Raw genomic sequence first — 144179 nt, forward strand, 5'->3', positions numbered from 1 at the left:
CATCTTTACTGATGTAAAATTCAGCAGAAGAGCTTGCCAAATGGTGGCCTCTTGTGCATCTTCAGAGATCAGCTATTTGCAAAAGTATAAATTGTTCCAGACCAAGTTAACTTTGGTACAAGAGCACCCTGGGTTCTCAGCCTGATCTCACACTGCTTAGTTCTGGAGTCATTCCCACAAAATCAGCAGCACATGCAAGATCAGAATTAGGAGCTCCATTCTTACAAGAAGAAAAAGTAATGAATTTTCCAGATTTTAAATGGAAACTGTAACTGAAGTTAATACAAGCAAAAATGCTTCCACAGGGCAAAGGCTGCTGTTTCATTCAAGTGACCTTTCTTCACGTGGCAGCTCCTGCCCCACAGACTTCAGCATTCCTATTGACTACTATTGATACAGCTAGGGGAAGAGCCGACAGAAAACTCCCGTTCTAGAGTGGATGTGGTAAAGCCAGAGGGTAATTTGGACCATGGAATTTTTGCAAACAGATTATTTCCTTCTGTCATAAATAAACTCTTTATTTGCTTCCCTTTACTTAAAGAAAACAAAAACAGATGAAATAAAAATAAATTGCAACTTCTGTTATTTTTGGCATGTGTATGAACTTAGAAATACTCAATTGGTAACTCAGGAGACAGACAGCAGACATCTGTTAAATTCATGTGGCTGATATAAGGTAAGTAGTGACAGCGTATGCTTCTTACGCAACCCCATGAAACTACGCTCCAGACCTCTTCAGGGACCCTTTCAGCCCTCACACACTTCAGGCCTGGGTTACCACCAAGTACGACACAAAGAACCAGTTGTGTAGGCTTGGAGATGCCCACTGCCATACAAAGACCGAATTTCACATGGGAACTGAACAGCCATCAGAAGGCGCAGTGATGGGGCTGGAATTTAATGAAAGCCCACACTCAAAAGGGTCATCATTTAGTTGCTTGTTGCCAGAGATTTTTGTTAGTTGATTGCTTTGTCAAGAAGAAAAATTTGTTAAAATTAATTGTTGATTTGTTTGTTTCAGCTTTTTAATAGGAACAGGCTTTCCATTTGAGAAAGAGAGACTGTGAAGTGTATGCAAAGGTCTGGAAAAATCAGCTTTTGCCCTGAGAATGATTAATCCTATGCAGCTGTTCTCCTGGACTATTTTCAAATGTGTTCAATAAACCTTAAAGATTTGTTACAGAGTGGTGACAGAATTATTTTGCTTGACTAACTTCACATTTTCATGAACTGTGAAAGCCTAAAATTTGAGAGGAGATAGCTTGTACTGATTTGCATGATTAATAGGCAAGAAAGTTTTAAATGGAAATCACCACCAGCATTATAAGACACAAAACACCACCACTCTGTTACTCACTCATCTCTGTTGGTTATTGCTGCCTCAAGCAGCTTATTTTCCAAGGACTGCTGCATACCGCTCATTGGCCTCAGAACCTGTGCATTCCCTATCTCATAGGTGCAAAATTGGGCTTTTTTTACAGCTGTCCATGACACATGAGAGAAGGTAAAGAAAAAAGGTTGAATTAACACATTTTCTTGATATCACAATCTTTTTCAGCTTAGTGTAAACCCATCTCCCTCATTTTCAGTCATGTTCCTCCCAAAACAAGTTCTAGGTGTTTTCAATTAATTTATCATACTTGCTTCAGCTGTTTCCTTCTGCTAAGATAGGCCCTAATTCAAGAGGCCATTTAATTGTCTTTAAATTCAAACATGTTCTTAAACTTTGTGAAAATCAATTTGTCATGGAAGCAACATTAACAGTTCTAATTAAGAAATGGACATAAACCCTCATTTAAACTCTTTCCTCACTTGGCATGTCTTCCTGAATCAGTACTTCCATGTTATGGCGTGACATTTTCAAGAGCACTCAAGTAATTTAGCAGACCAAGTGTTGTTCACTTGCAGGTTGGCATTTTTGAAAAACTATGCTGTTGCTGAATAAGGCTGGATTTGGAGATGGTTTTGAAAAGCTTTTGCTGAATTGCAGCCTTATTCAGTTCATTTATTTCAGCATAGAAATATGTAGTCCAAGCTTTTTATTTAATTCCGGCTCTCACATTTCTATTGGTAACCACCATAAACCATCTGCTTCCACCTGCTTTGTCCCCTCCTTCCAAAACACAAACCTTCAGTTTATCCCTGAAGAATAGTGTCTAGCGGGGGATAAAAAAGGAAGCATTTCTTTTAAACATTCCTTTAACTTGATGTCTTGGGACTGGGTTTCATCCTAACTGCTGAACATCACAGCCTCTCACTGATAATATCCTTCCTGTTGTGAAACAGCCAGCACTGCACGGCAGCAGCCCAAAGCAGTTCTATCTAGCGCACACCACTGCGAAGTGCTGCCTCCTCTGCTCTGTACTCTGCATCTCTGCCAGTATAATTCAATGTACCATCCTTTCTTCTTCCTTTTATCCCCCTTTCTACTGATGATCCTGTAAATAAGGCTAATAACATCAATTTTTTCTATAACAAACTGTATTCTCTTCCAGGTCAGTCAGTTGTTGCTCTTCACGTCCATCACTTTTGCTATGCTTTCCCAAACATTTCTCTCCTTTTAGAAAGGAGAGAAATTTACCTTAATTTTGTGCTGCTTTCCTTGCCTCAGATGCTTCTAGCTGTCAGGACACAGGCAGAAAGTTACCTTCTAATTTCACCCCAAATATCTGTTTATTGAGCCTTTCACATCCCTCCCCTGCAAACTCCATCAGCAAAATGCAGCAGGTAAAGGACATGTAGTGAAAAGGAAGCATTCAAGCTGCCCCTTCCACTCTGGTGAGAACAGTTTTGACATTCCTGCACCTTTTATCATAAAGAAATTAAACTTCCTCATCTCCAGGCATCTATAAACTTTCCTAATAGAAAAATACTGGAAAATTTAGGTCCTGGCACAATTCACTGGTGACTATGCATGCTGTATGCCCTACGCTTGTGTTGATGAGTCTCCTGCACTTACAAGTGCTTATTTTCACAAGCATCCTTAATTGCAGGAACATTTTATAACAACATATATTTGATATCCAAGTTATCTACCTAAAAATTTATATGCTGGAAGATGCCACTATTATGCAATCAGAGGTTGGAAAATGATTCCATGAGATGTAGATAACCAAAGAACAGGGATTCAAATGACAAAATGCAGCTGTGTCAATAAGCTTAGAGCTTGAAAAATCATCATAGAAAAGTACTAGAGAAAACACAGGTATGTTCAGCACAAAAACTGATCGCAGATAGGTCCCATTAATCTCTTCACTCATTTGTAGAAAAGGATGAACAGTGCCTCATTTGTGATTTTTCCCTTAAAACTGAATTGCTACGTCTGTTTTCCAGCATCCTGTGAAAGACTCCATTACATACCAAAGGCACATGGAAGATGAAATGGTTCTGGAAAACAGAGGAGCAAAATTTTCCACATGGTTACTTGATCAAAACCATTCACCATTTTGCAATGCATTTAATCAAAAAATTAAAACAATTAAGAAAGAATTACAATTGAAATAATTATCTGTAAAACAATACTTTGCATTTACATGTATTCAATTCTCTAAATGCAATTAGAATACTTTTAAATTTTAAAATATCACAATTCTAAACTACATGACTATATTATTGGACATGAAAAATAATTCATTTCTCCTCCCAAACACCTTTCTTCTTCATTTCACTAGAATGACTTCAGGCTAGGATGAGTTGCCCTCCAGATGTTCCCATTTCTTTACTGGCCTTTGGAGAGATGAATCATCTAAGTCAGACAAGATCTCAAGACATATATACAACATCAATAGGAAGAGAATTAAAAAAAACGAAGCAAAACTTTTTTCTCTTACATGATTCTCATTTCTCTAAAGGGAAGTGCAATGTTGTTTCTCTATGGCAGAAGAGCAAGCTCTTGGCACGGGATTCAATCGAATTGCTTGAAAACTTTGTGGTTAAACAAGATTTCATCTGGCGATATAGCAAGGCTTACTCTGAACGCTGAGACTTAGTTCTAGTGTGAAATAAGAACTCCCAAAACAAAGAGCTGAACATTTGGGATAGCAATTTTTCAGCTGTCAGAAGCTAGAATCTCCTGATGACACAACATTACCGACCGCTGAGTGGCAGTGTAAGGAAAACAAAGCCAAAAATCAACATAGTGAAAATCCATGTGGTCTTTCATTGAACCCATATCATCACAGAAACTACCTGAACATTCAAACAAAATACCCCCATTAGGAGAGAGACATTTTATCAGAGAACACTCGCTGATGTACCATACTGCATCCTGGCCATGTTAGCTGTTTACAGTATTTCATATATGACGCATTTAGTAAGGATTCTGCATCTGTATCTCAAATATGTACCATGTTTAAGAGAGGATTAGAAACCCCTTAGGCTTAAGAAAATTCAGAGTAAGGTTGTGGTTTTCTGTTAGATTATATAGGACTTTGCCCTAAAAACAGAAAGACTATAAATCAATTTGTCAGTAAGATGGATATTGTTAAAACAAACAAAAAAACCCCCACTGCATTCAATATCAAGTGAATATTCAGAAAATAATGAAAATAAAACCCTCCTGAGGAAGGGTCTGGAATTGAGGAAAACCTACAAAATGTATTGTGACCTACACAGCTCTAATAAGAATAATTGCCTAAAACAGTAACCTTGAGTTGCTTTACAATAACACTGGAAAAAAACCCAAAAAACAAAAAACACAACAAGCTTTCTGAGACAGAGAACTCCAAAAATACCTGAAACACAGAGCAAACTTTAAAAAAAAAAAATCAAAAGAAAACTTCAACCAAGCTAATAGGTAAGTAAGTACCTGCACTAAGATTGATTTATGAGAGCCTGAAAAAGACATAATGGGCTACCATTCATAATCTAGTAACAGCTGTCTACCTACCTTTTAAGGTCAACAGAAGTCAGAAAGAAAACAAAAACATGGTGGGATGAAATACTAGTGTTACCAAAAGGATTTCACATACAATCTCCTGACTCCTCAGTTAGTGCACTTCCCTCTGCTCAGTAAATACTCCACTGTTTTGAGGAATATGGGATAAGCAGCACAAGAGGAAGCTTTAAAAATTGCACATGAAAACTGAGAAAATGTTTCTTATTTGCAAATAGCTAATTTGGAAAAAAAAGTAAAATGGGAAAGTGAGGAAGAGATGTTGCATTGCATTGCATTGCATGCAGAAAGGCGATAACAGATGGCTGGGTGCAATAATCCACAGGCTAGAAAGATGAAAGCAACACTGAAAGAAGTCTCTTTCAAGATACAGTATATCTGCACAAAAGATGAATGCTTCCTCCCTTTATGCTGCTTCTTAAGATGTGGTTTCATCTTCAACTTAAACCCATCTGAACCCACACTCGCGTCTGTATGCTCCTGCCCTTTTTTGTGTCACCACCAGCAATCACTGGTACATGGAAAGTCAGACCAACTTGCTGATACAGCTGAAAGTTAATTTGTTTTCTTCCTCTTCTGCTGCCACACAACTGCTAGCACCAACACAGAGAAGGCAGTGCACAATCATTTCTGTGAACAAGAGGAAAAGATTGGATTGCCCTTTTCAGCAGCAGCTACAGGCTCTTCAGGTAATTTATGACAGTAAACCTGGGAAAGTAAGATCATAGAACAACCACATTTCTCTGTTTTTTCCTATTACTCTGAATTATGAGAAACCTGAAACACCCAGCTAGAAGAGCTGCAATGAAGTACGCCACAAGCCACCTAGCATCAGGAGGCAGTCTTCCAAGACAGGCAACTCAGTGCATTCACAAACTTTCTGTACCAAAAGTGCTGTATATATGCTGTATTTCTCTCTTTGGAGTTAATTAAGCAACAGACATAACAAGACGTGAATCATGATGTTATAATTTATGAATAGGGTGTTGTAAAACATGAAGCCAAATACCAAATATTGATGCAATTAGGCAAAAGTTAGTAACACACAATTATCATAGCATAGCCTCTTAAGTGAAATTGGAAAAGGACACCATAAGAAAAAAAAAAAGAAAAAGAAGAAAAACCCAAATATTTGTCAGTCTGCCTGAGTGGGCTGTGCTGGGTTATTAGAATTGCTGACAGCTGATGCTGTGTGTCAACACTGGGTACCTCCCCTCTGTAGTAACTGATGAGCTCATGGCCTCTTGCCATATTGCATGATCTCTTCAGGTCTTATACACTAAAATGGATCAATTTGAATAAGGTTTTAATTATTTAACAGCAACTCATGATTTCACTCAGGAAAAAAACTCTGAAGACGATGCCACCAGCCACAATCCAAGTTGGATTCCTGACTTTATATAGGTACCTACAGACATGCCAGAAAAATACAGCAGTAACATTAAGTATACCAGAACAATTGCCCCATTTCCCACTCCCCTACAATGCAGTTAAGGCCAGAAGAAGCTGAGCAGAGAAGTTAAATACAGCTGTGGAAAAGGACAGATGAAAACTGTGCCTGGCCTGAGCTGAGGGGTAGAACGACTTCTGAATTTCCCCTTCCATTTTGATGTACATCTGAAAAGGGTGACCAGACTGAAGGGACGAATTACACCCAAAATTTAAAAGTGGTTTATGCTGCTTGAGCCATTGCTCAGCCAAATCCTTCCCGCGGTTCAGGATAGACCGTCAAACCCACCATGCAGTTACCCGGGGAGGCCAAACATCACCAAGCACATTACAGGGGCATCTGCATCCCCCCAACTCGGCCTTCTGGGTTTGAGGGGTGGCCTCTCACCTCACTGGCGCCACCACCGCCGTCCCTGAGGAGAAGGCCGGCCCATTCCCACCTCAGGAGTATCTGCTGTGTTACTCTTCCCTGAGAAAACAAGCATTTCTCCTCTTCACCTTAAAAGCTGCGTTTCCCTCCCTGGCACATGCGTTACAGTCGCACTGTCCCTCCAGTGCCATCTGGCACTTCGGGGGGCTCCCCCCACTGGCGGTTTGCGTTTTGCGAGATTCAGGCCCCACCTCTTTTCCACCACCGTCCCGGCTGCCTCCCCCGTCCCCGCACACAGACACAACTGAAGCAAATCCCGCCCTTCCTTCCTCCCTGCCTTTCACCTCCACCAGCTTTCCCTCCTCTGGAGAAAGAACAACTACCCCTCAAGCAAGGACAAAACACATTTGAGCCCTGGCCTGCAGCCCTGTGGCCCATCGCCCCCTCAGGTCAGCGGCCCACAAACACGTTTACCCTCTGGGCGCCAGTGGGGCTGGGGGATGACGGTCCCCCGCCATTACCGACCCAGCAGGCTGTGTGGGGAAGCGCCCAGTGCCCCTGCCACAGCCGCCAGCCGGGCGCGGAGCCAGGCGGGCTGTGCCAGCAGCTGGGGAGCTGCTGAGGTGGGGGGGAATTCACTTAACTCCCTTTCCTAAATCTGAGTATCTACACGCTGAATCTATACAGCCTGCTTTCCCCCTGCCACAGCGTTAAACTCCATTGTGATTTGGTCACTACCACAGAGCCTCCCTCCCACTAATACCTCTGAAGATGAGGAGTTATTTGTTAGGAAGTTTCCAGGCATGGCTTTCCTCAGGCAGGGCCTGGGAGGCAGCACGCCAGAGACGGCTCCAGCAGGCAGGGGACAACAGCAGGCAGGGGACAACACTGCTGCAGGTTTGGCTCCTCCAGGCCACATGGCCCCACACCGCTGCCCTGGCAGCTTGGGGCCTCCGGCACCTTCACAGGCCCCGGTTTCAAGCTATGACTTCTCTTCATTGTTTCAGACATTTTCAACTGAAAGACCCACAAAGACGTGGCTGCTGTACAGTTTGACCTTGGCCAGTCTGTGTCGCTCCGCCTTAGGGCTAGAGAATAGTCCTTGACTCTGTATTTTGTAGTCTAGAAATATACCCAAGGGGAAAAGGGCATGAGGAACAGCTCACGTTTGTGATCGTGAGTTGCCAGTATAACAGACCTGTGAATAAGGCAAGTACAACCTAAAAACAGACCAAGAAATGGGGTTGCATTGAGCTCTCGTGGGACTTCACCCAGAGCCCTATCAACAGCTGTGGCTGTCCGTGCCCAAGAAAGGGCCGTGAGGGGCACAGACTCCCTCGCTCAGGGAGGATGTCTGAACAACATCGCCTGTGAGCAAAACAGCGGACGGGCGAGGGGACGCTGTTGATGTCTGTAACCACACCATGGGAAAATGACACAGAACAGTCACTCTTTGGCCTAGAAACAAAGGGAGCGTAGACTGAATAGGAATGCATTTTGTAAGCTTTAAAACAAGCACAGTTTTTAGTTTTTATGGAACGGCACCTTGCTGTATGACGTGGAGGCAGAAACCAAAAATTCACCAGAGATGGAGCTCTGTAAATTTATGGGGTGGTGCCGAGGTAGCTGAAGGCTTTACCTAGTGACCTGCCACAATTCAATGATTTTTTGGTATCATCAAGTGAAAGAAACAAAATATAAAATGCAGAACTAAGAAGAAACTTTAAGACAGAAAAGAGAGACGTACCTTTTTAAGCTTATCCCCAAAGAGTTGAAGAACGGTCTCTTTAAGAGGAAGTAAGGATACTGACGGTCTTTGTTTGGTTTTGCATTTCCTGATCTATTTCAGATAGTGGTTATATCTGACTGGAAATAAGTTAAATCATAACATGAGAGTGCTAATACAGAAGGGCAGGGAGCAACCAGGATCTTTCAGAGGCAAGCTTTGCTTGTAGCTGCTGTGGAGAGGTGTACGATCACAAGCCCACCTTGGTCTCCTCCTGCCTCCCACTGTGGCAGCAGGAATGAGTGCTCGCCAGCGAGCTTGCGGCCAGTTGGTGTGCAGTGATTCACAGAGCATTGCTCCCCGAGCCCTCCCTCATCACCTGTGCTGAGCCAAACTTCATCTGGCCAAGCATATTTTCAATTTGTGCTGCTAACAAAGCAGCAGCACAAATTGCCAAGGTGCTAAAACATTTAACCTTCCTTCCTGAACAGATACGTGTGAGGCTGCCAAGCTGTAAGAACTAGGCATCTCCTGAGAACCTGTGTGCACAGAAGTCAGTCATAGAATCCTACCAGTAAACTCATATAGTACCTTGGTACAGTGCCATTACTATAAATCCATTAGCATGATAGGATCAGCCTCTGTAGGAACAAGAAACTGATGCTTAATGGAAGCTACTCCAGCAGTGCTTTGTAACCTCAAGTACCTCATTATCATGTTCACCAGCCATCCTTTTATCTTTCAAAGTACTTTTGGAGCACCAAAGGTTGGTACACCTTTAGAAAAACTATTTTCACCTGTTAATTCCTTGGAAATAGTGACTGAGTATAAACACCTCTAAATGCAGGAGTGGCCAAGGTACAGGCTTAAGCCAGGAACAAAAAGTCTGTGGCAAAACTAGAAAGCGAACTTGCCTCATTGAGTTTTTAGCAAGCGATTATGTTTTCTATACAACATGCATTGCAGGAACTGCTTTTCAGTTCAGCGCTCTGTCTTTTGAGGCAACCACTTGTAAACCATTAACTCTTTACAGTCATCCTTCCAACCTGCAACACCCTCTACAGATTTGATAATATAAGACATGAGAAAGATGGGACAAAATTAGAGTACTAATATTAGCTTTCTGGTGTAGCGCTTGTAAATATATTCACAAAATATAGTCAAATGGAAGTGAATTGACAATGCCTCAATGTTTTAGTTGGAAAACATGCACACAAATAGAAATAAATCAATGCAATCGACAACTGGAGAGTGCACAGTAACAGCAAGATCATGATTGAAATAAAAAGAAAATTTGTAAAAAACCAAACTGCTAGGAAACCAAAATTTTAAATTTGCTATTTACCCTTGAAGAACCTGCTCAACATTTTTCAGATATCGGGTCAGCAGGAGACTTTACTATACTTCTACTTAGTAACAAAGCTCCTCTACTCTTTTTTCCCCACCCATTACCTTCTCCCTTTTGGTTCCCTTCCTCAACAATGCACTTTTGTTTGCCAATCTTCTCCACCTCTCCATCACATGTTTCTTTTGAACTTCATTTTAAGCTGCAAAAGAGAAAGCACTATTTTTACTTTGGTGAATAATTTGACCTAGTACCTGATGCCTTATTTTAGAAAATGACGGCACCCTCAGCAAAGTGTACTTTGAGTGGATAAGCACTTGCTGACAACTGCCGAAGAGGTTATCCACAGGCGATCATTACTGAAAAGTATTTCCAGTTGAGTTCGGTGCTGTTTGAAGCTTCCTTGATAGTTGCAACCATATCACCAAATCACCGTTTATCAAATTTACAGACTACAAAAGGACTGATAGGGTGATAGATAATGAGGGAGAACAGGGCAGTTGTACAGAAAAATTTGGATCACTTGAAGAATTAGACCCATTCAAACACAGTGCTGATGAAAAAGCCAAACAAATTTAGGTATCAAAGAACAAAACATCAGGCTTTAATTATGAGAGGGGAGACTATTTCAGGAAGTAGCAGCTAAAAAACATGAGGGTCACAATAGACATGCAGCTAAAATACGAGTTTTCAAAGCAATGGCGAATGAAACTAAGAAGGAAAGAAAGTAAAGGAAAGAAAGGATAATCTGTTCCTCACATCAATAATGAAGTGGGGGACAGGGCCAGAGACAGAATTTTTTTTACCTGGCTGTAGACCATTGACTGACAAAACCGGTTTTAAGACAAGATACACAGGAAGAGACGTGTCCTTTATCAAAAGTTAGAGATGTTTTCTTACAATTTAACTGTATGGTTAGATCATCAAATGATGATCAAGTTGTGGCTCATTTACAACGTGTACGTATCAGCCTGGTAAGACAATACTGAGTACTAACTTCATATAAAAAGAACCACCAGTGGCTAGCAGCTCAAGGTAGAAAATTTTAGGTGGAGGAAAAAAAACAATTCTCAGCATTAATTGTTGTTGTTATGCATAACTGGAATGAGCTAAAATAAGAAACGGTGAATGAGAAACACATTTATTGTCTTCTAGCTAAGCATCATAGTCCAATAGAAGGGTTTTGACTTGCTAAAGTGAGATGTTATGAACTTCCTTATAAAACTATTGGATTAAATGAGCTAACAGTTTCTTCTAGACTTAAAAATCTGTGAAAACATCTGATTTCTTTCATCCTTCTATTCCCATGTGGGTGCTATGGAAAAAACCTGTTCTCGAGAAAATCTTCCTTCATCATTTTCCCTCCTTTCACCAGCAAGGGCAAGCAGCACAGCTTGCCAAAGAAACACAAATTTTCTTTGCATTGCTTAATGTGTATTGCAGATAACGATGTTCTGGGACCTCCTTGCTCTGCTTGCGCTGCAGAGACAGAGCAAACATCTGGCATAGGGACCTTGGGAGAGCTACAGGTGGCCAAGAGCGGCTTTGCTTGCCTAGAATTTCTTCAGTTAGGAACCACTGACAGCTGAAAATCTGCTTTGAGTTTGACAGAGGAACTGAGAGACGTGTGCTGGAGCTATGTTTCCCATGTATTGCTTAGCAATTCCTATTAAGAGTGAAATTGGACTTTTGATCCAACTTAGCCTGCCAAGAAATGTAGGTTTTGTGATTTGAAGAACCCATCTCTGTAATTTATAAATTCTGGTTTATTTGCATTCTCCTTACCATTCCACACCTCTTCTGCTAATAGAGGGAGTAGCAGTTCAGATAAGCCTGGAGGCAACAGTTTTGTACCGCTTTCTTGCAGAAAAGAATTAGAGCAAAGGAGTTTCTCTAAAACAAAAGAAAACAAATCATTGTGAAATAACTTATAAATTTCAGGAACTGACAGCATAAGAGAGGAACACAGATGGCATACTTCTGTGCCAGGAGACACAGTTTCTGACTAAAAGCTACGACATTGGATAAAGAAAGGTGAAAAAAATTCTGCAATTTGAAATAAAAGCTTTGATATGCAAATGTCAGGGCATCCTAAACACTCCAGCCTAAACTAATAACCTCCCCCCTATTCATAGTTGATAATGGAAAGGAAAGTAAGGCCTGGAAATACACCTAAGTTCTCATTTGTTTTGCCTGTCTCTATATTACTTTTCTGCTACCCAAAGTAAGGAGTAACTTTTTAGAAGCCCTTGCTAAACTCATGGAAAGGCTGCTTTCAGTATTGCATGTTCTAATGAACAACCATAAATCTAGACGTACCTCCCAGATGAACTTCTGGAACAGGTTCTGGAGACTTCATGGAGTTAGAAATTACCTCTAGTCACGAGGACCTGTATGCAGAGGGCTCCCATTTCCATCACAGACCAACACAGAGAGCTTTCAGCCAAGAAACATAGTCACAGGTTGATGCTGTTGGCCTATACAAGCCAAGGGAAGCCAAGACTTCAGACTGCACTTGAGCAGGAACAAGACTGACTGCTATGTACAAAAGTGCCTTTAACTGATTGTTTTATATATCTGTGGGCAAACCAGAGAGCTGTGTGACAAGCAAACTGGAAGCGTTTGGACAGGATGCCTGGCAGAATATAAAATAAAACTACTGCACCCAAATTGTACGTTCACTATTAGCCTTCTAACTGGTAAAAACAGAAGAGGCACAATTTTGCTTTTTGTCTGCTTTTTCCTCCTCTCTACTGTATTTAAAAGAGAGCTTCGGAAGTCTTTTGTCTGCTTTTTACTCTGTTACAGAAATTCATAGCAAGCTCCTACCATGTTTTTCCATGAGAGCAGAGTGTATGTGGGCCTAGAAAAACATTCAAAAGGGAGCTCTGTACAAACAGCAGAGAATTTAAATTCTCAGAACTCATTTACCTATGTTTTCTTTAAGCAGGAAAATCATGAAAGGGAAAGATCTTCATTAAATATACGACATCTGCTCTTTTTTAGTTATCTTCTATGTAGAAGCAATGGTGTGAATGTAGGCATGATTACTGCAGGATACAAACAGGAGCGAATTTACAGGCAAAGATAGTATCTTTAATGAGACTAATGCTATACTCTAAAAACCAGACCAGCTTTCAGGATATGCAGGCTGAAGCTTTGATCCTTAAAGCAAAATACAACTTGAAACTAGTGATACAAGTTTAACTTACGCACGTTAATCAATTACATCATCAAAAAAGTTTGTACCTGCAACTATGGACGGGGAAGAATATGAAAAAGAAGAAACTCAGTAAGTCATTAGTTCCTCTTAGAGAGGAGAAAGGCAGGTTTGTCAGAAAACAGAGGAATTGCTGGTAGTTCAGGAATGTGAAAAACTATAATAGGGCACAGAACCAATATATTTATTGACTCTAAAATTTCTGTGTAGCAGAATCAAGTCTAAACTCAGTTAAGAACTGTTTAACTTTGAAAATTGGCATTTGTGTTTCAGTGGAGAAGAATAATTTCTGTGCCTGAAGGTGTCTCTTCTTTTGCATTTGAACCAGTTCATCTCATAATAGACGCCGTTTCTCCCTCTGGATTACTTAATTATAGCAAGACCACAAAAACATATAGGCTCAGTAAGGAAACTCACAAAAGAAAGAAGAGTACTTTTATATTTCTACAAGTAAATTCCAAAACCAGAAAGCAAACAAAACTTTAAAGCCTTAATTAAAAATCAAAGAAATAAAAAGAGGGCATGATCTAATGTGTCCTTCCTTTTTCCAAGTCAGAAAGTTCCCTGATCCAAAAGGCTAGTATTTCAAAATTATTAGGAGCATCTCCTTATGCTCAATAAGATGCACGTTTAGGAGACAAAAGTTTAGGAGATCTTTCTGGAGAGAGAAAGTTTTTGAAAAAAAAATATCACTCATTTCAGCTTTCAATGTAAAGATACAACATCCTAGGAGAGCTTTCTATCACAGCTGTCCATTTATCGCCCATTATTTGACAACTAAAAACATTTGTTCCCACTTCTGTGGGGGATGGGAATACCAAGTAATGCAACAAAACAGGTGCTCCAGATCTCTATTTTCCAGCTCAGGTTCAGGAGGAAGCTGGAGGTCGTGGATCTCGGAGAGGAGGAAGTCTCTGAATTACAACTACAGATTTATTTATTTTATTTTTATGTCAGAGTGATCATTGATAGTAAAGTTCTGTATCACATTCCTTAGTGGGGGTGAGTTAAAGATGTGAGAGAAACTAAAGTGTGGAGTTTTAAACTTCCACAAGAAGCAGCTCTATTATTGAAATTCACATTTATTCCAATCTTCTGCAATACTCTTGTGACAGCTCAAAGAACTTTGATCTAAAACAAATTCTTACTTGAAATACTGCTGATCCTTCTGAGAAGACAAATTAAACTAAGCTCACTGGAAGTTAAAGCACCCACAGTGGTTTTCCCAGAGTGAGGTCCCAGCAGAAGAGCCAAGAGAAGTTGCATATAGCAGGCAAACAAGATGCACAAGACGAAAGGCATGTTAGTTGCAAACTGTAAACTAGCAGTGGTCTCTTGTGTATATGTGCAGAATGAGGCCATTTGGGGGCCCTGGACTTAATAACTGGACAGTTATTAAATTAAAAACAGATGAGGTTAGTGGCTTTCTGTTGAACTGACACGACGTGTGTCTCAACATGCTTTTGACTAGGCTCTTGGGGTCATGAACAGTTAAGTTCAACAGTAAAGATGCTCTCCCCAATGTGGATGGTGAGGAAAGGAATGAAATTACAAGGTAGAAAAATCAAAACCAACAAATAAACAAAAAGAAACACTTTCCTTCAGACATGGCACGGCACACACTGCCACTGGAAAATATCAAGCGTTTTACAAGAAATTGTATTTTCATGAAGCTTAGCTTGGGAAACACAGTCTGATTCCCAAATACCAGCGAGGTAAAAAATGCAGTAAGATTAAAAACAATGAATAAATGAATTGGATGTTTTTGTTTGTATCATGAAAACTGAGGGACAAAGAAAAATTGGAAAAATTACGAAGCCATGTTTCAGGGCTCACATCGGTCTTTATTACAGACTAGGAGGCAGCTGGTGGATTAAATTGCATCTATCTACAAAAGAGATCCAAGTCTTCTACCTGAAGGGTAACGTACTGGCTGTTATCAGAGTTCCTGTGTTAGACCCATGGAAAATAAACTGGGTTATGGGCAACATTTGTTTCTTGCAGACAAAGCCACTTACACGATGTTTTCTGAAGTTTTCTGAAAGAGCCAAGTTTGATATTGTCCATAGTTCAGCACTGTTACCCATGAGTTAGCCAAGACTAGCAATGAGCCTTGCTGCTGCCTAACAACCGTCATGGAAAGAGGTCCTTGTTCTGCGATGCCAGCCACAAATAAACCAGCAAGTTCGTAGCTATTTGGTACCAGTGACTATGCAACTGGAGATGATGTCCACAATGTATATCTGCATTACAGCAGCACCGCAGAAGTAATTAGAGCGTTAGATATAAAACAACAGTCCTACAAAGGAATTAGAACCTACACAGATGCTAGCTATAAAAGATGGAAGAAAAATGACTGCTGTTTTGGATGTACACAAGGAAATGATGATAAAAAAGCCCAAAACAAAATGGCAAATCATCAAGGTGACAAGAGTTTCTGGCAGAACCTGGATTTCAACTTAGATCTTCCGGAGGCCAATTTAATACTCAAAACATCCTTTCTTTTTTTAGAGGCCTTTTTCCAATGGAGGTTTATTTATGGAATTAGATGGTAGGACTTGGGAAACATTTTAATAGCGGCAGCACCTGATGCCAGGCTATGTTTACCCAGGTAGTGTAATTTGTGGGGGAGTTTGGTTTTGGTTTGTTCCATCTCTAGACAAGCCCTGAACAGAATACTTAGCTCAGGAGGATCCATATCCTATTAATTCCCAAGAATGATATGCAGTTAAAATTTATCTATAAATAAGGTAAAACTCCAGTCCCCAAAATAATGTCACAGGCACCTTTACTGTGCTTGAGAAGTCACTTCCACACGTGTATATTGGAATTCCGGCCCCCTGCCTTAGAGCTGTCCACATTTTGCTACACGAGAAGCCATGCACTTGCCAAACTGATTTTCTTAGTGAAGAGAAAAAAGGCTGAAGTATTTTGCCATTAAAAACTTGCATTAGTTTCCCAGGTACGTGTGCAGCAGTTACTTGTGTCTCTGTTTAATAAAGTCTTAAGTGTAATATGAACATTTTATTCATTAAAAGATGGCATTTTCAAGTGGAACATGCAATTTTAATAACCTTATTTAATACCTTTTTCTTTTTAAAAAAAAAAAAAATATGGAGGAAACCGATCCAGGCACCACTGAACAGACGCTGACCTCAGCTAAGTGCCTCTATAATGACGGCTTATGACTGGTATCTGAAACTGTCAGTAGAATTCGTTGTACATGAGGACTGTCGGAAACATCAGCTCCTTTCTGCGTTTTCTTTGCTTTTCCTTAGAAGTCTGAAGACACCTGCCTTTTGTGCTGTAGCTTTCAAAAGCCAAAGAAACAATATATTAAAATCCAAGAACATAGCCATCTCCAGTGTAAGTACCCCCTCATATGTTAAAGTATCTAAAAACATGAGCTCTACTTTTACATCTACTGTCACCTGGAGAGATTAGAGGCTATATAACTTACAGATTTTCACAACTAGGCAAATGAAACCAGAAGTATCTGATCCCGACACCTATTTTAAACAGGATTTGCGAAGACACCTCCAAATTGAAATGTAGACCCTTGTAAGCTCAGCCGTTTATTAATCACTTCAGATATGCTGACACTGCTGTCTCACTGCTGCTTGGCGCAGTGAACTACCCCATACTGAGCTCCATTCTGCCAATTACTGGACTTCCATTTGGCTAGTATTTAAGCTAGTTTGGGTACCCCCATATGTTCCTACGGTCAAAGCAATAATGACAGAGCAGCTGTGCTCTTTGCCTAGAAGTGAACGAATGAAGTTCCAACAGGACAGTATGTGGAAAAGGGTGCTACTTCACACGACAGCAGAGCCCAGAGTCCTTCAGAGGCTTCTGAAGCACATGCAGTCAGTGGTAGAGCTTTGGGATGTTAAGGCTGTGCAACAAGAGTTTAGTGGGGAAAAAGATGCTATGGCTTAAACATCAACATTAAACTCCTGGTGGCGGTGGAAGCACAAACAGCTTTTCTTTTTTTCTTCCCCCCTGAATTTACTTGTATGCTATAGCGCGGCTAAAAAAAGAAAAGGTGGTAAACCTTTAGGGAAATGCTGTTCTCTAATGCTCTGGTCCTTTGCTCTCTGCGCCCACCATGGTACATTCAAATTTGCTTTAATATACCTTCAGTAGGGTGTTCTGCTTTTGTAGCAGATGCTTCAAAACATTTTTATTTGAGACACTGCCTGCAGAACACACTGCAGTTCTTCTCTGAAGGAACAGTTGCAATCTCAAGGAAAAAAAAGCGGGGGGGGGGGGGCATTCAGGCTGATGTGTGTTGTATATTTCTCACGGCTCTGTGTCTATTGGGAACATTTCCCAAGGAGGAAGGAGGGTTTTGGGTGTCTTTTTGATTCAGGCAAACAAAGGATTTCCACTTCATGATCACCAGACATTCTTTTGTGAGATAAACAGGAACGAATAAAGATTGTACATTCTTTTAAGTATACAGAATAAAAACCACTGAGTTTATAAACTAAAAAGCTTTTGAAAATCATCATCAAGGAGCCAAAAAGTCTAGTTTCCCCTTTGACTATCACTCTCAGCCTCAACTAGACGCATTTTTTCGTTCAACTTTCTCACAACGTTTACCTAACTGCACTTGCCAGCATGTTTTGCCAAATTAGAAAAACTGCCACAGAAACCATCTGCTTGACTTTGCTTACATATAACAAAGTATCGCTCAGTACAATGTATTGGAAATGTTTGGAGATCTTTACATGGGAACCAAAGGCAGCAGTGCTGACTCAGGCCGATCTCCCGCTGATGTCAGTGGGAATTGCACCTGAATGAGCACTGCTGGATCTGATACAAAGCTTGCTGCGTAGCGATTGCCGCTGACTGACGTGAGAACATATGGTTATAGTCTAACAATACCAACTGTAGTGGAGACGAGGAGGAAATTTTATAGCATTTCTGGCTTGCTGCTCTTTTGTAACTATCACAAACGCTCGAATGATTTGTACATGTCTGCTTCTGTAACAGGTTTTCCCAGCTTCAAGTGAACACAGAAACTCGCAAAGTTAGATCCTACCGCAAGAGGAACAGTTTGAGTCAATCCGTTGAGATAGAAACTTGAACACCAGAAAGACTACACATAAAGTCTAAAATAAGACTTCACAATTTCTCTACAGATTGTATTACATTACCTCCAGATGAGAATGCAGACATTTCAATACATTTCCCTTGGTCCAACCTGAAGCAGAAATAAAGCCTTCATAGCACTGACTTTGTCAGCCTAGTAGTAGGGACACGTGCATGACAGCTGCTATTCCAAGGACAAGGGCTTCTCAAATTTGACCCCAAATTTAGGTGTTACAGAATTACAGCTTTAGTAAGTCTAAAAGCTAAGAGTGGTCCAAAACATCACTGAGATTATAGCTCTTGTGAATCGTGATCACAAAAGCAGCACCTCCAGGTGAATAAATCAAGCCCCCTCCCTCACAAGAGTTGCAGAAGGATGAAGAACTGCAATACTGAGAAAATAACAAAGAGAAGCTATGATGCATGTATCCACAAGTCTTAACCACTGTTTTAACAGCAGGGATTCTGCACCTTCAATACTTCCTAGGAAGGGGCCATATTAGAGATCCAAATCCCAAAGAGTAGGTGAAATACTTCCTATTGCAACCCACTAATGAGCACGCACCCATCACAAAGGTTGCAGTTTGGTTGCAGCTCCCAGGCACGTGCCCTTTTCCTTTAAAATACCTCAAATAAAGACTCATGTGTTTTGCTCTAAAGAGCTTCTATGAGCCTTAGTTTACCAGCCATGGGAACACTGCCAGACCACGTCTAGAAAAGCTATACTCCTTTTGCTCGGAAACGGGCACACGAAAGCTGAAAACCATTACATCTATTGTCTGTGTTTCTTCATGTGTTGAGAGCCAAAAGTGGCTGGAAATTAAAAGTACAGATGGAAGAGATCTTACTGAAAATCTGAAGTAGTATAGCTTTATAGAAAGCAATCATCCTTGCTGTTAGATATGCCTGAGAGTGGACTTCTGGGTACGTATCTTGCTGCATTTAGGCTTCCAGGATAGAGAGACTGAGAAGTTTCAACTGCATTGGGTGAAGAATGATCATAACTTAGTGTTTGACCTCTGTTTTGGGCAAAAGCCAATGCATCGCCACCTTATAAATTATTGCTCAGTTCACTCCTGAAGCAGACAGTAAACAATGCTTGCATTCCCGTAAAGTGAGCCTTGAGAATCGATGTGAGGAACACACCACCCAGGCTGGAGTTCAGCAACAGAGAGGAGACACTTTTTTTGGTACATTTTGTGAGGAGTTACTCTGACTACTTGCTCAGCCTCAATGCTTGACTCAGTCTTAGCAATACAGATAGGCACTCTGGTTTCCCTATAAGCCCTCTTGGAAGAGAATCTATTTGCAAAGGGATGGTTAGCGGGAAAACTGAAGCATCGTTAGTATTTCCCTCCTTACAAGACTTCTGTGGACCAAGAAAACTATATCAAAAAGACTCTGATCCCTGAAAACAGGGCCCTAATCCCACATGATGGGGTGTATCTACCATCCACAGCATCACAACATGCAATTAGGGAACAGTAAAAGAATAAAACTATCACTCCTGTAAAACTAGCACTCCTGGAAGACAGCTAAGTGTTAGAAAAAATGTTTGAAAGTTAAAATAAAGGACATTTGGTTTAGAGGAATCATCACAGATGGGGCACCAACTGAAATTCCAATCCAACTGTAAAATAACTAGGTTAATTAACATACAGAGGCACCATTAATCTGCCTCATGATATCAGTTCCCACTGTCACATTAAAAAGCTGTCAGCCTAGGTCAAGTTAAAGAACAGAGAAGACAACGCTTAACAGTTGTGTCACTGCAGTTATTTAAAGGAACATGAAGTCTAGTTACACACAGTAAAACACTAACTTTAGGAAACACTTACCTAAAATGGACTTCAGTGGTGGAAAAATAAGGTCTACCAGGATTACTACGCCACTCCTCAACAGCTGTTTACCTCGCTTAAGAAAGATCACTTGACACAGCTTATTTTTCCTTTTGGGTGAGTTATTACATCTTTATCTCTCCTCCTTCTTACATACCTATTGAGACAAAGAGTTTAATTTAAACAAAGCAAGTGGGAAAAGCAGTACAGATCCCAGCTGTAATTTCTTCCCCTTCGCAAGACTAAGGTAAGGAATACAGTATGTACCTCTCGCCTTAAGTGAAAGCAAGTCTGAAAATAAGCTGATGCTGAAGCAAGCATCAACTTACACAGTTAAGCCCAGAGGAGCAAATACTTGTTATTTAACTTTTGACATCCCTGTGTTACCTTGCCCTTGTTGCTTCCACTCTTGCTCGTGTTGTTGTATCTTGTTTATCTCATGTTTCTCTTTTCCGACTGAAACTGATTCTGTTCCCTGGGGTGACTGAGAGAAGGGCAACCATCTGCGGTTCAGAGGTTTTGCCTGTATCATCAGCGCGCAGCGGTCAAGCTTCAACCTACCTCAAAAGCGTGGAGTCTCAAAGTGCAACTTAGCACAAAACTGAGGTTTCGTTTAGAGGAATCTGGCCAGAATTGTGTTAAAAGCAAGAGTACAGCTACATTCAGAGTGAGTGGAATAAATCAGGCACAGGACGTTACAACACTGCCTGCGATGTCACTCGCACGTGAACCCAAAGCAGCAATTCCAAAGGAGTGCCGAACAGAAACATTTGCAAAGCTGCAGGAGGAACTGAACTTCAACCCTGTACCCAGTGCTATGTTATTTAACACTTCATCAAAGGAGGCACGAGTTTTATTTTGGACAGTAGACTTTATTAGAAATTTTCTCCTCATTCATCAGTAAATTCACATTAAAATATGCTGGAGGCAGCTCAGTCTAAACATTTGACATCCTGCCGTAACAACAACTTCCAGTTTAAAAACTAGATAACTGATCAGGCGATAACTTGAAACATGTAAGAAATGCAAATAGAAAGCAGCATCTTAAAAAATGGGATGAGCCTGAAAAAATTAATGCATTTCAGGTGGAGTTGGGGAAAAAACCAAAATCAGTCACCCCAAGATGGGGAACAGTTAAATGAGAACCCCACAGACTCTAAACAGATAAATAAACATTATAACCACACATACATTAAAAAGAGAACCAAGTACTTAGAGTTCATACCACATAAAAATTATAAATTTGTTCAAATAAAAAAGTGACAAGCTTTCTAAAATACGAATATCCTAAATTCTTGGGATAGTGAACACTTTGTTATAAACTGCAGAACTTTGGAGGGACTAGATTTGGTCTTGAAAACAACGGACTGCATCTCACTGTTACCACGTCCAAAAACTGATCTTTCTGACACACATACCAGTTTTTTTCCCCTAGTGTTTTTAAATCACATACTCTTCTTCTAGACACTAATCTGCTTTATTTTAAATGTTGAACTTTTAGATATTATAGGCCTGATTATGTTGAGTGCTGAACACTCAAAGCTCTCCACAACTCTGGATAACAAAGGCAAGGTTTAAATATTTTTCAAAAGTTACTGTCAAGATTTTTCCTTTGCTCATTTATTTTTATCTATTGGGGTGAGGTGTAGGAGAGAGAAAGGAAAAAAAAAAAGCATTATTGAAGAATCTCTGTCCTGCATAACAGTGGATCTTGCAGGTCAGATTTTCTATTGGCATTACCAGAGGCAACAAAGATAAACCAATATACGACAGATGAGAATAATGGCCTTCAGGACTGTAAACACAACAGGCAACAGATAATACACGAATCTCAATCAAATCAACGTTTTCACATTCTTTAGTAGTCCCCCACAGTGATCTGCTTTCACTGGTTCAGGAAAAAAATATATATTAAAAATTAAATAACACTTAAGTGTCCATCACGAAGATTTGTATTTTGCTGTAAACAATTTTCTGCCATTTGCATTGATGTAGTCCAATGTGAGGCCAGAGGGTTCTCGACATCTTATTGGTACTGTAAATAATTTTTCAGAGACAGAGGCAAAGGTAGAATTTCTATGTCATGCAGGCGGTCTCTGCCAAGAGCAAAACGAATTGATCTTCGGCACAAGTCCATTAAAGGCAGGGGTTCCGCTGAAAAAATAGAAGAAAAATAATAAGAGAGTTAATTTTTCAGCATCTCCATTTACAGACAGACATTTTATTTATTAACATAGACTGTATCGTATTAAACAGTCATAAAGATAGTAATGGTATTGTGAAAACCTGACAGCCGTGAGACAATTAAGATAATCAACAGAAGCAAAGACAGAATTCTATGCGTTTCACCCGTAAGAAGTGATTGCAAAGTTTCAGGCTGAGCTTCCTTATCTGTAAGGCTTAAAATAACAACCCAAAACCACTCTTCAGGCTTACCAAGTTGCAGCGTAAGAAGTTACTACGTTTCCAGATTTCTAACAACACAAAGAGCTTCTACTCTGTTTATAACACGACATTCGTCATGTCGTGTTAACGTGAACTACGCTGGCAGCTTCTGACCTTCACAGACCAGTTCCTTCTGCATCTTAGGAACTGGAAATGGTACTTCAGAGTAACCAAACTTCTCACCAAACGCTGCTTTTCCTGCAACACTCTCTTAGCCTTTCTTTCTAGGAAGTCTGTTGGAAGCAAAAAGCTAAACAAAACACCCTCAAAAATCTAGAGGAAATGTAACCTTTTTCTCCATGTATAAATTAGGGATGGAGGATTCAGCCGACTAAAAGGCACGGTGTGTGTTCTCGTACGTATGCACACAAACACCCCCAAAATATACAAACACCTGCGGATGCTCTTAGTTTAATTTAGTGGAAGTGCATTAAGTATCTGGCGGAAATGCCTGGCTGACAGCACTTAAGATAGGAGACCCAAACACAGCGATCTGCAGCATCTCAAACCATCTCACCCCTACATCCCGCCCTGGCCTGCACAGCTCGCACAGAACCGCAGGGACAGCATCGACTGGGGCTTTGCAACGGAAACCTTTGTGCAGCAGGAACTGGAATAAAGCCGTAAAGTCTCTAACCCGTCACAGCTATCTTCAAGAACAACTTTAATCAGATGGATTTGGTTGCACATGTTGCTTTAAAAGGGTTTTAAAAGGTTTAAAAGACTACAGGAAACTCTTCCTCTTTATGTGATAAAACAGTAGTAGCCTTTAAAACCTTACCAGTACTTTCAAATGGAGAAAAAAAAATAACATCATGTGCCTGTATTACAGTGATGACCTCTTGTAAACTTGACAGATTACTTACAAGCGCTCAACATTGTACAGCACCTGGTGGTTTTATCAGGAGTTCTTTTATGTGCCACATGTAGATTTACACAAGCTACATTAATCTACCAATCCTTTAGCTGATATTATTTTAAAACTTACTTGAAAAAAGTCATTACAAAGCACAAAATATCCAGTGTAAGGATTGGTTTTATATGCTTTGCTGTGTTGTTTGGGGGTTTTTTTTAAGGATTGGGGTTTTTTTAAGGACTTTTTTTTTTTAAAGGATTTTTTTTTTAAAGGAATTTTTTAAAAGGAATTTTTTAAAGGAATTTTTTTAAATGATTCTTTTAAAGGAATTTTTTTTTTTAAAGGATTTTTTTTTTTTTTAAAGGATTGTTTTTTTGTCTGCTCTGGTGACACACCACTGACTTAATGGATTTTCCATCAGTTATCCCAGCATCACATTTGATTTGTATAGTCCACAGTTCACTGTGGTATTTCCCAAGAGTGTCTAGGGAAAAAGCTTAGAAAGCATTCTGTCGTACGCTGAAAGACTAAAAATCTTATTTAACTTTATAACCACTTCAGTGACTTGGATATGGAGTCTGCTTCTCCTTAAAAACCTACTTAATCTATAATTTTGGCTATTAAAAGATTAAAAAATAAGAGTCCTCACATTCCAGTAGTAAAGTAACATTTTCTATACATCGGTGATCTTAGTTTTTATTTTTACATAACAGAATTATGAACGTTAAATCTTAAGGAATGAAGCTATAAAATTCATTAACTAGGATTAATAAGCAGGAGCAAAAATAACTCATGAGTTCCAAGACACAGAATACAACACATCGTACAAGTCTTACACCATAAATAGCAATTTTCTGAGTATCTTCCCAGATTCTCTGCGGTCCCATTAAGAAGATGTAGAATAAACACTAAGAGTGTTTAAAGCCATTAACTGACCATGTGGTCTCTTTTTTTCCCTAGACAAAGGAATATGTAAAACGTAGCCATCTGTGCAGCCAGGCACAGAGTTAATCCTAAACTTCAAAACACAATTTCAGGACAAGTTAAAATATTTTTCAAGCTTGAAATGCTAAATGCATGTCTCCTGTCTCACTTCTACAGGGAATTTTCAAATGCTACAGAAAATGCCCCCAAGTGTTTGCAACAGCTGCTAAATTACACATACTGAATGTGTTTTTGCAACTTGAAAAATTTAACTATACTCTTTTTATCCTCCTTTCTATCCAACAGCAGTTCAAACCTACAACAAAATTAGAACAGGTTTGTCCTACAATACTAAATAACAGTTATATTTTCTGGGATGCTGGCTGTAAGAACTTGATGAAAAATTGTAGTAATAGCATTTTAAGTAAAAACTTTTGGCAGCTACGAATAGTCTTAAATGATCGAAAATTAAATTCAGGAAAACAAATCACTTCAGGTTTCAAAATAGTTTATGGGATAAATGTAAAACTGTTTAAAATTAAAAGACTGACAATTTTCAGGCAGCGTAACTCAACAGGACCATTATTAAACATTCGGTATGTACCTTAACGCAAGCACTCTCCCATCCATCACATCTCATATTTTTACTACATATCTTACAAAGGAGGATCATTTGACAAAAAGTTTGGGCTTTAAGAAGCACAAATTAGGTTCTGAAAACTGGGCGAGTTTCAGGGGGAGGCATTTGTATTAATACGGGGAAGAGGCAGAAGAAAGCTCGTATAAGGATTGTGCAGACCTTTGATCCTGCGCCGTACGGCAGCTGGGAGTGCTTCTCAACTCCGGCATCTGGGTGCGCCCCTCAGCAGCACCCTGCCCTGAAGCTGAGAAGACAGACTCAGCCGTGCACCCTTCTCCAGCACTCCGGGTCCCGGGCTAAACGGCTGCCACCATGCACCCCAGCAGGTCCCCTGCCTTGGGCATGCCAGAGTGCCCGGCAGTCTAGACATCAGTGAGTGGTAATTTCAGAGATGCTTTAACGTTTGGCAGGTGCCAATATCTGGTGTACAGCCTGGCTGCCAATATCTGGCGTTCACGCTGGGTACCAAGCCCAGGCTCTGCCGTGCCCCCATCGCAGCTCCGGTGATTCACCAGTTGTGAGGCATTTCCTGCGCTGGAGCTCGGGGAGAGGGAACTGGGATGGTGTTAGCACCGCACAGCACACGGGCGAGGAGATGGATTGCTGCAAAGAGGCTGCTCATCATCTGCTGTAACGGCTGAACTGCCTCTTTCACACACACGCAAACACCAAAAGTGCTTCCGGTTTTCAGGGAAATTCGGTCAGAAATAAAAGTATCACAAGTAACTCGGTCCTTTCAGAAAGGAAAGGAAAAGTTCGACCATCCTGAGTATATGTTGCTATGCACCTGCCTAACACACACACACAGATTTGAGGTATCCAAAACACTCAACAGCACATTCAAACATTCAAAAGAGTATTTCCAAAATGCTATTTTCATTTGATATCATACAAATAATGCTGAGAAGAGAATATTCTAATAATGCAAGAGATGGGAAGATGAATATTCTGAAGCCACATGGTTAGCTGTAAGTTTGGCTACTGAAAAAGTCTCTCTTTCACAACAGTAAATATTTACCTTTGAAAAACTTTTAAATTCAGGGATATTAACTGATTTTCAGAACATGTCACTACTTAGTGTACCTAATATTCATTATAAGTGTTGTATTTTTGGAATAACCCACAACGGAATGGAACTGGAGCATTCAAGCCCCCCAGAAGAACATGAACCAGCCATTTTGCCGAAGTTAACGTGAGCTCCGGTAACGTTCTTGCCATTAGAAAAAGGAGGAATGAATTGCTGAGCTGGAATGCAAAACTGTAAAGAAAACATGATTCAGAAGAATGGCTCTTTGTACTACGGAATTCAAAGTGAGACACTCCAGGGCAAGGGAGCAAGCTTCGCACAGGAAACCCAGCGCTTCCTCTCAGGCTCCAGCAGAACTCGGAGAGAAAAGCGCAGCTCCAGCTTGTTGGGTAACACACGCGCTGGGCCTCGGGCCAACCCCCGTCACCTCCCTGAACGTACTTAAGGGATCGTCTTCCCATTTGAAGTTTACTAGAAACCTCTTCACCCAAAGGTAGCTCCTCATAACTGTCACATTACAGAAAACTATTTTTCAAGAGGAAAAAAAAAGCAGTGAAAAAAATAATACTGCTTAATTTGTGTGTCCGAGTTTAATTCCCGCGTCTCCCAATTTTGTACCATTACTTTACAAGAAGGCCAATTAAAAAAAAAAACCAAACCAGCTAAGAAACAGACCTTTGCTTCCACTCCTTCTCAGAAGTGTATCTGCAACAGGCCCACCATGGCTCACAGCACAAGGTACTCCATCGCAAACATTCCTTTCCCTACACTACAGGTACCTGCACGCCGGCACCTGAACACCCGGGAGCTGGGCGTAAGGCACAACAACAGCCCCTCTTCTCACTCAGAGCTGCATTTCACCAAGCGGTGTACAAAACAGCTTAAACAGCTATTTAACATAACAGCTAATAGCTTAAAAATAGCTTAAATTGCTATTCAATAAATTAAATAAGAATAGCTATTTAGCTATTAATGACACAAAATAGCTGTGTTTATACATCTAGATATATCCGTTCTAATGGTATCACTGACGATTTAAGGACAAAGGCAAAGAAACGTTTGTAACTAGGAACAACTATGTGCTTGTGAGCATTTCTCCAATAAATATGCATCTGCGATAGCAATTTGCACATCATTACCAGCTGAAAAGTTCATTTAGTTTTGGCAACCTGTAGTTATTTAACAATCTGGCACTTCAGCAAGACTGCCTCATCTTTGTAAACAGGCTTTTATAGTTGAGATACTAAAGCCATTTAGCATCCAGTAACACTGAATGTTATTAACTGCAATGTTACATAAGGCTCATTCAAAAGAGCAGCTTTTAGCACACAAGAGTTATTTGCCAAATGACAATACTAATTTTTTTAAGAAATTTTTAAAGCTCTAACAGCACATAATGTTCATGGCTTTCATTAATCTAAGAAGAACATATTTCTGTCTCCTTTTGTAAAATCAGAGTTGTTGGGGGGGGGGAGCTATCATCAAAGCAAAATTAAAGCTGATTGAAAAACAAAGGAAGTTTTTGTGAGAATCATCATCACCAAAAATTAAGACTTTTTTTGTTATTTTATAGGTCTACCCAAGATACCAAATTATCTTATATTTTGATATTTTTGGCCTTAAACTTATTAAAAAGCACTTACATTCAGTGACTCATGTTACTTGTTTCCAACTGCTGTAAGGCAGCTTTAAAGTCAGATTTAAAAAAAGAAAAAAAAAAGGAAAAATACAGCGTCCGGAGACAGAGATGCAATCGCACATCATTAAATAAGTGGATGACATCTCCCCGGTCCTAACTTTGCTGTGCTAACAACAGTGCCACCAGGGAGGAGCCAGCTCATTCACGAGGCAACGGCGGCATAACCTTTCTTGTCCCAGAATGCCATCACCTGGCAGAGGAGCGAGGTGAAGCAGCACCGCCTCAAGAAGAGGAAAGAAGGTCACCTCTTGCAAATGTAACACATGCCTGGTGCCCGGAGAGGAGTCTGGGAAACTAGAAAAAACACACGATGCCTCTGCCCGTATCCTACCTGGGCATAAGGTTTTCTATACATGTTACGCGCTTGGTGGCTACTGCCCGGTTCCCCTTTCCGCCCTCTCCTCTTTGCCACCAGTAAGTCAGCGTCGCTCAGGTCCCTGCCCTGCACTTCTTTTCACCGCTCAATTTTAATCTCATACTTTGCCAAGATCAACGATCATCACCACCTTTAGAGGGATGATGTCCCCAAAAGACTGACCCTTTCTCATGGAGAGGGGATCCAATACGGACACGAGATGACATTCTTAGACCGTCCCTGTCCTGGTGGGCCTCCCATAAACCAGGCGGGAAGGGAAAGCTCTCTCCACGGCTCGTCACCACTCTGCTACCTGACGCCTACCTGTTCCGATGGACAATCCTCTGTCCCCCATCAGGGCACCTGAGTGCTCGCCATACTCCAGACTGCAGCACTTTTTTTTTTTTTTCCTTAATCCTTTTTCTTGAATTTTCCCCCTTCCTCCAGGTATTAAGACACCTGCTAAGGGGCAACGTGGCCTAAGCGTTTCCATTAGGGTGATTTAGGGCATACAGAAATTTGTAACTACCATTTAATTATCACATACAATAAACATACAAATATATGTAAGCCAGGAGTTTTCCTTCCAACCTTTCGGCCAAAGCTTAATTATTGTTTTAATTTTACGCAGTACAGGCCAAATTCTTTCCCCACATAATACGATACATAAATACACCCCCTGTGACATATTTATGGCTTCCCCGATGCAACTGATGGAAAATTTGAGTCATGGTCCTTAAATGGCACAATCTAGAGAAAGGAAATTGCAAATAATATATTAAAGAACACAGGCTATGACCAGTCGTAAAAAATGCTAATAAATCTCCTAACAGCAATGAAAATTCAGTCAAAGGATAACAGGATAAAAGAAATCACTTATCTGTTTTTCCCCACAGATGGAAAGCTCTGCAGCCTAACCCAGTATACCATACAAACGAAGCACCTTAGGACATCACATTTTAATTACAGCTCAGGTGATCCAGAGGAATCACCACTCTCAGGAATTCTGCAGTTCTAAAGGGAGCACCATGGTTTTTCAAAAGAGCATTGCCATTTTTCTAACTCCCACATTTATCCATCCGAGAGCACCAGGCTCTGGCACACTACTACCAAACTTACGCTGGCGTTGCAAAAGTCGCGTGCTACAAAGCTCCGGGCTCCCCCGTAGCAGCTGATGCTGTTACGGCAGGCCGAGCGCACACACGCCCTCCTTCAGCCCCTCCGACATCGCCCTCCCACCCACGCAGCTTGTTCGTATACAGCTGGAAGCTATCGCACTCGCTTCTTCAAAAGCGTAACGGGTGGCAGATGGTGAGATTTTTTTTGTTATCAGCCAAGGCTGATCAACAGCCCCTGTCTCCAACAGTTGTCTACTAGGACAAACACAGCTTTATGTAGTACCACATCAGCACCTTGCTTTTAGCAGACAGGGTGGGGAAGTAAAAAACACAGCTTTATGTAGTACCACATCAGCACCTTGCTTTTAGCAGACAGGGTGGGGAAGTAAAAACCACAAAAATACCACAAACACCCCCCTGTATCTGAGCTAACCCACATCCCACAAAAATCTGGTTCTTGAAATTAAATATGTTAAAGGGAGAAATGAAGGCAGGAAAGCTTGAATAAAGGGAAGGACTCAGGGATAAACCTCCCTCCTCCTCCTCTGCATGCCTTGTGCTGGGCAGGGGGGGGATTGTTTTACTGATACCTTTGGCTTTTAAGTGTTAAATGCGGTTAAGCACAGTTTAAAACTTAAACCAGGCATCATTTAGCAGAATTAAGCTGAAAATGCAGCAATGAACAAGCAGATATTCTGCAGCATCATTTCTTTTCAGCTAATGCTCTCCAGCTGTGCTTTCTTGAGAGGAAAAAAAGTTGAAAAGCAGAACAGAATGAAAACAAACCAAAACCAATCCCAAAAGCCAGTGGCCTCCTGTTAGGGGTTCGATAAAGAATCTGTCATTTGAGCACAAGTACGTACCTCCTTGCAATTTCTTTTTTGCATTTCAGTGTTTGCAATCTCCTGTGAAGAAGACGCAAGACTTTGACAACTGGTCCTGACTCATAGGCACCAGAGCACATGCCTAAATCCAATGAATTCAACGCAGGCTTAAAATTTATTCTTAAAGATTTCTATTTAGCAGACTTAAGCATATGCCTAAACACACTTTTTGAATCATATTGGTTATAGGAGTGTTTTTCCTAGAAAAGTAATTTGTCTGTGTACATTTGTAGGAAGGCTGTATATATAGAGAGTCATATACCTATATATGTGTGGAAACACTCTTCTGAGAGGCTCAACGTGCTCTACAGTTCTTACCCTCTAGGTGGGTTTATGATCCATCTAAAAAGGGCTCTAGAATCAAGCACATTTAATACGTAGAACAGGAGCAATACGAAGTCTGGCCCAGGCCAAATCTACAAGCAAACTTCACTGTGGAAACTTTCCTGAAAACCTTCATTTTCGGAATTACAACAGCTAATTTAAATGTACATATGCATTATAATAAATCAGTTTCCAGTAACAAAAAAAAACAAACCCAAAAATCACAGGTATGATTCGTATTTGAAAACATTTTAACACACTATTTCTCCAATCTACAGATTACTATATTGTACTGCTCTACATAATTCAGACGCTGCAAAACAGAGCCAGATAATAATGAATTTTACCAGCAAACGGGTGGCTTTTTTAAAAAGGAGCAAAGCCCTGTAATAAGCTGTTTTTGTCACAGCTTGATAGATTTGCATGCTGCCACAGAGCGTGAGTGAGAACAGTGGCCACTTCTCTTCTGAAAGAGGAAGCGCACGTATGATTTCATTCCCTGTGTGCATCAAGAAAATGCAAATGGGAAGGATGAGCTGGAAAGATTTGCTTTCTGGCCTTGATTTGTTTGTTCCTCTCCTCAAATACTTCCACAAAACAACTCTTTGCTTTGTTCTCTAACACAGTACGAAGGTAAATTGAGACATTTACTTCAGTGACGATCTAAATGTTCTGTAGTAGAAGAGACACCTAACATAAATACACACTCTCTAAAACCAACAAACAAAAAAAACAAAACAAAAAAAAATTAAGTGCTTGACCTTAGAGATGAGCCTATGCTACAACCGTCGGCTCCTTAGCTCCTCCCAGCTCAAACTTCCTCAAGTTTAACATGTTGGGAATGAGGATTTGGCTTAGATTAATCTCTAACGTATACTTTATAGCTTTTACTCTTAGAAACGCATTTATCACCATTAAATTCAGCTTGTGTGCCAGGCCATAAAGAGGGAAGTTAAAATATATCAAGGTGAGAGAAGATCAAAGCTTGGATGAGAATTTCACTGAGTAGATGCACTGGAGTTCAAAGACAATGTTGTTCAGGGGTTATGGACAGATTTATAGGCAAAGTAATAACGGAGAAAGTTGAAGGAAAGTTCAGGTTTCGAGGACGAACCACTGCAGACAACTATGGCAACAGGAGTTCACACACTGCAAACAATACGCAACACGACAACTGAAATATGATGAAACAATTCCTTGCGTTTTCTCTCTTCATGAACTGTGCTTCAGAAATGGGCAAATAAAACAAACACACCCATGCGGAGGTACACACCTCTAACAACCTTTACCTTTACGGCTGTGAACAAGTCTTTATTGTTCGGGGGAGGCGGGGAGGGATCAGAAAGTTTTTAGGTGAATCTTTTCCCTTCCCTACCCTTCAATTCATTGGCACATTTCTGTCTCAGTAGTATTACAGCAGGAAATGAGATTTCTTGGTGGGAAACCTAATCAAACATATTAAAAAATTCTAAAATTCAGAATTGTAATTTTTCATAGTTGCTCTTAAGCGCATTCCGTGTTTTGGGTTACGCTAATCAAGTACACTTTTGTTGAGAGAGAGAGAGAGAGTGTGTGCGTGAATGAAAGGTGCATACAAGATGACAAAACGTTGGAGCTCTGTGCTGAACCCACCTGGTTGCCTGACTGCCCCTTCTGCCCTTCTCCCACTGGCCTATTTTATCTACCTGCTGTATTTTGTACAACATACTCCTTGTGTGGGACGATGAAGTACACCCTGGCATCTTTTATTCTACTGTGCTGGGCACGCTGGAGCCTCACAAGACTTTCTAAATACTACCATACTAAATAACACGTGCCCATTCAAGATTTCCATTGCCTACAACTCATACATTCTCAGCTGGAACCTATCACAGTAGTTTTCTGTATGGGTGTTTAAGTATTTTACTAAATAATAAAGTTATTTACTCTAGTTAGCAATTACATTGATTCAAAGCATCTTCTGCGTCACATTGCACCACATTGCAGCTTTCTTCAAAGCTTCACCATATTGACAGGGCAACAGAACTGATGACTCTCCTATTTAAATTTACACAAACCGTGCTGAGCTGTTTAAGACAATAAATATTTGACTACATTCCTCATATCATTGTTACAAAACATTCTCTCAACTGCTTTAATTGAAATTACCCAGAGCCTCCAACGTATGCAGATTTCCTCAAACCAAGTGAAAAAATGTCAGCAGCACGTCATGTAAATTTTAATGCAATCGTATACAGGCTAATGATCTCTAGGGGAGATCTGCAAACAACAGACCTGACTCGTCACTTTGTTACTCTAGTTTTGATATTAACAGAATTACATTGGAATAAATCTGGAGCAATGAAGTTGCAATTAGGCTCAATACAATGAGCTCGATCCCACTAGTTTAGTACCATTTATATTTTCGATGTCTTGAAAGTGATTTTTTTCTTAAGTACCATAATCTTTATCAGCAGAAAATGGGTACTGGAGACTATCCGAATTATTTTCACACTGAACTGAGGATTCGTCATCGTTCCTGGTATGCAAACACAGCTGATGCTCTCTGAAGGCATTTCTAAAGCGTTCATTTTGAACACAAATGCACTCTCATATCACAGGTAGAGCACACAGGGCTGCCTTTACTCACCATCGCTCAGCTCTTCTCAAACTCCTGCTACCATCTTTCAACCTTGGCAAAGCTCTGTCTGAAATTTCACACTGCTGTGCCACCACCTACAACCGGCACTCCTGGCATGTTGTCCTAGAAATGGTCTGGTCATTTTGTAAGAAACAGAGTGTGGAAAGGCCATTTCCATATTATGCATTCCTACAGCCACTGTATGTCGTGTGTTATCATACCCCGAGCCTCTGAAGCACCAGCGTAAAACCAACTGATGGGAAGGGAGACATGAGGGGGTCGGTGGGCTAGGGAGAGTGGTTTGCCACTAAAGTGACTTTTCCTGTCCCTGGGCGCATGGGGGGGATCTAACATGATGACAAACATTAAAACTGACAAAAAAAATTCTGGAATTTCACATGGGATTACTAGAATCTGATAGCTAACTCTAGTTTTGCTCACACTGAATTTCTTCACCTCCAAGGCAGCATCACTGGGCAAAACTTTCCTGTACTTGGTGCTACTGGACACATGGACAGCAGGAGCCCTCCCTGAGCTGTCTTCTCCGGCCTGAACAGCTGAAAGGGGAGGTGCCAGTTGTGGTGGAACCTGCTGCCATTCTCCATCCACCCATCATCCTACTCCTCACAACACTGCTTTATGCATTTGGAGAACTAGGCCTGCAGCAGCATACCAGTCATGGATTCTTCCCTGTCCTCCTCCAGCTCACCAGATCCAGCTAACACATTTTCTTTGGACCTCTCAAACTACACACGACAACTCTTCCCCTGACAGTGCTCGTTTGCTGTTCCAATGAATTCAGACACAAAGCAAGAAGCGACCTGGGGGGTGGGGGGGTGTTTTACCCCAGCCCTCTCCTCCTCACACACCTCCCAGCTTCACGCTTGGTCCTTCTGTCCTCATGCTTTGCATCATCCACTCGCGGTTTTATGACCACCATCTGCACAGGACACCACTGCTGTCAAACAAGAGGAGGAGAAAGCCAAGTGCAGCTGAACCAGCGAGCCGTGTGGCTGCGCTCTGGAAGGAACTATAAAACACCACCAAGGGTCTGGGTTTATTGCTTCTTACCGATTCATTATCAAATACACTTTGTCCATAAACAGCCTTTTCCAGCTCCCTCCGCCCCCAGCTGCCAGCTGGCTAACGCAGTTGCACAGGTGTAAATGAAAGCATCATTTGGCCTGCAGAAAAGCTATTATGAACAAAGATTTATCTAGATTTTCAGATCCCAAAGCCAATCTGTAAGGCTGGCAATTAAAAAATTGCATCTGGGAACAACAAAGCAAAGCTGAGCAATTCACTCACCTCTTTAATGTACTTGCACGCCTTATTTCTGTAGGAAAGGGAATCCCATCAACCCACTAATACAGCCGATTTCAAATAAAAAGCTAGAATGAAGGAAATTGAATAGGTACTAAAATCCTTGTAACAGTTTCTACATGTTTGTGTTTTCAGATTCCTGAAGAGATTCAGGCAGCAGCTTGAGGCACTCAGCCCACTACTATATGTGTGTGTATACGCACATGTATATATATGACACACAAATACACACATGCACAAGAACATAAAAAGGTACGAATATGAGGGAAACATCTGAACCACCCTCTCCTCCTTCCTACAGACATACTTTACTGTTTATTTTAGTGGCAGTAACATACCATGGAGTTTAGTGACACAAAATAGTTATGACTATTTGATTCTAGATTTAAACAAACGGAAAGAGATGAAGCTATGAGCTGAAATTAATATTATTTTACTTTTATTAAGAACAATGCTGTGATTCATAGCACAGAAAAAAATTATTTCTAGAATTCTACAATTTGGGCAGATGTACAGTAATTCCTTAGTACAAAATATAAACCAATTTCAGCATGGTTTAGCTACAAGAGGATACATTTTCTTATCTGGGCAATGGTAAATATGCAGGTTAAGGTTTTCAAGAATAAATGAGTTTATGCAAGCCCATACTTTGATACCGCAATAAATGACTTGATTCATGACAGTGTCAAGCAGGCAGCAGAGCTTAGTGAAGACAATAAGGCCATTTACAGCCCAAAAAAAGGGACAGCATTTTTGTCAACTTTCTTTGATATTTTATTTACAGTTTGGAATATGACAATTTCAAAATTACATATTAAGTTCTTTAATGGGAAGAATTGCGGGGGGGTTTGTTGTGTTGGTTTTTGGTTTTTTTTGGTTTTTTTTTTTTTAGTTAGTGGGATATCAGTTTGATGCTAAAGTCCCATTATGTTTTAATAGCTTCTGAACAGACTCCTCTATCAGCCTCACATTTTGAACATTAAATTTTTATCTTTTTCTTAATACAATTACATAAAGAAAAAGAAAAAAGGTGAGAGACAAACGTCAATCCCATTTTATGCTTGGGTGGCATATATAAACATATATATTATTTTTATTTTATATATAGCTATTAAAAAACCCCTCCACTATGACTGTTTTCTTTTCAACCAAATCTTCTGACCTATTAAACCATTAAGTCTGTCTTATTTTCTCCTCTTATCAGCCATCTCCTTCCCTTTCTTCTGTGCTCCTACTCTCAAAGCAAACAGTGTCACCCAGTGAACTGGGGTTTAAAAATGAAAAGCTCTTCTACCTGTGGGTCTGTAAACATCAGGCACAGTATATTTTGCTTTTTTTAATCTAAAATCTAGGTGACATTGGTGCAACAGATGCAATGCTAAATTATTAAAACAAGTTCTTTAACTCAGTACTTAATCCAAAGTACAAACCCCCAAAATATTAAAAGCACATTCAGAATTACACACAGCACGAAAGAATGCTTCCCACCGAATTCCTTCTGCTCCCTGTCGACTCAGCCTTTTTGACTCCACCAGCATTGTCAGCAAAGCCAAAGGGAATTTTGCCAGGGTAAATACTGCTAAACGGGGTCCCCCATCCATAGAAATTTCATTTTTGCCCTGTTGCCAAGTCACTTCTGATGTCAATCTGCCTGTAAGATTAGATGGATTATTTTTTTTCCCCGAGTACTCACAGTTTTGAGATAAACACTGACCCCTCGGGCATAAGAATATGCCCCTGCCACTTTGATGTCTTGGATATTTCTTAATTAAGTTAATCACGTAAACAGTGACTGAGTAAAACGCTACACACAGCTTTCCAAAAATCATCCTTCGTAGTGGTGGGAACAGCCACCCAGACCAGACTTCTGAGGGAGCGTTCAATTTAACCCATCCTCTAAACCCATCACATTAGTTAGCTGTTTACTTTGGTTATGCTTTTACTGCCCTGTCCAGGAGGGGAGATCGAGACCGTGTGCTTGTTTTAAATCTTATTCAACCATACATAGAACCAAAACCGCAACCCTAAAGAAGCCTGTAATCAAGCACCAGGGGCAAGAAAACTTAAGAGTTTAGGGTAACCTGACCCACTCATGTGGGTCACGTTTCCCTAAGTGCTGATACTTGTTTTGCATCTCCTTCTTGTCCTTTCAAAAAAATCAGAAAAAACTTCTTCAAAAAGCAGGGTTAATAGATCAAGGAAGATGCTTTCCTTCAGAGTTGTGAGACAGAAGCAGTCAAACAACACCAAAGCAGAGACACGAAGACCCGGGGTATCGCAGCAATGAGAGACGGACTGACTTTATCCTTCCAAGCATCTCCCAGCTCAAGAGACACCGAGGAGAGAGGGGCAGCGACCACCCCGAGTACTTCCCCGGGAACTCAGCAGGGCAGCTCTTGAGTGCGCTGCACACTCGGTACATCCGCGCTGCTAGCAATGGGCCGGAGACCTGGAGCCCTCCATCCCCTGCACCTCCTGGTTTCCTCTGCAGACATTCCCAGGACTGCAGGCAGGGAGGCAGGGCATGCTCCCTCCTGCCGATCCCCCACCTGGGAAGACGGGGAGAGCAGGAGACGAAGGAAAACGTTACTAATTGACAAAGACAAAAGCAACTTGGGAGTGGTAAGCACTACACCAAGACCAGTGGAAAAATGTCAATGAACAAAGGAAAGAGAAAAATAAAGGCTTCTTTCCTTTCTCTGTGTTACCGTTTAGTGTACTGTTTTCAACACAAACTTTATACTTTACATCATATCTGCTATTAATGACATTTGTATGTTGATGTCATGCATTTCATTCTGAATGAAATCTTTTTATAATGTATAATTTAATTTTATTTACTGACGCAAAATCAGAATTCTGGGGTTTGTACATTCAGGATCCTGGTGCCGATTGAAATACGCACTTCACTGTCTCTAAGTTAACTTTCCAGCTTAGTAAAAAAGGGCAATGCTTTCATATGATTTGTTTTATTGATACACCTTCCAAAGACAAAAGCAGGACTATATATTATTCATCACTGCCTTTCCCTTGTTAGGTAACATCAATTAAAACTGACCTTCCAGGACATTCTTCCCTTTAAAACATCAAAGCCAGATGACAACCGTTCAAACCTTCTGGACCTCTCGCCCATACAGCTTTGAACAAGAGCTTCTATGCTTGAGCAAAAGCAAACCTCGTAGAGAGCAACTTGTACTGTCGCTTGAAGATCTCGCAGAAGAGCAAAGCAGACCGCAGCTCTTGTGTGCGGATTTCCAGTGTGAACCAGGACTCAGCGCACCGCGTTTGTAACCTTCCAGCACAGTGTGACAACATTCCCAATAAAAATGTTTCATCTACTTGTTTCTTAGATGCATCACATTTTTCAGAAGCCAGTTGTGCATAATACTTCTCATTTCATCAAATTCATGCTTGGGATGATCCATGTGGATTTAGCAATTACCACTGACAGAAAAGGCCACAAAATTTTGCCTGTTCCAAACCCGTCTGTTCCTACTCTGTGCTCAGTAGTCGCAGCAAGGCTGAATCCTTGCTTTCAAATACGTAAAGCTCAATTAATTTTATGTGCATTTTTCCTTATGGGCTTTGGCCAACTTTGATGAAACATTCAGCTTGGTCCATTCAAACATGGATGCGTCTCAAAAAGTTATTTCCTTTGAGGCTATTTAGAATATCTGAATGAAATCTCTCTTACTTTTGGGAAGTACTTTATGAAGACATCCTGGTTACAGAATTTTGTTAATGGAAAACCATTTTCAAGAAGTCCTGAAATGAGAACATGATCTCAAGTAATAACGCATGGACTAAAAAACCCCACAAATCTAGAAAGTTCAAAAGGTTGAGTTGCCCGTTAGTCACGGAACGAGAACGTAAAACAGACCAAAGTTGTCTTCATGTACAACTGCCACCCTCTGGCGACTACCATATCTCTTTTAAAGGCTTGCTCTGAAATCTTGTCTCCGCAAATTCCATTTCTAAAAGCTATGCACCTAGCTTTTAAAAATATTTTTTTGCTTCATAATAGCAAGGTATTTCCAATTGTTCACACTGAGATACTAACATGCATGGACTTCTTCCTCTTCCCAGGTTTCACCATGCTCTTGGCAGCAGTGATGCAGTTTTTCCCCAAGATACCGGAGTTAAACCACGCCACTTCCCACCAGAATTCTGACCAAACCCAGGGCTCGAGGTTCCTCTTCAGACAAATGCACCAGAGAGGGAGAGAGGGACAGTAGGGGATTTATCAGTAGTAACAAAACATTTAGAGAAAAAGAACTTTGGAGCAAGCCTACATGCATTTCTATCTTCCGTAAGTTCCCAACGCCTAGTGACCCTCGGGTGCTGACGGCTCTCTGCAGACTTCTGCATTTCAGTGCTGTTCTTCCATATAGCTACTGCCTGTCTTGCTCCTGAAAACCCGTTTCAGAGTCAAAGTTCTGATTTTCTGCATTTGTTTTCCATTGCCTATCCTGGCCGAAGCTGAGCTTCAGAGAAAATGAAGGCAAACATCACCACATAGAAAGTCCTTAGAGGGCAATGCCAAATCTATTTTTGGTTCAACGGTAGCCATACTGACACCTGCCATGTTTTTGGCTTTCCTATTTTCCCCAAACACACCTCCGGGGCAACATGGTACATTACACATACAATAACGACAACGAGGGCCACAAATACACTGCTACTATACAGCTAAACCCATTGCCATACAGATGAAACACATCCATAAGAAATTTCCAATCCATCACTAAGACTTCAGTATTGATGTCCAAACTAATAATATTTGTATGCACAAAGTAATCTAGAGCTCACAAAGCAGGGAAGTTGAAGGAACGACACAGAATACAAGAAGTAAGCAAACCAGCAGCTCTCTGATGCCTCTGACTCTTTCCAGGATCCCTGAAAGCTGCCTCTCGCTCTGTACAAGTTGTGCTCTGCAGACGTAACGCAGCGTATGATCTTAATCCTGCAGAGCCTCAGCAAAGCTCTACCTACCACAGCATTAAACCAGGTGTTTGGGAAGCTCTGCCCAAAAGAAGGTAAAACTAACAGCTGTTATCAGAAATTCAAATAATAATGATTCCCCTAAGTGCCATAAACAATTCATGATGCTGGAAATTCAGTATTTTTTTGAAAATGTAACAACTACGATGCCGCCTCTGCATCTACCATTTGCGAGAATTTAAAATATCACTTCAAAAACCTCAAGTTCATCTGATTAAGAGAAAAATAGCACTGTTCATGCAGTGTCAGAACACTTTAAATCTTATGCAAGTCTTTAACCTTGGCTTTCAGAAACAAGAACATAAGTTTCTAGTTGCACCTATGTGACTCCATTCTCTCCAGCGGAAAAAGGCTATTTATTACTGCTCAGCTACGAGCTCTCTGCAGCGCGGGGAGCCCCAGTCGGGCAGCAGTGCCAGCTGCCTTTGTCAGAGAGCTGCGGCTCCGCTCCCAAAAGCGCCCGCCAACCTCAGCAGGTTAAGAGCGCGTGCTACATTTTTCACCGGGATGTGGTCTGCGATGTAAATGAGGCTGCTCTCCAAGCTTGCCTTCAGAAAGCACTCTCAGGAACCCAGATCAGCCATTTCCTCCTTCAAACCTCTCATTCCCAGAAGGAAAGAGAAAAAACTAAGCTTCCCTAGCAGTAAGCATCTGCCAAGAAATTTTAAGTGTTCCCATCCAAACCCTCCTCCCTTTTCTTAAGCTTTCCAGTTCTTGCTGTATTATAAATCACTCTGGGGAAATACCATGGACTCTGAACGTTTAAGTTATGTTCCTAAGTGGTAAACCATCAAGTTTTACTAGCCTCTTTAAAATAAAATAGTGCGGTCTATCTGCAGAAGCAAATTATATACTGCTTTTTCTATATTAATTATATGTTGCACGGATTAAGGGCCATAGTAACAGGAAGTTAAACTAGCCCTTGTTATGGAAATCTGCTATTTCTGAAACAGAACAAACACCACAAGGGTTGAACAAAGCTTTGGGGAAAGCATCAAAATGCCATGCAAAGATTAGTTCGCTTAGCTCCAAAATGGCTTGTCGAATAACAGCAAGATTTTTTTTAAATTCGAATATAAAAGCATCTGACCCGTGGCCAGACAACAGGCAGTACCTTTCAAAATGCTGGAGCTCCGGTGCAAGACAGCAGGTACACTTTCTCCCCTGCAAGAGCTTCTCCTACACATACATCCTCCAATTTTGGTCTGTAAGTATTCATTCCATTATTAACAACCTCCTAATCAAATCTTTTGTTCCAGGAAGGTCACTGTAGGTTAAGAATAATGCATTAAAATGCTTTCAAAGTATTTATAGAAAGATGTTGTAGAAGGGAAGGAACAGCTTAAGTACAACTGAGACTGTGCATCACTAATGGAAGTTTCCAAAGTTGAGCATTTTGACAGGACGTCAGCCTGGGAGCAGAGTTCCTAAACCAGCAGAGACGCAAACAGAAGTACCAGCCAGCAGCAAATGCTTTCACCTGGCATCAACCGATGGACTGGTTTTCTTTACCACTAAAGGACGATTTACACATCCCAGGGGCATTTCAGTTTCCTGTAAGTGGTGACAGAAATTACGAAAATAACATGAAAGGCATGGGACAGACCGTGCCACGTTCACTCGGGTCCAGTGATTGTTTTATTTGCACTTCAGCAAATTTTCAGGTATCTAACTTTGGATATTAGATGTATAATGAAGTAGCACTGAGAAGTTATTGCTTACATCTGTAGGGAGAAAAAAATACAGTGTCATCAACTTAAAACTATACATCTAACTAATAAAAACCAACATCAGACGAATAAATTATCATCTTGCATCACTTTAGGATTGTGGGCATCTGGTGTAAATGCACATGTGAAGGTTGGTTAGCCAGGGCCTAGAAAACACTGCAAAAATCATTATTTCCACACTGTAAAAAGAACCACAGTGTTTTGGGGGAATCTGGAGGCTTTGTAAATACCAAACCACCGAACACGTGAAAACATGAAAGAACATTTAGCTGTAGGCTTCTGTCTATGCCCTGTTTCAACTGCTGAAGCAGCAAAGATCCAGCTCAAGAGGCTGAGCTAGGTGCAACGTTTGTCTTGCCACAGCTCACGTTTGGAATGTGCTGGACATGAGATGTAGTAAAAACCGGCAGACAACCCTGCCAAATATTGCATGTGCATAACACAGGCCTGAATAGCTGAGAAATCCCCGTGTGAATGAAAGGCCACAAGTACAGATTGCCACAATAAACTCAACTGATATGAAATAGGTCCAGAGTCTTCTTCAGAAGCAAACAGCCTCTCGGAACCACGCAAGGAGTTTGGCGGATCTTTTGCCCAATACACACACCAGAGAAGCCACCCCAGTCCAAAGGGAAATGGGTATTTGCCTTTAGCATTGGCAACCTGTTTGCTGTAGGCAAGCCAACAGCCATGTGCCAAGGAGGCAAGCCTGCTCTGCCTCCCAGGGGCTCCGTGCAGCTCCTTTTGCTGATAAATTATAACAGGGAGGAGATGGTCAGATGACTACACGAGAGGTGTACTAGTCTTTATACCCCGATTTTGTTTTTAACACAATTTTTACTTCACAAAGCCACATTTTAATGAATGAAATATTGTACTTTCAATTTTAGAGCGTTTTTTGTTTGTTTGTTTTTCCCCAGAAAATTCACGCTATGGTACAGCAATGTCGTATAACAGACTCAGGCAGGAGACAAGCACAGCCTGGAGTGAACCTCTGTCCTGTTAGCAACATCTGACAATGCATCGCCATTACCTGCCTTCCTCCCTGAAGAAAAAACCCAAAACACTTCTTTTCCAAAGCACGTATGTTAAAGACCAATATCCAAAGACTTTTGGGTTCTCCCAAAATTGCTATTACTGAGAAAAGAAAGTAAAAAAGCAAGTCATTAAAAGGAGGTGACCTTTCTGCCAGACTGGCTTCCACCACAGCAGTTTTCACACAGTGAGAAAAATCTCTAGAGACAATAACAGAATGAGCACTTGCAGTGCCTCCTCCACGAAATGAAGTTTGCTCACTTAAAAACAATACCGAGGAAAGAAGTTCTGAAAAGAAACCAGCTGTGCCACGCAGGAGGCACGTAATGCATTAAGTCGCACGTTTGTTTCTTTCTTTTTACCAATAAAAATGAGTGACTGAGACTCAAATACTTCTGTATTTTTCAATAATATAGATGCTACAATATCTAAGCTGGATAGATGAACTGTAATATCTGATTGCCACTCGAAGAGCTGCAGAGTTTACTATGTTTATCCTGCGGGGCCGTTCATGGGGATTACACACAACACACGTTACTGGGACAGAAGTGACAGGCCCACGGTGATCACACTGTGGAACCACCTCGTTCTGCACAGAGGGAGGCAGCGAGGGCTTCGGGAACGCCCCGGGCTGCAAACCCCGGGAACACCCCACCTCCTCCAGCCACGCACATACCCTCCCTGCCCGCCCTGCTGCAGAGCGGTAATGGAAAGCTGGGAACAGCAACTACGAACCACCGCAGCTTGACTCACTGCAAGTTTCTCTATCTAAACTAAAGCTTCACCCTCACTTACACTTAATCACTGCTCATGAATACTGTCTTCAGATTTTACCTTTTAACAAGCCGGCAGCAGCCATGGTCTAAATTATTTACCAACAGAGCTCCATTGCTCTGTCGGCATCCCTGCCTTTGATTCACAGTCACTAAACTAGCGGGGGGGACGACGGACGGACGGGGGGGACGGACAAGGTCACTCACTTGCCAGCACCAAAAGCTAGCCTGAGTACTGCTGGCAAAGTTTTTAGTGCTAACTTAGTAGCAAAAAATGCCTGTCAAATTAATTATTTATATGATGAATACCCTTCTTAGTTTGGTTTATCATGACAAGCTGGAAAGAATCACAGTGGCTCTTCATGCAGGCAGGAACGACATCGGAGCGCTCCGATTCGGATGTGCCCAGCCTAATTCCATTATTAAATCATTCAGTCTTGAGGAGCAAAGCTAGACGTCACTCATTCCACTTAGTCAGACTTAAGTGCCTGAAAAAAACCCCTCTTCCTTCAGCAGCTTTCAGCATATTTGAATAAAACTGACTGTGAAATATACTGAGAGCATAACAGATGGCTTGTTCTGAAAACAGGCAGCAAAACATGTCAAGGGGATGGACACAGAAAGCGTCTTTCAGCAGTGAATTATGGAGCGTGAGTCAAAGGCAAAGCTCAGCCATACCCCTATCTCCTTCCAGTTTGTAACAAGAAGAAAAACAGCCTTCAATTTCTCAGATTTGCTGTAAAACGAAATCCCTAATCCAGTTTCCTACTACAGAACGATTAAGTTGTAGTATATGGTAAATGAATGGATTACATTAGTACACTTCTAATGTTTCTAACATTCATATGCAATAATTCAACATTTAAGCCTGATTTAAGATTGACTGAATTTAGCTTGGAAGGAGATATTAAAAGAACTTACACCACAGAACTTGTTAAAATGAAAGCCGTAATGGGGAGATGGTTGTAACTCTCAGCACGAAGAGTAACTGCTTAGGAAATCATATAACTTTGGAAATAAAAGTGGTCTAAGATGAATATCAGAAATGAGCTGTGGAATAACCTCCCGAGCCAGAGTATGGAAGTTTCATCATTTGGTTCTCGTATAATAGGAAGGGTTGGGGGGAAAGATGCTAAAACCATTCAGCCCAGAACAACTAAGTCTTCTGGCAGATGAACAGAAGACACGTAAAAAAGAAAAGAAAAAAGAAAAAAGGAAAAAAAAAAAAGACCGGGTCATTGAGTTTAATATCTTGCTACTGTAAATAATGCAATATAGACTATTTAATTAACTGATCGAGCCTTATCTTAGAGCAGCCCAAGTTTCTTTCCCTTGTAACAAGTATTAGAAAGAACAGAAAAGGGTCAGACATAACATCTATAATTAGATTGGGTAAACTGGAAAATGGGTAAGCAAAAAATTTTGGTTTTCCATCCTCTTTCATCACTCAAACAGGCACTGGAAAAGGAAACACCAAATATACATCTATAATGTAAACAGAAATATCATCTGACCTACAGAAAAGTTACTCTGCATTTCCACAGTGAACTTTCGGTTGGCTTCTGTTCAGAGTCCATTTAAATCAAACTGTTTTTTTTAAAAGATCACCGATGAACAGTGGAAGCTAACAAAACACATAATCTTTTTAATTAATTTTTTTTCTTCAAATTTACTCTTGCTGTAAAATGTACCTGCTATTACCATGGACCAATGCAAAATGTGCCTTGAAAGCAGGTTTCATGTTGTGTCTGTGTTGGTTCATAGCACCTAAGTACACTCCGACCGGAGCACAGGTCAGAGCGCTGCGGCGAGGGCAGAGCAGGGTGGGCGACGCAGGGCTGCCCGGAGAAGCAGCTCCTCTTCCTGGCCAGATCCAACTCCCGCTCCTGGAAGTCAGCTCCATGCCCCCCTTCCCCTGGCTCTTAAGCTTACAGACGAGTAACTACCTCCCAAATCAACCCAGCCCTCCACCTCCGGCCTGCCAGTAACAGTAATAACAATAAAATTGATGCAATATAGTATATAATGAATAAAAACTAAGATCCAGCATTGAGCTGTTAGCATGTTACGCCAATAAATCTCACCTATTCTCAACTATTTTAGGACTGCACATAAATGTCACTAGATATTACAAAAGGATTTTAACGTTCCTGATTCTCCAGTCCAGCTAAAGCTTTTCATGAATCAAAAATCATTTTGTTAGGGTTCAGTTATTCTTCACGGGGGTCAGCAAATCAAGTTAAATAGCTGAAAAACTGTTGAATACAGCGCCTTGAGAAAAAGCACAACGTGTCACGACCTGGTTCTACCTCCTGCTATCCAGATAGCCTTAGGCTTACTCAGCTATCATCACACACTTCATAGCCTGCCAACCAAAAGTATTTCCTTTTAAAATAAACATTTGAATTACAGATTATAAAGAGCAGTCTGTTTTAGCAGGTGCACTGTCAATCCCTGCCATTCTCAGGTTTTGCCTTACCTACCCAACGTCGAGAGAATATGTTGCTAAAATTAACAGAGCACGCCAAAAATCTCCACGCAGCTGTGCTGGGTAAAGCGGAGAACAACAGATTTAAGCTTTAAGACATTCAAAAGGATATTCTGTCCAGATAAACAAAGATAGAAAGGCAAGTCTCTATTCCCTAGCCATCCTAGGAAGGGTGCATCAGCGTTTCAACAGTCTTCTGACCTTCAGAATATCAGACATACAAAATGCAAATACAAAAGGACCGCAAATGGCAACCCTGCCCGTACCTCTGTGCCGTGCTAACTGGCAGGGTCGGGCCTGAGCGGGAGCACACGTGGAACCACCTGCAGATCCCTCCCGACGTGTCCGCCTGCCCCAAAGCATGCGGCTTCCAGGCTCTGCCCTGTCTACCGCGCCGGGTGCTCCCCTCCCTCGTACAGCAACACCCGGGGGGTTTCACTGACATCTAATAAAGCTCTACAGACAAGATTATCTGAATATTGGTACACCAACTACGTCCACGGCACAAGAGAGAGGTTTAGTAAGTCTAGAGAGACAGACCTCTGCTGACGAATTTGAACACTGGAGCTGCTTTATCCATATAACGTAACCGTCTCCTGAATTCACCAGCGTCTGTAGACTTGCTGTTAATTCGTTCCCTTCAAACAGGACGGCAGCTATGTAATAACGGGGAGAAAAAACCCTTAAAGGCCAAGAGAATTAACTGTATCTTACTAAAGCTAGCAAGCTCATGCATTATTCATGTATGGAGGACAGGAGTGTACTCATCAGCTCAGAGGACTATAGGGAACTCTGAATCTGAAGCTCCCATAATTTGTAGCCATTAAAAAGGCTAGCTGCATTATTTTATCTGACAGCGAGCGACAGTTAACTGCTGCATTTCTTACAGATCCACACGTAGGCGAAGGGATTGCTTCCAGTTCTCACAGACACTGCCGGAGCTCCTGTTGCAGAGCTAACAGGAGAACTTGACTGTTCTCCCCCGGACGCAGCAAGGGAACATGGAGGAATATTTAAGCCAACTGATACTCCTAAATGCAAGAAAGAATTCTTGGGTAACTGTTAAGATGTCAGAGCATGTGGCTACTGCACAGCATGCTTTCATGGGCCCTAATGAGACCATCAGCATTTAATGCTGGCCAATACACAATCTTTTAAATTAATAAAACCATAGAAAATAGCTACTTTGTACTAGAAGCAGACTTTTCACTTAAGCTATTTACATCCGCTGTGAAGTGCCAGTCCAAACTAATATTGCATGTTTGCAACCTTCTTTCTAAAAATACACCTGAATAGTACAGTAGCTATTACTTCTCTACAGTATAATCATGGAAACTGCATGACTGCATTACTTCTAGCCCACATGTGTTAAATAAGTGAGCTCATTTTGTAGAAAACTTCACACCCATGTCTGAAATCTGTCTCTTATAATGCAGTATTTACTTTTCACCTGGGCTGTAAACTTTTAAACCCACAACACCAAACCTTGCAGACAAAACTCACATTGACTGAAATCCTAATTGAAAACTACAGAATTTTGAGCAATGCTATTCATGATGAAGACAGCGTTGGTGAACGAGGGCTGAAGAATCTCAAAGAATTGTTTCATATTTGTCAACAAGCTCTCTTTAAGAGGGTGCCTTCCCCTCAACTAGGCTTTGCAAGCTGACTACTCTTAATTTCTGCTTCACCTTTATTGTTTTACATATGATATACCGATATGAGCTGTTACATGATGTACGCTAGTGAAAACATGGAACATGAACAATGACTGCACTAAAATATTCTTGTGTTAACCGACCACATCTCACAAGCCGAGTCTCCAGATTTGATGAACTATTGATCCTTTTTCTCCTTCTTCTACTCTACAAATCTAATGAACTATTGATTCTTTCCTCCTTCCCCCATTTTCTGCTTTGGCTATGCATGCCCCTCCTCCACCGGCTAAATCTCCTTTTCTGTACAGCTTTAGGCAGGGCACGAGCTCATCCTTCTCCATTTCAGCCATGCCTTTCTGCATCTGAATAGCTGCTGCTGTCCCACGGTGGGTATCCAACAGCAAAACTCTCAAGTCAGAAGTACAGGACTGGATGTTGAGCTGTGCTCAGCAATGGAAGAGCATTGCAAAGGAGCTGGTTCTCCACCCCGCTGCCCATTGTCCGACTGCACGCTGGAGCTGCTGCAGTACGTACCTGTCACCTCCTGCCCTCCACGAGGCCTGATCCTGCATGAAAACCACCGTACCACCCTGGGGGCGACGCTGCCAGTGAAGTGAGGTGGGAGAGCCACCCTTGCTCACTCCATCCTCCTCACCCCGTCCGCACAGTTCAACACAAGCGGATCCTCCCTGCTTTCTGAGGGGGCTGGCACAACCCAGGTGCCTCAGAGAAAGCCCAGCTGCGGTGGAAAATTTCATCCCAGTTCTTGCTTGTTTTGTAAGTCAATGGTAGTATTTTACTGTGCTCTGCAAATAAGCTCCAAGTGATTTCTCCGATTCCTTAAAAAGCAAAAACTACGAGCCCAATCCCTTCCCATGAGGAAAATATTTACTGCTCACTGAGACTGTCCAAACCTCTTTGCTTGTTCATCTTTCTATCGGTAATGGCTCCCTTCTCCTTCCGCTACGAAGGCTGTCAGGGTGCTACGAGTTCCCCGCAGCTCCAGCCGCACACGCCGTCCTGCACAGCGCAGCCACACCAAGGTGTAACACAGCCAGCCACCAGCCCCGGCTGCTGCTTCCCAGGCTGTGGTACGGCTTGAACCTCACGGCGAAGACAGAGGTATTTGTAGTTTCACTGTTTACAAGAGATTTAGTTGTACTTTCCCCCACTGAATCCTTTCCTTTACTGTTGACAGCTTCTCTGCAGGCAGGGCACGTGAGGAGAGAGTCCCCCCAGCCCCGCACAGCGCAGAGATGGGGATGGAGAAGAGCAATGTACTTGGCTGCTCCAGACAGATCTGCCATAACGAAAGTTTAATGAAGAGTATAAAAGTAAAGACTTAGTTTTCAAGTAAAATTTTTCTATTATTCTCGAAATGCATGGAAAAGCTGCACTTATCATCCGCCAAACTTCATTTCAGCCAAGAGCTTTCCCACACCCCCCCTCTCTTCGCTGGCCACCAGGCTGATGAATTACTACTTCATCACAGCACCACCACAGACCTTTTCATTGCTCAATGCAGCCTACCTCCCTTTTACAAATCCCCACCCTCCTCTCAGGAGGATACAGACATTACATCCCATGACAGAGCTCTGCTTTGAGCTCATTAGCGAGTGTGACCACAGTCAAACACCTTACTTGCAGTACCTTCTGCAATATTCACCATAAACCAAGTGAAGCCAACCGCTTCATCACATGCACACACCAGTTCTGCAGATCCCAAACATTTGGAGTAAATCCTTTATCTTTGGCTTGTTATTCCATTTATGGAAATAATAGTTTCAATGTGAAACAGTAAGTTGCTATGGTTGGTGACTCTTAGCATTATTTTTCCAATTGCATTCTAGTTTAAAAAAACCTACTCGTTCCTTAATACTTGGAGACTTAGGATCATTAAGGAACGAGTATGTTCCATATAGACTGAGTAATACCTAATGCTCAAATATTGCAACCAAGCTTGAAAAAAACCCCTCTATTTTTTGAGGAACAAAAATACCAACTGGTTCCTCACTAGAAGCTTTTCTCTCAAAAATAACTAGTTATAAGAACAGATGTAGAAACACCAGTCATTCTTAAGTTTTGTTTGTTACTTATTGTGAAATATTTTTAATGCCTTTTTTCTTTTTTTTATTTTTTTTAAGCTCTGCTTTTATCACATAATAAATACTATGTGCTAGCATGGTCCCACAGAAGTGGTAGTGGAGCCAAATTGTAAAATGGAGTAAAATTAACTATGGGTACATTGCTGTCATCTTTACCTCCAGATAAAATTTAATGGCCACATATTGTATAGCTTAGCAGGCAGTATATCCTCATCCTTTCTGCAAGAACTACAGAAATACAACCCCCTCATCTCCTCCTGCTTATATCTCAAGTTTTTCTCTTAGATGCCTGCCTGTTCTAGTCTCAACTGATGCAATGTTAAAAGGAGTGGAAAGGCAGCATAACATATTCTAAACTGAATGGTAACATCCACGATTAGCTCACATGGAGAGTTTATCTTCCACTACTATTTAGAAAAAAAAAAAAAAAAAAGGAAAAAGGTTCTTCAATTTATCTCAGGAAAAGGCACTTGCACTACCAAGTACCGGGTTGTGTGAGAACGCAGTAAAATATGCAGCGTGTGAAACAGAAAAAAGTCTTATAAAAAAACCAACAAGGGGACACATTATAGTCCCAAGATAACTCCCGCAGAGCTTAACAGTATGAGGACTCAATCCAAGCACTCTTCAGATAAAACCCAGAAACTCCCCCTCCACTAGGAACATTAACTTCAAAACTAAATGGACAAAACCCTTGGACGGGTACACTAGAATAGGTACAGTCACCCACAGAACGGGATGTGCAAGTCTGCAAATATTTTGGGAAGAATCTTCCCAAACCCTTACCCTAAAGCAAGCACCCCAGAAACACCCCAGAAACACCACAGAAAAACTTATTCTCAAAGCCTCATTTCATCAGAACGAACTAGAACAAGATAACATTAAATAAACAAATTTGTCTCCTACAGGTAAACCAATTCAGGTTAAAAGGTTTGTAAAGGACCTTCCCGCCGTGGTCTAGCAGCAGAGGTCCTTTCTTTTTCTGGCTTGCCTTTCGCTAATCAGCTCGGCAGTTTTCTGGCTTGGAACAAGTTTCCCCTAGCACGTCCACAGAGAAGCTATTTCTTCCATTCCCTCGGCGACACAGACCTTGGCCGTGCATCAGCTTCCTGCTCCTCCCAGCAGCTGCCCGAGCCCTGCGGAGCTCGAGGTCACCTCTGGGCTTGTGTCTCCCGCCGCCTTCCACCCCCTTGGCTGAGCAGACGGGGCTGCTTTCTAGGAAGGAACCGTCACTCCTTTCCTCCCCAGGGTCCCGCGTGACGGCGGGGCGCAACCCCAGGATCAAACAAAACAGTCCTCACGCTGGCTGCCCACTCACTCCCTTTTTTAAAAAAAAACAAACCAGAAACCACAACATCTGTTAACGATCAGTAAATAGGGAATAAATGCATTAAGCGGTTTTATCACCCATTGTACCTTCTTAGCGTTTGGTAGAATTTGCTCAGCTTTCACCATAAAACCAATATTTGTCTGTTCTGACTCTGTTAAAAACATTTAAATATAGAAATCTTATTGACTGCTTAAAAGCCAAATTAGAGTAAGGTTCGACGTGCATGGAAAAAGAAACCTGTAACTAAGCACCGGACTAGGAGAAGATCAGGTGGGCACAGATTGTGCCCACTACCGTATCACGTACAGGGACACTGAGGGAGGATGGGGGACAGCAGCGTGACCAGCAGAAAGGCCCTCTGACAGGAGTCCCCACTCTCAGGCATAAGACACCGCCGCTATAAGATCTGGAGAACACAACAGCAAAACCCCACCGAACCCGCCCCCCCAGACAGGTGCCGTCACAGCTTTGGGCCATCCCTGTAATAAGGAACAGGCCCAGAGCAAACAAACACGGACTTCTAATGGTTTGCTTTTGTGCCCTGCTTTTTGATACCTACAGATACTAAGCCCTTTTGCTTAAGTGGAAAAAAATAACTTGGCTGCATAACACAGTTATGGGATACATTACTATCAATAATATATAAATACTAACAACAACAAGCAATAAACTTGACATTTAGAGTTTGTGTTTCCAAACTACCTCCCCTCCCCCAATTCTGAGAAAGTTTTAAGAGCTCATGTGACTACGAAACATCTACTCAACCTATTGTTTCCCACCTGGAATAGCATTTGACTTCTTTATTATTCTTGTAAATTTATATGTGAGTGCTTCAGACCTATTGCTACTAAATAATTTAATCGGCATGTGTCTCCAAACCCGGCTGCAGTAGACCAAATGAGGTAACCAAATGCAAAAAAACAATAGTTGAATCATAAGCTACCAGAGATGAGAGGCAGGAAGAGTTCCACTTCATTAGCCCTATTTCTACAGTTTGCCCAAATCCCAACTCCCACTCACTAAGGATGCCACGAGCGGCTCCAGAGGATTATTTCCTCTACACGGTTTAACTTCCATTGTGAAAAAGTTGCTCCCATTTTCCTTACCAGGCAACATGTCACTGCATCAGCAGCATCAACCAAAGGGTGATGGGAAACATGCTAACAGTGATGAGCTACTACCCAAAACTAACCTTCACACAGCCTTCTCCTCTCCCAAAATACTCAATGCAACAAAAGCCTTATTGTTGTGGCTCCAACCCAAAGCGCGCAGATGCTCACCAGATGCTGCCAGACTGGGAAGTGAGGTAGAAAATGGAGCTTCAGCTGTTACCAACACAACGGGGCTCGATCTGCTGCTATTGAAGTCAGCGGAAGAACGCCACTGCATTTCATGACAGTAGATGCTTACTGACAAAGGCTTATCCTTTGCAGGCAAACATCCAGAATGCCCTAAAAAAAGCTCTCTGAAAAGTGGCCTCATCTTTCTATTGCTTCTCAGGCTCAGGAGGTGCATCCACCAGCTTACCTTGCTCTGTCCAACAAGAGATGTCCTCTCTGTCAAGGGCAGGTGTTCTTGTACTGGGCAGCACGAGAGAGACAGGTCGCTCCTGAAAGACTGCGTCCTGTGTAATGGGTACTCCATTTTCTGAACTATGAATCTTATTTTATTTTCTGCTGATATAATCTGAGCATCGCTTACAATTACCCATCTATGCACATTCCAAAGTGTATTGTTCCAGTCGCTGGGGCTAATGATACTGTGATAAATGTTTTATCTTGAAAAACTAACAAATATGTTATATCCCAAGTCACAGAAACACTGTGTTCACCAGAACTTCTGAAAGGAGGAATGATGGAAAACCTCCACACTTAGACTGAAGAAACAGCGTATTTATTTTTAATAGTACTTAGATACCTTCTGTTTATGCTTCAGAGTAATAACTGACCTTGGACGGAAGAAAACTGCCATGGAAAACACTCTTCACCTCAAGACACGTCAGTGGTAGAGACTATTCCAGAGTCTACGGCACTTAGCTCTGCTAGGACACAACCCATCCTTTGGGATAGACCTGGGCAGGCAACAGCTTTCAGCTCACGTTGTACAAAAAGAGGAGCCTTCTGAGTCGACATCACTGACGTGTTCCAGTGTGGAAGGAAACACTGCCGTGACTCTGTAGGAAAGCCACACTTTGCGCTGGTTTTTTTGAGTGCTGATCCCCATTCTAGCAGCGGAACAGTCACAATGTTCATTAAATATTGAGGATCAATAAATGATCCTCCTCTGAGCAATACAATGTCTGCACGTCAGAAGCTCATCACATGAAACGTAACCAAAAGAAGTCTGACATCTGAAAATACGAGTGAAGTGTATTTATTTCTGGAGCTGCTATGTATTCCTTAGCTATCTAAATAGCATTTATACAGTTTTATTTATGGTGCCTGATGCTTGCTAACCAAATCAACGAACAGATTGTCGATCACCCCATTTTCAAAGCAGTATAGGGAATTTAGACACGCATCTATTTTAAATTGCGCCCTGAAAGCCCAATTTACACTGCTGTGCAACCTAGCACGATTTCTTCTGACAGTTTGCAAATAAAACCCAAAACAAGTAAGTGCGGCATAAACTGGTAGCATGTATTGCACATCTAAAAATACGGTAGTCACATTTTCTGCCATAAACATATTTAATGCCTTGACAAATACAGAAAGTTGACCCACTATTCATTGCGTTATCAAGATTTATCAACTTATCCGGGTTGGCCAAGTGCCTCGCCTGGGCCTAAGCGGGCTGCGGGCACTGCACAGCAGTCCAGTACAAGCCTCTGCCAATGGATTTACCACGCTTGCTTGACCTTGACAAATGATACCTTAACAACAACAGCCAGAACAAAAAGAATTTTAAAAATTGTCTTTTGTATTTTAAACAGAAAGAAGTTGAAGCATGAATAAATGTCTGGTCATTTCAAGAGCTAGTTGTGTGCTATAGGCTGCAACCATCCAACAGGCAACTCTGGTTCACACAGAATCACAGAATGGTTTGGGTTGGAAGGGACCTCTGAAGGTCATCTAGTCCAACCCCCCTGCCGTGGGCAGGGACATCTTCCACTACATCAGGTTGCTCAGAGCCCTGTCCAACCTGGCCTTGAACACTTCTTTTGTCTTTTCCTCCTTCCAGCTTCCAAGAAACACTGCAATAAATGTAGATAAAAAAAAGGTGATTTCTGATACGTTAAAGGAGTATCCTGACTGATTAAAAAAACACCAAACTTCCCTGCCCATCAAAAATTTTAAATAGATCATGGTTACACAGGCACACACCAAAACAGACAAAAAAGAGAAGTAGAGATAGTGGGGAGAGGAGGAGGAGGGGAAAACAATTTTTAATCTCTTCTTTCACATGACTATGACATGCTTTGTGATCTTTAGATGACTGAGAAAGCCACATCTTACTGATAAGAACTGCTTCCTTGTGAGCTACACCAGGGCTGGGAAGACTTTTCCGAGAATAAAGTGTCTCATCTGGGGGCACTGTGGGATATCTCTGCTCATCCTGTGCCTCAACTGAAGCTTTATGATATCGATACCGAGTGTATGATTTTCTGCTTATAAATACACGTGTCTGCTTACATAAGCCACACAATTTTAGACCTCTGCACAGGTATAGGAACGGAAGAGAGACAGACCATGCTGCTGTGGTTCTAAGAACAGCATCCCGTAAGTACAGCTTCCCACAGGTGGCCAAGTATCCGCTCCTGGGAAACCCAGGCAAACTGTGGCAGCAGAGACGTTACGACCCGCTGCCTCTTTCCCCCATTGCATTTTGCTAAGGAGCAGTGACCGCGAGAAGCTGACCAGGGTTGATCCTGGCTGGTGGATCCCACCTGGGACTTACCAGTCCAATTCTTTCAACGAAAATAACCGAACGGTAGCAGCCACGGGAGTTTATACAAGTGACATTAACAAGAAGTTGCACAACCCTTGTAAGGATAATTGCCTCTTCAGAACATCATCTTCAAGCACTTTAAGGGCAGGGGAAAAAGATACAGGAAAAAATGTGACTCGTTTCAGAAGCATGCTCCCCATGATTACACAGAAATAACTCTGTGCTTTTATTAGATTTTATAAAAGCTTAAGATGTTGTGGGTTTGTTTTTTTTCCTCATTTTATGCAATCATTCTGCAAACAAAACAGCCATTGAGCTGGCATAAAGAGAAAGATGGGAAAAGACTGACCCCAAAAGACTACAGTGTCAGCCTCTCCTCAGTGTTTCTAGTCTAAAAATACGTTTTAAAGGGCTTGTCAGTGCCACCAGTCTTCCAAGCCCCTGTTAAATCAGGACCTCCTGAAGTCCTGTCCTCCTGCCAGTGCCAGTTCAGCCCACAAGAGAAGCAGCACAACCTGCAACACGAAGCCTTTCACAATTTGGCAATTTTCTATGCTGTGACATTTTAAAAATCGGATTCAAGAAACGGAGATATACACATTTATTCACTTTAAAACACTGTGGGGCTTTTTGTCCTCTAGAGAGGCTGGAAGGGAAAGACAGAAGTAGGCAGTGTCCAGGGCAGTGTGGGAGAGCTGCTGCACCCTGCAGCGTCAAACAAAAGCAAGCACAGACCCATGGCATCTAACACTTGCAGATGACTAATGTTGCCTCTTGAAGTGGGCGAAGAAACTTATGCCGAGCTGTGACAAGGAGCCTTCTGTAACTTTCCATTTGTCAGCCCTCACAGTCCAAGTACCGCCTGTGTTTATTGTAAAGCAGATCATTGAGTCCACACACGGGGTCTTAAACACCTTGTGCTAACAGCGGAGCCCGAGAGCTGACACTACTAGTCCTAACCAGCAGCTGCTCCAGGATTATCACTGCCATGAAAAGCAACAGGTGCTCGTTCATAAAAACCAGATTTATTCTCTGAGACTGTCTTCCTGAGGACCATTATCCACAGATACACATGTGGCCTGGGTTGGATTCCTTCTCCTCATACTCTCATTCCCAGGATTTTAAAAATCAAATCTGATAGTCTGCAGCCATATGTCAATGGGCTTTCACCATCCTGGATCACGACTGTCCAGGGATGGACCCAGTCTCCGAGAACACCACTCTCCCTGGAAACCAGCATGTCTTCTCTGCACAGACTGCACCTGCTTCTTCATCTGTTGCATTTCACTGACTTTACTTCTTTCCTCAAACTTGCCGCAAAAGTATTCTGAATCGTTATCAGACTATGTTGATACAATGTTAAAGGCTGCATTTTAATAGAAAAAAAACAGAACACAAATTTTGCAAAACGTCTATCACTATCATGTATCTATACAAAAGCATTTTGCAGGGCATAGCTCTACTGTTGAAGCAAATGTTATTTTGCAATACTAAAAATCCAAACCCAATACTAAATATATACCACCTATATTGCACGCACACAATTGCACACTGACATCAAATTAAACACAAGACATTTTAATGCAAGCTGTCTAATCATAAATTTCAAAACCTACAACAATTAAATGCAAAGTTATCAAAAATCTTATGGTAAAGGAGAAATAAAGCAGAAAGAAACATGTTTCAAAAAACATCCTGTAAATCCTAACCCAATAATTTCTCGTTTTTAAGTTGCAGGGTGATACAGTTTCAAGTTTCTGAACTTGTTTCCTTGGTTATCAGAAGGAGGAAAGTTACCCACAGTCATGGCAGCACACCTGGAGAGCTAGAATATACCCACTACTCCAAATACATGGAGCTACAATACATCAGCTGAAACTAAAAAAGTTGAAGGGTTGGAAACATTAAGAAAAAGGGCAACGTGCCCTCAAGAAAGAGGAGATGCCAGGCCCAGAGCCGGTGAACTAACTAATGGAAGTAGCTTTCAAACAAGCCCACAGCACTTGCTGCAAATCCTACTGACACCGACGAGAGCAGGATTACCTCCCACACCACTAGGAATCAAAACCACACAAATTTTGCTGTGCTGTTGACTGCAACTCACACCCAGGTTTTTAAAACAATAAGTAGACCACACCGCAGTAAACCACTCATCTCAGCCCAGAAAAAGAAATAAGAATAAAAAAAGAATTGAATGTTTCAAATTGCATACAATTGTTTACAGTAACTTTTTGCATATTCTCCATTATCGTCAATAAACTTCATAGCATTCAAGTCAAAACTTTTTCCAAAATAAAATGAGACATTGATACAAGAATACCGATTCTATCAACAGCCATAAGAAGTACACACCACAACACCACTTGTTATGCCAACAGCTCAAGCTGATGTATGAATTACTGGAAAACACACAGAAATACTAAGCTCTTGATCTCCACCCGGTTATGACCTTTCTTAGCAGTAATGCTCGCCACACACCCCACTGAAGTTTCCTAATTACAAGTATATGAAATATACTTCTGTTTTGTTTGATTTTACATGAAGAGAGAGACTGCTGCTCTCTAAAAATTATTCTGCACTGGCTTCAGAGACTCTACCCCATGAACATCGCATTAATTCATTCAGGCCAGTCACCAAAGACACAGATATCTCTGCAGCAGAGAGCGAGAACACTATCAGCTTGTTCTGAATCAGCAGAGAAGCTGGCAGCCTTTCAAGTCATCCGAAAAAAATTAAGTAGCTGCACAAAGAATAAACTTCAAAGTGCTTGTCCTGAATTCCCTCTGGGAAAGAGCATGCATTTTTCACATGCTAATTCCAACAATTAACCGGTAGGTGCAGCTTATTTACAAACTTCTAAATAAATTTTTAAAAGCAAATAACAAAATTCACGTTCAATACTAAGCCCTTAGAGAAAGATACCATATTTACACTATACTGCACAGAAAAAGCATGTTCACTTCTTTTCAGCTACATTAAAGTTCAAAGGATCCCCAAGAGGATGATTCAGCAGTTAATGCACATCTTTCATTATTAAACTGGTGAACCTCTTTCCTCAGACCACACACAATCACCACCCTCCTCTTACTTTTAAATTTTTAATGCATGAAAAATACTCAGTCACGAGTCAGAAGAGGAAACTTTTCATTATTTGTACTTTATCTATGAGAGGGGACTGATGCTCTGGCCGGTTCGAGTCCTGTTCTTTATTAACAGCATTGTGTTGGCTGCAGTCACCTGTACTTTGTCCCCAGCAACAGCACGTACAGCAGGGACGCTTCAGACCTGCTCCTGCTTCAAGGAGGAATGCACACACTAAAATACTTAAAATCACATTGTATTATATTAGGTTCCAAGAACTTGGAGGAAAACAAGGAGGAAAAAACCCCATAGTAGCACTGATTAACTCATATATGCTCCCGTAGAGACGCTCATTATTTCCAGGACATTAAGCATCTTAAAACCCCAGTCTAGGACCTCGGTTTCCTGCTTGTCTTGAACCACGCACCGTACTTGGGGCCCAGGACTGTCAGTACTTGTACACTGAATTCAGGGGCTCGTGAAGGCACAGGAGCCTTGGGAGCCACAAGCCAGGCAGGACTTTCAGGCTACCCACTTCCAGACCCGCGTGTGTGGATCCTACTGCGCATACGTTTGATGTGAACATTTTAAACATTTGTTTAGCAGAATTATAGACTTTATGTTAATTTGAGAAGTTTTTGACCGAAGCAACAACTCTTTGAACATGGACTACATACAGCTAGGTTGAAAGGAAAAAAGAGGATTTGGCGGTTTTGTTATTTTAATATCTTACACTTCATTCCTGCCTCCTGTAGCAGCACTAGCAAGACTATCAGAGACCCATATAAAAGCAACATCTTTGTTTTGCAACCAATTTCCATTTCAAAGCAGCGAATCTAGACATCACTGTTTGAATGATTTCTTAAATCTCATTTCCATATGCCAAGCAGAGAAGTAACCTGCTTCTTCTGTTCTGTACTGTGAAAGCTTCCAACCTACAGATCCATTTGATAAAGGCAGGAAAACAAAGTACACGTATGCTCCCTGGGGCTTTTTGCTAAAGTGTTGATTTGCATGAGGTGTTACAAACTAGCCTTTTTCAAATGAGTGCAAAATCCCTAATTTACTCTGTGCACATATTTAACAGATTATGAAATTCATAATACTGGATAAAAGAAAATGTATCAATTGTAACTGCTGTTTTGGACAGGGTTATTATGGTGTGATCCTAACTATACTAGTAGCTTCAGAAACAAAAAGGGGCTTTAATAAACACTCATACTGCTAAAACACTATTCCTGAAGGAGAGCTACAGCTACCCGTAGGTACACTGAAAGAGTGCCATCTCTTCCTCACTCAGTCTATCCTGGTATTTGTTGCCTGTATGGCTGTTGTGCAGCCAGACAGAAAATAATGTCAAACCTTCACACTATTCCTCGCTTTTGGCCATGTTTCTGATCTGCCTTTGGAAGCGGCTATATTGCTTTAACGCCTTGGTAGATGTTAGCACTCCAAATAAACAAACACAAGGTACGCAGGGGAAACCGGTTCACTTCACACACTTCCACTTATTTCAAAGTTCAAATGGAGACATGTAATTCATAAGCCTTTAACCACAGAAATACAAAAGCCGTGCTCACAAAAATTAAATACACATCCTATTTCGGCCATATCCTTCTCAAATATTCCTGCAAGCTAAACTCAAGATTTCAACCCAAGTTGTCTACAATTAAGAAAAGTACTGTGAGAAACCTGTTCCCCACGCCACAAGTTTAGCCTCAGGCACAGAAACCGCCATGCGCTCATGTTTAGGTTTTATTTTATTTATTTATTTATTTTAAAGAAAGCCATATTAAGATACTAGCCCAGCGCAACAGTCTATAAGTTAATTGTTTCCACGTAGTTTGTGAAGGCAAACACACACCACAGGAACACACACACGGTCTGCGCAAGAAGGAATATTTCCCTTTGCTATTTCAGCACCGTTAATCCCTTCCCTCCCCCCCAGCTTTTTTCCAGCAAGATGGGCTCAGAGTTACCCTGGGTGATGTCAACGGTTATTTTGTGCTGATTACTGGAATCAAATCTCCAGACAGGATATATTTACAGCTGTCTACACTGTCTTACAATAAGCTGATGGATGACTCATCCTTTTTCCCCCCCTTCAGCTGAAATCACTAGAAGTAAGACGGAGGCGGAGTGACGGCCAGCAGGAAGCAAGGGTCCCTTCCCGCCCGCCCCGGCTCCCCTCTCCTGCCACAGGAGACCCCTGCGCAAGGAGAGCCGAGCTGCAAAGATCTCGCTCTGTGTTTAAAACACGTTAGAACCTGCGTCTTCACCCGTGTGTGCAATGACAAGAAATAATCCCAGAGAATTTATCGTTTTTAAGATTTCAGTATATGTAAACCCACCAATGAGCAGGCATTTATTTCGAAGTTCCAGTACCTGTGTGCTTACAAAGGTAATATCCCGACGCCATGAGTGCACGTCCACTTGTCGTATTCTGTTTTAACGTGCACAAGAAATTAAAAATCAATGATCATAAACATAAATATATCACAGGAAGATGAAGTGTCAGTAGAAACAAAAACTGGACTTTTTCCATCAACTATCTAGATGGTGCAGATTTGCCAGCAGAATAAAAATATGACCAGATGATGGGCTGATAGCACAGACTGAGTGACAGAGACTGTCAACGCAGCAAGTCTGCAGGCAAAAAGCCCGTCTGCTCTTTGTGTCAATGGGGAAGGATGTGAGTTTTCATTATCACAGACAAATTTAAAGAGGGTAAGTGTATTCATAGCATGCCTGTCTCTCATTTCTGTTAGCATCAGCAAAATAACATTTGATGAAAGACTGAACAGAGCTTGTGGGTTTGTTTTTTTTTTTTTTTTTAAACCGGATAAGTCAGTTTATAATCACAGCTGATTATCTTAATGTATGGTGTACCAACAGAAGAGCGAGTCTTTCGTAAGCTCTGTCAGTACTGATGAATGGGCTGGCTCAGTAAGACGTGCATGTAACCAACTTCCGCCGCTGGTAATTTGGTCTCGTTCTACAGATTTGGGCCAGGCACCGGGAAGTCCTCGAGTACAGTTAAGCATGTGCCTACATGCCATTGACTTCAAATGAATTTAGGCACACATTTGAAGAATTTGCTAAATAGAGGTGATGCCCTGATCCGGGATTGGTGCTCAGTACACAGCCACGGAATTAGCGCTTTCAGCTTTTCTCATTATCCAAACATGCCTTTGCTGAACTAAACACCAGGACACTGAAGTTTAAATGCCTCTGTGCAAACGCACGTAGCCTGGGGAATAAACAAGAGGAGTTAGAGACATGCGCACGCCTGCAGGGCTACGACCTTACTGCCATCACGGAGACGTGGTGGGATGGCTCCTATGACTGGAGTGTTGGGATGGAGGGACACAGGCTCTTTAGGAAGGACAGGCAGGGGAGACGAAACGAATGATGCATGTGGGGGGATTTTCAGCACCAAATGGCTTTCCTCATTTCTTAGTACCCCATTTGCCAGTTCAAGGAATTACTCAGAAACCACTAGGAAACAACATGGAAGAGAAATCTCACTTATCTTTATCACCTTGCCATATAAAACCAAGAAAGAAGCAAGGTATTTAATCTGGAAATGCTACCTGAAGCATACCTTCCATCAACAAAACAGGAGTTTAAACACATATTTAGCCATCTCACATTCTTTTCATACACTCCACAATGACCTGCTGGGTAGAACGACACGCTCAAACTTTTTCCCAACTAATGATCCACTTGGCCCTGTGTTTTGCTGGACAAAGCTACACTCATATTTCATCAGCTGTAGGAATCCTACTATGTGATGGGTGCAGATTTGATAGATGAACATTACCTCAGTCAGCCTAGAAGCCTAGAATATAAGAAGAGTTCATAAATCTGTAACTTTCCTTCATAGTGTAAGGAACCAAAGTGGCAAGGAAAAAAAGGGTTAATCTTGAGTCTAAGGGGAAAAAAAAAATCAAAATTAATAAAAATTGAAGAGAACAAGTGTCCAAAGGGCTTCTCTTTAGCATTTTTAGGTGAAGACCACATCTATAAATCCTTACCCTTTATATACAAATCACTATCCAATTTATGTTAGGAATATCAACATCCAGATTAATCTGTATTAGAACTATGGATTAACAGTAACGGCAATAACACTTTTGAAGTATTTCTACATAGGAATGCTGCATCTCGAAGAGAAAGCTTCCAGTACCATAGAGATGAGCAAAAGCTTCACCTGAAATCTTTTTCTTTAAAAAAAAAAAAGCAATTATATGTTAAAAACTCCAGTTCTTGAACATCATCTCCCCAAATGCATGTTTGCTACAAATGTTTGAATATATATTTACAGTTAGCAAAAGAAGAAAAAAATCAAATTATAGAAATAAACACATCAATACTGTTTTTTCAATACTTAATACCCAGGGTAAACAAAGCGAAGCAGGTGTTCTGAAATTTTGAATACTGAATTAAATGCTTACTGTCAGCCTTCAGAGGAAGTTTTGTCAACCAAAACTGCAGCTTATAAAGTCCATTCCTTGCTTATCTACAAGTGGCAAATATTCCCAACGCTTTCTACAGCACCATGGAATCACCATCTCCTTTTGAATATGCTCCTGACTTGGATCATTTCTGCTAAGTCACAGCATTTCCTTGCCATCTGCAAAAGCTCAGGCAAGCTAAGGTTATTCCTCCTTTCTGAAGGCAGCTTAGAGGACTGCACTGATCCTCTTAAAGCACACGGCAAACTTAGCACCAGCAAACAAAAGTGCTGATTTTCTCTGACTGAAGGAGAACAGGCGTGGAAATAGCACATAGAAGAATTAACAATTCTTCTCACAGGCTACCCCATGGAGAAAAAAAAAAAAAAAAACAAACAAAAAACCACAATAAGAAAAAACCAAACAACCAATAACCTAGTTTCCAGACACAATAAAATACTGACATTACAATCTATTTAGCATAGCAATACAACCAGTATAGTCCTAAGCACTAACCTGTCTTTGCAGTACAACTTGCTTTGCTCCAGGCGATATTGATTTTATTGCATGGCTGTAATTTAGGGAGTCATCCAAAGTAATTATAAAATTTCACTAATTAGCCTCCTTGCTTCTAGATGTGACTTCAAGGTCACAACTAGAACCTACATCAAACTGGAATTAGTAAAAGAAATCTCTTACTGACAAGAGTTAAATTATCTTTCTGCTCCCCCCCCCCCCCCCAAAAAAAAAAAAAAAATCAATTCACACATAAATGTGGCCCATATTGCATTATTGATGTAGAGATGACATAAAATATCCATAATTCCATTAGCTGCTGTCTAAAAGAAATGTTAGTAAGTACATGATATTTAATGACAAAGAGACAAAAGAAGAAGGGGTGCCACCCTCGGGGGCGAGCCCGCTCACAACAGCCAGCCCCTGTTCCTGACAAGGAGTCTATTAAAGCAGCTGTCGCTCAGCCAGCCATCCATTATTCAAGGGCCTCGTAGGCTTTGCAGACCAAAAAACTGTCACATCTTTTGTGCCTTATCCAGCCAACCATGTAAATCGGCCGGTATGAAAGATTACTTTGCAACATATGTTCCTGAAAACCTTTACCTTCCAGATCTCATACGGAGGGAAAGACCAGTGGCTGCCTCGCTCTGCCCAAGAGCCGAGGAACACCAGCCTGCGCCGATTTTCCATTTCTAAAATGGAGAATGCAATGGCCACATTATGTTACTTGTCACAGTTATAAGGCTGCTCCGAGTAGCAACAGGCGAGTAACGGTGGCTGCCATAGCTACAAACGGCGCAAGTGGCTACGGGTGGCATTTTCAGAGGCACTCAGTTGTACTCCCGCTGAAAAATCAGGAGCAGAGCTGCCCTGGCTGTGGCAGAACAAAGCCAAATCAGCATTTGCTTCTGCCGAGACTGAATGAATCTCAGCAGCTCCTGTTCAGCCAGAAGAATCAAAAATCACCCAACTTTAACCCTGCATGGCAACAGCCACACTCTCACCCTGCAACCCCCCCATCAAATCCAATAAATAGAATACAGTTTCATCAAGGTAGCTGAACTTAAATTAAAAAAAAACAACAACCCTGCAACTAGGGGAATTTACTGCATATCCCCTGATAAAGTGTTCCAAAGGATAATAAATTACCCTCGCTATTAAAACATGCAACTTACTTCCAGTTCATATTTTCCTTCTAACCAGCAGATCCTTCTGGGCCCTGCGCATGTTAACTGAAAGACCTCTTTCTCATCATTTCTCTCCTTGAATACAAACTGCTAATCCACGATGCAGTTGCTGGCTGAAGGGGCATTCGGCGAGGAGGAGTGAACCGTGCAGGGAAGGGAGCAAGGCAGCTGACAGCTGCAGTACAGAGGGCAACCTCTTCTCTGATGGACAAAGACAGAAGACAGTTCCTCCAGGCTCAAGAACGTTGCTTTTTTTAACTTATTTATATCAATATAGATATGTAGATGTACGGAAAGAGAGAAAAATCTGATATAGGAGGGGATGTGGAGTTTTCTGAACAACAAACGTTTGTGAACTTTTCTAAACAAAACCAAACAAACAAGGCCTGAGCGCGATTTTAAGAAAAATACACATTTCAATAATTTCAGTAAGTTTTAATGAGGATTTATGGTTTGCCAGTTGGTTTACACATACTTTTAAAATCCAACATTGAGGGCACACATTTAAACCATCATGGAAAAACGTGTGGATTCACCCAGACGTTTTTCAACATTTCCCCTCATGGAAAGCGGTAATCACTCACCTACAGGAACTGTTTGTCAAGGGAGATGCAGTAAAATTTCTCTTAAAGAAGTCAAAGAACAGAAATTTTATTTCTCCCCAGATGCACTCCATATATTTGTTCTATACGATAATGGGATCCATCGTGCCTGCAGGCAGACCCCGAGCAATGATACCAATCCCAAGGAACCCCAACAGCTGAAGAGAGATGCAAATCACAAACCTGGAGAGGTACTGGTGTTTAGTTTGGCCTCATCCCAACACAAGCCTTTTCGCTAAAGAAGCGTCAAGCTTTTTCCCTTGCCTTCTGAACTTTCTAGGGGCACATGGCCACATTAACTCTACTGCGATCGTAGCTACCTAAAGCAAGACAGACAGAACCATTTTCTCCACAAAAAGTTTCTTTGTAATAAAGCAACGTCAAGCAGAAAGTGAAATAATACAGTCTGTGTTTCTAATACAGTAGTACTCTAGTCAAAAGATTTTTGTAATAAAATTTAATAGCAAATAAAAATTTGCACTAAGAGCTTATACAATAAACAAATGCTTCAAAAATAAAAAAAAGTACCTGAATGCACACCAACAAAAATAAGCATGTGATAAGACTGATTCTTATACAAAAGCCTCTTAAGTCCATTTTCCGTGTTTCTTGCAAGACTTATTTTTTAAATATGCTGATGTCCACTTGAATGGGAGTCAATCTCAATATGAAGCTCAAATAATTTTCTTAATGAAGTCATATTTAATAAGCCTAACCCCAAAACCATCCTGTACACCAAAGTGACCATACTATCAAGTTACCCTCCTCTCTCTTCAGCCCAGGATTCATTACAGTTTCAATAAAATATTTTACATTACACTACCCAGATAATTCGGAACAAGAGCTTTATAAATAAGGCAAAGAATTATGCTGTGCGATTTTACACGCTCTTCTTCCCCCTTGAAGCTTAACTCTGTACACTCAACACAGCATCAGTAACTAAACTTAACTCCTATGCCCCATAAGCAGTCAAGTATTAAATGTCATTGGACAATACTGACCCAGTAAGTCTCTTCTTATCTTGCAACTGCAGTCAAAGTTTGCTTACTTTTAGTATTTTCATTTTCCCAAGGGAAAGCAAACTCTATGCTTGTGAAGGATGAAAACCACAAACTACGGCTAGAACACCATAACGGACCCCAAAGTACATGTAGCACAGATGGGGCAAGGGGGGAAGAGGGGAAAAAAGAGGAAGATCACCGTTTTCTTCAAATGCACTCCTCTTGGGCTTATCAACCAAGACTACTAAAGACAATTACTGAGACAACCGACAATAAACCCAAAACATCAACATTAAAAGGAAAGCACACCATTTTCCACGGCCAAGCCCTTTCTGTGATGTGCACAACGCGTTATCAATTCCCTTCCTTGGCACTTTTGGCACTTTAATGGGACCTTAATATCAGGAAAGAACATGAAGTGTTTCAAAGCCCTAACATCATCACAGCACTGTTAAGTTACAATTTTTGAAGAGGTCAATTTCTCTCAATAAAACAGCAGCAGGGAGCGTATAGGGAGGATTGCACAGACCATATTGTCAAGTTACACTCTATATTTAAAATAACACTTGGAAGAAAAGAGCATTTAAGAGACACAAAAATAATAAAATAGAAAAGGTACGGAGTTCAGGTAACTCCTTTAGAAGAACACACACTTAGCTCCAAAATAGATCTTAATGCTGAAATTATAAGTTTAACTGAAGAGTGGAAAAGCCAGAAAGGTGAACCAGATACCAAGTAGAATTTGTATTTGCATCTGGCCTGTATAACGCTCTGCAAACCTCAGCAAATAGAGAAACTACTCAGAGAGGACAGACGGCTGCTCACATTCCCACCTAACACACAGACTGGCCCAGTGCGCCGGCTGCATCGGCACCGCACTGATTTACAGCAGGTAAATGGGGTGAGGGGGTGGCCCCCTGCATCTGTATCTCAAACAGAAAACCTCCTAAGTGAAAGTGAACAGAGCACTGAATTTAAAAATAATAATTAAAAAAAGATTAAAAATACCAAGCTTCTGGTGTGGTTTTAAACCATTGCGCAGAAGCTACTACAAGTTTTCCTGCTCCATGAATTAAAAACCACAGTTTGATTTTTTTTTTTTTTAAAAGAACTTATCACTAGGTGCCAACAACAAAACAGCCCTGGTTCACTCACTCTCACACACAAAATTAAACATTAAAAAATGCACACCGCTTTCATGTGTCACTTAAGGCATTTAATTTTCCTCTGAAATCAATTACTTTTTTTTTTTTAAAAACAGGTCAACTGCTGACCTCCCCAACACTCTCCAGTGCATGTGTCCGACAATAAACAGGCCCAGGTTTGCTGAAAACCTAAGCTTGTTGGACATCTGGTGCTACTGAAGGATAAAACACAGCAGAAACAAGGCGGGGGGGTGGGGTGGTGTCATTCTGGGCTGGGAGAAGACTTGGTTACCCAATACAAGACCTTGCCAAAGTTGGGCAGTTTGGGATCTTAAGCTCCAATTCAGGGAGTAATGAGAAAGTGACCTTCTTTAATGGACTGGATCAATGCATGTCAAATAAATTAAGCTTGCTGGCAGATAAGTCAATCTGCAAATGAACTACTCCAAGGCTGTTCAGTGATTCAAGCTATCCGTAACTAATTTTTCTTAAAACTGGGTATTTTTTTTTTTTTAATAAACTTCTTGGGGTTAAACAAGACAGAAGTTAGAAATGAACGCTTTTTTCTTCTTATAATCCATCTTTTTTAGATAGCGAAGTGTTGCTAATAGACTTGACTATTAGCTTGACTGGGATGCTATTTTGGTGATGTATTTGTTAGTGATGTTTTGAGGGGAGGTAAGGATTTGCAACAAAGAGTCATACCAACTTCACTGACTGCCAAAAAGGTATCCTGATGCTTTACTCCCTGCCTTCAGATTCAGTAGCAATTATGTTCCACAACCAGCCCACCGAGACCAAACTTGCACTAACACAGTAACAGCACGCAACAAAATGAGGCAAGAGGCAGCTTTTGTCCCATGCCGCATAATGCTTTACGGATGTACTATAGAGCATCAATCTACAAATGTAAGCAGAAACAAGACAGAGGAGGCCAGTGTCAGTCACCAAACGTTTAGGATATAAATACACGATCTTTAAAAGGAATCGATCCACATATATATAGTGGAGGCAAACCAGAAAGGGCAAATTTGCCATGAACTCAGACAAAACTCACTTAAAGTGAACCATTGCAAGGGTACATATCAGCAATTTTAGCAGTATCAGTTTTTACCCATTTTCTGAATACAACTCCTATTCCAAATACTGTACCAGCTACTCGATCAGTGCTAACCTGCTAACATAACTCAAAGTTGTGTCTAATCAAGCAGATACAAAATTAGTCAGGAGGCGGCATTTGCTTCCCTTGCTATCCTGAAGAACAGTGATGGCTTTGAGTAACAGCTGGATTTTTAGATCAGACCTAATAAGGTACTTCATTCTAAATAGAACATTTTCCTTCTTCACAGGTTGGGCTGCAACTACGAGAGAGAGAGAGAGAGAGAGAGAGAGAGAGAGAGAGAGAGAAGGCAAAATAATTGCTGCTTTTCCTCAGCAGGGAAGGTTTTACATTTACAATGTGTGTGTGATGACCAGTTCTGAATGAGCGATCGGTGAGTGGCTATAAGGATACCTGCAAAACACACGTACAGCTTCCTTTTAGGTTTAAAAGTTACCTAAATATGAACAGATGCCCATATCCAGCTCAAGAAAAAAGGTGGAATTAACTCCACTATTGAGCAACAGCAGGAATTCTGCCATGGTCTAACCTTTATTGAGGGCAGTTTTTAGGCTTACCTATAATAATCCGTTTTAAGCTGTTTCCATTTTAAGTTGTTGAAATTATTTTATAAACTGTGTCTGAAAAAAACCTTGTTTTTAGTCTCCTGGAACTATTTTAAGCATTTAGTTGGTAATGGAAAACACATGTGAGAAACAGAATAATCAAATAATTCTAACAGTAGTATTTCCATACTTTATTTTAATCTTATTCATAGAGGTGAAGTGGAAATGAAATTCACCTTATACGACCAGACAAACCAGTCCTGTAATCCCTGCTACAACTCATACAGCTTCAGTGCTCTTCAAAATTACTTGACATTTTACTAAAAATCAGGTTACACTCTCTCCTATCATAGATCGTTATACGTAGAGCCACAAATTCACTTCTGTTACCTGTCGGCATTTTAGTTTTAATAAACATATAGCTAAATCTTGTATTTATTTTAATATACAAGGAAGCACCATATGAAATTTCAACCTTTTTTTGAGCAGATAATTTTATTATTGTTTAGCTAACGCCATTTTTTTTTTCTCCATTTTCTGACATTTCCTGTGCTGAAGGATGTAACTGGACTGCCACATTCAACCTATATCAGTAGATCCTTTATGAATGTATTTAATCCCTTTTCGAACCCATTTATGTTTTTGATTTCCACGTAATCTCACTGCAATGATTCATAGGGCTGATTTTTTCAATGTATGAAAATTTTGGGGGTTTTTTATTAAAAATAAGGCACCTGGTATTTCACTGGAACACCTCAGTCATCAGATTTTGACACAAGACCTTCCACAGTCACTTTTTCTGTGCCATTTATGAATGCATAGACTTTTTTTAACATTCTTTGCAGTTATTTCTTTTTCAGGCTGAAGAGTTAAGCCAAAACAAACCAAAGGAGGTGGTTTGTCACATAACACATCGGTAAGCTGCCACAACGTGCTCTGGGTGCAAAAAGCTTACACAGCTCCACAAAAGGAGACTAGAGAGTTTAGGAAACTAACTATTAAGGGTTACTAAACACATATACATCTGGCTAAGTCAGTCACTGAGATCTAGATGATTAGAGGCTAAGGGATCGCCCAGATGAAATAAGCTTCACAGGAATCACCCTACAAGCTTACCCAGTTCCCACACTCTCCCTTAGCCAGCTATTAATGGTCACGATTGAAGACTGGATACCGAGCTAGGTGGACCATCGGTCGGATCCAGGTTTATTTATTCTTTCCTTGTGCAGAAGCCATACTTTCCTTCTTATCCAGCCTACTAAGTTTCAGTATGTATTTAGTTTAGTATTTATTAACTTATTTTTACAGCTGGGGAGAAGGAGTAGAGGAGGACAGGTACGGACAACAAGAGCACACAGTACTCAAGATACAAGCTGGCCACAATAACATAACCAGGTTTCCTGTTCTGTTCCAATTCACAATATCATATTCACCCTTTGGATCACTCATTACTGATATTTTCATAATATTATGCACAATGCCTCCAGGATCTCTTTCCAGGTGGCAACAGTTCATTGTGCACAGAACTCTTCAGACACTACGTACAGTGTCCTCCACTACGCATTACTGGGCACGTAACATCGCTGAATTTCACCTACCACTTTATTATCCAGTTGTTAAGTATAGTGGGACTCTTCTACAACTCTTCTTGGAGTCCAATTGAGATTTATCCACCTTGAAAAATTGTGTAAATTATTACTTCACCATATTTCCAGTTCATCATTAACGTACTGAGCAGAGTAGATCCCAGCAGAGATCCTACTAATAATCTCCTTCCAACTTAAAATCTGACCATTTCCTTCTATCTTTTGTTGCCTGTCTTTTAAAAAAAAGTTCCCTAAAGAACTGTCCAACTTTAACAAGGGATGCTTTTGCCAGGTTCTCTGCAGTACCTGGAATTTCAAAACCTAGTGGATTGCCCTTACTCCCACATGTGTTACCACCTTCAGAGAACTCTGAAAAGCATTACACTAACTCCCTTCCATGAAACAATCACAATTATCATCATACATATTCACCTGCCTAATAATTCTATTCTTCATTAGAGTTTCTAATAGCAGACGCCCAAATTCTTCTTAAATTTTTAATTTAGTCTTTATCTGAACACTAGATCTCCAGCCTGGATCAACAAGAAGCAAAAGCTGTATGAGTTTCCCTCTGTAATGGAATCTGTGGTACATAATGTTGACTAGATAATTGAAAATATACTTGTTTTCTCAACTGGAACATCTAGATAAATAGAAAAACACTGCAAAAGTAGGTCTGAGGCCTCAATGGGAGCAACATGAAAATTTCTGTAGTCTGAGCACAAACATGCCAGCTGAAGTGCTGCAGAGTCACCGTTCCAGTGGTGGAAGTTCTGGTTTCATACACTTATTATTGAAAAGGGACTGAACTCAAATTGCAATAGCTAGAAAGACATCTAAATCCCTCTATATGAAGAATCTAAATAAGCATTCATCAAGACCACCACCGCTGCCAGTTATTTTGTTCAAAACTATCATTTGAGTACAAATTTTAGCAGCAAATAGGCAATAAAAACGAATCCCTGGTCTCTCAATAGCCAAAAGGAGGTCAATTTAACACTGCTTTCAGGAGCAACAGCACACTGCTGCTAATAAAGCAGTTACACGCTCGCTGCTTTTCTGTAGCTGCACTGAATCCAGAGGCTCGGCTGGCTGCCTCTGAACGGCAAGGAGGAGCGGAGGCCAGGAGCGACCCAGCCGGCGGCGTGCCGGGGGGTTCGGCAATCAGAGCGACAGCCAGCACCGGGCAATACGGACCACCAGAGACAGCGGTTTAGCGCAAGTCTGAGAAACAAGTCAGAAGAGATGCAGGCATACCCTCACAGCCCGCTGAACAGCAAATCCCCGGACACACGCAACACTGTAGGGGACATCCAGGAAACGCCTACAGGGACACTGCACTTAATGACTACACCTTCTGATGTACTTCAGGGCACGCATCTTTGTCAGCCTAATTAAAACCAGAAATCATTTACTGTTCGCTGTTTTTCCTGTGAGGCAGGAAACAACCGGAGACTGATGGCAGGAGAAGTGCCCCAGAGGGCACTGAATTTCCTACTACAATTACCTAGCAAAAAGGGTAGTAACATCTTCGGAGACTGCTGTCTGCGCCACACAATTATGTGTTTAACGAAGCGGTTGGTTTCACTTTTTCAAAAATAGCTGAATGTGCTTTACGAGAATTTCAAGATAGGCCCTAAAATGGGTAAGAATGAAATATATGTATTAATTCATCTTGGATGGCCCATATGGGGCATGGATACTTTGGCTCTGTCTGCAGAAGCTTATTTGTAAAACTATAATGCAGCCAAATGTGGAAGTAATTACCTAAAAAACAGACAAAGATCTGGAAAAGTTACAGGTCTAATCCTGCTTAATCCAGAACATTTCGTTCTTTGAGAGTGTCATGTAATACCAAACATCAGCCCTTACATGAAAAAGGCTCCATTTGCTTACCAATTTATTGTGCTCCGGGTAAAAGAGAAAAGCAAGCTGCCAAACCAAGTCAAAGAGCCCTTACGAAACCCCATGACCGAGACCAACTTTGACGTAGAACCAGAAGCAAAAACAGGCCCTTCCCAGCATCGGCAGTACGAAGGTCCAGAAGGGCCTTTAGTCAGTGCCTCCCCCACCTACCAGCTGAAAATCCGTCTCTTTGGCAGCTTCTTATTCTGCAAGGTTAAGGTTAAAGGAGTGTTCTACAGCTGAACCAGTTTTACTGCGATTTTAGTCATTAAACAAAACTAATGACTTCTTGACAGTCAAAGAACATTGTTCTTTTAAAAAAAAAAGTAATCAAAAATTTTAGAGTTTATTCAGGGAATGAATTCAAATTTAGTTGTGCTCAAGACACAGCTAGACAGCTTTGCACAACTGCATTTTTATGACTCACTCACTTGGCTCACCCCAATTTCTTCAAAGGTCATTTCTCACTTTTTACCTCAAAAGACTATTTTAAAATACTGTTTCTGCAAAACAACAGGCAGAATCAGCTGAACAGAGCCCATTTTTCAAATCTGGAAGAATAGAGACAGTATCATTTGCAGATTAAAGAAAGGAGGAAAAAAAAAAAAAAGAGTAAAAGGTGGCTTACAGACATCCATTCAGAAAAGGACAACATCGCACTCTTCTTCCCTGCCTCCTGAAAAAACAGTATTTTATAATACTCACTGCAGAGAAACTAGAGAAACAGCATTACCCATGCCTGCTGGCTAGCAGGAGGCACTCCATCACCAGCTAAATCAACAGAGATGACTTTTTGCACGAGCAGATACCGTTTACCGGCAGCCTGTGGATTTCAGACAAGCACACAGCATTACTGAGCTCCACAGAGGATCAGAACATTATTGTCAGATTAGCATTGGGAAATGGATTTACCATCTGCCTTTTTGGCTCACAATCTTAATCCTAAAAGCTTGAAAAACAAGGGGTTTTTTTTTGTTTTTTTTTGTTTTTTACACTTAATGTGTGTTCTCATATTGGTTACATAAATGTGGTTTTCTTTTCTTAGTCCTGAGCAACTTCCCAAGTAGAGGGAACATCTGACCACCATTTCCACCTGCTCTAAGAGCAGGTCAGTTCCTGTCGAACACCTACTTTCATGTATTACTTCAAATACTAAGCATGCAGAGTTAGCCAAAAGCTCTAGTTTAAAAGCCTAACCTCTTTTTTAAAAATCAACACTGCAAAGGCAGTTGTGCACTGAGGAAAGAACACACCTAGAAGATGTTAAAAGTGGTGTCTAGCAGTTAGCTTATCCTGTTTATAAGGGTGACTAAACATACAACAGGGGAAAAATACCAAATAATGAAATTTGTAATTGCAAGTAACTGTCAACGATGGAAAAACAAACAATTGTACAAAACATTAATTCAACTCCCTCCTGCCTAATGATTATTGGCATGCTTTTTCTATTTTCATATAGCAGTCTTCCTGCACCTGCAAAGGACTTCATCTTCACGACACTACCAAAAATCCTTAAAATCAGAATGCTATCTGTGGGTCAATTAGGATCTGTGAATATAAAATGCACATATGTAAATACCACATAATGGTAGCGCTCCTACTGAGTTCTGAAGATTTACATTTGCAGGTAAGTTGTTCTCTTCAGAGTATACGAAGGAAAACTGACGTCGTTACCAGATACAGTGTTTTGTTATTTTCTACCTAGGAAAGCAAACCTTTTCCCTATTTAATGTAACATGCTTACTGTAACAGTTTATTAAGATGTCGTATAAATTAAACAGGTACACTTAAAGTGAATTTCTGTTAAACCAAAAATGACAATAATTCAGAATAATGGGGAGTAAGTGATTTAGTATACTATGGTAGAAGTGACCTTTAGATTTTATGCTCACTCATGTTTCATACACAAAATGTTTCCTGATACTTGCATTTTAAGGAAGTTTCTATCAACACAGAAATCTGGGGAACAGAAAGCAGATGGTGGTTCCAGCCGACTAGTCTGATGAGAAGTTACTTGGAGCTCCGGGATTTGTTGACTGGCATGTTCAAGTGGGTTGCTGAGAAACCCATCCGCCACAACAGCGTAATAGTTTTTCTTGCTCTGAAAGTAGCACTGTACACGAAATGATGGGCCACTTCCACAATACTGCATTCCCCAATAGAAAATCTCTAACAGCAGCAGCAAAACATTGCAGGGAAGGCCCCTCTAAGTGGACAGACCCCCCCCACCCCAAAAGGCATGCTTTTTTAGACAGTCTTGGAAATAGTCAATCTCTAGCCAATTTCTACTGCTACTCCATCTCAGCAGTGAGCTTCCACCTGCTAACTACTCATGTGTGCGGCATCTCATATACACCCCCAAGCAAGCAGGGTCTCACATCTAGTATCTCAACACCACACCAGACCCTGGACGCCTAGAGAACCGGAGAAGCAGTATGGGGGTAAAAAGCAGAAGTACAGAACTGCTGCTGCTCCACAGCCAGAGAGGCTGCTGAAGGCATAACCCCCTGTGGTACAAAGTCCAAACCATCGTTCTGTTTTGTTCCATCTCCATTCTGTTTTAGAGACAAACTTATTTTCATTAATATTTTAAGATTACAGCTTAATGATGCATTATGTATTAAAGGTGTTTGAAAAAATAGGCTAGAGGAAGCCTAGAAGTTCCTCTGCATAAGTGATTTAGGAAGAAAATTGCGTTCTCAGGAAGCTGCTGTTTGCATACAGATGCTAGCATTGTTCATGCTGCCAATTTATCAGTTTCATTTCGGAAATGTTGCCCAGGATGATGATAAAAGGCTCTAACTCCAGTATTTCAAGTACATCAAGTTACACACTGGATTTTGAAAACGTTAGCATCATAGATGGTTTAGCTTCTGCTTTATTCTTGGTCAATGAAACTACAAAATGCCTTAAACTTCTTACTGGTGATTAGTTATGTCTGCAAGTTAATAAAATTCTTTTAGAGGATACAAGATCTGTTATGTAGAAATAAGAGATTTAGATTTTTAGTAAGTCTTCAGAAAATTAAGAAAAAAAGAATTTTAGAAACATGAAAGTCCATCAGAAATTAAGTAAGAATATTTCAGTCAGAAGAATCTGCGGGGTTAATTCAGCCTCTTGGATCCAGAAATATTAACAGTTTGCTCATTTCTACTCTGAAAAGTTCAGCTGTGAAGTCATGAATGACAAAAGACCCTGTGAGATGCCAACAGCATCACAGCGATTCCTGTAAAGTTCACACCGAAAACACAGCAAACATTTGTCAAGTTCTTGCCTTATGCAGGCTTATGTAGTTTGACTTACAAAACCAAGCAGTTACCCGCAGCCAGGAGAGCCCAGCATGGCTGTGCTTAACACCAGGAGGAGCCAGGTGAATTTTCACTCCCTACCATACAGCTGGGGGTTGGAATCAGCTCCTGCGCTCCTGCCAGAAAAACTGCTGACAAAAGTAAAGTAAGTAAAGTAGGGATGTTTGGTCATTCAGGAGCATGGATAGGCCTGACCTTTCTTTTCCATGTGCTACTTGGCTTACTACATCAAGGCTTATTTCCTTCTGTCAAAATCTCAGCATCTCCCTTTTTTAACCCTCTTACCTACTTCTCTGCCTTCTCTCTTCCTTTTAAGCACTAGTGCCTTCTTCACATTTGCTCTTTCAAATGTATCTTCCTAGATCTTGCTGGCACTTCTCACTTTACCTCTTACTTTTCCTTCTCCCTTGACACTCATTTCATTCTGTTGCCTGTGGGTCATCTGTCTCTCATGATACTGTTCATTCTTTGTACACTATAGCCCTTTTTCCAACAGCCCGTCCCCACAACTTTAACGTTTAAATCTCAATCTAAATGAAAAGTAAAGCATGTGTCAGCATTACTTCCCTTCCCAAGACAAGAAAATACCACTGAAGCTGGTTTCTTAACATAAACCCAATGCAATTACGTTCCCTGAAGTCTCCGTGCACCAGGTGAAGCTATCCTCCTTTCCCAAGTGTCACGAACAAATTATTTGGAAGTACAAAAGGATTGGCTGTGACCAAATACTAACGTGCACTTAATGGACTGCAGATTTTGCAGGATGTTTAAAGTTTTCCCTCTGATCTCTCTGAACTTTGGCCTTCATTTGTTTATACAGGCAGAGGCCAATAGGTCATACCACTAAAATCAGCAAATTGTTTACACATATGGCAAGCATGCATGGAGCAGTAATGTAGTCATGGCTACAACCGTACACAGCACATTAAAGCAATTGCTTTAGTTGAAATAACAAAGACACAGCGAGTCCACAAAGGTGATGAGGAGACCTTCCAGTGCAACGAAACTCAGTATGAACTAAGAAATTAATTGGCATTTCTTCAGAAGCCAATGCACACGTTCTAGTCCAGTCTAACCCAAGTCACTCACAGTAACAGCGCTTGTTTCATAAAAAGGGGCGGCCTTTGACATTATCAGCATCACAACTTTACAAATTTTTAAGTGCAAGTGCTAATTCAGCACTGCGGCAGTTAATACTGCAAAGAATATAAAAGTTTACAAAGTGAGGCTGGAGGAGAAGCTGTCACTGAAGGTACATGAACTCCAAGCACGCTGCTGGGCTGCATTTGTTTGAACACCAGACTCCAGTACGGTGCCCGTGGCTGGATGATGCATTTCACCCGAGGCAATTTACTGGGGAGAAGTTCTTTGTTCAGTGAAAAAACATTATTTTCACAATACTTACACTAGCTTTAAAACTAAAATTTGCTATTTAAAAAAATCATTACGTGCTTAAAAAAAACCCTAATTCCTAAGCCTTTAAAAATTATTTAAACCTTTATAGAGAAAGATCTTTTAAAAAGCCTCTCCAAAAAACATATTTTACATATTATGAATTACTTGGAAACGAGGCGTTTTCAGAAGCATAAAGCATTTCCATTTTCAAAGTGTGAACGGGGTACTAATATAACCCCAATACTCTGTTTTGTTTTGATGGACAGAGGAACGTATTTTTGAGAGCAATTACAGGCTCTCTGCTTAAGAGAATGCCAAAACTAAAAGGTAAACACTACAAGAAATGAGGAAAAGTGCCAGGATCTAAGAGAAACTAATCACTTTGTCTTGGTTAAATATACCGTAGCTGTCAAGCTTGCCGAAACCACAGAGAAAAGGAAGCCATTTTTTTTAGCTTCAAGATGCTGTATCAAGGCTTTGTGGCCTATTCAGTGGCATACTGAATAGGCATACAGATATGTGGCATAAACAAGAAGAGTATTATTAAACATTTATAGTTACTTTTTATTGAAAAGCAGAAGCACGTCTTCGTTAAATTTCATGTCCAAGCAATACGTGCAGACATGAACTCCTACTTGCAATGGAGACGCAGCACGCTGTAGAAATAAAAATGTCTGCTGGGAGAAAATGCAACTGTGAGTCTCAAACAAAAATTATCCTTTTTTAATGTTACCTACTTCCTTGCTCAGAATACATTTCGGTTTCATACAAATCACTTTTCTGGAATAAGATAATTTGTTTGGCCAACCAGTGATAAGAAATTGGCAGAGACAGAGCTAATAAGTAATCTTCTCTTTAAAAAAGAGAAAAAAAAACAGCCCAAAGATATGCCAGGTCTGGAAGTTCATTACTTTCAGAAAGAAATGTTCACGTAAGGCAGGGAGATAGTCTTATGTTGTTATTTCATCATACGAGTTGAACACATCTACGAAATTTGTGTTTTCTTAGGCATGTCCATGGAAAATACAGGTATAGCTTTGACTAACCGATCCAAGGTAACACTGGACACCTGCCTCACTCAATTACTGCCTGCTAAGTCCGCTCTGAACAAGCATTACCAAAAATATTTTATCCAATGCTCCTAGAGAATAATCTTCCCATTGCAACAGACACTCTTAGCACCAACGCTGAAGATGTGCAACTGCAAACCAGTCATGCAGAATCCTGGCCATTGCGCAGAAGGCTATACAAAATGCTCCGTTTGTGTCAAATTACCAACAGAAATCCTCTTAGGAGTGTCATCATTTTATCTCCTGTATTTCACCACCAATTAACGTTTAAAAATAATGTTTAAACAACTGAAAGAGTCCTCATCATTTTGTACATGAAGTTCAGTTGTGTCAATAACTTCTAACGGAACATCTCCTCTGCCTCAACCCTGAGTTTCAGCACTGAAGACCGAAATGCCCCATCTGACGCTTCTAGTGCTGGAGGTTTTTCAGCAAAAATCAGGTTTGATAACAGGCCTTAAGACAGATCTGATCATCAGTCCCAACCCAAAACAGTTTAAAGTGAAAGACTAAAATTATTTAAATTCTGTGTACATGCACTAATCAAACACGACAAGGGGGAGCTTTGATCCAGTCCTGTCCTCGCTAGCAGGACTTTTCATTTGTTATCTTCAAAGGGCAACACAAAACTGAACCTGAGGACACGGTCCCTGTCATGCTCCATCAGGTCTCCCCGCTGGCTATCCCAGGGAAACTACAAAATACACCAGCTCACAGACACAGAGGACAGGGGAGAAAAGATTCAAGGAAAAAATGCTGGCAGAAAAGGAACACAAAAGGATGACTTGCAGCAGAACTTACCACCTTTTACTAGAGCGAAATGCTATCTGGGAGAAAGTGGGACACAGCACAGTTGAAGGCTGCCGAGCTCAGAATTACAGCTGTGAAAAGCAAATCCCGTTCTGCCACTTGCCAACTTCTGAGCATTTGACTTCACAGCCTCGGCGTTATTTTAACACAGCTGTACTGCTGGGGCAGCTTACCTCTCGTTTACGCAGGGAGGTAGACAGCACCGTCACTACTTCCACTGGAACCATCTGCAGAACACGGCAGCATTTCTGGACGTGCTCGTTTTCAGGCACACTGCCTGTAGATTTACCATAAAAATATGGTTTTTGCTATAATCTGAAAACCGGTATATAAATTGCCACTCACCACAATATACTCCAGGAAGATCGGGATCTTCTCGCGTTTATCTTTTTAAAGTGGAATGTGGTCTGAGCCCAAACTAGAAATCAGGTTGCTATCTGCCTCTCCTAATAGAGAAGCTCCACTGCCTTTAAGGGGAAAGAAAAAAGAAGAGGCCATCTGCAGAAAGAGCTTGTGATTAGAGAAGGGAAGAAACTTCCATGGCTAGAGAGACAAATAAAGTAGTATCTTAAGGAGAAGTATAACTTACGAGGAAACTTGTATGAAATCATAGTCAAAATGGAAAAGGCACACACATTTTTGGCAATAAAGTAAATATATCACTGGGTAATGTATTGCAGAAGCATCATTATTTGCACTGAAGCTTGGATTTATGCTGTACAATGCCCAACAGCAATACAGATACAGCAAATTCAAAAATAAATACCCTTTACAAATTTCCACTTCTAATACAAACCTGTGAGAATCAGCTCACATCACTGAGCAATTCCAGCATCATAGCTCAAACAAATTCATAAAAGAATTAAGGCTATCAAATTTCTAATTGCTGTTTTTGAGAAATAAATACGATATTCAAAGCATAACTTTAGATTACAACATTCACTTCGATTTTGAGAACAAAGGTGTAGTCGTTGCTCTTCAAGGTTCTTATTTCTTAAAAACAGGATACATGGGAAATCAGTGGAAACATGATCAGAACACACTAACATGCACTTTTTCCTTAAAACTGTCAGATTTGGCAGTTGCTGTGGCACCTTTATGAACCAGAGCAGGAAGAAAAAGCACAGGTATGTCAGGATGCAAATAAACCATGAGACAGCTGTGGACTACTGACACTTGTTCTTAGCCTTAGGAGCTACTGAACTGAAAATAAAGTATGCCAGCACCTTCTTATGTTTTAGGTCAACGATAACTGGATTCCCTGCTAAATAAACAAACTAGACTAGATTGTAAGGGGAAAAAAACCCTGTTATCTGTAAAGGTAATGAGTGCCTTAGATGGCCTGAGGTGTCTCTATCGCTGAAGGTCTTAATAGGTCAAAGTTGTATGAAACAAGACAAGGCTAATCTTACAAGCGTAGGAGCTTGACAAGCTCTTTGTAGCTATGTACTTTCATAAGCAACTATTTACTACCAACCTGAGGTAATCAGATGATTCTCTGCATGATTACAATTAATTTATACAAATGAAAAAAACAAATATTCAACGTCCACCCAAAAAGACCATTACAAAGACCATTCACCATTACAGCTGAAGTCGCACCCTTAAATCTGAAATGTCCTTCCTCTGGAAGAGTGACACTGCACCTAATGTTCTGCTGTTATCAGGAACAAAAACTGCCCTATCTGAAGATAGGGACGAGGAAAAAAAAAAGTTAGGTGAGAATTTATTAATAATAAGACTGTGGTAACATAAAAGAAGAGAAACTCAGCTGGGGAAGAGAGGAAAGAAGCGGGAGGACTGAAAAAAAGAAGAGTATCTTGGAGAGAGATGTAATGCAGAGACCACCAGGAAGGGGCAGGAGGTGGCTGGGGCAAAAAGCCAGCTAGCCGAGTGGCATATTCTAGTGACAATGTAGTGGTTTCAACCTGCTGAGAAAGGGCTGAGAATTAATTAGAAAGTGTCAACAAATTAGGATTAAAGGACAAGAAATGCACTTCACCCAAGGAAGGGGGGGTGCATGTGAAGGAAGACCGAAAAAAAACCCAACAATGAGCTATCTGATTCCTGAAGTAGGAACTGAAAGTGCTGTTTCCTGTTAAATTCTCTCAAAAGCTAAAGATTGCTTCTTCACAGCATTAGCTGTGTAATTACTACCGCTTCATCCTCTGATTGGACGTCTGTAGGGAAAATTCTTCCTAAGGTTTAGCAACACTGGATTTTCAGAGTACATTATTTCCATTGCAACCTCCAGAGTAATGTATTATATGAATATCATATACAACAAACAGGTTTAGATAAACACAAAAAATATATCCATTTAAAAATTTTAATTGAAAACCATTTGAGGGAAAAGCCAGAGTCTGATGAGGGATTATACATTTCTCCTGGCAGTTAACAATTCTGCAGTTTTGACTTAGGTTTCTTTATGGTAAAAAGGCCTCCAAGGGGAAGAGTCCATATTTATAATTAGCATTTGTGGTATGTTAGAGACAGACCAATGCGAATTAAAATAAACTGAGAACAGTAGGAAAGAGGAAAGAAGTTGGGCTTAGCTCCAAATTTGTTATTTTAGCTCAGAAACATCACCCTTATTTCACAGCATTAGACACATGCAACTTAAGACCTGAACGTGATTCAAGGGTTAAGTTGTGGTCTTCTGCCAGTCTAAGAGCAAAAGGTTCAAACAGACCCCACATCCCAAAGCTTCTGTAGCTGTATCAGCAGGCAGAGGGGATGCGCCCTGAGCCCCCTCCTCCCTCCTTCCCCACACCTGCGATGCAGAACCACCCCAAGGCTTCTTCCCGGTGGGCTGCAGGAGCACGGGCAGCCTCAGCAGCAGCCGCCAAACCTCGGAGAGGCAGGAGCCCAAGGGATCACCCTTCCTGCAGGCAACCCAGGGGCGGAGAGGGAGCGCAGGATCCAGAAACGCAAATTACTCTTCCTGGGCTTCTACGCAGGAGCAGACACGGCTCCCTGGACCACGCTAATGTTCTCCAAACATCCTCAGCTTTATGATTGCACCAGCTCGCTGCAGGCATGGCGAACAGGCTGCTGGCACATAAAAACAGGACCCCAGAATTTCTGTTTGGATGATTGCTTTAATCCACCTATTCATTCATTGTAGGTAAGTTCGAAGCACGTACTTTGAATAATACTTCTGTTTCATTTGGGGATGTAAATCGTTACAGATGTTAAAAGTAGGCTATATGCTGCAGGGCAGTGGTCAGTAAGAGCTGACAGAGGGCCTAGGGACCCTTGTCGGCAAGTACCAAATACTACAAGAAGGATCTGTAGGTTAAAATATGAACTGGTACACATAAATGTTTTCCATAAATTACATTTTTAAGTAAAGTCGTCATCTTTTTTGAGACAAATGCTTTCAGCTCCCTGAACTCGACAATTAGGCTTATTTTCAAAATTGCGTTAGGGTTATGCAAGGTTTAGCACAAGAACCACAATGGACTATCAATATCAAGCTCAAGGAGCATTCTTTCGCACCTAAACAGCAAAAAGAACCATAAATACCACACAAAAGGAAATAAACAGTCCGCTATAGAATATTCCAAAGTAGCTGTACTAAGTTCCATCAGACATTATTACTGAGAAGTTGGTTGGGCAGCATTACCCCAAAATCTTGCCAAATTTACTCATCTCTAAGAAATAGCTTCGGGATTTATAACCAGAAACATATAAATTGGCAGTAGTGGGGTGTTATTTTTTAATCTTCAGTTATCGTAGTCTACTCAACATGTCGTAATAGAGAATTCAGAGCTCCTTCCTTTCACATGCAGTTTCAAGACCTTTGGAGCTCATTTAAACATTGACTTATCCCTCCTTCATGCAAATGCACAACAGTCAAGAGTTTAGGCAAGAGTTTGGCAAGTTGTAGCTTTCTTTAAAATTGTCACGATCACATGGAGACAGTGTCCCTAATTAGGACGCACCCCACAACATATCCCAAGCAGATGCTCCACTCCAAGGCAGCAGCTGTAGCAGCCAGCACTGCACTTTCAGCGAGAGTACATGTTACAGGGTGAAGACATCTGAAAGTGCTACCAGCAGGCATTTTTACAGATGGCCAGTGCTGATGCACGCCTGCAGATGTTTCTTCACGACACTAGTGAGAGCGTGCTGTGCTGACGTATGCACGTGGGACGGGTCCCAAGACCAGCAGAGCCCCACAAACCCTCCTGCCAGCCCTCAGTATTTCATTTCAACCAACTCTATGCTATCACACAAGGATGGCTGGAAAATCTTTCTGCAGCCTCCTTCTGCCTTCTCCCCGCCTAGGAAGGTATTAAATTCTAAATTTTGTACCTATGAGTTGCACTGTCAAATTCTATATCTATGGATCACCTATTATTATTATATACAAATACAGACCATCTGCTTTGCTCTTCCACACCAATTCAGAACAGGGCAGAGCTGGACCTGTAACGCATGCTTACAACTTCCAGAAGTCAAAATACTGACTATTCGGTCAGGTATTTTTAAGGATCAAAATAAATCACTGCACTCAACTCACCTACTCAATGACGAAGTTTTCCACCACGGCGCTGTTCTATTGTCCTCCCACCGCTTTGTTTAAACACACAAGTACTAATGTATCAGTCATGATCTGCAATGTACATTTATACGAAAGTGTTTTGCTATTGCTCTGTTCCAGTCTATAAACAGTCCTCAGGACTCCTCATCAGACAACAGATAAAAATAGCCTAGCTTTTTTTAAACACGCACATACCCTGATGAAAAGAGCATCTGAAAAATCACATATACTGCATTTATGTTATCTGGGTTTTTAAATTATTGCAATAGGCAATGAGTCAGAAGTCTGATGTAAAATTTTGTAAAACTTAGGCACTGGGCAAACATCAGTGTGCTAAATACTGATAGCATATGATCAAAGAAGTTTGTCCTGGGAAGAACTCAATGCGCCTATGATGAGCACTCTCCATCCTGTCCCCCTGCCTTCCCTCCCAAACCCTGACAAATATTTGCAACTCTGAGTCTCTCAAATATGAGTGAAGAACTGTCTAGTGAAAGCCACTGCACATCATCATGCGATGCTCAAAGTAGCTTCTGAAAGCAGAGTACTCTGGGTATCAGAAGCAGCTGGAAGAACTACGACTGATTTTAACTACAGCATTATTCTAGGAGCAACATCCAGACTCCGGAGGGCACGCAGGTTCTTGATCTTTGACCTGCAGCCTTATCCTTCTATGATTCTGCCATCTATGCAGTAATTAACATACTTCAAAGTCTGCGTCGTCTCTGTACCACTACAACATATGTTTAAGTTCATGGCAGCTGCACAAGCCCATCATTTGATCCTTTCACTCTTCCATTCCTGCAAGCCTTTCACTCTTTGCCAGGCAACTGAAATACATGGGCCTTTAAAGTATTCAGAAGTCTTCCATTTAAACAGCAAGTACTGAAATCACTAGAAGTCCCTGCAGTCGAGGTCTCCATTTGCTCCATAAGACACCACATAAACAACCATTGCAAGCTGTGGTATGCATTCTCAGCGGTAACAATCAATCACTAAATAGCAAGTTAGAAGTCACTGTTTGACAGCACAGTTTCAAGAACAGCTGAGTTACTATCGCCAGATCTACTAAAAGCTGCAATCAGCAGTACGAGATACTTCCAGGGAAGGGGGAGAAAAAGAAAAAAAAAAAGAGAATTTGTAAGGTTAAAAAGCAAGCAAACAACAAATAAAAACCCCCACACATATGTACGTTCAAACGTATTTAAATTTGTGAATGCAACACGAGCATCTCACTGTTCTTCAAGATCTACTCCGATTTTCACAAGAACAATATTACAGGTTTTTATAATTGTTTAAGTGCTACGAGAGTGAACATGAAGAGTGCCACGACCAAACTTGCACTGCTACACAAGGGCTGGCTGGATAGAAACACTTTTAGCAGAGAAGAGAAGGTGTTTGCTTTAGAGCACCAGCTAAACAAGCTACTTTGGTTTCTTGAATGCTGTTTTTGTTGCAGGACAGTAATGGATCAGTGAACATGCGATAACAAGTGATGTGATTCCAGGATGTCAAACTGCCCCGCGGCAAAGCGGCTTTAAACTTCCTCTTCACATGATCAGATTAACACTCAGGCCTACATAAAAGATTAGTTTACAAATTTACTCTTAGCCATGGGTTCACACTTAAAAAAAAAAAACGACTACTTTGACTTTCTCAGGGATAGTTTAGGAAGCTATCTTGCCTCTTCCAGCAAAATTATCCCACGAGAAACCGGATGGGAATTTTTCTCTCTGCCATCTCACAGACCACAGCTATCCTTCTCTACTTAGCCCCTTTTATTTTATAATTTCTATCAAACTCATTCACATCCTCCTCCTGTGTTTTCATCTTTCTAGAGCTCCCTTGAGCAGCCCTGTGAAGGCTACAAAAGGAATGCAGAATGATTCCTTGTGTGGACATGGTGGACCAAGCCGAGCTGTACTTTGCTTAGTTTGGCAGACATTCCCAGTATTATAAAAACTGCTTTCGCACACAAATATTCAGTATCTCTCCCCCACCACCCTCAAAAAAAAAAAAAAAAGCAGCTGTCAGCACACCACTCTTTGCAATGTCTCAGTAATTGCAAAATACTTACGATCCTTCGATATTCCCCTGTACGAAAGCACTCAGGAAGCTGCCATTTAGCATCTGGCTGTAATAACCTGCAGGGCTTCTATGGATAAAGATTCTTTCCCCCAGTGCTTATTACAGATGTTTATGAAAAGGTAATCTTAAACAGGGTCGAATTATTCAATTATGTTTCTACTCTCTATGTCAGATGTAAGGCTAACGAGCAGAGAATTAATTTTTGACAGAAAAAAATCAGACCACCCCATCCTAATTGAAAAGAATAGTAAATTCCTTTAGAAATTACTAATTGAAAGGCAGGTGTTGTACACTTGCTATTATTCTCTTTTTACGAGACCAAGTTCCATTCATAAAGCCCAAAAACCATGAAAATTTTGTTCAGTTGTCTTATTTTTGTTAAATGTATGTACTTACATTCATGGTTCCTCCTATGGCTCAGATAACAGTCTTAAACAAGAACAAAGTTCCACATACTGCCTCGTTCAGCCTTCCATTCCCCAATTCACATCAGCCGGTAAGCTGACTGTAGAAAACTGGGCATGACCGAACGTACGCTGTGCTGTGTAGGGACCCGGCAGAGCACACGTCTTCCCGAGCAGTGAGAAGAACTGGACAAGACCCAGTTCTGCAGCTTATCTTCTGGTGGGCTACTACTTCAAGGTCTCAGCAGCAATATGCTGCTCCTTACTACGCAGTGATTTAATTTGGTATTACCCCTTTAGATCAAAAATAGCTAACGCTTATCCAAAAACCCATTATTTCCAGAGAAGAAAATACCCTGAGAGAGCACCTTCTGAAATGAACTAAGGAACAGAACTCTCTTTCAGAAAAACTGCTGAAAGCAATAATTGACCTGAGCTCCCAGATTCTTGGGGATCCACAGCTGCTTCTGAGGGCCCTGGAAAGGCAACTATGGAAAGAAAGCCTACTGGCCTGAATTCAAGTATGTTTATGCACAGCATGTAAGAGTTCCCACTACTACAGGAAATTTTTACAGGATTCACAAATCCTATTTGAAAACCACAGATTTAAAACACATCCTCCAGTAAACAAGAGTTTTACTGTTAAATATACCCAGGAAGTTTCTCAAAATCTTTTTTTCTGAGTCTGTTCACTTTCTTAGGACACAGATTTCTTGCCACTATGCTTGCCAAACAGGAAAATATTTTGCTACAATCCATATGATCGTTACAAGACACAACTAATAGGTATCAGTTGTGTGCAGTAACTATGGGATGCAATCTACTTACAGTGGACAGTCCCCTCTCCCCTAGCACACTCCGTTCACAACAAAAGGATGAAGAAAAAATGAGAAAAGTTGAAAGACAGTGTAACGAAGAAATATGGTAACACTTACGGTCAAGTCCGTTGATGTATCTCATTGTAATTTCACAGTGCCCCCAAACTGCACTGACTATGGGGTAAAGTTTTTTCCCTTTGAGTCCCCTGAAGGCCACTCCAAGATACTGTCCATCTACCATGAAGCTAAGCGTCCCTTCATCCATATCCAAAACCACCAGTAAGGAGTCTGGGAGTACAAAAGACTCATCCGGTTCCAAAAAGACAGGATACGTGACCCCAGGCTGGTTTTTACAATTGTGGTAGAGTTTGTTGCGTCCCAGATCCCAGCCCCACGATTCACTATTGCTACCCACCAACGACGTGTATCCCACCGAGTGCAGCGGAGCTTCGGCCGTGGAGACGCCCACCACAGCGTGAGTTCCCCGTTGCCTCGTGGGCCAGTGGATTTGCCAGACGTGCAGGCCTCTCGTGTAGCCGACTTTGCCCCGGATGCAATCTGTGCTTTGGGCAACGGGGTGTCTATGAAAAGTCAGTTTATCATCTTCCTTTACAAATATATTTAAGGAGCGATCTTCATTGTTCCAAGCATGTTTATACTGGACCTCCAGGTTGGCAGGGGGCATATCCAACAGCATGTCCAGTCGCGCCGGCTTGCAAAAATCCGGGCCTCTCAGCTCTCGTTTAACAGGTCTATAAGGGGGCTCCCTCACATCCACAGACTTTATGCTCCCTGAGATTTTCTGGCCCATTGCTTGGCTGCAGATTTACAAAGGAGAAAGAAAAGTTGACCTTGGCCCAACGTTACCTCATGAAAGCACTTTTACACTGAGCCAGTGACCTGACAAGCTGACTGGATTTACTTCTCCTGTCTGGAGCTTTTTAGCAGCAATGTTTTCAGAGAAAAAAATGCTCCTGAAAGAAAGCAGAAAGTTTCCAGTTAGTTTAAGAAAGCCAGCAGCACACCCACAGCATATTTTTAAAGAACTTCTTCTCATCCCTAGTAGGTATTTTAAACACCAAAGCTGACAATTCACCACTTTTTGTTCAGTATCCTACAGCGCTAACCAGCCTGCCAGCAGGATGCTCCGAGCCCACCAGCGTACAGAGGGCAGACAGTCATTTCCTCCAATTCATAATAGGATGCAGACATTCCCCACCTTCTGCCCTTCCACCCATTCTGTCTGGCCGAGTTCACAACGCTCCCGAAGGCGGCGTACGCTATTCCCCAGCAACAGCGATAAACTTTATGTTCAGCGGTACCTTCACTTTCACTGTTTCATAGTCTTAGAAACACGCACGATGTCAGAATCTCCTTTTATTTCTAGATATTCTCTTCCCTGGGCCCTGGCAACACACGGCTTCAGCTTCTGTACCATTACTAAAACAAATGCAGCCAACAGCAAATGGCTGCAAAATTTTAAATGTTTACTTTTAACATACCCTGTCCTTAAATAAAAGAAAAAAAACAAGAATTCATCAGGCTTTAGTTTTTTTTATAAAGGAGCTAAAAAGAGGCGGGGGGGGAGGTAACAAGGGAAGAGGCGGCATGGAAGGACAAATGAAGAACGGCAGTTTCAGTTCTTCAGCAGACTTTTCTGTATGAGCAGCTACTACAACCGGCTATTTCTTCATGCTACTGGACAGCAGGCTAATCCACATTTTCTATACTGCAGTATTAGGCTGATGCGAAGGAGTGGAACACAGTAAGACACATTAAGGGGAATACATGATTTTGAAACGTATTCTTTCTGTGCTTCCATAGACAAACACGGTAATGTAGCTGGAAGTGGTCAAAAGCACCCAGGAAAGATTCTTTGCAGCCTGGGTAAGTTAGATTCATTCACCTTTTAGAGCTCAGGTGGAGTGCAAAGGGAAGCCAAGAACCTCTAACAGTACTAAAGGGATAAAAATGAAAACAAAGTCCTATAAACTCAAGTAGATGATTGACATGGGATCAAATAAAGTATCTGCACTGCAGACACACTTCCGTCTTCCAGCAAAATAAGTGCCAAGTCCGGGAATGCTCAAATATAGCTGAGGAGACCCACTCTTTATTTACTGACAGAGCGATGAAGTGTTTCGGGAAGAAGCAAAAAATCACCAGACTTTCAAAAGCCTGAAGAGCCTAGGTGACAGCTGGTTTTCATAAAGCACCAAACAGCAGACAGGGGCATAGATGTCTTGCAAAACTTTACTTGGTAAGTCACAAGTCCATGTTCTTCCTTTTAAAGAACTTCTACCCCAGATATACTGTCCCATTGCGAAGATCATTTCTGAAAGAAGATGAGTAAGAAACATGCACTCACAATGAAAGGAAATAAGAAGAGAAGTCTGGGAAAACACCACCTGTAAAATTTACCATCCAACCATGTTTTAGAAATGAATGAAGTCCTTATATTATTTACAATGGCCAATACCATGTAAAGTGTTTTGTGCATTTATTAAATACAGAAATGAAACAACGCCTGTGTTATGTGAAAGCTTTCTTTCCAAAAAAAGAAGTGAAAAGTTGATTTTCAAATCCATGTGACAGTTAAGTTACTGCATAAAAATACTATTTTCTGGTGGCTGGTCCCACATGCGTATATGTGCACACCTGAGCACAAAACAACCTCCTCTTTGCACCTAATTTTAATCTTTAAAATCAAAATTAAACATAAGCCCCCAAGCCCCTCAGATCACGCTTACAGGAGGATTCAGAATGATTCACAGGAGCTTCTTCTCACCGGAACAGTACCACAACTTGAAAATTACCCCACAGGAAATCAGTTTGAACGATCCCCCTTACTTCTTTCCAGACCACGTGAAAAGAATCTGAAAGTTTAAACAGTAATTACATTTAACTTGACGCCTGCCATTTCCACTATTGGAGAAGCACTCATAGGTTGTTTCAAAGGTACGATGGCAAATTTTGCCCACCGAAGCAAGTTCAAGACTTGATTCCACACTAATAACTCTGGGGAAAATGAAATACTGACGCCAATAGACAGACAGGGAAGCAACAGGGAGTAAATGTCATCAGGTAAGTAAGGTTTCCTAGGAGGACACACGCTCAGGGATTGGGCAATTCCTTTAAATTGAGCTTGAAAGAAGGATATGCAAAGGGAAAGTGTCGGATGTTCAAAGGGAACCCCAGCGACTTCTGCATGAGACTTAGCTCTATATGCCTTTGAAAGTTTCCTCTTTAAAGCACAAGACAATTGCCACGTCCCTGTCAGGGTGCTAAGGGGAGGTGGCCAGGCAAGTCCTCAGTGCATCCTCCTGTATCACTTCATGATCACATGAGAAACCAGACTTGGCACAGAGGTTTACCTGGCAAATCACCAAGAGGTTATAAACACCAAAGTGATTCACTTGGCAAGCCACAGACAAACATTCTTCCTAATGCGCCCCAAACTGTAACATAAATAGGCTGCCAATAGATAGATCGGTAGTAAAATGCATCATTATGAACACCTTGATACGCGCACAACTGTGCCTTTACTCTGGGATGGGCTTAGTAAGTACTTTGGTTTGAAACTGTATCTTACAATATTAGGCCTTTCTTCATACACAGACATTACTACATAATTTAATTATATAATGTAATATGTTGCGAAATAGCTTTCTATGGACATACGACTCAACAATAATGTAGAAATCTTACAGTTACCGATGCATTCAAGATGCAGCAGTTCCTAAGCAGCGGTACAGCTCAAAAGCTAACTTTCATCAAATACTTTCTCCCACCCACTGCAACACATTACACTCTCTTGCATCCTAGTTCTGCGTAGCTGGTAGTTGTTCTGAGCTTCTGTTAGAAGGCCAACTATAGCCACACTAATCTCATTCAAGTATCAGTGAACTTGAACAAGTAAACGCAAAAAAAAAAAAAAAAGACAACATTTAATCATTCATACCAGTACAGCAATAAAGGTGTAACCCCGTGCTGGCTGTGATCCAACAGCTTCGATTGCTGGTGTTTAGTAGTAGCTGACATGAAAATTTTATATGAGGAGGCAGTGAGGGGTTGCAACGCGTGCCTCCTGCTCACAACCCACGCAACATTAACGTGAGCTCTACAGGGAGCGACTCATGCAGAAAGTCTTCCTGGCAGCTCACAACGGTCCTGCTGGTTGCTTGCAGGAGCAAGCTGTCTCAAAGCCAAGACCATCTATTCCCTTTTCTTGTCTGCATCCTGTCCCTTTACACCAAGCAGATGGCAGAGACCCACACCGAGGCGAGGAACGGCAGCAGAGGCATCACCTTGTCCTCCACCCCGCCAGAAGCTGCTGTTGGAGGAGCGCAGCTTACCAGGGCCCAGCCCGTCTCCGCTGACAAACATCCCCTCCCTGCTTCCAACGCAGAAGCCTCGGAAACGTCACACTCGCACCATTACTGTCAGGATCTCCAGGCAGCTTCTCCCCAGGGAGGAACGCAATTATCACACCACCAGCCGAGCGCAAGGCTCACAAGGGGACGCGGAGTGACTATCAATTCGTCTGGCAAAGGTACTCCAGACTGGCTTCCTGTCTGCAGGACTGGATGGCCACACCACACAGGATTAGTAAGAGTTGTGGGTCGACCTGAAAGGACGGAAGGTTATTCCTTTCAGATTATGTACCATTCAATCCATTTACAGAAATATTTGGTTGTAAAACCTTCTCACCATCTCCTTAATTAATAAAAACTTGCCAAAGCACAGCACCGTCATTCAACTCCTGTGACTTTTTGTAATCTTATACTACTTAGAGAAACTTAGATTTCCTTGCCTGTATCTTCTCACTAGACACATAAATATTCTGAAATGAAAAGAACATGCATTTTCACTGTACAGTTTTGCTTTGAATTTTTTCCCAAACTTTGCTCTTCCAGTAATTTCAAACCACTACAGGAGTTAGGAAGTAAGAAAATATTTCAGTCTGGCTTAATATATACGACCTCTCCATTATACCTGTTTAGTGACTACAACTGAAACACTGAATTTCATCAGTTATCCCTGTGATAAAAGGTATTCTGCAGAAAAGAAAGTGTTTTCATGGGAAGAGAACAACCACACATCAGTACACTCCTGCGGCAACTGGAAATCTCTGGTTGAGAAGACTGCTAGTTTTTGTAACCTAAATTATTTCTGTCTCACAGTTTCACATTCATGCCACGCTTTGTCAGGATATGATGATTAGATTAAACGTACTGTACAAGAACAAGCCAACTCCAAACAGGAAAAGTGTGTCAATGTCGCTTAGCAGTGTCCTCATGCAGACTGCCAAAATATTTAGGGAAATTATTCACAACAAAAACGCAAATTATACTTACCAGAGAAAGGCTTGCTGGGACATCACTTTGCTGTAATTAAATAGGGTGCATTCTTTAACAATTCAGTATGTTGGCATCAGTAGAACATAACTGCTGATAAAAGAAATATGCTTTCTGCAAAGTCAGCTTTCAGCATTCAGTTATATTTCCCTCTGGATTATTATGAACTAGACGTGCAGAAAGCTTGAAAAACATGCATGAGAAACGACACCACATAAACACAATTCAAAGCTACAGCAAGAACGTGCTAAGGCTTAGCACGTTAATCCTGCTAAACGAACACTTACCAAAAAAGTGAGAAGCTAGGTAAGTCCCAAGGAACGATACCGATCGGTGACGTTATCTATCACAAAAAGCAGATAAGGTGATCCCTCTATCTACCAGCATTTCAAACTTCTACACAGCAGTTCCCACTCTTTTTCCTGTTGACCCTCGTTGGGTTTTTTTCCTTCCTGCAGCCAGACCGCACTGCCACCTCCCCTGCCGACCTGGGCTTTGTCACCAGCAAGCAAGGACTCCTGAACGCTAAGAGTTGCAACAGGAGGCTCTGAACCAAGACCTCTTCTCCATGGGCACCAAAATTGTTCGTCCCCCAGATGCCAGTACAGAACCGATACCCTAAGTGTTTGAGTACTCTGAACCTAACCCTGGTTCTAACGTCTCTACAGGAGGAATAATAAGAAGAAAAACACCAGCTCTGCTGTGCTGGGCAAGTTGATGAAGAAGGGTTTAAGTTCAAGAACAAGGACTCTTACCTCCACCCAGACAATGCAAAGGCATGAGGCCCAGTGTCTATCAACTATGTTCCCAGTGTGCAAACAGCTGGGACCGTGACAACACCGTTTTGAGGGTGACAACGAATTAAGCACATCTTTGGCACCCTAAAAAGATCAGCCAGCTTGGATTCAACTATAGATCCTGGTATCCAACATAGTTTATTTATTGCCCATTTTGAACAATGTTGGCTTTCTTTGTCAAACTGGGAATATACAGTAACAATGCAACCAGCCAAAAATGCTTGGACACTCTAAACTATCCTGTGCTACAGATAAATTTTATGCTGCATGCACACTTAGCAAATGACATTTAACACGTGGGATGAACAATGCAGCAGTAAGTCATGACTTCTTCAATTCCTAAAAGGAATGCAAATCCTGAAAATCCCAAGGACAGTCCTCCGTAATGGGTTACTTGTTTTATAATGTTACAAAAAAGTAATTGTTTCAAAATTCAAGATAAGCTTGTTATTAAAATAGACAGTGCATTTGGCCGCTTGGAATTAGAACAATCTGAAATACCACACCATCTGTACCACCAGAGTTAGAAGCAGTTTTAGTCATATGATGAAGAATTCAGAAAGAATCTTGAGTAGCTATGAATACAGCGGAATGTATATTTTTAAATACTTCCATCTACTGTACTTTGCAACTGAGCTGATTTGAGGTTTTGGGTTGTTTTTATGCCTTCCACCTCTCTGCATGTGTTTCTGGAATTTGCCTCTCTGGTACTGAAAGTTGGTTTTAAATGCAAACATTTATATTCTGAAGAAACATGAAAGATGACAAAAACCCACTTCTATTCTGTAAACAGTTTTTTTGTATAATGACTTCTCAGTTAGAATACAGCAATGTAATTTGAAAAACAAATATAGTAACGTAATACAATAAAAATTACTGGTTTTACTGTGCAAGTACTTTTTAAAACGGCAACATTCCAGTTCTAAAGTTACTGAAAGGAAACGTTTACTTTCTTTTCAGGGTATTTAACAGGCATACCAATGTGGTTCCACAATTACCATAAGCTTACAGATATTCAAGCTGCTACATCCCTTCTACCACCCCTTCCTATTCATTCTTCCCTTTTGTCTTGCAGCCACCTGCATTCAAATAGCCTTGAGATGGGTCTGCCTCAGAAAACTGAAGCGGGTAAAATCTAGTATTTTATTTTGCCAGGTTATTTTCAGGTGGATAAGCCCTCTGATCTGGCACACCAGACAGTCATGTAAACACTTGCTCTCTCTAAGGAAAGGGAGAGAAAAAATAAAAACCTGAAAGGCAGAACCATCTATTTAAGCAGCAGCCCAAATTGTGGAGCGAATTTCCACAGTCACTTCAAGCTGCCCTAAGGGGCACAGCTGAACTTCATATCTAAATTCAGTACAGTCATCAGCTTCTGCTTACAACTTCCTCACCCTTCTGGCACGAAATGATGCATCTTTCATCCTTCAGCCACCCCTCTGTTACAGTAAATACCTTCCCGTCTTTCCTGAATGCCTGATGTAGCCACTTTGAATACTCAAGTGTCAGGGTTATATTAAAAGAGCAAATTAACACATGAAAAAGGCTTAACGCTAAATTGAGAATTATGTTTTCAACTCTACTTTGCATTTTACAGGTTCATTTGCCATTTTATATTTCTACGCAGCAGTGCTTCACTAAATAAGTAATACCAATAGGTGTCAGACCATGTGAGATTTAAAGCCCAAAGAATAATTAAGTTTTAATATTGCAATTTCTCTCCAGTCATTACTACTTTCACCAGCCTAACACTTCTTAGACAATTTATTTTACTCTTACCTCTACAGCTTTGTAGAGGATCAATACCCCTACAGCTTCAATTTCAAAACCAGAACATTCATTAAACAATGACCACGATGGCTGAATACCTTCCCACTACCTTCCTTTTGCTGTAATGTACAGTGGAGACAGTTGGCCTTCAAAATGAAAGAAAAGTTAGAAAGTCATAGATGAGAAAAAGACTCCTGGAAAGCATCGTTCCTTATTCTAGCCAGCAGCAAATCCCAGGGGACGTGCCAGAGATGAGCCCTGAGCGGACTGAGAGGAGGTCCAGAGATGGTAGAAAGCGACAGACAGACAGATGAGAGCTTCTCTAGCTTAACACAAGTGTTCACCAGAACTTTATTGCAACTGCAGAAACTATAATGACATGCTCTGGTAAAAATTTGGCCCCTTAGCTCAAGGTTCAGTCATAGCATTATACATATCAATGTATTCCAAGCCTGGTGAGTCTTCGTAAATCATGATGAAGCCTAGGTCTACAACTGGTTTTCGAGGGGCAGTATCATGATGAGGATGGGGGTAAGGAGGAACACCCACTAATAGCAGCTCTTCTTTTAATCGCGAGGCTGCTGTAGACTTACCAGACTCTACAAGAGATGGCTCCACTCTCACAGTGCCTGTCTGTATGTTTTGCAGTCAGTGGACGAGTCGAGTGCTTAGCCTCTCAACCTTTTTGTCTACAAAGAGACATTCACTAACAGCTTAAAATTTGCAATGCTCTTGGAATGGCCAAGATACTTTTGTCTTCTTCTTTTGCTTTTGAGCCTTACTTTGTTTAATTCTCAGTTGAATTGAAGCGGCAGCATACAAACAATACCTGTCAGATGCTCTCACCTTTGGTGGGCCAGAAGCAAACCCATCAGATGCTCCAGCTGAAGCAGCCCATTAGAGGTAGCTCCTGATCTGACCTGGATGGCTTTAATACTTCCAACAGTGCTGCCAATCTCCAGTGACAAATACAGATTGTGCCTCTGGCCAAACACAACAGGCAAGAGTGGAAGATATTCTCCCCCCTGCAGCAAGTTGAACAGACCCAGAAGATGATGACGCCCAAAGAGGCTGTCTCGGACAAACCGCGGGTGATCCGTTGTAGGGGAGCCACAAACGCATGCAGGGCTCAGGCCCATTCCCTCCGCTCAGGATTGCGCTGGGAGAGGGGGAGGGCAGGGCTGGAGGGAACCCAGCCATTGTACTTGCACAAACATGTAGAAGATGAATACACGAGAACAAGTTTGATCCTGAACAAAAGCGTATTCTTTTGTTTAATAGGAAAATAGGCTTACACAATCCCACCATCTGCATCCCTCCTAACCCTTCCCCCTTAACTATTTCAGTCAATAGCCACCACCAGCCAAATTTGACACTACAGCAGCAGGCTCAGAGAGAACTATGTTCCTACAGGAGGGGCAGCTGGGGAGAGGACAGACATCTTGGGAGCGACTCCATGGAATATCAGGCTGGGCTGCGAGTTCACACCTTGCCAAGGAACCCAGAAGAGACCGAGCTCACTTCAAAGCTGTAACTGCAGGCAAAGCATCCTAAGGAGCTCCAGTTAAGTCAGCCACAAGACACAAATCCAGGAAGCAATGCTTCGTTACTCCTGCAGTTTCTAAAGTGAGTTCTTTTAAGGAACAGAAATTAAGTAAACAGACTTTATATATCTTAAGGAAGCATCATCATAAATCGAGATTATTTGGATGATTTTGTATTTCCCAGGTGAGGTGACAAATGAAGTTACTTACTGCTTTTGAGCGCTAACAAAGAGACAAACCAACTTCCTGTTAAATAAATGTTTTCTCAAAAAAAACTCAACACATTTTTCAAGCAACAGCAATGAATTTCATCTGTCTTAAATACACGCCTCTGCTAAAGCCCATCTGTCAGTAGAGAACAATTGCACAGACAAATGAGGATGATGGAGAAAGTAATATCATGGAAACAAACCGCCTGAGCTCCAAGCAACAAAATTTATTTCCCTTTTGCACATAAAAGCTTTCCCATTTTACAGAGTAGTATTTCCATTTGTGTTTGCTATTAATTTAAGAAATAAGGCACTTGGTAATGCAGGAGAGGCTGGGAAAGGCCACAGGGATTTGAGGAGTTAAAGATTTACAGCCAGTTATGCCTCCACCAGAGTCTGTGACTCCTCCTGAAGACACAAGGGACGCCTTGGTGAGAACCCGGGATGGGTCTCGCAGTGGTGAAGGCTACGTGGAATGTTATTTTCTTTCTGGATCTTTCATTGTCCTAGAGCCAGATTAAGCGGAAAGGCTGCCTTTTCAAACAAATACTGTTCTACAGAGAAAAACTATCCCAGACTGTTTCCAGTGTTAAAAAAGTCAGAGAGGGCCTCCAACTAGGAAAAGCCATGGTGAAAAAAGTTGCTACTCTGAGTAGCATTTACATCGCTTTACTACTGACCTAACAGTGTACGTTGTAGAAGAATGTCATGTTACAAGTGCCAACAATTCTAGGTATTTTTGGCCACAGGAAAGTACTTTAAAAAAACCACACTAGACTTCCTAATAGAGGTATGGATAAAAATAAATCAGCTTTGTGCCTACCTACAGGAGTCTCAACACAGACTATGATCTGTAAGCTCAAACACAAGGTCTGTATTTCTCAGAATAACTTCACAGTGAAGTTCCCACTGCTAAGCAGTCTTCCACAGAGAATTTTCTTTCAAGCGGCATTTTATTTGGAACAATTAATTACTAATCATATTTCATTCTTGAATGCACTGGGGGAAAAGGAGGAAAAAAGAGATTGAAAATTATTCGGAAGAAAATTGTACCAGGATGCAAGTTTTGATGGGAATAAAAAGATATTAGTACTCAATCTCTAGGTGTACTGTCACTGAAATACGGTAACTAGCACCACATTCTGGAAGTCGTGCGAAAGCTGTATAAAAATGAGCACGGCCCAATTAATATTTGCACAAAACCCCCCACATTTGATATTATTGCAAAGAATCTTCAAGACACCCTCTGAATTTGCCAGACACCAATTCTCCAATAACTCAGGCAGGCCCCTGCTTTTCCCTGAAGAAAAATACGCTCAGTCTAAATTTGGATCAGCAGCACTACACACAAAGAGAAAACACATCAGTAAATACAAGCTGAGCTCCATCAACAGATATACTGTAAAAAAAAGAATATATATGTATATCTCAGAGTTTTTAATTCTGGAAAAACAAGTGAAACCCTCGACTGCATTGGGATGTACAGGCCACCTTGATTTCTGGCATAATAAAGAATAAAAGTCACATTTAGAAATGTCTTTAAAAGTAAGGGACTACCTCGGGGGGGGGGGGGGGGGGGGGGATGAAATCATCTTCCCATTGAGTTATAAAACCATAACATACTCAATATGGCCCACATTCCCAAACAAATACTGGAAAAATTATTCTTTTTTTCATCTTTATCAGAGCTAGACTTGTTTTTGTTTACCACATCCTCAAGAACAGCACAGGCAGGATAGAATTGAATCGATTAATACAAATGTCCTTCCAGAATCATCTGACGTCTAGCCAAGGTATCTACATCAGTATAAATGCAAATTTGCATTTATTAAGCAAACTATGGTTTACTATTGCAAGAGACTTGGAAGTCACATGCAAACCACCCCACTCTGTTGAATGTAAACCCACATTGGATACTGCACAAACACTACAAATTGCTTCAGTAGAGGAAAGCAAGCCCTTTGGCCAACAGGTTAAGAAAAAAGAGTATCTAAAGATACTAGAAGTCTGAGGGGTTTTAAGTTTCAACCAGCCTTTCAAAAGACAAACTGACATACACTTTTCCCAGAAGCGTTGTGCAGACACGGAAATTGCTACTAGAATCATGGGATCAAGAGCAGTTATGCATTTTTACATTATCGTCAACTCTGTTACAGTTTACAGTAAAGACAGATCAAAAACAGAGCCACGTTTGAAGAACATAATTTACACAGTATGGAAGTTAAATGGCGTGTTAAAATCCAGAAGTTTATGAATGCTTCTAACTACCTGAAGAATCTCTCTCATGAACTCATCTTGCCCCACAGTGAGGGAAGGGATGAAAAACAGGTATTTTCAATTCCCCTGCATATCATCTTCATCACAGATTTATGGCAAAGGGCTTTCTGTTACAATCCCGGTCTTTCCAGTCTCTCTCTCCGTTCCACCCCTTCCCCTCCTCCTTTCCCTGCACATCCCATCGTCAGCTTCTTTAATACTGGGAAGCCACATGTGGCTTGCTTAATCATGCAGCCTTCCTAATGGACTTAAATCCGCTCTCATATTAGGACTCAACTATTCACAAAAAGCTGAAACACCCCCAAAATAATTACAATTAGGCAAGACTGGTTTATAAAAGCTAACTGGCTTTCATTAGTCATTGAGACACAAGATTCTACACCAAACTCATCTCATTGCACAACAGAAGGAAAGGCTTTATTTGTGTGTCCCTGTTGGGTTTTCTCTTCTTAAGAATTAAGGCTTTGACTCTCCCCCACCTTCAGAGCTCTTTTCCATGTGAGTCTTCCTGACCTCACTCCAGAGGCTTCATAATCCACCTAATTGCTAGTGGATGCTGCTCCCATTTTCTCTACGGGCGCTGGCCCACTCCAATTCCTGAAAGACCACTTGTTTCCAAATTACAAAAATCAGCTGCAAATATTAACCAGACCCCACAGGTGGGATTCACCTAACTAAATTTAGATTCTATGATGCAGATGAGCTCACCACTGGGATAAAATTAAGTCCTGTAAATACCCATTTTGCAATGGACATAAAATTAAATCTTCTCCAAAATTAGAGGAGAAAGAAAAGGAAGGAATTAATCTCATACACCTCCAGAACCAACAGGATAACATTGAGAAAGGGGGAGAAACCAATGCATGTATAAGACCACCAAAAAATACTCATTCTTCTCGTATTTTAATATCTTTTTAAGACATGTACCTCCAACGCCACAGCAGAGGTTCTTAAGGCAAGTACAGCCCACCTGGCACTGCTGGAAAGAGAAAGATCACACAAGCACACTCAACCACCACCTTTCATTAGGTAGCAGATACCTGGTTCAATCCCAATCTACAGACTCACCAGTAATTATCAAAACTTTTATGTAATGATTTTGACTAGCACAGTATAATCAAGGGGAGGAGAAAAGGTAGCAGTAGCGTCAGGGCCTTCTCTGAAATTCTTGCAAGAAAAAAACAAACCAGTTATAACCACAGATCCCCATTTCCAAAGCTACTGCATGGATTTAAAGACAACCTATGTGAGACACCGCTACTTCTAATACTGAAAAAATACTTGTATTTATTCAGAAAACTGTTCAAAATAATCTGTGGCCATGTACCAGTGGAACCGAGGGCATATTCCTGCTGGGAGGGCAAGCCAGAACCAGATGGAAAGACCTGTAATTTGGAAATCAACAATTTGTCGGGCCATGGGAGATGAGCCACACAGAGCTCCAAGCTACCACAATACCCAAAAGTCAACCCTAGGTTTGCACTGCAGTAGTCACTAATGGGTGAGTTCTCCAGTACCATCAGGTTTCATCTCAGGCCGCTTTTCTGTGCTCTGAAAAATAGAGGACACTACAACATAACCACCATTCTTACCGGAAAGGGAGAAAACATCCTCGAGGAAAGCAAGCAGAGGGAGATGGACAGGAACCCTGTGCTACCTTCTAACTTCCATCCCTATCCCTATCCCCTGTCTAACACTGTGAAGATAAAGCCTTTGGGTAGGAAAGAGGATGTACCAGGTTGCCTGGTGAGGACACTGGTGGTACAGCTAGGAAGCTTAATTACACTCCAAAGTGGTCCCTGAGAGCAATTCCCTTGCTTGGGAACCACTGCCTTAAAACGGTGGTCAGAAGAATACAAGAGCAGCCACTCGACTGGCGAGTGGAGGAGGAAAAATACCTGGTGAACTGTGCCACAGCTGCAGCCAACACAGACACCCAACAGCAATGAGAAAATGCACCTTCAAATGCTGTAACTGGAACATGGCACACAGCGTTCTTGAACAAAGAATCCCACGTATAGAATCTCCTCAGCCACTGCTTTGGCCAGGCTCTACCATAGATATACCAGCTACCCACCTCGGGTATCAGAGGATGGCATTCGGAGCTAACCTGGCACCACAAAACGCAGCTCTGAAGTAGAGTAAAAGACAAAGGGGAAAAAAGGGCATGGTCTTCTCTGTCGAGGAAGGATTCACAGTGATCTAAGCAGGGGGGAACTTTCAATACTAATGAAAAATAAGGTAGTCAGTCTCCATTCAATTGCACTGTGCAGAAATCACTATGATTTATGACTTCTGCCTAGATCCAATTGCAGAGAGGAAAAAACCCACCCCTGTGTGTGCCTCTCATACTAAGCATACACCATCTCATGTCTGTGCAAGACACAGGAGCAACCAAGGCTGCCTGCTTTACACAGACAAAATATTAAAGGAATTAATTCCTAAGGCAATGGGAAAATATTACATGGGAGAACTTCCAAGTCACAAATTCTGCTTATTTAAGCTAAGCTGCTTAAACAAGTTAATTGAAGGAATTAAGAAAGCATCACCAACCAGTCTCTAGCCATTCCTCATCTCGTGTTACTTTTTCTGGGTGCAAGTTTCCCTGCTGGCACAGTACAATCTATCATCAGCCATTACGCTGATTACCATCCATTAGTTCTGCTAAGTACAGGCATGAAATTTAAACCTACTTTTGTTATTTATTTACAAGCTATTCACATACTGGATATAATGCAAGTATATAATGCTTCGTGTTAACAAGAGAAGTGCAGCTGAATATTAGAGTTACTACTTCTATTGGTCATTTTTAATGTGTAATTCTCTTCACAAAAAATTGTTTATGAATGTTTAGTAAGATGAGCAGGACAGAAGCTTACACTCTTTAAAAATACAACTGATTAATATACAGTGGGGGAACAGGTAAGAACCCACGAGAATGACAAGTTTTAAGTATCAGTCCCATAAATATAAAATTCAATTAAAATGTCATTCTAGAAAACACTGAGAACAGAGTTAGGGCTCTTATAAAACAATGATTTTTCTTCCCTGCTATTAACGCAGAGTGATTAAAATGAAAGATAATCCCCTTTATTTCAAAAGCTAATTATTACATGTAATAAAAATTTCTTCTTGCACCATAAGAGACCTAAACGCAAGAACTGAATTCTACCAAGACCATCGACCCACACATCTTTGCTGTAATACAGTAACTGCTTGAATTTTCCCTTACAATTACATTTCTACAATAGACTATCAGGCTCGGCTTTGATTTCAGCATACCACATTTCTTACCACTTAGGAAACCAAACCCAGAACAGCTGTGGAAGCAGAAACCACTACATGCAAATATTCAGATCAAAAAAAGTACAAGCAGAAAATCCGTTGTGAAGACCACTTCAGTGGGAACTCTGTGATGAAAGTTGTATTAAAGTGCCAGCTATGCCTAGGTGCAAGGATACCCAGAGGAAGCATCCCACACACATTTTTCACAACGCTGTGAAGAGATGCCTGCTCTGCACAGTTTAGGTGCCTGAATGAGTTAAGTGCCCAAGCTGTCTGTCTGGCCAGCACTGCTCCGGAGGAACTGAGCTGCTTGCTACACTCACCACTATGTTTCCTGCATTGCTAATTCAGACATCTAAATTTAGACGCCAGATTTAGGCAGTGGTTTTCCCCACTCTTTCCAACACCCAAAATGAAAAGAAAAATACTTCTGCAAATGGATGAAGATAGTGAATTAATGCAGAAGCAAACAGGATGCCAGGCCTCCACGCGCTGGAATTACGTTACACCAACAAGCAATCAATCGCAGCAACCTCTAGCTACAGGGAAAGAGAAACAGTCTCCCCCCTCATCTCCTGAGTAACTGCACACCAGGCAGCATTCACTACTAGGTCGCATTTCTGCCCTACCTCGGGCATAGCTCCCCCGAGTTCCAAATTATTTTACCACAGGGAAAACACAAAGTCTAAAAATAAAGGGAGTAAAGGGAGCGGGTTGGCTTCTGTATTCATTAAGACTTCCTGCTCCAACGCCCTCTATTAGCAGGATGTGGATGGAGTGCAGCAGTAAAAGCTAGCTCATCAGTCAGCCTCACGTCCCTGGAGTGTTGATCACTTCAGCTTGAATTTCCCTTTGGTGTCTTCTTCCAGCAGTCCAATTGAGAAGGCCTGGCACGTATGGATTTTCTTCTTCTCTTGCACTATCATTCAACATTGCTAGAAAGAGGTGCATGTCCATAAAAATAAACTGTTGATTCTTGTTACAGGGACTAAGAGTAGGAAACGCACGCCAGTTATCAATGCTGTAGGTGGCTCACTGAAAAATAAAAAAAGTAAACTGAAGGACCACTGTATCCCTAGAGGTGAATTCAAGGCAGCAGCCTCACGCACTTTCTCCCATCCCACTGCAGCTTACTGAGGCGAGGGAAGGTACGTTACCATGTCAGTGCTGACTTCTCACAGGAGCGTGAGCACCACAGAAGTATCTTGCAGCAAGTCCGACAGTTTCATTTGTGTACCCTGCCTATGAAGTCTATTTTCACTCCCCATTTCATTTTCAAATCCTGATGAATACTTAAGCTTAGTCCCTTTGACAAATTAATCACCTTTTCTCCGGGTGCACCTCCAAGAACGTGTGCTGTTGAATGTTCCTCTCCTTCCCTCCTCCCGCTACGTCCGCGCTTCAGTACACGGCTACCGGGAGAGTTATTGTACAGGTGAGCCTCTCTTCCCTTCCTTCTCTCCACCCACACATTTTGCTTCACATACCGTTAATATGAACGTTAAGAAACTCAAGAACAACCAGTACATATTCCAGGTCTCATGCTCATGCTTGTTTAATATATTTTGTTATATTTAAACCTCAAAGGATAAGATGCGATACATGTTGTAACAAATCCTTCCTGAGCACATTCTCACATCTTTGGTAGATGATCACTGCACTGCATTTTAGTCTAAACAAGCCATTAATGAACTACGGGTAAGATTTTCTAGACTACTGGAAACAGTTACGTCAGCACTGACCAAAGTACAAAGGAACTTCTTTATTTTATGTTTTAATCATTTTAAATAATCAGCAGCCTCAATGCATTATTTGCCTTTGAATACCAAAGATGATAGAAAACACACCCTTTTTATCTTGCAACATCAAAACCAAGGACTATATAAATATTTAGTGAACGATCAGTACACTCTGAATTAGAAGTGAGAATATCACAGTCAGTATTACCCAGATGTTAACAGCATCAGAGACTGACGATACTGAAACGCAGGGACACAGCCAATAGCTGGCACAAACCGGGTGTAACACCAATACGCAGCAATTCAGTCAAAATGAGGACGGGATGGCAATGTTTGCTGTCTTTTATACACTTTGATGTGTCATCATCTTTAGTTCAAATAACTTCTGTCATCTCTGACATGCTGGACAACAGTTTTCAGCAACAAGGGGGAAAATATTCTTTATGCTGCATCATAATTTATGAAAGCAAGACGACATCGTGCACCTAAACCTCCTTGTGGGGTCACACCCCCAAAATAACCACCTAGCTGCTGTGCTCCACAGACAGGGACTTGGCTAAAGCATGGGATGAAACCGTCAAAAGCTCAGAATTTATCAACAGTCGCAGGCTTAACACGTGCCCAGGGGCATGCTGCTGCTTCTTTCCTATGCAAAGGGTAAAATAACGACCCTGCTCAAGCGAACTAGCTGGAGCCCCAAAATATTCCCAGGGCCTTGAAAAAGTTCAGCACGTGCTAGCAGCACACACTGAGGTCCTCAATTTAAGTCCGAGTAGACCAGTGATAAACCATGGGGAATAGATACTCAATTCCACGTGCAAATGTGCCACACATCTGAAAAAATGTGTGGCACACAAGTCAATCTTTTTTACAGGTTAAATAAGGATAGACTTTGAAGATAACCAAACAAATGGAGTAGTTAAATTTTAATTTTAATGGGCTTTTTTTAACCTCAGCCAAGTGTCTCTTTCAGCCAGAAAAGCAAATAATACAACACAAACAATGCCATAAAGACCAGATTTCAATTTTAACTCTTAAATCCCCAGATTAGCCACATTGAATTTAGGGATCATTTTTAACTTGGGCCAACAATTCACATAAATGAAGTCAAATACAGGATATGCTACAGAATAATATGTAATGACATCACTGAGCAAGGAATACTAGAATGGACAAATTAATATTTGAACTTTATTTTAAAACAACTATTCACTTCAAAACACTACAATGATTCTGCTGCCAAAAGCACATGACAGCCTTTGGCGAGGAACACAGCAGAGCTTATTCTGGAAACGGAGTCGAAAATATTTAACTTGGAAAACAAAGTTTCAGAAGTATCAGTACTGGCCCCCGGACTGTTCTGTATGTCCAAGCTACCCTTAAAGTAATTCTCAAAACAAGAAACCTTTTATAATTTAGCTAGTAACTTACAAAACAGAGTTCTGAATTAAAAATTCCCTTTACCCAACACTTAATCTATTTCCTTGGCTACACTAAGTTTGACTGTCGCAGCATTTTCTCACCTGTGAAGTAATAACAGTCATCATTGACAAAACTGTGCATTGCGTGGCTTCTATCAGAAATAGTTTAATTATGAAATAAGCTAAAGATTTCGGGGAATAGGTCAGTGTTCAAAGATAACAACAGCCAACTTTCTTCCAAGCCATTTCTGTCCCTCCCTAGTAAAACTATTTTTCAGAATACTTTGAAAGAAAAACAAACTCATAGATCATGACCATGCCTACGATCACCACTCAGGGGTTTCTGTGGACAGTACATTCTCGGTATGAAACGTACTACTGACGTAAATACTTTGTGCAACAAGGCTTTCTTTTAAAATTATGACCTCCAATATCTAATGAAAAATGTAGCCCTCCACCGGAGGGAATTTATTTCTGCATTCATTGGAGAAGAGATGGAGGAGAAACAGTAAAAGTTAAATGACAATTGAGTACCTAAACCTTTCGGCAGTTTTGAAAAACCCCACCTTTTCCCATGCCTAAAGCTATGCAAGTGCTCTCACGTGATTAACGCCCCCTTGAAAGAGCAATTCTACCTAAGCCAATTTTTAAATATTCAAGAAACACCACTTTTAACAAAGGCTACTGAATTTAAAAAGAAATGGAAACAGCATTGCTCAGACTACTGAATACTGCAGTCTAATCACGAGAAAAACCAAAAGCCTCATGAAGTAGCTGCTTCTGCTAGGTGTAGAAGGAGCCTGAATGGTCTGTAGGTACCGGCCTCACTCTTCCCCCCTCACACAGAGCTTTGCTGCGTTCAGGTACCAAGCAGAAACACTACCCAAGAAATACAATAGCAAAGTGCAAGTCAGCAGTCCCTACTGTAGCCCTTTATTGCAGCCTCAAGACAGAGCTGTTCCCGGCTGCCTAGCCCACCTGCAGGAAGCTCAGCAGCTACCCCACCAAGGGGGGGGGCCAGGAGACAGAGCTATTGCAGTGCAGACCCTGGTTGGGTTCCAGGGCACGGACCTGCTTCTGCAGGAAGGACATCCTCATTCTTCCGACCAGAGAGCGTAAGCATAGGCAATCTTTTCTCTCTCTCAAAAGCCCTTTGCGAGATCTTCTTTGGGAATTGTTAACGTAGAAAGGGACAACCCGGTCTAACAGAAGACAAGTGCACGCCAGGCTTTGGCGATGGGGTGAAGTGAGAAAGGCAGAATTAGAACGAGCTTTTGGAAATGCACATATTTAAATCAAGAAAGCAAACTCAACTGGAGAGTCTGCTACATGGCTCTGAAAGAATTAGTTTGCAATCAGCTCAAAGATGGATTTCATACACTGCCGCGCTTCGTGCTGCACACCAAAGCGTACTTGTCACTTCAGCCTCTGACAAATCCTCAAAGATAAAGTTGCTAAGTCACCCGCGCTCTGCAGTGCAACACAATAAAACCTGTCATCTGACACCAGTCATGAGCGGGATTAGTCAGTGATGTTCAACCCAAAGATACACAGAATAAGCAGAGTGAAGCAAAAAATTAAACAAAATACTGCTCAGCATTGGCCTAAGTTCAAGTGACTTCGGTATGAACAGGTTTAGGTCAAAGCTGAGCACCCACGTTTAGCCTAGGTACTTCATTTCTTACTAAGGAAGAAAAACAGATAGGAACTCCCTCACGCGTTTTTTTTGCTATGGACAAAACACAGCAAATTGTGTTAAATTTCCGCGTTTCAATCGCTACACACATTAGGAGCTGCACTGCATTGGCCTCTGAGGCAAAGATGACATTCTTTTAGAAAAAGACACACACACCCAAATATAAATATACATACACCTACACGTACCTGAATAGGCTAGTACCTGTCACTACTCCATTTTTGGTCCAAAAGCAACCAAAGGAAGGAAAGAAGTGAGCTCTACCCAACGCTCCTGATGGACAGGCCCAGTCTTTAATACAGCAGAGGTAGCTAAAATACAGCCATCAGGTTTTAATCAAATATTGCCAGTCAAATTGCAACTGCAGCTCTTAGCTCGAAGTCGTGGCACCCCACGAGCACCGCTCTCTGTTACGCAGCACTGCTTCCAAAACACAAGCCACGTTTTTCTTGCTCTCCTCTTTGATGCATTTTTCCATGCTGCCACCAAGGCTACCGGGGCACGCTGTTTTCTTTAAGCTTTGCTTTAAAGTTAAATCTCTTCAGGGAAAGGATTTTTCCTTGCTAGGTCGTGGATGCTACCCATTATACTGTCAGATTTCCACACACACACAAAAAAAACCCAAACCCCAATTTTATCACTATACCACCTAAAGGACCGCGGGCTGTAAAGCACTGCAAGCAGCTGAGGCAAGGCAAAGGCATTTCCTGACATCATACCGGACATCATCTTAAAGCGGGATTCAGATAGCACCCACCATTTCAAATACTTTTACCCCGCAGAGAGCAGAGGTCAAGTACACAGCTGTCTTCAAGCCTGAACACTGTACCAAAATAACTTTCTCAAAGTAAAGGACAACAGTTCGTTATTAGTAAACTCTGGATTCAGCCCTTTTGGAGTGGCGCACCCCAGCATAGTTGTAGGATACGGTCTACCAACCGTCTGAGTGACCCACACGCACCTTTTCAAAGCAAAAAAGCAAATAAGCAAGGTGCCCCAGCCAACCAGCCACCACAAACAACATGAACATAAGCTGAGTAAAGTCAAAGAAGTCTGAAGACATAAACTGCTCTTCCAGGAAGCGCGTCATGTGTTATCATCCCGTCCTACAGGACGGCCGTACGTCAGCTAACAGAGTTCTCAATCGCCTAAATTGCATGTTAAAAAGACAGCTTTAAGCCATCCCTGAAGGATGTGTGTGCTGCAGAGTGACACAGATTCACAAGCATGTACACAATCTCACGGAAGATACACATGGGCAAGGTAGCTATCTGGTCTGGTGAGTTTTTCAAACAGTTAAGTCCAACAACAGTAACTTCCAGAACTATCAGCAAATATTCAGCTACACATAGCAACCTTACATTGAGTTTTGACTTCAAAAAAATTGGTTAGCTGTTCAACGGGCAGCCTTAAGCATTGCCTTCATCACAGAAAATGGCTTAATAAATACTTTAAGATCCCAGGACAACACGTGTGGCCTACATCTCCATTAGCCTCAAGTCATGTGCTGTATTAACACAGCTCAGCAAGCCTACAGTAAATTAGCTGCGTCCATCTAAAGAGTTTTGCCAGCGTGGAGCCCTTCACTGCTCCAGCCACGAGCCCAAGTTTGCTTCCTGGATGGCGTCAGGCACCCCCGCAATACCAGCCTCTGCTCCCCTCTACCATCAGTCTTGCCTTGGCCTTAAGCCAGGATTTATGAAGTCCAGCAACATTTACGTCAAACCGCCATCCTGGGAAACCTGCTAAAATGAAAATACGTCTAGATTTCCTTTACATGGATATTCTATTAAGAAGAAGAGTGCATTTAATCTCACTAACCAAGGGAGGAGATGGAAGTGAGTATCAAGGCTGCTCTGCGCTACCATTATTCAAGCTGGGATTTACCACGCCTGGAAGCACTCTGAAAGCCTCACATTTGCACTGAAGTGATGTTGCCCCAGCGCAAAAAGAATCAAGTAAAGGATGTCAGTGCAGCAGTAGGGAGCAGCCAAGCAGGCTAAAGAGAGACGACAGCTAAAATGCAGCATGGCTTACAGAACATGAATCCGGTAAAGGCATCCCTCTTTCTACCCTCTTCTTCTTGGCCAAGGAGAATTACGGGGATGGGACAGCTGGGTATCTAACACAAAGTTGCTAATCACTTTACCCAAGTATTTTTAACAATTAACATCTCAGAAAACCATGCTCTGCTTTCTTCCTCAATTGCTGTCACTATGCCTCAAATGTGTGGGCAAAACAGCTCCCCAAAGGAAAAGTCTCCAGCTGTCTGAATTAAGAAAAGCCAACTCAAAGTAACCATCACAGGGAATCCTGTGACATGGCATCGAGTTCCACTGGGAAAATTATTTTCCTTCCCCACAAAACGAAGACAGTGACCTACAGACAGAAGAGGAGCAAACAGTGATTATGAAGGAAAACGAGATGAAAATAGCTTGCTCGATTTTTCTTGGTACATGGAAAATCCATTACAGAAGTTTACACAGCAACAATGAACCTGAAAAGTTAACGAGCTGCTGCTCGTGGAGTCGCAGGAGAGATGGCCTGTCGTTCAGAAATTCCTACGCTGCACAAACGTGAGTCACGAAGATGACTGTAATCTGGTCAAACCAAAAATCAGAAGTTCTGGTTCTTTCAAGAAGCAAAATACTCGATTAGTACTTTACTAGGGGAGGGTTGTGCTTCTATGCGAAAAACCAAAAGTCTCACAACTCTGAGAAGCTCCTTGCAGAAAGGTGGCACTGCCTTATTACTCCCAAGCCCCAAAGCCTGTCGAACAGGAAGCCTGGTGTTTCAAAGCTGGCTGAAGCGACATTTGCAAAGACAAACAGAAGACCAGTGAGCGCACCGGTAGGATGGTACCGGTGTGAGCACAGGGCTCTCCCAGCCTAACAGTGCCAGTACATACTTCCAGAGCAACACCCACATGAGGGCCTCAGCAAGGCACGGAGCTGTGAAGTTTTATCATCCTTGTGACGCAGGGAAGTACCGGGCCTCCCTTCAGCCCTGGCAGGGACACTGAGACACAGGACGGTCATCCAAGGACATCCAGAGTCAGCAGCAAGACACTGAGGCATATTAGCTACCAAGAAGACCAGACTTCCATTACCAAAGCCAGTTATAAAACTTCCGCTTGTTGTTAAGAGAACATACAGTATCTGGCATTACTCTGTCAGCAGCACCAAATAACCTAACGGCAATTTGATATTCATGTCCCTGACGGGCTGCTTTAGTTAGAAAACCAACATTAAAAATGTAGCATCTTTTGAGATACGCCGTGCAAGCCAGGCCAGTTTCAGCCACAAGCATCAGGCGTAACTCTTTGGGGCTGTTTTTCCCCCGAAGGATAAGCTCTTCTTATCCTTTCTATTGATCCTTTTGCAACGTGGAGATATCTTATCAGGGATTGCTTCTGTCACCAAAGGCAAACAGAGCGCTGCGAAAATATCAGTTATGACTGAAGCACCGAAGGGCTGCAGCCAACATCAAACCAGCGACTGAAGTAGTAGCTGGCCACCTCTCTGTATAGGACGCTCTCCCCCCCGTAGCGGTCTACACTCCAAGTCCTAAACACAAAGAAATAGAAACGATTTGCTGCCAGCACGGACGCTGCCACATCAACCTCCCTGGCTGCCCTGACACCCAAGCCCCTCTCTTCAGGAACGAAGGGGACTGCGAGGGCAGCGTTCGGCTCCCCAGCCCTCGGTCCTTCTGCAGGAATAGCGACCGACCACCGAGAGCAAACCCAACCGCCCGGCTGGGAGGCGTCAGAAGTACCGTCGGGGCAAATTCAGTCAATACCTTTCTTTGTTGAAACCCAGGTCTCGTACACAAATTCGGGCTTGACTTGACAAAGGCTCAGCTCGCCTCTTAGGCTTGCCGAGAGGCTCGTTTAGTATTTCAGACCTGCCCAAACAGTTGAACTGAGGTCTAGCTTTTACTGCCGGAAAAAGCACCGAGTAACCACTGTAAAATATTAGCTTGTGGCAATCATTAGGCAAGAGATTTTGCTTTCACCAGCGCAAAGTCAGATAAACTCAGTTTATAAGAAACGTAAATCTTTAGCTACCTAACGCCTAGAAATAATTCCCTCTTATAGCTCAGGAAAGTAATTTCTGTCGTAAAACATTTCACTATAAGCCAGAAAACGTTTCAGAAGTGTATTTCTTCAAACACCAGCTTAAAAACCAGCACCGTTCAAAAAAACCACCTCGCCTCTACACACTGTGCAACGAAACACAGAATTCCCACGAGCGTTAGAACCCACCCATCGCGAACTTACCGTAAAAAACCCCCCAAAGCACCTCTGCCGATCCGTTACGCCAGCAGGAAGAGAATCCAGAGGGAGAGACGCGAACGGCAAGTAAAGGCACTCAAAACCCCAGCCGCCGGGACCTGCAGGGCTATCCCCTCCACGCGGCAGTCTCCCCGGGAGGGAGGCTGATCCCAGCCGCCGGCTTCCAGCAAACTGCCGCCGCCCCAGGGCGAGCCGCTGCCCCGGGGGAGGCGGGGGGGAGCCGGGAGGCGCCGCGCCCGGGGGGCTGCGGGCGGCTCCGGGGCTCGGGGCGGCGCGGCTCGCTCCGCTCGGCTGGGCTGGGCTGGGCCGGGCCGCCCGGGAGCCCCGCCCGGTGCCCGCGGGCGCCGGTGAGGCGGGAGGCGGCCTGCGGCGGCTACCGGGCTTTGTGCGCGCTGCCTCCCCCTGGGCCGCCCGCCGCCGCCTCATGCGAGAGCCGGCGCAGCCGGGGAGCGCGGCGAGCGCCGTGCCCCCTCGCGAAAGCCGATCCCGCTGATCTCATCACCGCGGGTTACTAATCCAATGACCGGGGAATTAACAACAGATGGCGACGCCCCTTCCCCCCGCCCCGGCCCGGCCCGGCCCGGCCCCCGCGGGCGCAGAGCGGGCGCAGAGCGGCGCGGGAGACGGCGCCCGCCCGCTCCCCGCAGCGCGGCCCGGGCCGCCCCGCCGCCCACGCGTGGAACTCGCCCTCGGGCACCTACAAACTTTTCTTAAAAGGGAGCAGGCGGCACCGCCGCCCTCCGCCTGCCGGAGCCCTCGGGGCGAGCGGGAGCAGGCGAGGGGCGCGGCGCGGCCCGGGAGACCGCTTAGCGGCTCCGGGAAGAGGCACCGCCGCGGTCACAGCCTTCCAGCTGGCCTCTCTGAAGAGGAAGGACGGGGAAAATGCCCAAAACCCTGCTAGTGGATTGCACCTCATGGTCTGCAAGGGGGAGCCGGGGCTGGGGACGGGGCGGAGATCGCACGTGGGCTTAGTATAAACAAAGCATGGATATTCTCGGGGGGGGGGGTTGCATTATTTGATCGCTGTAGGCCGTATACGTGCAGGTGGAGCTCTAATTACGCTTTTGGATGCCGAAACCACACACTTCCAGGTAAGCTTCGAGTCTTCTACACGGCTACAGGCAAGGCAAGTCCTGTCAAACACCTGCAGGTTACAAAACGGTCCAAAGGCGAGCGCTTCCATCACCGCTCATTAACATCAGTAAATACCAACCCGAAAATCGGTGTTTCTTAATCCTAATAATCTCTGGCTCTAAGCCCCCCCCAGGAACACCAGCACAGGTTTACACAGATGTTGCGTTTTTCCCTCTCGCACCCCCACTTGGGTCAGAGCTCGAGACAAGAGGTGTCAGAGGCTGCTGCTCCTCACACGGTCGATGCGCTTCCCACCCCAAAACTAGATTAACCTCTCTCAGAGACTTCAGAGCTGTCCGTAAAGGTGACATAAACTACCTGCCTCTTGCAGGACGAGACAATAAAAACTTACAAAGGTGAAGAACTTACATCGGGAAGTATTTTTCCTCAAATTCTGCTGTTCTACCTATGCTTTGTACTTCTGGGGATGGAGAGGGCAAGATTCTCCACCCACCCCCACCCCCTCCTCTTTCACAGTGGTATTTATTTCTACATTATTTTTACATTATTTTTATTTCTTTTACTAAAAATCTTCAGACAGGCTTTTAGCAAAGAACTGAGCCAGACGAGAAATACCCTCGCTCAGACCATAAAAAAATGGAGAGGAAATTCTGCAAATTTTTTTGAGAGTCTTCAGTCAAGAAATCCTCAGTACAAGCTGCAGTAAAACTGGCCGTGTGTGTGTTTCACACACACCATGTAGGCAGAAAAAGTGTCAGATAATGGCAGTGCCCCTTCTATGGGGACCTAGAGGTGCTTCCAGGGGTCAGACACTCCAGAACCCGACCGAAATATTTTAGAAAAGAGCACTAAACTCACGTTCCTCTCCAGGTCCTGCGTACACACCCGTCCCCCCAGCCTTTGGGATAACTGGTAGAAGTACAGTAAATAATAGAAAACAAAGGATGAATGGGAGTTTTCTATATGCTCCACAGTTCTTTAAGCCTAGAAAAAGGCTTTCTACTGCTTCCCATTCCCTCAGGCGGTCTTTGTCTGGTTTACATATACACACATGGACGTCTTGAAATGAGTAGTCGTCTGTGCTCTTTAGTAGCGGACAAGTTACTGAATTTAAATCCTCCTCTTGGATGCGAGCACCACTAATATCTGTTCCACGGCACTCAGCTGGGAGAGGAGCCCTAGGACAGGCAATGTTTGAACACAGTAAGTGGGGCAAGCCTGTGCCTTGAAGGATGTTTTGCTTTCTTCTCCTCAGTTTTTAACAGACTTATTTCTCTTACACGCTTTCCCAAAGCAGCAGTGTCTCCCAACACTTTCTTTGGCAGTAAGCAGCGTGTTTTCCAGTGTAAGACGGGATGTGGTCCTTCGTGTCTGTGCCAAGCTTGATGCAAAAAGCAAACTTGGAAAGACTTTCTACATGGTTTGTAATACTAATTCTACAAAAGAAGATTACAGAAATCACATCAGAAGTCAACTTTTGTATCTTTTCAGCCAGCTTTAGACACGTAGGTCTGAAAATTGAACAATGCAGAGATCAATCAGGCAGCACAGAGTTTTGGGAACACACTTCATGTGCAAATGTGAAAACACTTGAGGGTGTAGAAAGTGTCATTTTGATTAATGAGGGCTAGAACATGCTATTTGTATATAGATGAGAATGTGCATACACCTCTCCGCAGGGCTCATTAAAAGAATAGGAAACAATCACATTTTAAAATATTAACACGATTTTAAAACGGACTTTGAGAATGGTAAAGATACAGGCGGTTCTTTTGAGCTGATCTCATACAATACCTGGGGCGGCGAGGAAGAGACGCACGTTTGTATAACATTACGAACCTTTCAGTATAAACTCTGTGACACAAAATCAACAAAATGAACCATTTGGTACAGTTCCTGGAGCTGCACACCACGAAGGGCAGAACCCAGGCTGTATCATAAGCATTACTCAGATTCCCCAGCCCTTCCACTGGTTTGATCTACCTCCCGAAATAAAAATCACAGTCAGAAAGGAAATTGTAAGAATAATATACACTTCTCTACGTGACTGGGAAACACCACCGTTAGGTGGTGAGGGGCAGGTGAGGAATCTTCTGCCTCTCCTATCTGCTTGGAATGGCTGGGCGGACAGTTGAGAGTAACAGCTGCCCACTGCTGCCCATGAAAGAGTAAGTGCAGTTAAGCAAAAAGGATGAGGAAAAAGAAAGTTGATTTAGCTCAAGAGAGAGAAGGCAATAATCTGCTTTCTGCTTGTATGACACATGAGAATCATAGTTTGAAGTTGTATCTTGGCATCTGAGTTTGGCAAACAGACCAAAAAGAATTAACTGCCCAAATTTGTTCTTCCCATACACACTCACCTTCAAGGTAAGTTCCACGCTGACCGCATGGTGAACCTCATCCACCCTCAACTCTGCTCGAACGTAATTAGGAAACATTTCCTACACGCATCCAGGAAGTTCTGAGCCCTGATCCTACAATCCGTCTAGATAACAAATCAATTACTATTCTTTTATCCACTTGGTTTCTGGGTATTGCTATACTCGGGGTGTCAACGTCTACTCTGGTTTTCAGTACCAGGCTGAGCTGCTCTGCTGACGGTCCAGGCCGCCTGCCCTGAAGCCGCCTGGCTTTCCAGTCAGAGCTGCCCCGCAGCACAGGCAGAAGGAGCTCGCAACAAAAGACCATTTAGGCACTGCTTCTATATCTCCTGTATCTACATCCCTAGAATTCTTCCTGTTTGGATGCAGGCCTGAATGCAGGTCTGCGTTTTGGGCAAGCTCCAGATAAGGGCAGAGGGGAGAGTTGAGCGAGGCCATGAACAAAAGGTTATCAGCAGAACGGACAGTATGGACAAAGCCCACCTTGAAGTCCACAAGAGAGCACAAATACACAACTGAGATTTACGGATTGTCAAGAACTATGTTTCATTGCATCATATTTTCCATGTAAGGTGCTTAAGCAACCCATACTATTCCTAACAGCCCTCGTAGGTACAGCAATACTACAATCATCATTCTTATAGAGAAACCAAAGTTGAGAATTATGATGAAAATCTTTGTTTTCACGCATTTTAGATATCCACATGAAAAGACATGACCTTAGCTATAGTTGTCTAAAGTTCACAAAATTCCCACACAAGCTATTTAATTCTTAAAAGCACTCCAGTCCCAAAGCTCTGCTTCCATGAATGCTGGCCATTTGGATCAAAGGATCCAGAGAAACATGGAAGCACACACACCTTCCTCTAACCCTTCAAAGCACTACCTGGTGACAGGGCTTCTCCACATGGGTGTTTTCATTCTGACCCGGCCATGTACTCGTAACAGTGACTCTACCACTGCAACTTGGGAGTCTACCAAAACTATTAACCAGGAAGCTAGGACACGTGCATCCCTTAATGAATTGACAAATTGCTACTGAGACTGAGACCTGCTCCCATAGGCCATCGGGCAGAAGTTAGAATTTACCTTCTTAGAGTACATCCCCCTACAACCACCACGAGGAAAACCCACAGAGATTAGGAAATCAGCACTTGCGTAAATGTTTCCTTAGTTCAAAGATTCTAAACAGAGGATAAAGATTCTGCATGCCCCATTTGAGAAATAAGGATGACATTCAGAAATATTTAACGTTACAAAAGTAGCTTATTTTAAAATGTCAAAAGTCCACCTATCCAAAAGCAGAGCTACCCACAGTCTCAGATGTATTTCCAAAGCTTACCATATACTTCATATCCTATAACATAGTCAAGTCTCTTCCCGAAACCCATCAGATAAGGAAAAAAAATACTCAGACTATACACACACAATACTCTCAGGTAAGAAGAAAGCAGCTCAAGTCCCCTTTCGTTTTGCCTACGTATTATCTTCATCAGAGCTCCTGGTCTCAAGGACTGTCTGAAGTAACTGATTGCTCTGTGGAGTTGGTATTCAAGTCTTTAGTTGGACATAACATTTAAACATACAGTTAGTATTCAAATTTAGTTGGAGACAGACAGCCATACCAAGTTTCTACCAACACAGAAACAAGACAGTCCAAGGTCTTTAGGGAAGGGTTTTTTCTTACACGCTGTAATGACTACTTGGCCTGTGCCAGCAGTAAACAAGGTAGGGACATCTCTGAGGACGCAACAGAATCAACTGATAAACAAAGGCAATAGTTATTACAGTACTGAAAACAATCCAAAACTCATTCTAGTTACCTATTTTGGGTTCTGTACAACCTAAAGGGCAAATTCCAGCGGTTAAATTCCAACACAGAAACCTCTGTCCGAGGGTGACCTCTGAGGAGGTAGTTCCTGTTTGGGAAGCCCGGAGAGGCCCTACCTCCACTGGCCGCTGCAGTCCAGTACAAAGAGGCATTTTCTTAGAACTTGCTTTGAAACTACATTAGACCCTTTCAAGTCATTACAATGCCACAAACCCCATCAGAACCTGACTGGCAGCTAGTTCACATCACAAGACTCTGGCATTGTGGTCTCCGCTTTGAAATCTAATAATGCACGTAATCATATTTTGCACTAGCTTTAATTTTCAAGTGGGATTACTACATAGCACTTCCCAGAGTACATTATAGCAATCAAATGCAATTATAGGAAGGTCCATTTCAGGAGAGAAATCAAACACAGAATTTTCAGTAGGAAGAGATGGATATAGTCTCGGACAATGGCTGTCACAGGAACACCTCAAACCAAGTCAGTGTACAAGACTGCTGACGCTGCGGTACATAATGTGCTTGTTTTGGAACAGGACAGTGACGCTGATGAGTTTGGGGTGCAAGTGGGTCCTCTAGCTCACTTAAGTCTCCTCAACGCATCAATATCTTCTTAGCTTGATTTAGACGGAATCATGAGTGATCCAACCCCCTGGATCATTAGGTCACTGTGTATTCATTCTGTTACATCAGCTACTACACACGTGAAGGAAACTCAGATTAGATGTTATTGATGCTTTTGATAATATTGGTACTTGTCCATTGAGCCACTCAAGTGAGATAATAGGTCTTTATGGCCTCCCATGGGAAAAGTTTTGACTTTATAGTTAGCAAGAAGTGACTGTGATGATCTTTCTCTCCTATCTTTTTCTTCTAATGTGAATACGACATCCCAAAATAATTACTCGCGGAAACCCACAGGACGCATACTTTGGATCACAGGCAACTTGAGCGTGCAAAACCATAGCACGTTAGCTGTTCTTTCAAATCCTGTCATGCGGAGCTAACGTGGGTAGATCTGTCACCCAGATTTCCCCACGATGTATTTCTGGAAATATAAGTAATAATGTAACGCTCTCATACACAGTGCCCAGAAATTTTTTAACTGAAACAAAGTGTTTTTTGTTTCAGAACTGCTGTCCTAAACTACTTAGTGGATAATTTCCATGAGATTTCAAAATGTAACTATCAGACAAATGAAGAGGTAGGTCCAAAAAAGATCCTTTTCTTTGAAAAGGCAGAATTTACCCTGCGTTCTGCCTTGCTTCTGGAAGAAAAATCCTGCATTTTCCAAAACTTGTGGAAACTGTATCAAAGATTGATTTATTCACATCCTCCCTATAAAAATACACTACTGCTGTTACCCATTATATTCCAGACATTCACCTTTGTTTTACAAGGTTTTTTTAATATATATATAATATTCCAGAAATATTACATATATCTAAGAGTTTTACTGTTTCATAATCTTACCTTCTATGTTAAAAAAAAGTTTGGTGCTAATTACTACTTCTAAAAAGATTAAAAAACCTATTTAGTTGTTAGAAAAACATGTTCAGCAACATGCCTCAGAGAGCTAAAAAAAAAAATTTACATTAATACATTTTTCATCATGTTAAAAAAACAAACAAAAAAAACCCCACAACTTTGTTTTCCCAGCCCTGGAATACTTACTCAAAGATACCACTTCAGCTTGATTAATATCTGTGTGGAATCTTTTTTGCTCAGGCTGATTACCAACATCTGAAACTCCAGGAAACTCCATCTGAAGCTCTCAGGATGTGTCACATTTTTCTGTTCCCTGATTTGAAGGGCAGAGGGGAGAGGAGAGAGCCTCAAAGGCTTTCAGTTATTGCCATTGCAAATTTCTGGGAATACTCTAGCAACTGTAAAGTCTTCTTCTTGAAAGCATTTTGTTTCAGTAAAATTAAACTGCTAAGTATTCCAGGTATCAAATATGGCCTGTGTGAATTCAGAACATACAAAAAAGCCTGTGTTAGTTGCTTCGCTGCAATAATCTGGACAACAGGATTTAAGATATATTCTACTAATTCCACCGTATTTTCTGGGTTTTCATCTCCAACTTCTACAGTGCTTGTTTCCTCAGCAAACCCAGTAAGTAGTTGTAATTTATTCAGCTTGCCCCACCTCTCCAAGATTTACAATGATACATATCTTCAGCAATTTCCCCAGGAGATCTTTTGTTTCTTCAACTTGAAAACATCCATTCACATCAAAAGGAAAGTCAGTACAGTTTATTATCCATTAGACAATTTGAATATGATTCTTCTACTAAAGGCTGTGACTGCAGGCAACCATCTGGGGTCTGGACACACAAAAGGCTGTTCGTAAGGGTGTACGCACAAAAGCGCCATGGGGATATGGAAGTGTGTGCCATACAAAGACACCTGATTGTCTTTGGTTTTCTGGGGTTTTTCTGAGGGTGCCATAAGCATCTAATCAGAGAATTAAGCAGCAGGGAGGCAGCCCTCAGATGGCAGACGTCAGCTCCAGCAAGGACAGATGGTGAACAAAGGTGAAAAGCACACAATACGCGTGGGCCAGCTTACACAGGAAAGCAGTTCCACTCCTCAATTAAAATGTGTTACAACTCTCATGACATCTTATGTTGTGAAGTGAAAATGTATCATTTTCTTTATGGGACTGTCACAGCCACAGGGCCACTTTCTGGCAACTTACAGTACATGCAGACTCTCCGTTAATATTTTCTCTGAAGCATTACCTACCCTACCTGGGACAATGCACAGGGCTCACAAGAGAGATGCAATCTCTGTTAAGGAGAACAACACTGACTGCAGTAGAGATACTGATCTGGCGTAATTGTCAAGGGGAACTCATCTCACCAACTGTCTTTTAGAATAGAAACTCAAGGTCTGAGGGGACAAAGAAAACAATCTCATCATTTAACTCATCCAAAAATACACCTGAAAACCGCTATTCACTTATTTTTCAATCTGTTATGAGTAATTTAAAAATAGGATTCATAAAGTAACAAGTTGCCCTCCAACAGAGCTTTTTCTTATGGTAATGTATATGCAGTTTACGTGATGTCAGATATACTATGGCATACCTCCCACAGCTAACTAAACTCTGACAGACTCAGTGTACTGCTAGCCCATCTTGTACTTCTCCAAAATTTCCAAAAACAGAGGATAAATAGTTTCACATCGTATTTAAACAGCAAGGATATAGTGACTTTCCAGGCAACAAAGCCCAAATATTTAAATAAAGAGCAGGATGCCAGAAGGAAAACTGAAAAATCTAAGAGATCATAGGTCAATACAAACGAGCATTGGTCTTCTGATATGACACAATCCTTGCTGAATTTGTAAAATACTTAAACTATTGCAGTTGCTGTTGTCTAGGAGAGGAGAATAAGTCCTTCCTTTTTACTTTTGTAATATTTTCTCTCTTAAAAAATAGAATGAAATAAAAAAAATACAGAGGCACTTGCATAAGGGGATGTGCAAAACAATCTCCTGATTTAAAAAAAATTACCACGGTCTGTCTTTCTTCCTATTCCTAGAGAGAGAGAGGAATATGTAAAAGTCTTGAAAGACTTTTCTTGTTTTGTGGAACATTGCCCAGGCATGGACATGTTCAGATTCTTTGGGAAGGTTGTCAGTTGTTCACTTTAGACTCTGAAAATTGATCCATGAACACATAGTGGCTCTTTGTGGATTAGCCCATCTGCCTCCCAGATGGGGGGAAAGGTAGTATCGTAGTAACAGCTGCTCCGACAAGTATAGCAGGTCACAGAAGAATAAGGATGAGGGGTAAAGCGAGGAGAGCTAATATTCAGGAAGCGTGTGAATTTTGAATGGGACCGAGATGAGCAAATACAGAATTGTGTCACTGCCATATTGGCACAGAGAAGACACAACGCAAGTTTAAAGATGTAAAAAAAGAAATCAAACAAGACTATGTTAATTTATCTAGGGAAAGAAGGAAAGGCTATTCAGAACTAATATAGAGTCCCCTTTGTTATCTGCAATTTTGGTGTAAAAGCCCCTAAACCTTGAGACCCAGGATTTCTTTTGTACCTCTATCACAGCAGAGCTCCAGCCCTCAAAAATGAAAGTGAAGTGTGTGTGCAGTTGGAGACGTGCTTTTTTTTTCCACCTTTGGAGTTACACACGAAGTCATAAATCAAATGGTCCTGTTCATATTGATGTCACTAAGAACTGGGCAGAATTTCCATTATAGCAACCTATTTTTCTTAGAAGTTAACGCTACCATATATTTTGTCTCTCAGGTGAGTGCTTCCTAAATTTTAGCCTGCATTTACCTTGAGACAAACTCCAACATGCTACAAACACCATCCTACAAGCTAGTTAACAGCCCGAGTTTCCTTGAATTCACTGTGAGGAAAGGACATTTAATGGAAACTGTGGAGAGCGAGAGAGGAAAAATTAACGTATTTCTGTGCTGGAAGTTAAACAAGGACTTCATAAACTCCAATTTTCTTTTATGTTTTTTTCCCCCAGTTAATTGGATCAACACATTGCCTGCAACACAGCATTCCTACCTACAAGCTATTCACCTCTAATTGATTTCTTCCTGGATGCCATGATCCAAACATTTTAACAGGAGAACTGCTTGTTTGGAAGAAGTGCTGTCACGCACCTCACTCGGTGACACCAGGAAGCGCAGCCAGTACGTGAAATTGGATATGCCAAGAACTCCTTTCCTTTGAAAGATTAACTGGTTTGTATCTAAAATAATAATTGCATAGTAGTATGCATTTCATAATGCTGAATTGCATGCATTTCAGCTGTTTTCACTTTTTTTTTTTAGAGAAAGCTACTTTTTTTTTTCTTTATTTTAATCAGAAATCTATCAAAAGGCATCTTTAATGGAAACAAAGTAGTCATTGTTTAGCTCTATTTAATAAACTATATCCTCAGGGTATACTCCAAAATATATTATAAAATATCTTATGCATTCTATATACATGTTATGAGATGGAACATTTAATATCTACATTTGCAGATTGTTCTGTCAAGAAAAATAGATATGTTTGAATGGTAACTTCTTCCCAATTCTGTCATACGACAGAAGAACAATTTGGCCAAGAAAGAAAAAGAAAATGTAACAGCAATCGTATGTTGTTCACTGTCAGAGTTCAGAAAGTTAACTGATAATAATAGCACATTCAAGCAGTCAGACATGCCGGTGGTTTGCCAGAACAATAAAACCTGTCTTGAAGACATGCAGAATACTAAAACTCATCAGAATCACCTTCCAAAAAAGCAAACTCACTCACTCTGCAACATATTTGTGGATAATTGATGCTACTTACAGGCTCCCTTTCTGTTTTCTTAGAAGCCTATGAAGTACCATTTAGGAAAAAACTCAGCACCAAAAATGCTAATACGCTCCCAAACATTCGTTTGCTGTGTTTTGATCTAAAGAGAGCAAGTTACAATTCAGTGCCACAGAGGGTGCTGACTTACCTGCCATCATCCGACATACCCCTCTCAGCCAGCGAGGCCACATTCATCTCTTACATTAGCTGCCCACCATATCATATACTTGAAAAACAAAACAGCAGATCTTGCAAAGCACATGTATACACCACTGATAAGACACCTAAATATATATATATACAGACATATAAGCCTGCATTTTCCTGTTTTAAGCCCAACTTCTAGGACATTTTTGCCAGAAAGACATTTTCTTACCCCTTCTGTACAGTCAGTTACATTCCTTAGAAAAAAAAGACGGCCTATTTCAGGTGTACAAAAAAAGCAGGCTGAACATTTGATGAGAAAAGACATGGGACCTAAAATGATTAGTATGAAACACATATGGAAAAACTATCCTCTTTGTTCAGAAAAAGAGAAGGAAGGATTGTCAGCTTGTCACCTCTCATTGTTTTCTGACAGTAGATAGAACACCATCAGCATGAGCCAAATCAAAATTATATATCCCGTATGTTACTGGAGATCATATGCTTAACTACTTTTGGCATAGATTTTTCACATGAAGAAAGCATTAAAGACAACTATTTCAATCATGGGTTAGGAAACTGAAGTTTAGCATTAAACCCTCTGGAAGGAGGGTTCAAATGAATTTTGTTCCCTCTTGTATCCTGCAGCAATCAGTCCAATCCCGAAACACATGATTAGAGAATTTCTGTGACTTCTACATTTCAGATGATGCTCAGAGGTCTACTACATAGGTACTTTATCACAAAATCAGCTCGTGTTTCAATATGACTTGAAATAATCACGTTCAGCAGCATAGCATTAGGCATCAGAGACAGTTTGAGGGATTGTCCTAGCAGCACATCCTCAATATTTTTGGTACTGGCTGGGCATGAGCTTCCTGGAACATCCAGGTGCCTCCAGCAGGAGCAGGCACAGATGGACACTTGCTTCCGATGAGACACTAAGCTCCAGTGGGCTTCAGTAAGTCAGTGCGGCTCCTCCGTTCCACCGGCCCAGAGAAAGCAAAGCAGGACGTAAAACCAACCCTGTCATCCTCGCTACAAGTACCTCGTTGGGTGGCTGGTACTCGACAGAGCCCGGTGAGGCAGGTCAGAGGAGCATGAAACCGCATTCTCCACCCACCTATTCCTAGGCGGGGAATGATCTTGCATGGATAGCCTTTCCCTAAGCTACGCAGGAGGAAAGCAAAGGAAAGCTTGAGCACACAGTCACAGGAGGCAATGGTGGAGGGTGCGGAGGAAGATTTCGCTGTGGTCTGTTAGTTTTAGAACTTAAGTGTTTCCTGTTAAAACCTGATACAACAGAGCAGGGGTGGGATATTCAATCCTCCCCTCCAGAAATAATTCAGGAACGTGGGCCTCTCTCCCCCAAATATTTTGCAGTGGGATGCTGAAGTGAACCATGACCACAGAGTGTCAGCCATCTCTGGGCAGCCATCCATGGAAGCAGAGCTGGGGATGGGAACAGGCTGCTCAAGAAGCTTTGTAATTGCATGCTAGTTAAATGGTAAGTCAGCAGCTCTATCATTAAACTGTAATAGTATTACTACAACGCAGAAAGCTCGATTCAGAGATGGAGTTAAATAGTACGTTGCCAAATTGGGTTCATGTTGGCAAATAAATGAATTCTAGTTCGAATTAAACTTCCCTTAATCATACCACAATATTACCACACGGTTAATTAGAGGCTTTTTTAAATTAAAAAAAAGTTATTTAATGGACAAGATAGCAGGCTTTTAGAAGTTATATATATGCAGCTAGCTATTTATTATATAGCTCTGATCTCCCATCCATATAAATTGCTGCTGCAGTTGCTATGCACTTCAAAAAGCTTTTAACTCGAGTTCTTTAGATCAACACAAAGAAATCAACTCTGACAAGATCCTTCACAATTTTCTTAGGTTAAAAAAAAAGTCCCACATACAAGATGCGTAAAGCTTTTTTCTTTTTTTTTTTAAACAAACATAAATCACACTTGTCAAAAATTGATTCAAAATCTAGAAGATGAAAGGAGGAGGATGCTACAGAAAAACTAAAACCAACAAAAAGCATGTTCAGTAAAGGAGGCGCTCGCCAAAGAACATTTATTTAAAGCGACCACTATAAACATGACTACATTGTTCAAGTGGTGGGCTTAGAATCATCTTTCACTTCAGCAAACTCCTAAGGCACTACCTCATTTTCTTCCAAAGAGTATGCTTCTGGATTTGGGTCTTTGCAGGGGGGGTTGGATTTTCTTTGCTTTCGGCTTTTAAGGAGCAGGTGTTTGTTTTATTATTTAAATAACTGCTTGTTTGCTTTTGAAACATTTGAAATCTTGCTATTGAGACACAGTTCCATGTGAATGTGTCTCTCTCTCTGGACTGCTAGGTAGTCACACTCGACTTTGAATAAGGAACTTTTGAGAAGGTTCTCAGCTTTTTCCTGAAAGTGTATCCAGATAAATGGAAAAAATAAATACAATTCAACCAACATTTCAAAATGTTAGTTCAACTATATATATTTACAGATTTTCACTACAGCAAAAAAGTTTGTTCACTACACAAAAGAAGTGTTGATATTTCTCCTCATTTAAAAAAAAAAATAATTATCCTAAGAACAAAAAATGACACCCTCAAAAAATTGCAGCTAAGGAAAATTCAAATCTACAGACTTTTACCAACAAGATAACAGAAACATTTTTGATTACTTAATAAAGATAATCTCTTTATGAGTTTACTACAATGAAGATGCTAAATATATCTATTAAAAATTGAATTAAATAATTTTAAGATCCCATTTATTATTAAGATCTTATTTAATTATATAACATTGAGACCATGAGACACGTAGCTTAAAATGTTGATGGGAAATAATTAAACAACATTAAGTGTAGGACCCATTATAAGAATTTGAGCCACAAGAAATAGAAAAATAGCCAAACCAGATACATAACAAGAGCTCAACCATCATTTAGCGAAATAAGGCATCAACTTTATTTTCATTACAACATAACAAAATGCAGGCTCTAGAAAATTACTACCTGGAGGAAGGAAGATTGATTGATAACATCAATTCATGCTGCTGACAACTGAACTTGTAATTTGAAGTAGTGTTGCTTTGAGAATATGGAAATCTAAATAAAATAAATTTTAAAAATCGAGATGTGGTACAGGCACCTGAAATATGTTATGAAGCTGACTATAACTCAAATGTATTTTTAGGGCCCCTTAAGCCATTTCAAGTTAAACATAGCAGAACTGCAGATAGCTACATTTAGTACTACCTTGCCATAAAGGTATAGCTCAGGAAAGACGCTTGCAGAAAACGAGCTGATACGGAAATTCTATTATTGTTCATTTCTTAAAAAGCATAGGGACTAATACCTGTTAATTGTATTAGTAAGAAAACAATGACAGGATTAACTAAGCTTCAGGACAATGTGCCAAAGTCTTAATTAATGTAAAACTCCAGTGGAATTACGTTTGGCAAATACTGAAGAGCAGCTGTAACAGTCATGCAGTTCAGGCTCGGATCTCCCCCTCTTCCATCCACGCGTGTCAGCCAGCACCGCTGCAGCTCTGGCTCCAGCCAAACACCTCTGCAAGGTCAGCAAGGGAGGGGACAGAGGAGGAAGAAACCTGCAGGGACGGTAAGTAACGTGTGCAGCCTCCCATCCTACAAAGTATGAATCTCATGGAAAGTAATTTAGCTGAGGCTGAATGTTGCTCCTCCACACTTTTAAGGACAAAACCCTTTTTAAGGACTAGTTCCAAGGGCAACAGACAACAAAGACATTTCCAGAAGTGTGTTCTCATTACTGCTGTGCTTCAAGCGAGCCAGGAAAGTCACTGCTGACCTTGCGCCAATAGAGAGGAGAAAGTCTTGTAAGGGAAAAACCATCTCAACAAAACAACCCGGAGGAAGCTCTCCCCGTTTCCTTTGCAGTCTGTCCCTCCAGGCCTCTCCTGCAAAAGTAGAGTTCTGCTCTAAATAAGGAAATTGTCCTGAAATCGGTTAAATGCACAATTAGCTTCCCTCTAGAAGAAAGTAATTCTCAATGTATGAGTTAACTACAATTCTTTAAGCAACTCGCCACGTAGATTTTCTTATACCAGAGCAAAAAGGATCAATTTACTAAAACTATTCAGTGTTCTAGTGAACCTAGTCTGAAATATATTAATTTTAGTAATATGCAGGAAAATGTTCCTCTTAGATTAGGATCTGTTACTTTATTTTTAAAAAATCAGATTAACGTGCATTTTCACACATCTATCACACAACCATACATCCAGATTAAATGCTCTACTGATGCCCTACTCAAGACTTCCCTCAAAATTTTCAAGTTTTGGTGAAAGTTTACAAAACTATTACAAACTGTCAGGACATATTTTTAAGACTATATTTCCTTAATTACACCTAGACTTGTTTTGTAAGTAGGCTCACTTTGAAATGAGTGGCAGATTTGCCACAAATATGAGGAACATTTCTTTGCACAAGTATTGTTCTTTAAACGTTATGTAATGAAAATTCTACTATGCAGAAAACAGAAGTTAATCACAACTCACTGCACATGGGGCAACTGACAGCCATTGAATAAACAAAATCTACATTAAAGCACATCACTGAGATTAAAATCTTGTATGGAGCAACCTTTCCACGTCAACAGGTTCTTAGATTGTCGTGATTCAGAGGTGTTAACAAGTATATTTGTAAAATGAGATCATCAAAAGCTCTGAAAGTCTGAAGAAGCATAACTGCCGAGGTGTGGTTGAAAGTCCAGAGCCCACAATGTTTGCGTGTGTTCAAAACCAGGACAGTCAGCCCTCCCGTCCTTCTACTGAGCGCTCGCCCACGAAAGACAGCGCACAATAGGCAACGGTGTGAATTTACAGCGTGCGACTTGATTTGTATGCCCCTGTACAGTCATACCCACTAGACCCAAAGGGGGACAGTCACAGAGCTTCCTTCGGATGTTTAACTTTATGTAACTACGACAGGAGTCTCCTCTCCTCACAACCCCATACCAAGACACGTGTAGGGTGTCTCCTATATGGATATAGGCACACTCCTCTAGAGAGCAATTAGTTACGTTATAATTATAGTTATGTTATAAATCACCTGCTGGGAGTACCTATGTCTTACTTTTAGCTATATAGGAATTGTCTGAGCCTCAATTGGGAGTCTAAAGATAGAAGCTCTGTACAACAGCATGAATACACTGCAATTTCACCCTCAACCTATGAAATGCTCATTTCCCCAAATAAATTGGAAAACGTCCCAAAATGCACCACCAGCTTTGCAGATACTAAGGAGCAGAAATCCATAACCCAGAGAGCTTTTTGCTTTAGTAATCCTTAATGTTTTTCACAGACACCGATTAAACTTGAATACTCAAAAATAGAACTATTTCCTGAGAGGCTGAAAAGACTGAAGTCACTACATGAAAGCTTTCAAATACTTAGATAGTCTCCCAAAATATGGTAAAATCATCCAGCTACTGTATTACATGACATTGCACAACTGAGAAAAACATGCCAAGTGGCTGTAATCCACGCTTAACAATTTGGGAAGTTCTTGTCCGAATTGCTGCCAGTTTTAGATTATTTACACATGATCAAGAATTTGGTTTGCTTTTTACTCCTTCCTTGTTAAAAAAAGGCTGCATTTCTTATTTTCAAACCATCACCACAGCAGCCACAAAGCTGTCACCTTATATTTTTTAATTAACCACTAATAAGAATAGAAACTTGTGAATCAAAAGGTCATTATGATAATGGTTCATGAAATACCTTGACGTTTCAAAAAAGAAAGCAAAAAGAAAACAAGCTACATAAGTATAGTGCTCTTCAGCTAATAATTTTTTATTTTATTCTTGTAAAAATATCCAAATATAAAGATATAAACCAGCCAAGAAAGATAATTGGTCTCTAGCATAACTTGGTGATAAATGGACATCTATGGTAAATACTCTTCTTTATAAACTTGCTTTCCCAGATTTTCTGCATTTGTTTCACCTCATTTGAACTGCCAGAGTAATGCCGAACAAATACTTATTTGCATCAAAGTAAAATGACACAACTCTGTCCTCGTCCTTGTTACTTCACACAGATTATGATCTTTATCACCTCTTATCACTTCACCATTGATTCTTAAAACTGCAAATTAGACTGCAACACTCATTGTACTGTCAAGATAACAAATTGTAACATCTGCCCTTAGCTTTACGCACAGGATCAGTGGAAGGACTAGCCATCTGCACAGGTCTTTAAACAATAAAATATATGGAGACGTATTATTCTTTACCACAACAAGTTCAACATTAAAAAATTTTCGATCTCATTTTTGAAAAGTTCAGAACTGCATCTTACTAGATGTCAAGGATTATTTCAATAGCAAAAAGTATTTCAGTTATGCAGTAACATGTAACCTGCAAATTCAGTTTGAGGGCTGATCCGAACATTTTACTGATAAAAAGGTTTTACTGATCAAAGAAACGTTCTCTGACATTGCGGTGAAATCCTCAAGAGCCAACAGCCATGATTGTCTGCGTATACCCCAGTCTACACCAATTATTTCACTGGTATGAGGCAGTAACGGAGCGAGAAGCAGCAGGCTCATCTCTCGGAGCAATTCAGATGTGCCTTACTATCCAACCCTGGGCAGGAGCGTTCAGCAGACACCGGACTCTGCTTATCCACGTACTCTACCATACGTTTCTCAAGAGCGAGACAACCAAACTCTTTCGTTATGCTGGCAGCACACTGAAACCGAGCCGTGTATGATCAAAACATGAGCCTTTTAGCCATACCTTCTTGTTAGACCAAATCCTACAGCTGAGTGCAATCAAAACTCTCCCATCACAATGAAAAAAAAACCACCAAAAACCCCAGTCTCTGCTCTCTGCCTGCCACCAATGCCTTCTCTCTCCACCACCACCGATGCCTTCTGTACCTGGAGAAAAGCCAAAACTTCTAGAAAGTAGGTTTTAAAGGATTCCCCCCCCCCCTTTTTTAAAGTTATATTACTGCCAAAAATATGACAAAAAGGTTTTGCTTATCCACTATCACTCATGGAGGCGGGGCAGGGGGGAAGCCCGTCCTACAGTTTAACAGACTTTCCAAAAATTATGCCCTGGGAGGTTTCAAATTCCTCTAAGATCTTTCAGAAAATCAGATTAATACAATCTTGGAACACGTATTTGAATGCCTTACTTATAAGTGTATAGTTATGGCATGTCACCTCTGCAGAAGAGCTGGAGATTTGTTGGGTGTCTCATTCCTGTGTTACTATACCACTTATGACAGTGGGACATCCTTTTAAATTCCTTTAACTCTATGTTCACTACACTTAGAAAAGCAGATAGCTAATGTTAATGGTAACACTCTACCGCATAAGCTTCTGAAACATATTCTCTGCTATGGTTTCATTTGGGAGACATTTGGGGGTAAAAATTCTGAAACAAGCTTAGGAATTTGCATCCAAAATCTGCTTGATTTAACACAGCATCTCAAACCTGGGTTTGTTTTTTACTACAAAAATAGTTTTCATATTTACTTATCTTAGGAGGAGCACTCAATTTACTTAGAACAAAGACATCTGTGTTGCTGTGCTTCTAAAACAAAGCTTGACTTATAAAATGTGATTAAAATTTCTAAGTGCTAAGAACTACCCTTTGACTTCAAACTTTCTCATGCTTTTTTTTAAGATAGCCTGACACAAAGACTAGATTGTTATAACGTTTTCTTTTGAAACCCTCTTGCATGTAAAGCACCACGGAGATCCTTTTTCAGAGAGATGACAAGAAGTGAAATTGTAAAAGAAAGAGAAGGGACTTTAAGAAGAAAAGCAAAATATATCAAAATGGTTGGGTTTGGAGGTTTTGGGGTTTTTTGTGGTTTTTGGTTTGGTTTGGTTTTGTATCAACTAAGTGAAAATGGAAGTCAGTCTCAGCAAGTCTACAGTTTTATCTCGAATCCACTTCAACTGTACTAATCACACAGATCTCAACACCTAGACCAATTTAAGACCATGCACTGTTATTTGGGGGTAAACCATTATCGCGCTTCACACGCATGGTGAAGGCCAAATCCCAAACACTCTGAGCACCAGCATGTACTAACATCCACACAAACAGGATTATCATCTCAGAAAAAAAAACATAATTCTGAAGTGGCCTCCAAATATTCCCAATTGTAATTGCCTGGAAATGAAACTGTTCTGCCACAGTATTTGTACTGCAACACTGAAGAAACTCAGAGTTATCAGGTTTAGGTTTGGCTTTTCCCCCACCCCCCACTCCTCTCCTTTCTGTCTTTGCATGTGAAAGACTTCCTATGCTTGAGAGAGCTTCAATGCCTGAATGTAGATAGTTATGGTACAGGTCAAAATAAGACCATGTTCAGACCTATCTTTTTTGACTAATAAGATCACAGAAGCAATTATTAATTCTCACTTTCACTGGAAGACAAGACTGAGGACAACCAATATAATTTAAAAATAGAGAACAAGTTTGCTAATGTATTGCTCAGACTAGTCCTGTTCCACCGTGGTCGTTTCTACTTTTATACTTTAGTATATTCCATCTATACAGGTTTCCCACCTCATACCCACATGGTGCCAGGTAGGCAGAACTGACCTTGGAAAAACATGCAGTCAGCTGTGCTCAACATTCTCTGTTCCCCCTCTTCCCACACTAAACCTAAAATAAACACACCAACATATCCCCACCAAAACCATCTTGCATGTTGGAGTAGCCCAGTATTGAGTACCTTACTGCTGTTCTTTTCAAGCCTGGATTTTCATCTGCAAAAATAATCTAAGAATGGGAGCATTCCCCCATGAACTTCTCTCAGATCAGCAAGACCCATTTCTCCCCTTCCCCTTCTTCTGAGTGAGGTGGTTCAATACAAGCCCCACCCTGGCAGCCAGACAATAAAGCTGCAAATAACTTACTCTGATCAAAGCCCCATCTGCTTGGCAGCAGCAATTCAACTGCACTTGTGGTTTTTGTATGGCTGCAGCTTCTGACTTGAATGATCCTTTCATTTAGATGGAAGTTTAAACAAAATATGGTAATTAGCATCAACCACTGTGGCTTTCGGGGCTACTGTCTGCAAAGACATCTCTAATAAAAGGACTTTCCTGCTTTCCCATCTAATTACACAACGTTGTTGAACAATACAATTTAAATTTAAACCAGGCAGCTCTTTTTCTTTAAGTCAGTTAACAGACTTCCTGCCTTAGACTACCTATGGGATGGTAGAGACTATGATTAAAAAGAATAATTCCACCTCAAAACCATCTCACTGAATTTTGTTTCATCTTCCCCTGAATATGGCTGAGGTTGGTAACATTTAGCGCTAATCTTGCTAGTATAAAACTACTGATCTACCTTTTGCAAGGAAAGCAGGATTTAGCTTTGTACCATGGCAGGCTGAAAAATCAGACCTTATGTAGCATTGCAGTTTTATGACATAATAAAAGATGCCAGCATGCAATGATGAATGTTTTTAATGAGACATCCAGAATGCTGTAGTCAATAAAAATCTTTATAGACACAATCCTCAGCGATATAAACAAGATGAAAATTAGTTTATTTTAACCACTACCAGTTTTTGTTTAGGTACTATAATCCCTCATTACAATAAAAATCAATAGTGGAAAATTCAGTCTTACAAAAAAAGAGTATTTTTGGCAAATGGTATTTTACAGACACAGACTCGCATACTGGGCTGGACGTACCTGACCTTACAGGGAAGCCAGCGTGGGCCTGACTAGCACTTGGGTTGAAAGGGAAACCCCTGGGGTGTAACAGCAGGTGCTGTAGAAAACAGCCAGGGGCTCAGTGTCAAACACTTAGTAAACATTAGCCCACAAAAACTGATTGAATGGAAAGACTTAATCTGGCCCCATCATTGCTGATGAGCTGATAGGCAGGAATAAAATACTGTTTTAAAGCCTCTGGCTGGGGCAGGGATTTGGACACCTGAATTCCCTTAGGCTGCTCTGACAACTCCAATCTAAAGATTTATCCTAAAGACTTCTCTTACCACCTTCTATCTGCCAAGTGAAACAAAAAAGGCAGGCAGATCAAATACATCTGGGGGAGCCACATATTTTAGTAGTATGAGTTATAATTTGAGGGAACAGTTTTACTGTGTATATAATAAGTCTGACATGTTTGTGAAACTCATTTTTAGAAATATAATTGGAAGAGAAAGCTCCAGACGGGTAAGCGCATCCTCCATTAGTTCCAAAACGACGAGAGTAACACAAGGCACCAAAAGAGGAAAACTTTCTGTTTAAATAACATCATCTACCGTACGTCCCCCAAACAGCTAAATCCTGAACAGACTGGGAACTGGAATACAGACAGACAGCATTCCTCACTTATATCCTGTTATAGAGCTGAACAGTAAAGCAGAGCAAGTTAAAATAGAAACTCTGTGGTAAATCCAACTCGACAGTCCCAGCTTTAGCAACTGTTCCAAGGAAGCAGCCTCCCACCCAAACACCTTGGGCAGACCAGCTTGGAAGGCCCCCTTCTCCCGCCCTGCAGTACAGCTACTCTCATCAAGCAATATTTCCTTCTCTTCTCGGCCAGAGCTATCATTGCCTCCCCCCGGTCCCCAGAGCAGAAGGCTCCTCCAGGTTTGTTGCCCAGGAAGATGGTGTGTGGACTTTTCTCACCTGACACATAATAAGCAACTCATCTACCAATCCACCTAACCTAGCAGTGAAACACCATGAAACACAAGCACTCTCCTGCTTTCCACTGAAAAAAACCCAACCCAAAACAAAACGTATTGACAATTTTGGAGAGAAGTGGCAAAAAGCATGGAAACTGAAAATGCTACTCGCCAGGAAATTGCTTGAGAGACATTCGGCTGTCCCCTAAGCAAGGAGAGCTTACGGCAAGCTTAAAACCTGCAGCAGACAAAAATAGGAATTCTCGCCATAAATTACTGCCTTCTTCAGAATTATTTTGCCTGTGTCTTCTTGATAATATATTAAGCTACATTTAGAAACAGTCAATACAAGATTCATGAATGATTAATAAGCTTTCATATTGTGTGATACTGATGGTTATCTCCACGTTAAGGGGAAAACATTTTACACAAGATACAATACGACATCCGATACCCATAAGGCTCTGAAACAGCAGAGACTTTTCAATTCCCCTTTAAACATCCGTGAGAATTCTGTAATTTCTTTGTATCTATTTATTTCCCTCACGTAACAGAACCTCTTGCATGGCACCTTTGTATTTGACAGGGAGAAGCTAGAAGTTTGTGTCTGGGTATAGTTTCCAAAGGTGTGCTATAAAGTTATCATTTTGTTTAACTTGTGATCCAAATACATCTTTAATTAAAAAAAAAAATAATTAAAAAGCAATCTTCTAAGGTTGTATTTCTTAGCAGGAAAGCTGCCAAATATTGTGCCTTTAATTGTTGCAAGTAGAAAACTGCATTAGCTTGAAAATTGTGTGTCATGTGCACAATACTGAAAAATGACCTTCTGCACAGAGGAAGGTACTTGCCAGTTGCACAGCTACCGTTATGCCAGGATAAACCACAGGGGATTTCATTATTATACAGCAATTTTGTTTGGATTTTAACTTGAACCTTTCAGCAAAGAGTATTTGCTAAACTGAAAATATTACTTCTAAGCAAAACTGAAATATCCCCAAAAAAGGAAAAACACCCACACTGCCATGGCTACAGCCACACAGGCTCAGAGCTCCGGCACAAGCGGAAACGCAGACACACGCTATATAACAGCTTCCACACGCACAGGGAGACCAACGCATCCCTAGGGAGGGACTCCCACGGTGGGACTGGCAGCACCGGTCCTGCTTCAGCAGGACCGACTCAACCTCTGCACGTGCGGCGGGCACTGCCCGCACATTTCAACTGCTGCTTTAGGTCACAGGGGCTGTTGCTCTGACCAGACTAAGTCTGGGAAATCAAGAACCACTCTTTCCCTAGAGAGCTCTAGCATTATCAGAGATACATATTGAATTTAATACGAATTTGCTAGTCATGTTGCTTTGTAACCTCTTTTTTAGTTTTTCTTTTTCTTTATATCAGAACAAAATATCAAGCAAGGAAAATATTCAGCTTCTCAGAACTTAGTAGGCTGCTTCAACAAGCCCTGACAATAACTCCACAGGTATCTTTGTAGAAAATGGCAGTGGTGCAGCACGGAAGGGGGTAGCCAGTCTTCATCACACTAAAAGCACTACAATTAGACACCCTCAGTTCCAGCAATGACAACCTTAATAAATGTTGTTTGATATTCCTATCATTATCAATGCAGATGAATGATCTGTAGCTCTAATGGCAAAATTTTAAACACTAAAAAGGCATCAGATGTGGATTGAATGGCACCATGTTAAAAAGAAATATTTTCCTTCCATAAAAAAAACAAAATGCCTTTTTGTACTTTAAAAGGCACTAAAATATTAAATAGGAAAATGAAGGTGTGGAATGCAGGGCTTTTTTTATGGAAAGTAACCCACAAAAAACAAGACGCATATTGAGCTCACATTAGCAGGCCTGGGACGAAACGACGAGTCCTGAAGACCTACAGGTAACCATTTTGTAGTATTCATCCTCTTGAAAAAGACTTCTGGAACCAAGTGAGCATGCCAGCTGCTTAGCAACATCTCAGTTATCAGGTCTCGGTCTTCGCATCATCACAAAAAAGAGTTTATGATCCTTAGGAGAGGAGATTCTCGTGAAACCATGTTTCTGCTGACAAGCAGCCAGGATGGATTGGTACCCACCATAGGCATATGTACGTATTCAAGATTCTTTCAAACAGAGGAAGCTTTACTTTACAATTGCTATTTCTGAAACGTGTTCCCCCCACCTCAGATTAAGGTAACATCTTATCTAATACCAATCTCCTACTGACAGACCAACTGCTACCAGCCATTAATACACTCCCATCTACAACAGTCTGTGAGGTGACTCAATAGAAATTATAGGCAACAGCTTTCAAGGGAAAGGATGAACACACGCGCTGTAATAAGACTGCACAGAAGATATTTGTCTAGGGTACCATGTTTACATGAAATGTAGCTGCAATTATGCAAAGCCACTATTATGATTATTTTTTCCCAATAAATGTCATTACTTGACAGAACTGTATATCTCATTCCAGCACACACAGGTAGCATCTTGCTTTTAAAACCAAGCACAGAAACCTTTCAATAGAATGTAAATTTAGTTTTATAAAACAGTGAATAGGTTTTTTACAGTGGAAAGCAGAAACAGGCCTACCTTTCCCTCCCCTTCTTCATCAGTGCCATTCATTTATCAGTAACCTACCGATCAAGCTGTCCCTCAAAGAACTTGTCAAAACTCACCACTACTTGTTAATACACGGACGACTGCATCCACCGGCTCATAGGCAGTGACTGGACCTATTCAGACCTGGACAAGAATTACACACTTTTTGTATTCATATTGATTACTCCATCCCTGCCGCCCGTTTGTCTCTCTGGTTATATTTCATCTTAGGAAGCTAGACCAGATGACCTGCAGAAGTTCCTTCCAACATAAATGATTCTACGATCCCATGAACTTTTGTACTGCAGGTTCGCTGGGGAAAAAGCACTTTGTACAGAGACCAGACCAAAAACCTATTTGTTATTTCACACTGTAAAAATAATAATTCTGGGTATGGCTATGAATATGTAGAATTATTAGTGGAAATGTTAACAGTTTTCTGAATATGTAGATATACACACGAAAAGCCAGCTGTCACTTTCTATACAGAAAAGCACTCTCAGACTCAGTTTGCCTTCGTTTGCATTAACATATACATGGTTACAGTCCACCAGGTCTCCTGTGCTTGTTCTAACAATTGTATTAAGACTGGCAGGCCAAAATGGATTAGCACAGGTAGCAGGAATAGGCAGCGTTTCAATTTGATCAAGGGATAATAGATTTGTTTCTTGTAAAATGTCATTAAAACATCTTACAGGAAGATCTATTATCTATCCTAAAACATAAACATCACATTCAAAGCCATACCCAACTCTAGCCAATGCCAGTGTCACATTATCATCTACAACACTCATCTGAAAGTGCATTACTGTGTGGTCTTCTCACCTTCAAAATGTCTGCTTAACATTGGCAGAAAGATATTCCAGCAGTGAATTTAAAGGATTACTACAGTTTTCCGCAACTGAAGTCACTTGCCTTTGGCCTGATGCCTTACAACACAGCATAGGCACACAATAATCCTTCAGAAAAGCACTGCCTGTCATGTCTTATTATTTGAATATTGAAAGGCAGATAAGTATCCCACTTAAAAGAGACAGGGCTTAATCTGTAAACACTTCAAAGGGATCTCTAATGACTTGGCTTTAACTCATCTTTCCTCATTTTAACTGCAGCTTTGATGTTCTCCCTAATCTTCATCTAACGCTCCGCTCAAGAACACAATCACACAAGAGTTTTTGAGAATATAACATGTACAACTGACATATCAAATAAAAGTCACAAGTAGGTTAGTCCTGGCAGTCTAGTTTACTTGAGGAGTAAATGAGGCCTCTGTGTGCCGCACTTACTGCTGACACATACTCCTCACACATGGGACCGATACCGTATCAACACCAAAAGAGGAGAAAACAAGGAAGCTTCACGGTATTTGGCCACACATGGTGATGGTAACATAACCTGCAGGCAAGGGAAGCATTTGCAGATACTATTGACCAGTGTTTCACCTTCACCATCAGGACTTTGTGAACTTGTCACAGGCAGGTATTTGTGTTTCCTCAAGAATCTATCCATGTCATTCTACTGAGAGATTTTAAATCAACAGTATACGCCAATAATGGGTGTTTCTAGCAGACTAAAGGTTTTGGGTTTTCTAATGCAAAGCAAGCCCCAAGTAAGCTAATTTCCATAATATCAAGATAGACATAGAAAGAGGATTACTTTTACTCCAAAGGTATTTCTTATAAACTGATGCTACCGCAGTTCTACGTGGAATGGAAAATTGGTGACTGTTTGTCACTCTCCAGAGAAGCTACTCACCAGTGTAAATAAATTTAATAAATGTTATTTCTGGATCACGTATTAAATATCCACACTATAAAAACCAGCACAGATACGCTAAGAGTGTAAGACTAAATACTAATAAGTACTACTAATAAGTAGTACTAATTGTTAACTACTGACCACTAAGACTCTATATAACAAGATAATATTCTAAAACACTACCATGATGTTTCATTTTAAGGAAATAAATTTCATATTTGTAAGCAAGTGTGAGTATCAGAGATGAAGGATTCAACAGCTGCTCCGTCCAAACAGTGAGTCTAAAGGGCAGAGCAAAAGACTAGCTGAACAACTGAGATTCTGCTTTGCCTCCGGCAGTGATCTTCCAGTGAATCATACATGTTATTTATCATCTGTGCGAGTGCTGACAATCCCGATTTCTCAAGTGTTTAGAAAGCGTAGGACTCTTTGCAGAGGCATTAACCAGTTTCTTCTTCTGCCACTTAGTCTTAAGCAGTTTTTTCAGTCCTCAGAAATGTAAACATTTTCATAGTTGCATGCGAACTCTGCTACCAGTTACACCCCAGATAAGAGCATCAAACCTAGAGCAGCTACGCAAGAGAAGATACCAAGCAAAGGATATCTTACCGCCGGTTAGCTCAGAAAGGCAAACATGGGATTTAGCTCTATGACAGCTCAGGCAGTAAAACAAATAGCATGCCAGCTCTGCAGAGCATAATCAGAGTACAATTAAAAGCAAATTACACAGCCGCCTACACACTGAAAACATGCTGTCAGTAAAATGCTCTCTATCGGCCAATCTCCGAGTATAGGATGGAAAAGTCTAAAAATAGTTTCAAGGCAGCGAGGCATCCAAGTCAGTGCAAGACTCATGTAATCCTTTTTTTTCATTCGATGTTTCATGTATAACCAATAAGCCCTACGTCAAGTCCCACTGCAGTGTAACACTGGTGTTTTCCTACCATCTCCAGTGGGTGGATTATAATGCCTCCACTAATTTAAGAGACTTCATCTAAGCACTAAAGAGAGGTCACTTTTTTATTCCCCAGGGATTCAGATGGCTTTTGAAAGTGGTGGCAGTAAGTTGGCAAAAACCTTAAACAAAAAAAAGCAAGCTACATCTTAATTGCACCTCCTGCAAAGAAGGAAAAAAACAACATGGTATTTAAATCATATTTTTCTATCTAAAAAGTGAACGAAAGAAACTCCTTTGCTTCATGCAAGCAGAATGCAAATCAAAATGTAAAATACAAATTCCTGAAAGAGGTAAAGACCATTGATCATCTACCCCATCTGCTATAGAAAAAAAGAAATCTATTGATTATAAGTACGGTACAAAACATAGACTGTAATGCTTATTAAGGCTCCATCAAGCTGTACAAACTCTTACCTTCCCCCTCCCAATCCCCAAATATGCAGCAGTAACTATGAAATAAGGAGCATTATGTTACAACACCTGTAGTACCAACTGCCCCACTCCTTGCTGACATCCTGGGTAAAATCTGTGCCACAGCAAAGCAGAAGTTTCCCTTGCTATTTCTAAACAGAAAATTATCAGAAAAAAGTTGTGTGACAAGATTTCTGCATTTTCGCTTGTGTAATTTATTTCTGCAGTTTAAAAATAACCTATGATTCCAAAATAGTTCAGACTAAGTGAATGAAAATAATACGTAGGAAAATTTATTGCATCATTTCCTTTGCTCTAACAACTTCTGTCTCTGATTTTGTACAGGCTACATGAACTACAGTTCTTTCAAGAACTATATATAGGTATGTAAGCTCCCATAACATACATTGAATTATACCTCGATTCTGACAGTTTTGAGACGTTGATTTCTGTTTCTACTCACACTGCACTATATGACTTTTCCTAAATTTTCACATAAGAGCATCAAACTAAAGACAACCCTATACATATGAAACATATTGTGGAACAGAATCCTGAACCATCGTAAAATGAACAGCACATTTTCACAGCAAAGGACTCAAATGATTTGCCAACCAGCAAAATTTTGCTGAAATAATCTGTGAAAAACAAACGTCATGGTTTAACCCGGCAGGCAGCTAAACACCACACAGCCGTTCGCTCACTCCCCCCCAGCGGGATGGGGGAGAGAATCGGGAAAAAAGGTAAAACTCCCGGGTTGAAATAAAGACAGTTTAGTAGGTAAAGCAAAAGCTGTGCACGCAAGCAAAGCAAAACCAGGAATTCATTCACTGCTTCCCATCGGCAGGCAGGTGTTCAGCCATCTCCAGGAAAGCAGGGCTCCATCACGCCTAACGGTGACTTGGGAAGACAAATGCCATCGCTCCAAACGTCCCCCTCTTCCTCCTTCTTCCCCCAGCTTTATATGCTGAGCATGACGCCATATGGTGTGGGATATCCCTGTGGTCAGTCGGGGTCAGCTGTCCTGGCCATGTCCCCTCCCAACTTCTTGTGCCCCCCCAGCCTGCTCGCTGGTGGGGTGGGGTGAGGAGCAGAAAAGGCCTTGACTCCGTGTCAGCACTGCTCAGCAGTAACGAAAACACCCCTGTGTTATCAGCACTGTTTCCAGCACAAATCCAAAACACAGCCCCATACCAGCTACTGGGAAGAAAATTAACTCTATCCCAGCCAACACCAGCACAATAAACAAAAACCAAAATAAACAAAGAGTTCTCCACAATCTGCTTGAGAACACTGGGTAAAAAGAAAGATAAAAAAGCCACAACTCATTCACTAATTCACAACTACTAATTTATTCACTGAGTTACAATGGCATTTTAGTCTGAAAAGCAAATACTGGTGGTTCCCATTACATAGATTTCAAATATAGTATTCCAAGCAGACGGCTGTAGGAGTTTGGATCATTTTCCTGTTTACTTCTTCCACTTGCTTGTTGTTTTTAAATTTGGACCAATTCCTACCCAAGCACAAAAGTACAACTAGATAAGGGATTTTCAGCTGTGTATTTGCAGTCAGTGCTAATAACAGTGCATATATTTATGTCATATAGCAATTGGCATAAGCCTCAAAATAAACATTAGAAGTTGGGGTTTTTTTAAACTATGTATACTCTATATTATGCCATACCTGGCATTTCTGTGAATTGCAAGTTCTTGTAAAATCTAAGACAGATAAAAAAGTAGAAAAAAAAGAATTTAAAAAAAAAAAATCTTTCGAATGAGTTAGTGCCTTGAAGGGCAGTTAATAAGACTGTCTAAGCACACAGCTAAACTGGTGGCATAACCTTCCTATTCGAGACAAAGTTCTCAAATAGGGCAGCAGGGTCAGTTACCCACAGCGACAGTGATGGCAGCAGCTCCCATTTCCGTGCTGGGCTGCAAGGATGCAGCGGGGGAGCCGCACCCCCGGCCAGCTCACAAGTGCCAAGGGGAGCCCGGCCAGGTCCAGCTCTGCACCACATTCCTCCAGGGCTGGAAGCAATATTCAGCGAGCCCAGGAGCGCGTCCTGCTTCCCTGTCTCTTTGGAGGGGCCGCTCTAAGGTAGAGTCAGGAGATGCTGCTGACACCCTGTCGGCGGCACAGAAATGGCCTGGCAGACATAAGCCATTTCGATGGGTGAAACACCTGCTCAAACAGTATCTTTAACAATGCAGGAATCGTGGAAATAAAGAACATGCAGCTACATGGGAATGCTAAAAATAACTCTTCTCACTTTTGACACATTAAGAAATCCAAATGAGGACCTGTCAGGCAACAGTATCTCTAACTGCTCCCAGGCTAAGAAAAAGTTTGAACACTTGCCTACTTCCTTGCTTATTCTTTAAACACAAGAAAATTCATGGGATTATTCAAACCAGGATGGTGGTGAGTAACATGAATCGCGAGGTCCTGCTATAAAATTAGGAATCAGTTTAAGGCAGTTATTTTGGACAAAGGAAGAAGAGGGAGCTAGGGGAAAACTGGGTTCAACTGAAACTAAGACTGGATTTTTTTATATGAATTTTGTATCTTAATAAAAAAAGAAGAGATCCTACTTTGTGGACTCCAAACCATGGCACAGACAGACCTTTGGATTGCAAACCTCAGAGAACTTAATTTCTACATGTTTGACTGCCTATGAATATCTACAAACTTTGGGTGAAAAAACCATTTCTTTTTAATTACAACTTAAGACTCTGCTTGGAGATTTTTAATTCATCCATTTTACATATCACTGAATGTGGCTGTGGAGATCAGAGTCACCTTATGCAAGTTCTGAAGGTGAAAAAGCCACAAAGGGAAGAAAAACAGTTCTGTCAGCATCAGGGTACAATCAATAGCATCCCAGATTAGACAATCAGTGCCACAGTATATCATTCCCAATTTTTTAAAGAAACATTTTAAATTGAATTCTTAAATAATTTAAAGATATCTACTTCATATAAAAAAAGAGGCCATTAAGGAAGCGCTTTACAAGAGACCCACAACTTTCATCACCTTCAGCTGAACCGAGTTGAACTGAGCCTAAACTTTCATCATTTGTATAAACAAATTAAAAAGTCCATAGCATAAAAACAAAGATTTACAAGATTCCTTTAAAAATATACTTAAATAAATAAATGATGTCATGTAATTATATACCCACAATTTTTAAGTTGACCGTGCACTGTTAAAAAAAAAGAGTGCGCTGTTGGCACAATTGCTGACTGGAGTTAATTTGTTTTCCCCTTCCATTGAATTTTTCATACACTAACATTACCTGAGTAATTCTACACAAATGAATTCCCAGTGGGACTCAAGTGCATAGATATTTACAGAATCCTTCCTTTCTGTTAATACTAGTTAAAATTAAGGCTGAAGCAACATGCTCTTGTACTGCTGCTTTCACTAAAAAGCAAGACAGACATTAGATACTAAATTGAATTCAAAAGCTAAGCAGACCATCAGTCACACACATGGTTAATTTTGAATTTTCTTAATTTTTCAGTAGAAACTCCTGGAGGGTTGTATGCTATCAGAACTTAATATAAAAATGAAGTAGTTTTTATACATTACTTCAAAACTATCCTATAGAATGTAATAGGATTCTGTTGCATGAATGCATTTTCTTCAGAAAAGTTTAAAATTTCTAGGAGAGAACAACACTTATTCTAAACTCATAAGACATTCCTACTAAATGTCAACCCCATTATAATGATTTCATTCAAAAAAACAATTTCTGTAGGATTTCTCTGAAAGAAACCTGCGTAAAAATTAGTTTCCCGTGTCTTAACTCATCATCTGACACACAATCAGTCAACCCATGAAGATAAAGGGATTAAAAAGGAAACTGAGAACATGCGTACCACCTAAGTACAAACACTAGGAGTATAAAAATTGGTATTGAAGGATGTACACATTAGTAGTTTCAATATTTCAAACATTATGCTGTTTTGTGGTATTTCCTGTTAACAATTACTGGAAAAATTCATAGTAACATCATATGTTTACCATAAAATTTATTCTCAAGTCCTCTCAGAAGGCAAGAAACCCTGTGTTCGCACTAACTGTCCATAATTATACACCTCTTTTACATGCATAAAGAAGTGCATGTGGCCACTACCGTTTTTGGAGTCCCTTTAAATGCACTGTCAATCAGTTGCAGATTGCACAGCCAACTGCAATTATGCATTCACAGCAATTAGGTTTCCCAAGTAATTCAACATGAAGATTTAAACTCTTTCGGGGAGAATTTGTATTTATTCTCCATGTCTGCAAAAGTATTATTGAAAACAATCTCAAACTTAGATTTGTCCCTAGTGTTTATTTCCGATTAATATATGGTTCCTAAGCATAAAAGGCTATTAAGACAGGTGTTAGAAAAAGAAAAAAAGCATTGCTTCCTTTGAGTTCCTTCTGCATGGAAAATTCTGCAAGCAGCCCAACGCTGAGTAAACCAGGGGGTGCAGCTGGAACCAGTCCACGCTCTGCTTTAGTAACAGAGAAATCACCAAAATGTTGGCCCTTTTTTCAGATAAACATCTGGACAAACTGGCCAGTGAGATTAATTTGGAAGTCATTATTCACCACTACAGACGCTACTTTGTTTGATGGAGAAAAGCAGTATAAACAAGCAACAAGCTATGTGGCATGTCCTACCTGATTGCTAGGCTGGTGGTGTTAACCACCAAGCCATCCACCTGGCCAGTCCAGGAAAAGCATCTGAACATACACAGCTACTTACAGCTCAGTTTTCTACCCAGACAGCAAGATTTCAGCTGCAGGGCTGCACTGTGTTTCATTACTTACTAACATCTTGAGCATCTCAGTTCCTGCAGCACGTCACTGATGAGCTTCTTATAAAACTGCTTGTCACACAAATGACTAGCAGCAAAACAAAATAAAGAGTTTGTACACAAAAAAAGACAATTTTTCCCTTACTTTAAGAATTCCTACCTTCCCCTCACCTATTTCTTTATTTTCTTTCCTTAGTTTATATATGTCATTACTTGAATTGCAACTAAAACTTTCTGGGAAGTTGGGAAGTAACAGTTGCAAACCCTGTGAGGGATTCAAAATCTCCTTACATATTATTAAGACAAAATTCTGTAACTCTGAAAACGTTCCATTAAACATATATATTTTCCTATGACACATGAGCAGTCCATGGTAGCATTCCTTCAGTGACCAGCATGCAGCCAAACATAACTGCATATGGACAGCCAATTTGCTAACTGACCATACTGCAGCCACCGCTAGCAGCCATCTGCAGGTGTATCATGCTGAAAAGGGGATGAGTAATTAAGATGATTTGCTTTAACGCAGATGGTTACATTTTTGCTACTTCACTTTATCACCTTGCAATATTAGAACCGTTGAAAGAAAGCAATAAAGAAATACCAACTAACAAGCTCTGCCTCAGTACACCCAAAACACCTTATTCTGTTCCATGGGTCTTAATCTAAATAAGCCTAGCCTTAGCTTCTTCTTAAATTTCCTCCAACTTGCCCAGTCTAGGTCTGCAGCTTGTCTCTCCTCTGTGTTTTCTTGGCTTGGGCGTCTCAGCCACCTTTGAAGCCTGTCAACAAGAGCGTGGGAGGATTTCGTGGTTTAACCCTGGCAGGAGGCTGACACCTCTCCCTGTCTCTCCACTACCTGGATCAGACTAACAGGGAGGTGTGAATGCCTACAGCTTGTGTGTGGCCTGGTTAAAGCTCATTTCTTAACTCTTTCCTCCCCTGCTTCCTTTGCCAGTTCAGACAGCAGAACCTACACTCTGCTAAATATATAGATAAAATATAGATAGATAGATAAAATGAAGCCACAGGGGCCACTGGCGCAGCTGGTGAGGAGCATCACCGTTGTTTCCAGCCACAGGACAAAATAACTTCTCACAGAAGATGAAGATATACATGGACATAACTGTCTGTAGGATAAGACTGTAAATCCTTAGGGGCTCTCAAACTAGAGCAATCAATAAGAATTAATCTGTAGTTTACAGGAATTTAATTGTTCCTCCTGATTGTATCCGAGTCCCGTTCACACAAAGGGTAGCTAATGTGGTTTAACCTATAGTAAACTGCACATCAAAATGTTTAGGGTAGAAATCCAGGGGGAAAAAAGTCTCTATTTGCTCTCCTTTTAAAAAAAGCTTTAAAAAAAGTAAAAGAATGTCAGAAGTTGTACAGGAAAAACTACACATGAAAAAGAACAGCACATGAAAAAACATTTAATAACTTTTTTACCCGCTCCACATGTTTGCATGAATTTAAATTTTCAACATACTTGCTATCAGTAAAATTTGTACTGCTAACACATTGCCTTCTAGGAGGGAGAGCTCATCCTTTATTAAGCTCTTTACTAATATGAATATTGCTGGAGGATTTCCCTGGAGTGGCAATACGCACTCTGATAGTAAGTGGTGTAAAGGGAGCAAGAACACTGCTCATAACCTAAAACTGCTTTCATTGGTTCTAGCCTTTTTTGGGATCAATGCCTATTAGAAAGAGAGCAGTATTGCTCTTTCGCCAAGACCCACTATGCTCTCAAAAGTTTCCTGACCGCTTTCTTTACTACTACAAAAGTGCATTTTAAAATTTAAACACGGAGTGCAAATTAAATTAACAGTTTATGGGGGTTGGTTGGTTTGTTTTTCTTAACTGTCATCTTTTGATTCTCTGACAAGTTCTGGATGATGCAGTACTACCAAATCCAGGTGTTCAAAGATGATGAGTCAGGCCACAAATTCCATGAGACCTATAGAGAAACAGCCAAGCTGGACTTTTTATTTAACTTTTATTTTCTATCAACTGTTTTTTAATTAATGTTAAGGT

General features: G+C 41.2%; 1 protein-coding gene across 1 annotated transcript; it reads right to left on the reverse strand.

Moving 5' to 3' along the window:
- Positions 1-20800: 20800 nt before the first annotated feature.
- On the reverse strand, positions 20801-110304 carry SPSB4 (splA/ryanodine receptor domain and SOCS box containing 4). The gene is made up of 3 exons (XM_076340620.1): positions 110127-110304; positions 85867-86723; positions 20801-22093 (listed from the first exon to the last, which is right to left on the reverse strand). Exons 2-3 carry the CDS (start codon positions 86558-86560, stop codon positions 21966-21968), a joined length of 822 nt encoding a protein of 273 aa, XP_076196735.1. The 5' UTR covers positions 86561-86723; positions 110127-110304; the 3' UTR covers positions 20801-21965.
- Positions 110305-144179: the final 33875 nt, after the last annotated feature.

This window comes from Aptenodytes patagonicus, chromosome 6, assembly GCF_965638725.1.
Source record: "Aptenodytes patagonicus chromosome 6, bAptPat1.pri.cur, whole genome shotgun sequence".
NCBI classification, from domain to species: domain Eukaryota; kingdom Metazoa; phylum Chordata; class Aves; order Sphenisciformes; family Spheniscidae; genus Aptenodytes; species Aptenodytes patagonicus.

Coding starts and splice junctions, on each gene's coding strand:
- SPSB4 (XM_076340620.1), bottom strand. CDS start 86,560: ATGGGCCAGAAAATCTCAGGGAGCATAAAGTCTGTGGATGTGAGGGAG. Junction 22,094..85,866: donor ATACATCAACGGACTTGACC/GTAAGTGTTACC, acceptor CTATTTTTTCAG/CGGAACCCCTGCCTTTAATG.